A 144,179-nucleotide genomic window follows, 5' to 3' on the forward strand; every position below is an offset into this window, starting at 1 on the left:
AGTGGCTTTAGAAAGTTAACATCTATATCTTTCTATACATATGTGGCAAGAGAAAAGAAGAAGAAAGAGCATGAAAATTGCAGCTTTCAAAGACAAGTCTTGTATTCTGCTATTTTTTACCTTCAGTCATTTTAACTTGAATATCTTGAGTTAGAGAAATCTATTTGATGCAAACTTAGTTTTTTTTGGTTTCTTGACTCAAAGACATATCAACATACCAAATTGCAGTAAAAAAGCTCATATGAGAGAGATGATTTTTCTAAAATAACCCATAAATTCTGCCAACATACAAGTTTTATGAAGAAACAAGTCCAACTTACTTACCAAGCATCCAAACCAATATGGCAATTATTTATTCACATGAAAGAGGTCTTTATTTGATCAAATAAACTTCACTAAGTTTAAAGCCAAAGCTTGAAGATTTTATGCAATTCTATTTTTTTTCTTTACAGAAAAGTAGTTATTGTACTTTTTAAATATAAATTGTCTATTTTGGAAAGGACTCCTACTTTTTTTAGGATACAAACGAACTCGTAGGGGTGTGGGGAAAGGGTTTTTCTATCAGATAAAAAGGAAAGCAAGAAAGAAAAAAAGGGTGGTGGCCAGAAAGAAGAAAAAAATTAACTCTAACCTTTTTTCATACACACGAAATTATCTTTTGCGGCCACAAAGAAGAAAGAAACTCTAACCTTTTTTCTACACATGAAATTATCTTGTCATCTTTTCTATTCCTTAGTTTTTTAATAGTCATACTAAGTTAAGTTATTTTTTGGTTGAAAGGATACAAAAGACTTTGGATTTCAAAAATTTTGAGATCTATTTTATCTTTTCTTTTCAGTTTTGTTACTTCTCAATTTTCAACCCTATTTTGAAGTATTTTTTAGGGAAAAAAAAACAAAAAGCAAAAAGCAAAAAACAATGAAAACCCAAAAAATATATTTTTGATATATTTGTGTTATTTTTAGCATTTTCAGCATTATTTCAAAAGGATTCGAATTTCAAATGTTTTTTCAACGCTTTGGGCTTTTAACACATCATTTTAAAAATCATTAATTTTATTCATTGAGTCGACATTGATATTGCTCATTAAAATAAAAAATCAAAATACAAATGTTAGGCAAAACAATTGAAGAAAAAAATATTTTTTTTTACCTATAAATAGGTGTACACACATTGGGAGGGACCCATAAAAGAAAACATAACACAAAAAATCCTTAGCCTATTTTTCTTTTGGCAATTGTGCTGGCACCCCCTCCCTTGGCCAAACCAGAGCCCTGCAGTTTTGCTAACCTTCTTTCGGTTAATATATTAAAAAACAATATAAATTATAATTTAGTTTTTATATGAAAACAAGATTTTAAATATAATTTAGCCTCTTGAAAACTGGATCAACGCGTTATTGGCAGAAGATCAATTATTGCTATTCATTATTACACGCAAAATTTTCGGAACAATTGAAATTCATGGCCATGTCATATGCTAATTCCGATTAAGAAAATTAAGTACTAAATATAAGTACTCTTAACTTTAATGTGCTGCCCAATCATTTAAAGATTTGGCTTAATTGCGACAAAAGAGATATATTCTCACTTTTTTTTTCTCTTTTTGAATATCCCCCGGTAGTTTTAATTTAATTTTTGGGTAGTAATGCATGGGGGTGTAAGAAAATTCAAATTTTGCTTGATTGTAGCATAATATGGTTTTGAAAGCCTTGTGTTTAATTTTCAGGTATGTTGAGATATGATCAGTTAATGTGTTTATCTTCCATTTCTTTTAATTAATCCTGATAATTTGATTTGTTGAGCATAATTAAGGGAGCTCAGACGGGAAATTTGTGATTTATTCTTGTTTTAAACTTATGCATTACAGTAAATTATTATGTGATTACTAGCATTTTCTTTGATGTTTCTTTAGTTCAACATCATTTTCTTATAATGTTGATATTTTCTTATTTTGGTTGCTGGCACACCTGGTCTAACTGAAGGAAATCAAACATAGGCATTCATTCAAAATGTGTCTGAAACTGTTCAAAAAATAGATTTCCTTTCCTATCATAACCTAAATTAATTTGATTCCCTTCAAGACAATAGGATGGCACTATCACTTGACATAATTTGCTACTAAAATTATAATAGTAATTATTAAATTGCTTTTATGAATAATTATTTAATCAAATATTTTAATGATAATTAAAAATATATTTTTTCGAAGGGAAACACTAATTCCACATAGCATTTCCCTGAATCCTAGGTAACTATAGTACTATGCATCACTTTTCATTTATCACTATTGTGCTTCCCATAGCTAAATGGTGAAAAAATATGATAATCTTTGGTCCTATGAGTTTTTTAGTTTTTATTTTACTTGAATTTATTTAATGTCAAGGATCATAAATAATTTGAACCTAACAATCTAACTCCTAGACTTTGAGCCATAATTAATATGTAATCAAAATATATACTTATCAATATTAAAATTAATAGCCATCCAACATTTTTTACTCACTATTCTTCTTTTTTTTTTTAGTTTTTTAGTTTAACGTGGGTGTCCGGGCCAGCTTGCGCGCACCTCGACTAATCCCACGGGTCCTAAAGTTAACGACCATGCAAGCCTCCAGTGGCCATCATATGAGCAACCACAGGGCTCGAACCTGAGACCACAGAGGGAGCAAACCTCTTAGTCCCAACCTCTTATCACTGGACCACCACCTAGATGATTTTTTACTCACTATTCTAATATTACACGTAGTATACACTATTACTGTTTCTTTATACATTCTTAGATTAAAAACTTTAGGCGATTGATTGATGTAAGTTCGTGAGAAAAATAAATAAATATATTTAAAGAAGTTAGCTCTTTAATTATAATAATTATATATGGCATAAGTTTTTATAAAATTTTGTGTACATTATTTTGACTTTAGTTTATTGAAAACTCGTGATTGTTTCATTCACTAGAAATCAAAATCAAAATTTCAAATAATTATTTTAAGATCATAATATGTTTAAAAATAATTAAAGTTTTTTTTTATATAAAAATACATAAGAAAGTTCTAATTATTTTTTTATATTTGAAGTTTTGATCTAAACTTCATTTTATTAATTGCATATTAAAATATACAATTAACTCCTTGAATTATCAATAAAACTTCAATTATTATATATATATATATATATATATATATATATATATATATATATAAAACTCCTTGAATTATCAAAATTGATAAGGTTTTGCTAGATGAAGAGTCAATCACATTTTTTTTTATAAAGGTTCTGGGAATTTTTTTAACACAAGGTTATACATCATTAGGCCAATACAATTCAAGAATGAGAAATGTCATTGAAGTATATTCATATTTTCCATTATTATTATATGAAAATTTTAATGTTCCTTTTAAAAAATATATTCAGATTTTTATTTATTTTTTTATTCAATAATTTTATTTTTTAATAGGAAGTAAGGAGGAAAATTTTATATCATTCACAATTTAACTAAATATTTTTGGACAACTTTAATGTACTTGGAAGAGGAAAAAATACATACCAAAAAGAAAATCCCTAGTTTTCCTATAAATATAATTAAATTTTAAAGTATACGTTTATAAGGAAAAAAATGAAGCACGTATGTTATTTCTGCATTAGTCTTCTTCTCAATAATGACAACGAGAAAGAACGTCTATCAAAATAAGATACGAAGATATCTTACTTGTTGCTGGTTGGAGCTGTCTTGCTTGACTGTTATTCTATCACTGTGCTTCTCTTGTCCGACTGGGCTGTGATTTGGTTTACTAGTAGTAAATTAGTGGGCGATTTTCTGTATTGAATCAATTGTCTTTCTCTGTTACTATCATTTTGTAGGGAGCAGAAAAGATGGTCAAGATCTATGGGACAACACAACTTAACAAGTGCTCAATCGAACAAGCCATTGAACGAGCTTCGTAAGCAGTACTTCGCAGGGAAATGGAACATTCATAGCCGGGTGGATGTGGACGAGGTTTTAAAAGAATTGATCTTCAAACAAGTAAAGGATAAACGTTCAAGGTACGATCCCAATACCATTGATTTCCTTACCCTCCTTAAGCTGTTGGAAGAGAGAGGTAACAAGGCGCTTCAAAGATATGATTGTTTCGATAAACTGGGATGGAGCGTGACTCATGTAGAATTCAGTCAAAGCCTCCTCATTTGGCACGTTGCTACTCTTGTTTGTTACATTGACGATTCTCAGAATAATAGTTTTGCCAAGGAACGAAATTGCTTAATGAGCAGCAGATCATTATCCGATTACATGTTGTATCTCCTGGTTTATCGTCCAACTATGTTAGCGATAAAGCTCAGCGGAACAGGGTATGCAGAAACTACCACTCATTTGGGTCGTCTCCTTCGCAGGAATACCATAGATGAATTGCTTCCAGATCCGCCTACCATGTTAAATGAAATTAAACTTACAGACTATTGAATTGAAATCTGTTGATCACGTAGAAGATTGTGCAGATCACGTAGAAGATGGTGCAGCAACTAAAAATCAGGCCAAACCTCAGCAAGCGGAGAAGACATAACAATAATTCTGGACCTTTAGTTTCGGTTCTGTTAAATGCCTTGATTTACGTTTTCAGATTCTACTTTTGAATTTTGTATAGCAAATTAGTAGGGGTGATTTACTCACAATTGTATTATAAATATTTAGACTCTGTACACAACAAACAATGGAAATAAGAAAACAATTCTCCTCATTTGTCTATGTGAAATTCTACATGGTATCAGAGCCAACAACTTACATTCTCTCATAAAGATTCTTTTCTGTCCATTACTTACATCTTCTCCTTCTAAACTCCTTTCTCGGATTCTTCTTAGCCACCATGGCCGTCTCTTCCCATGCTTCCCTTACTTCTGACAACACTCTACCTGTCTTCAATCCTTCTTCTAGCATCAATATCACCAAACTTACTCGCACCAATTTTCTAAATTGGAAAGCGACCATGCTTCCCTATCTCAAAGGTCAAAAAGTGTTTGGCTATGTTAATGGCACTATTAAAATGCCTGCAAAGGAAATTCCTCACAGTGATGGCACCATGCAATCAAACCCAGCCTTTGATATATGGGAAACTCAAGACAATCTTCTTCTCAGTTGTATTAATGCCTCTCTTACTGATGATATACTCATGCAAGTAGCACAATGCACTACTTCTCATGCAGTTTGGATATCTCTTCACACCACCTTTGCTACACAATCAAAAGCTAAGGCCATCCAAATCCGTTCGCAGCTTGCTACTGCTCGCAAAACTACTCAGTCTGTTACCGAATATTTCTTGTATGTGAAAAAGCTCTCTGATGAACTTGCTATGGCAGGTCAAGCACTCAAATGTGATGAAATTATCACATACCTACTCACTGGTCTAGGACCTGAGTATGATTCTCTTATCACCACCATTTCAATTAAAGAAAATGTCACCTTAGAAGAGGTGTACTCTATGCTGCTCATTTGTGAGGCACGTGTGCAGCATCATCAACAAGCTCTCCTGTCTGCCATACCATCAGCTAATGTTGCTACCAAGCAACAATCCTTTTCTGGATCCCGTGTCCGCAACAACAATTTTACCTTCCGAGGCAAGGGGCGTGGCCCTTCCTCCTTTCATGGTAGAGGTAACTTCCAAACTGCTTCTCGTCCAAATAACAACTACACTAATCTTTGGTGTCAGCTCTGTGATAAACCTGGCCATACTGCGGCTCGCTGCTTTAAGAGATTTGACAGTCAGTTTCTTCCTCAACCTTTTCGACCAAATCCTCAAGCCAACATTGCCTCCAACCAACACATTCAGCACTCATTGGAGCAAGAATGGCATGCCGACACTGGAGCTACACACCATTTGACTAATAACTTCAACAACCTTAATGTTCGTAGTGAAGAGTATGCTGGAAATGATCAGATTCAAGTCGGAGATGGCACAGGTTTGCACATAACTCATTTAGGCAAGGCATCTTTATCTGCACACTCTAAATCTTTTATCCTTGACCAAATATTAGTTGTCCCTCAAATTACAAAAAATCTTATTTCTATCAAAAAATTCACTGAAGATAATTCTGTTTATTTTGAGTTTCATGCTTCCTGTTTTTTGATCAAGGATTACTCGGGAAACACCCTGCATAAAGGTGTCGTCAAAGATGGTCTCTACTGTTTTTCACAGCCTCTTCAACATTTATATCCCAAAGCTCTTGTTGGTGTTCGTGTTTCAGTCTCAGATTGGCACTGTCGTCTTGGGCACGCCTCTTACAACACTGTCAATCATGTTATCCGCTCAAATAATCTTTCCTTTCTTTCCAATAAAAGACACAAGATATGTCCTGAATGTGAGATGGCAAAAAGCCATAATTTACCTTTTTCCGCTTCTGTACCTCATGTTACTAAGCCCTTGGAACTCATTTATTCAGATGTTTGGGGGCCTAGTTCCGTGATTTCCAGCTACGGCTCTCGCTATTATGTTTGTTTCTTGGATGCTTTCACAAAATATATTTGGTTATTTCCTCTTAAGCAAAAATCCGATGTTGAAAATATTTTCTTACATTTTCAAACGTATGTTGAACGCCATTTTAATACCAAAATTAAGGCCATTCAAACTGATTGGGGAGGTGAGTATCGTAGATTAAATACATATTTTTCCAAATGTGGTATTCAACATCGTCTAGCTTGCCCGTACACACATGAGCAAATGGGAGCTGTTGAAAGACGACATCGTCAAATTGTTGAAATGGGTCTAGCATTATTGGCCTATGCTAATCTTCCAAAACCATACTGAGAGGATGCATTTTTAACGGCTGTTTATATAATCAATCGTCTTCCAACTAAAATTTTAAACCATTGCTCTCCTTTTGAAAAGGCTTATCATCAAAAACCAAATTATAACTTTATGCGTGTGTTTGGTTGTGCTTGTTGGCCAAATTTACGTCCTTATAACAAACATAAATTTGATTACAGATCGAAAACATGTATTTTTATTGGCTACAGTCTCTCACATCAAGGGTATAAGTGTCTCGATTTGTCTACTGGCAAAATCTTTGTGTCTAGACATGTCATATTTGATGAACTTTTCTTTCCCTACAATTCTCCCCAATCTGTGTCCTCAGTTTCCGAGTCCACTGCTATCACCTTACCTTAAGCTGTTGGAAGAGAGAGGTAACAAGGCGCTTCAAAGATATGATTGTTTCGATAAACTGGGATGGAGCGTGACTCATGTAGAATTCAGTCAAAGCCTCCTCATTTGGCACGTTGCTACTCTTGTTTGTTACATTGACGATTCTCAGAATAATAGTTTTGCCAAGGAACGAAATTGCTTAATGAGCAGCAGATCATTATCCGATTACATGTTGTATCTCCTGGTTTATCGTCCAACTATGTTAGCGATAAAGCTCAGCGGAACAGGGTATGCAGAAACTACCACTCATTTGGGTCGTCTCCTTCGCAGGAATACCTTAGATGAATTGCTTCCAGATCCGCCTGCCATGTTAAATGAAATTAAACTTACAGACGAAGGAGGAATGTCAGCCCTGCTAGATGGTTGCGTGCTTGCTATGTCATTGCAGACACTGGATGGTTGTCCAAATGAAAAGAAATGGGAAATTATAAGTGAAGTGTGGGTGGAAATGCTGATGTATGCTGCAAGTCATTGTGGATGGAAGCAGCATGCTGATGCACTTGCCCGAGGTGGGGAGCTACTCACTCATGTCTGTCTTCTCATGGCACATCTCGGTTTAAGCAAGCAATGTCCACCTGCACTAAGTGACCAAGTAGATGCGCGGGCTAAAAGGCTTGGTGATCTGTCTCGACGTCATTGGGTCTGTGAGATTCCTCTTGCTTAGCTAGTTTAGTCTTCTTGGGGTTTAGCTTTATTTTGTTGTTTTGATGTGTTGTAACTTTTCCTCATTTCCGCTGCTTGGTCATTAATAACATTGCTTGTTCTTTGTCTTTTAGACCTTTCATTGTCTTGTTTTCTTGGCAATATCTTTTATTAGTTACACGGGAAAAATAAACAAATCGTCTTAACACTATTTTTATTTTTTTCTCTGGAGGCGGATCTTTTCCAGTTTCCCTTTACCAAGTGTGGTAATCTATTCCTTAAAAATTGATGTATCCAAGCTTTCGATAATAAATAATTTAGAGTAGTTATGTATGGATCTACTATAGATAAATGAGGATTTATCTCAAATAAATTATGTAAATAATTTAGCAAATGTATTTTAGACCAATAAAACAGGTTTGTGCTCAATAAAAGATCTAATCGTGTCATACCATAATAATGACTTGAAAGGACAATAATTTTTGATCTACCGTTGAATAAATTTTACAAAAGTTTTTCTAAGTTGTTTTCCATATTAAAGTCATTACAATGCTATATAAACTACTGAAATATTTAGACCTACTTATTTCAAATTTTATGCTTCTAATTTTTTATTTTTGGTTCTTAGTTAAGGTAAGGTTTTGACTTATTTAAATCTTCCTAAACTTTTTAAGAAGGCACACTTCAAGTATTATTATTTTAGAGAGAATAAACATATAAATTTAGAGTTCATATCTACAACCAATCTCACTCCCCTTTCACCCATAAAAAAATTATATGTTTTTTATTTGTTGTAGTCTTTAGTTTCCTCTGCATTATGAATGTTGTCAAAAGCATGTAGATGTAAGTTCACCAACAGATCAATAATTTGATACCGGAAATTCAACACCATATGTTATGCAGACAAAGGACATGGTTTGTATTTGTGAATTAGTACAATGTGTTATATTTACATGCATTAATGTAAACATTTTAAATATCAAACAATATGTAATCTCAAGTGATTCGTAATAATTGTTTGTAAGAAATAATAACAAAAAATATTATATAGGGTAAGATTAAAATGTGATGTCATTATGTATTAGATTTGATAAAATATTAAGAAGAACTCATTAACATCAACTTTAATCATTAAATGATGTTGTTATTTATTTTTAGGTTCCCACAAAAAAAAACTATTGGAAGAAAAAAAAATAATAGCAATAAAAAAAGGATATCGGAGTGCCTAGAAAATGACTAAAAATTGTTTGAAGAAGTTCAAAAATATAAAGATTAAAATTTGACAGTATATTTTTGACTAATAAGAGTTTTGTTGACAAAGAGAAAATTCAATTTGAAAAAAAAGAGTCCAAAATCAGATACTTAAAGGCTCAATTAGATTTTGTTGAAAATTAATTGAGTTTATGAAATGTTTGATTGTAAGAAAAATTAATTTTTACATCAATTTTGGCATTAATTAGATGAAATTAAAGCTTGGGGATCGAATTATAATTTTTAAGGATTAATTTGTTTAAATTAGAGGCTTAATTTTATAAATATTAAAATTGATAGGCAATTAGGAATTTTATTGAAAAAATCTAAAATCAAAGACTAAACTGGAAAATACGCGTTAATATAGGAGCTCGAATTGACTAAATAAGGGGCTTGATTACAAAATTCAAAACTTCAGTTACCAAACTACAAATGGCCATTCCCATCCCGAAACGTCGCCGTGTCAAGGCAAACTGTTCATCTCCTTCATCCCAATTCAGCAGGAAACAGCAGTAGATCGTGGTAACGTCTCTCTCCCCCACGATGCAAGCCGTTACTAAAGCATGAACACATGGCATTATTTGGCTCTATAAAAGTCAGAGAAAGCGACAGAGGGGAGGAAGCCGAAAGCAGAAGAACGAATCCCATTTATTTGCCAGAACTCCAGAGATGATCGCAGCACCAACCTTCTACCCGAACCCCAGCAGTGAAGCGTCAGCACGTGTAAGTCCTCCTGCTCTTCAATTTTAATTCATGTTGTACTGTTCATGTTAATTTTAATTCACTATACACTGTCGATACACATGTGAATCACTTTACACATGTTGTTGGGCCGGGTCACTACCTTGGGCCAATGACTAGGTGGGCTGGCTGGGTTCAGCCTAGTCCGTACGAGCTGGGTTAGAACCCCCCCCAAAGAGCAAAAGCTGAGGTCATGTTGGGCGGGGCCTTAGGCCCAGCTGACCCGATTTATTTTGGGCCAAGGACGTTTTTGGTAAAACACACCCTTATACCAATTCCTTTTATTTTATTCATCTTTTAAAAAACTTTGCGGTTTTGTCGCGTATTTTTCTATCAATTTTTAAATAATAGAGGTTTGTATTTTTATACTATAAAAGTAGAAATTCGGTATTAAAATACCTGATTTTCTCTTAAATGTTTCAATATATATATATATATATATATATATATATATATACGGAGAAAAAATATCTTGTTTTCATGCATACAACTAAGTCAAAATATAAAAAAATTCATATCATATTTTCATACAAGACAAAAAAAAAATGTATGCATTTTGAGCTTTAATAACCAGTTTATTAAAGTCATGAGAACTAGACTCATATTTCAAAAATACCAAAGAAAATTGTTTTCTTTTAATATTTGAGATTACGAATTTATACGTAAGACGTATTTCTAATATTAAAAAGAACTTTTTGTATTGATATTAGAATGGTTAAGTTTTTATCCGATAAGATAAGGATCTTTTTAGGAGGATTTGTCTTCAATCTTAGATAGCCCAACAATCAAACAACTAGTTTAATCAGACAATTAAATAATGTAGATTACCTTAGTTAAGACGTATTAGGGGTGTTAATACTTTTTCTTTACACAACCAGTCTCCATGCCCGATCTTTGAGATCAGTTAGGGTTTTTAGTGACCAAAATACTAGGTGACGACTCTCATTCCCTCTTTCCACTGATAAGACAAGAAATTCTTATCTCCATCATTTTCCGATTACTCAGATACCATGAGAGTGAATGTTCGTCGCGATGTCAGGTATGACAACTGGTATCGATATTTTATAGATATTCTATGATATTGATTATTAGATAAGTTATCCCAAAATGGACCATGAAAACCTCCCCTCAAAATGTTTGTTGCCCTTTAAAAATGACCCAAAACAACCCTTGATCACCATCTATTTTGAAAGTTTCCCTTCCCACTAGAGAGGTCTATGGATTTGAAAAAATTAATATCTAGATTTGGAAATGTTCTGGATGTCTAGGTGCCTTTTTTTTAATGATAATCAAGATAAAATATATTGATATGAAAGTTAGATCCATCGCGATGATGGCACTAGAAAAAAGAGTTCAGTACCAAGTAAAAGAAAAAACATGTAAATATCATCTAATTGGACTAGATTAGAATATCCTTTAAGCCTCTATACAAATCCATGCCTATATATATATAATTGAAATTGAAGTTGTTAGCCTTCAACTATGACGTCAAGCGGCGTAGAATAAGTTGGGAATTAACTAACCAGTCTGAAAGTATATCATGAATATAAGATTATTCAGACACGACAAAATTTACTGACCAGTCTGGGATGTAAGTACCTAAGAAGCTAAATCCTCTTCAGTTGAAATCTGGTTTTGCAAAGTTGGATGGTAACTCTGACGGAGATACTATTATTAAAGACCTAAATTTCACTACAAGATTTCACAGTTTTACCGACGGATATATTCTATCGGTATGAAATTCAGAGTTCGTCGGTAAGTTTTTTACCGACAGAAATCGTTTGTCGGCATAACGTTCGTCTGTAATACCACATTCCATCACTAAGGCTGTTGGTAAAAAAAAATAATATTACCGATGGTTTTATAGATGGAAATTGCGCGCTAAAAAAAAACTTCCTGCTGAAACATTACCGACGGATTTATTCCGTCGGTGATAGTGGCATATATATAGTAAATATTTTTTAGTTATCGATGAAAGGCTGACGGGCGTTATCCGTCGAGAACTTCGTTGGTGAGTGTGCCTTTCCACCAAACTTCTGTGAAATGCCGACGGATTATATCCGTCTGTAAATTTGTTGGTGATACATTCCATCGCTAAATCCATCAGTGGGTATTTTTAAATTTTTTTTAAAAAATTATTTAGAATAAATAATATAAATTAATAGTAAAAAAAATCAATTATACAAATAAAATTTTATTAAAAATTAAGAACAAAAAATTAAAGTAAAATAAATAATCATTGTACGCATGGACTCTGATCGACATGTTTCCTTTTTTTACATTTTTTTGGAGGGTGTTTCCTCTGTTTTCAGAAGAAGAAGACGATGGCCAAAAATGAAAAATGGCATCGTTTCTGGACTGGGCGGCCGTTTTCAATCATGTCCTCCAAGTTTCAAACATTCTTAATCGGACTCCTGGGCAGAATTGCTGCGCTTTTTACAAGATGGTCCCTGAACCTTAATCACTTGTAATGTTGACCTTAATTAGCTCAGGAATTTAATATTTTTTTTCAATGATGCCCCTGATTTCATTAATTAAACAAATTCTAAGCTTAATTAAGTCCTCATATTTATCAATTCTTTAATTAAACTCTGGATATCATTATTTAAACCGAATCAATTCTTTTAATTTCTTTCAAAATTAACTTTCAAGTTCATAAATCTAACATGATTAAACCCTCAAAACTTTTAATTTGTGTTCTTGAGATCCAAATCTCATTTTTTCTTTATTCATTTTATTTTTTTTGGTGGATTTATTTTTATCAAAAATTGTTGAGTTATAACAATATTCATGACCAGATATTATAGTGATAGAAAAATTGTCAAGAACAATCACAACACAACTAGTAAGGTGAAATGTGAAATTTTTTTTGAACAATTGTATTGTCCATATATAGGTACTGGTTACATGTACAAAAATTTAGTATGATGAATTAAATATAGTCAAGCTTTATTTAAGGAGATTGAATTTTAAACAGTACTATTATGATCTTTCCAATCTTTTCTAAAAAGTTATTTAGTGAAAGTGTTATTCCAGTGATATATTATATTGTATATGTTAAAGTCCATTTCAAATGTTGATAGTCTAGAAAGTTGATCTGCGAAGGGCCGATTGGGTTTTGCATGTTGAAGGATATGACGGAAATGTGATTTCTTTGGAGATGCTAGATTCAGGTTAACTGTAGAAGATTGTCACCGTATTTTGACTCGGTGAAATGTGATAATTTGAGCTACTATTAAGCATATGTGAGCAATATGGGAAAACCTGGAGAACATATAAGTGGCTTTTCTCTAAGCCTTTCCTTAGAGAAAGGCTTAGTTGATCATTCATGGCTACAAAGCTCAAAAGAAGAATGAAGTTAATTCTGGAGACAAGCGTGAATACTTTTCATAAGTGGCATGTGGTTGAAATGATCCTCTAGTGTATGAAGAGGGGTGGTGGGAGAACCAGTTCATGACTTGGACATGGTTAGATAGTTTTCTTAGAAAAACTAGAAAGGTTTGGCAAGTACAGGAGCTCTTAGATCACAAACATTGGAGATGACTTGATGTGCATCCAGAAAACAGATAAAGTAGTAGATGAACACTTTTCGTGAAGAAGTGTTGAACCCTGGTTTATGGTAACAGTTGGTTTCTCTGGTGGAGAAGTAGATGTAGACAACTTCATCGATGAGATATAATCTATGCTGGGTTAAGCTTGGAAATGTTGCAGGTGGTAAGCATTTGGTTTTAGCTAGCACGAGCATGTGATGGGAAGACAGACTATACAGATCAAGTGGGAGTTATGGCCAGGTATGACTACTCAAATCAAGTAGGAGTAAGCCTAGTGGCGACTACTCAGATCGAGTGGGAATTAGCCTTGAACGATGAAGAGTAAAAGCGTCAGCAGGTCTACAACGGTAAAGAATCACAAGGATGTGGATTGAAGTCAAAGCTTTAGGAAGGCATCGAATGTAGAAGACAATTACAGTGCTATTCGTATCAGGTGGGAGATTATTGGAAATGTGACACAAGTGACCCAAAGTCAGTAGTACCATTTATGGTGGTGGTTGGCAGATAAGTGTTATTGGTTGGTTTCTGGGAAGGTTTCATTAACATGGCTGCCATTTGAAGCCTATAAAACGGCATTTTGAGAGAAGAATAAACAAGTAGCAAGCAACAACGAGAGCCAAACACAGAGAAATATAAAGAGGCTGCTGCCTTTGTGGCAGCAACATGAGCTTCCATAAACAATAGCTTGTGTAGGCTAGTAAAATGTGAATGATAGAGAGAAGTGATGCAATTACAAGAGAGTGTGAGTATGAGGTTTGTCCTCCTTCACTATTGTAAATTGTGGTGTTTCTCCTATCCAATAATATTGGCTACTGCTCTCTTTTTGGAAGATTAACAACCATGAAATATATGTATATGCGTGTATTTGATAGTGCTAGCTGATCAACATTGATGAACTTAGCTTGAGATAAGAAAAGGTCTTTTATTCTTTTTTTTTTCTGGTTCAAGAATAAGAAAGGGACCGTTTGGGAAAGCGGTCCAACCCGCGTTTCTAAAAATTTTGAATTTTATTTGTACTTAAAATTAATTTTTTTAGTATTTTTGGATATCGTTTTGATGTGTTGATATCAAAAATGATTTTTTAAAAAATAAAAACAATATTATTTTGATATATTTCTGAGTAAAAAATATTTTGAAAAGTAACCGCAATCACATTTCCAAACACACCCAAAAAGTCTTTTATTCTTTCTTTCTTTTTTTCCGGTTCAAGAATAAGCTTTTATTTCAGTTGTAAGAATTTATAGTCGTGAATTGCATCTTTAAAGAACAGGAAGCTTACCGAAGTTTTAACTTGTGATGAAAGTAAAATATTTATTCCGTTTTTTCTTATAAATAACAACCTATGATTTCAGTGCTAAAATATTATGTATACAAATTCATAAAGTTACACTTCGCTTTGAATAAAACACAATTTGGTGGCACAGCAAGTGAAGCAAAACTCAGGTTGTTCGTCGAGTCCTCGAGCATTATTCTTCAGGTACGTTGAGATGGGAGTGAATGTGTCTATCTTCTATTTCTTATATTTTATATTTGTACTTGTCAAAGGAGACGACAGCTGAAACCAAATTTATGATGGGAAAATAAATGGGAGCATTCTTCAGGAAGCTTTGATAATATTTTATATTTCTTATAGGTGGCACATTCTCTTATCTAATCCTGAGAATTATTGAATTATTGAGCATAATAAAGGGAGCTCACGCAGGAAATTTGTGAGTTTTTTTTTTGGATAATCATCGAGAGAGGAAATTTGTGAGTGATTCATGTTTTAAATTCATGTTGGCTTGTTATCTGAATTACTTGAATTATAATCACTTAGTAGATTTTTATGTGATTACTATCATTATCATTTTCTTCGATGTTTCTTTAGTTCAAGGTTATTTCTGTTATCTAGAAGTTGTGCTAATTAAGAATGTTTTTTTGTTTATTATTATTATTATTATTTTGGTTGTTGGCACTTGTTCTAATTGAAGGAAATCAAACTAACATGGGCATCCATAAGGTGTTCGAAACTGTTTGAAGAAACCTAAATTTGATTCACTTAAATACAATAGGATGGCACTATCACATGATATATATAATTGACTACCAAAATAATAATGTTAATTACTAAATTAATTTTTATGAGTAAAATAATTTAATCAAATATTTTAATGATAATTAAATTTTTAAAGGTAGATAATTGGAAGCACTAAATGCATATAGGATTTTCTTGAATCGTAGTAAATATATTATGAATTACTTTTCATATATAATTAATGTTTTTGTGGTTTTAGTGTGTTTTACATAGTTAAATTGTTGAAAAATATAATATGTTAAAAAATAAATTCAACTCAAAAGTTTAAACTGTTATATGAGATCTCAAAATATATTTTATATTATTCTCTAACATTTTTTGAAAACTCTTTGTACTTAAAACTTGTACAGATTCACGCTATTTTATAAGATTCTAAGATTTGATTTATATTATTATCTAACATAATAATAATTGGTTCTATAAGATTTTTGGCTTTTATTTTATTATTTGAATTTATTTAATGTTTTTTTTTAAATCTCTTATGTTGTTAAGTGAAATTCTAAAATATAATCTATATTATTATTTAAAATATTAAGAATCATAAATAATTAACTGATTTAGTTGTATTCTTATAGCATTTTTTATTACATAATTTTTAATGTTTTATTTTGTTTTACAAATGTTGTTATATAAGTAAGTTTTCTATTAATTCATCTGATTTCTATATTTATTTATCTCATGTTCTTATTAGCAATAACAATTGCTTAATATATCTCTCGTATTCGTAAATAATTAACTAACAATCAAGCTCCTAGACTTGACCAATATCTTATCAGCTTTTTTTATTTATACTTCATTAATATATAATCAATAGTAGAATTAATAGTCATCCCACATTTTTTTACTTGTTATTTTAATATTCCACTTAATATATACTATTAATTATGTTTATTTATACAAAATTCTCAGATTAAAAATATTGAGTTGATTGATGTAAGTTCATGAGAAAAATAAATAAATACATTTTTATCAAGTTTTGTGCACATTATTTTGATTTAACTTTTGAAAATTAATTCGTGATTGTTTCGTTAACTAGAAAGAAAAATCTAAACTCTAACCAATATATATATATATATATAACAGTGCTAGCTATTCAAAGTTGATGAAGTTAGCTTAATTGGGACAAGAAAAGTAAATAACTATGTGGTAGGTGCTCAAATTTCTTACACTTTTCTTGAAGTTTTGGCTTGAGTTTTTTTCCTGTTCAAGAATAAGCTTTGATTTTAGTTCTAAGTACTTGTATTCATGACGTGCATCTTGCTATAGCAGCTAGCTTACCTGAATTTAACTTGTGATTAAAGTATTATTCTATTTTTTCTTATCAATAACAACATACGATTTCAGTGCTAAAATATATGTATACAAATTCATAATGTCACACCATTACTGTAAATAAAACACAATTTGGTGGCACAGGAATTGAAGCAAAACTCAAATTGCTCGCCGAGTCCTCAAGCATTATTCTTCAGGTACGTTGAGATGTGAGTTAATGTGTCTATCTTCCATTTCTTTTATTAAATATTTATTCTTTTCATAGGAGAAGAGAGCTGAAACTAATTCATGATGGGAAAATAAATGGTGGTATAATATATAGGTAGCACATTTTGGTAATTAATCCTGATAATTTGATTTGTTGAGCATAATTGAGGGAGCTCAGCTGGAAGGAAATTTGTGAGTGATTCATGTTTTAAATTTATGCTGGGTTTTTTTTTAATCTGAATTACTTGAATTATAATCACCGTGTAAATTGTTATGTGATTACTAGCATTTTCTTTGATGTGCCTTTAGTTGTGCTGAATATGCTTTTTTTTTTGGTTGTTGGCACCTGGTCTAATTGAAGGAAATCAAACATGGGCATTCATAAGGTGTCTGAAACTGTTGAAAGACTATGGAACGGATGGGAGCTTCGCATGGTGATGTTGCTCAGTCTCTTTCTTCAAATTTTTCTTATAATCTTTGGGCGTAGCCGAAAGTATACAGCAGGATTCTGGTTCGGAACTCTTGTTTGGTTAGCATACTTGTCAGCAGATTGGGTGGCAACATTTTCATTGGGTATCTTGGCTCTAAAGCTTGGAGATTCAGCAACGAATTGCATATATTCAAATCGAGGATTGATCCCGGCATTTTGGGCACCGGTCCTCCTTCTGCACCTTGGTGGCCCGGACACTATCACCGCATATTCAATGGAAGACAACGAATTGTGGTTAAGACATCTGTTGGAGCTAGTAAGCCAAGTTGCTATGGCTTTTTATGCCTTTTCGAGTTCATGGTGGAGTAAGGATCCACTGTTATTTGTAGCCATTCCCATCTTCTTTGCTGGAATTATTAAATATGGAGAAAGGAATTGGGTTCTGAGTGTTAACGTGTATATGTTGTTGTAAATGCAGAGAAACTGATTGAGAGAGAAGAGAAAATGAGAACTCTCGTTATACTCTTTGTTTTCTATTATTCAATTCTTAATACCAGCTTTAGTTAGTTAGTTATATATATACATGCAGCTGTAACAACTTAACTGCATGTAACTAACTTTGCTAACTAACTAACTGATTGACTAACGGCTAACCAACTAACAAACTTAGTAATCATGTTTACACTTATCATCACTGTACTCTAACATCCCCCTCAAGATCAGGCGGGTGGAGAACTAAGTCTGAGATTGTAGCAATGAGTGCGAAAGAGAGGAGCACTTAACCCTTTCGTGAGAATATCAGCAAACTGTTCCTGTGAGGAAACAAATTGAACTGATAATTGCTTCTGGGAAACCCGTTCACGAAACAAAATGCACATCGATCTCAATGTGTTTGGTTCGTTGATGCTAAACAGGATTAAAGGATAGAGCAATAGCAGAGAGATTATCACAGAAAAGAATAGGAATATGAGGCAATGAAACATGCAGAAAAGCTAATAACTGCTTGAGCCAGTCCACTTCAGCGGTAGTAAAAGATAAGGCTTGATATTCAGCCTCTGTTGATGATCTGGACACAGTTTGTTGCTTCTTGAAAGACCATGATATAGGATTGTCGCCCAAAAAGATTACCAAGCCAGTAATGGAGCGTCTGTCATTAGGATCCCCTGCCCAGTCAGCATCACTAAATGCCTTGAGTTGCAAATCTCCTTTAGTGTAAGAAATACCAACATGCAGTGTGCCTTTAAGGTAGCGTAAAATTCGTTTCACAGCAGTGAAATGAGACACCATTGGATTCTGCATAAATTGGCAGACTTGATGCACAAAGAACGGAATGTCAGGTCGTGTGAAGGTTAAGTATTGCAGAGCTCCTACAATGCTGGGATATACAGTAGGATTAGGATACGGTGCCCCATCTTCTTTAAGTAGGCGATGATAAGGAAGACATGGAGTATCACATGGTTTAGCATCAACCATCTCAGATTTAAGCAGCAAATCCTCAACATATTTAGATTGTGAAAGGAACAAACCAGTAGAGGTGTGAGTGATTTGTATCCTCAGGAAAAAATGAAGAGAGCCTAAATCTGTGATATCAAATTCAGTGAAGAGAGCTTGGATAACCTGCAGAATGGCAGCAGACGCACTCCCTGTAAGGATAATATCATCCACATAGAGGAGCAGGACCACAATCTGAGAACCAACATGCTTGACAAACAAGGATGAATCAGAATAGGTTGTGGCAAACCCCAAGGAAGGCAGAAACTGAGTAAAACGGGCATTCCAGGCCCGAGGTGCCTGTTTTAACCCATAGAGGGATTTATGCAGTTTGCACACATGATGAGGATGAACTGAATTCAAATCCAGGAGGTTGGGACATGTAAACCTCTTTTTGAAGAATGCCATGCAGGAATGCATTTTTGACATCTAATTGTCTGATAGGCCAATTGAAATGAGCAGCCAGTGCAAGAACTAGTCGAATGGTGGCAGGTTTCACCAAAGGCCTAAAGGTGTCCTCATAATCCAAGCCAGATTCCTGACTAAACCCTTGAGCAACCAACCGTGCTTTATGTCTAGCAATTGAACCATCCGAATGATGTTTGATCTTGAAAATCCACTTGCACCCCACCAAGTTCCTCTTTGCTGGTAATGGAACAAGACTCCAGGTGCCTTGAGTATGTAATGCAGTAATTTCATCTTGCATGGCCTGTAACCATACAGGAGCTTTGATGGCAGATTTGTAAGTTGCTGGCTCTGTTAAAGACATATCAACCATGCTAGAGTCTTGAATGCTAGCTAAGAAAGCCTTCTGTTTAGTAATGCCACTTTTGCTTCTGGTTTGCATGGGATGCAAATTGAGAGAAGGAATGGATAGAACCACTTGCAAGTTGTCAGGATTAAAAGTAGTAGAACTGATACTTATATCAGGCGCCACAGGAGGAGGAGAAGAAGCTTGAATGGAAGCAGTAATGGACTGAGAACTAGGAGAGACTGTAGATACACTAGGTGTATGATGGGAAAGGGAAACAGGGCTGGAAGTAATAACTGTGTTCTCGGTATTAACAAGAAGCACAAGACATGTGGAGGAAGTAGAGGATGGTGAGGACTGAGTTGTGAGCAAGGATGGTGAGGATTCAGGATATGGAAATTGTCTCATCAAATATAACATGTCTTGAAACATACAACCGCAGAGTAGGCACATGATAGCACAAATAACCTTTGTATTTGTTGCTGTAACCAAGAAACACACACTTAGAAGTTTTGGGCTGCAGTTTGTTATGATTATAAGGACGAAGAAGAGGAAAACATGCACACCCAAATATCCTAAGGTGATTAAGCTCTGGAGAAGACCCAAATAACATCTAAAAAGGAGATTTGTGAAGAAGGACAGGAGTTGGCATACGGTTGATGAGATATGCAGTTGTTAAACATGCATAAGACCAAAATTGAGATGGGAGTTTGGCTGTGTGCAATAGAGTGATTGTGGTTTCCATAATATGTCTATGTTTCCTCTCAGCCACCCCATTTTGTTCAGGGGTGTGTGGACAAGAGAGGTGATGAGTAATGCCTTTGTCAAGAAGAAATTGTTGTAAACGATTGCAGGTATATTCCCCCCCATCAGACTGCAGAATTTTAACAGTAGCAGAATATTGTGTAACAAGAAGGTTATAGAACGCAGCAAACGTAGAGAACAAATCAGACTTATTAACTAGGGGAAACAACCAACAAAAACATGTACATTCATCAACAAAGATAGTATAATATCTATAACCATCCACTGAGATACATGGTGCAGGTCCGCACAAATCAGTATGGATAGTAGCAAAAGGAGAATTGAATTTGTGATGATGCTGAGGAAAGGGTAATTTCCTAACTTTCCCTGCAAGACAGGGATGGCACATTATCAGGGAAGAAGTTTTGGGAACAGGAATAAGAGCTTTATTCAGCATGAGGGAGACAACAGAATTTGTGGGATGTCCTAACCTATGGTGCCATAGATTGGACTGAACAAGTTGGCCAAGAAATGCCTGAGCTGGAGAAGGCTGAGTGAAAGATGAGGATGAAGATGCATGGATAGGATACAGGCCATTACTGCACAAGCCTCTATAAAGAATCCTCCTTGTGGCTTTGTCCTGAATCCAAAAGCAATATGCATAAAAAATAAGCCAGCAATTATTATCAAGGCAGAGCCGATGGACTGACAATAGATTCTGAGTTAATTGAGGAACAAGTAACACATAATCCAACTTGAATGAAGACATAGAAGAATTGATGATAGACTGACCAACATGAGACACTATCAAACCTTCACCATTGGCAGTATGAATTGTGTCAGCTGTTGGATATGGTGAGGCCAATGTCAGATTATTCAAATCAGCTGTCATATGATTTGTTGCACCAGAATCAGTAAGCCATACTTGAGATGATCCGGAAGAATTGGATGCTGGAGGTGCAGGGTGAAGCATAGTGTGCATGGCTTGCATGGTAGGCTGCGAGTCTGGAAACTGAGCAGATGAGAATGAGGGATGAGGTGAAGGAGCTCGATATGAGGATTGTTTAATAGCTGGTGATTGTGTAGGATAAGGCTGCTAAGAGGAATAAGCAGTAGAATGCATGCCAATATAGTTTGGTCCTTTGTCATTATAGAAGCAAAACCAGGTAGTGTGATTAAGGCGGCCACAGATATGACATTTTTGTTTTTTATAAGAAGAAGCATCACAAAACGGAGCAGTATGACCCTCAGTATTGTATAATTGGCAGATGTGCATCATAAATGCAGAGTGACTGTGAAATTGTTGATTAAGGGAAGGTCCAAGAACTCCAGGATTAGAGTGTGGGCGTTCATGTGTCATAGAAGAAAACACTGGTCTAGAGTGAAAGTGTCTGTTTCCTTGATTAAACCGACCTCTACTAGTGTTTCTATTCCCACTATAAGGCTTAAATCCTCTATTAATAGTCGAACATGAGCTATGATTCACAGGAAAACCTGTAGTTGCAGCCATTGCTGTCAGTAAAGGAGAATGAGCTGATGCTTCTACAATCACTTCCTCTGCAAGCAACTGTGAGCGAAACTCATATAGGGAAATGACACTCTCACGTCCCCTTATAACACATCTGAATGTGTTATACTCAGTAGGCAAGCCATTTAAAGCCAGAATGACTATATCTTCATCAACAAAGTAAACACCAGCAGCAGAGAGATAGTCCCTAGCTTCCTTAATGCGATGAAGATACTGTGAAACCGAATCTGCTCCTTTCTTGATTGTTTGTAGATTAGATTTCATTTGAAAAATGCTGGTTTTGGATACAGTTGAAAACTGTTCCTTCAGTCGATTCCATAAATCCTTGGAGCTAGTGCTACCAATTGCACAAGACATAGCAATAGGTGATAATGTAGCAGTGATCAATTGCATGATGGCTCGGTCATGCATTTTCCAGACTATGAATTCATCATTTTGAGAAGAAGTGATGCCAGATTCGCATGAAGTTGAGCTGAGTTGAGGTGGACAGTGAGTTGATCCATCAACATACCCCATAATGCCATTGCTTTCAAGCAAGAGTTGCATCTGAAAATTCTAATTGAGGTAATTTGAATCATCCAGCTTGACATTAACTGATGTAGGAATAGAAGAAATGAGAGCTGTGATTGGAGATTGTAGAAGTTGAAGTTGTGAGGCAGTCACCATTGAAAGATTATCAGATTATCAACCAGAGAGAGTAGAATGTGAAGAAGAAGAAGCAGAGAGCATGTGGAAGCAATCAAAGAAGATCTTCAAGCGTGAGCTAAGAGCTCTGATACCATGTTAATGTGTATATGTTGTTGTAAATGCAGAGAAATTGATTGAGAGAGAAGAGAAAATGAGAACTCTCGTTATACTCTTTGTTTTCTATTATTCAATTCTTAATACCAGCTTTAGTTCGTTAGTTATATATATATATACATGCAGCTGTAACAACTTAACTGCATGTAACTAACTTTGCTAACTAACTAACTGATTGACTAACGGCTAACCAACTAACAAACTTAGTAATCATGTTTACACTTATCATCACTGTACTCTAACACTGAGGTCAGCAAGCTCGGAGCAGTTCAGGAGCTCGGTATATAGTGAGATGAATAAACTATGTCGCCAATTTGATGAATTTTCAAACACTGAGTTCTTTGAAATGACTGATGAACAACTCATTGAAAAACTAGGCTTGAGTGACATGATACCTGAGGCTAAACTTCTCCATGAGGCGGATTTGTTCTTTCAAATGTTCAGGGTACTATTTGCAGATCTTGTTCTTGCATATTCTAATCATTTGGCTACTCATATTATCCTAAGAGACAAGAATGCAACGGAAGCCTTCAAATTAATTGAAGTTGAGATGGGATTTATGTACGATGTGCTTTATACGAAGGTGGCGAAGGTTTGTTCGTCACGCATCATTGTCCGTGCTATCAGCTTCTTATGCTCTGTTTCTGCACTACTTGCCTTCTCACAAGGTATGTCCAGATACAACCATGCCTATTTAACAACTGAAATAACTATATCATACCTCTTGTTGTACGGAGCCATCATTATTGAGATTTATTCAGTTGTTTTGCTTCTTTTCTCTGACTGGACTATGCTTTGGCTTAGTGGGCAAAAGAAGCCATTGTTCAATTTTGTGTATAGAACTATTTGTTCTTCACGATTTCTGCCATTTCTTCACAATGACAGAAGGTGGGCAAGATCAATGGCACAACACAACCTGATAAGGTTTAGCAGTTAAGTAAAGGCAAATTGACCAGCATTTCTCTTAAGAAGTTGCTAGGAAAAAGCCACATTCATAGTTGGGAGGATGTGGGTGCTGATTTGAAAGAATTGATCTTCCAACAACTCTTAGACAAACGTACAAGATATAGTTTACGGATGCGCAGTCATGATCCTGGAAGGAATGATTTACATGAGATATTATCAGAGAGAGGTGATTAGGTGATTGGAAGAGGGGGGTGCCTTGAAAAAATTGGTGGGAGTGTGAAATCTTCAGATTTTAATGAGAGCCTCCTTACATTGCACATTGCTACCGATATTTGTTACCATGATGATGTCCGAAAAAATGATGTAGATTCCAATAATGTTCACCCTAACTGCAAAATGAGCATATTTCTTTCTAATTACATGGTGTATCTTCTGTGTGATTACCCGGTTTTGCTACCTAAAGGGATCGGTAAAGAAAGGTACGCCCAAACCTGCCGCGATGTCTCCAGATTCTCTGAAGTTTTAAGCTGAATCTTCTCGGGTCAAAATGATACATGGGGTACCCATGATACTGATTGGGACCTTGAACGTTTCACGAGCGATGTGTCGGTGCTGCGCGATGGTTTCGGTCTTGCCAATTCATTGCAGTCACTTGAGACACAGGATGGTTGGGAAAATAAACGAAAGTGGGAGATGATAAGCCAGGTTTGGGTAGAAATGTTAACGTATGCTGCAAGTCATTGTGGATGGAAAGAGCATGCTCAAGCACTTCCACGAGGTGGGGAGTTACTCACTCATGTTTGCCTTCTCATGGCTCATCTTGGCCTGAGTGAGCAATGCTTAACCACTTGATGCTGCCCGCCCGGGAAGTCTTAAATCTTGTTTTAAGTTGCAGTCATTTTTATTTTCCTCCTCCGTCTTTGACTTCTAGACTAGATTAAGTTTGGGGTTCTTATTTTAATTATCAGCATGTTATTTGGTTTTGAGTGTGCAAGTGTGTGACTTTGTTTTCTCTTAATAATGTTGTTTAAGAATCAATTTTAATATATATTTTGGTGTGTGATATGGTCTCACCTAACAGCTTAAGTTATTGGGTTGAATTGATTTTTTGACATGGTATTAGAGTCATAATGATCAAACGGTCATGAATTTGAATCTCATCACTCTAATTCTCTCTTTTAATTAAAATTTCATTAATAGCGTAAGATAGTGTGGACCTGTGCAAGTTTTAAACTCAAAAAACTTTTTTTAAAGGATATGTTAAAGAATAATATAAATTATATCTTGGATTATTGCTCTTCAACTTCTAGAATTTAGCCTCCAACTCTTGAAAACTGGATCAACGACTTATTGGCATCATGATAAATTATTGTTATTCATTATTACACACAAGATTTTTGGAGCAATTGAAATCCAAATGTGACTTACATGCTTTGTTGTTCATGTGATCGTAGATATAATTTTGAGCACTTGAAATTAAACAAACACATATGTATAAATATATGATTTTATTAAATATATAACCGGGTACAATTTCTATTTAAAATATTTTTTTGAAAAAAATAAAACAATCATCTGATGCTTCCCTTGGATTTGATATATAGTGACTAAATTTATTTGTGAAATCAAGTCAAGATTTGTGCTTTGCAAGAACTCAAAGTTAGGCGTGTATTGCGAAGCTAGACTCGGTGATTTGATGTTTTGAATAGTACTTTTGATTTGTTTTCAAGGTATTGTTGAAGAACTTTTATGGAACATTTGGGCTTGATTCAACAGAGTTTTGTTCTTTTAGACTTCATGCATATAAATAAAGGAGACTTGGGAACTTTTAAGAGAGCTTCCTTACTTGAAAAGAGAGCTTTCTTATTTGAAAAGCTTGTCTTGAAGAAAATTTATATCTCTAAGAATTCTTTTTCTTTTTTTTTCTAGGTTGAATTCTTCTATTTATAGAGATTTGTAGGGGCTCTCAGGTTTTTTTTCAATGTCACATGACATGATTTTATTGGTTGATCTTTATTGATAAGATCTTTTATTTATGACAAGATATCTTGAATATCTCATCCTAAGTGTTAACCTTTCATTGGTCAAGAAATATATGAAGGTTCATTTATTTTTCATGTTATTTATTTTAATTTTATTTTATCCTTTCATGTAAAAATAAAAATAACACATGACGAAATTTGATTGATAATTTTTTTTGTTTCTACAGTAACATAAGAATATTTTAAGTATTCACGGATCAAAATTTCTACACAATGAGTGTTTTGTTTCATATTTGTTATCAAATAAATGTATGTACGAAAAATAAGCTAATCATGTACTCATGCGTGCACATATAGAAGATCCCATGACAATATTTATGATGGAACCATATTTTAAAATGCACCCATTAATAGAGTTTTTTTATAAAAAAAAATTATAGACATGATGAGTAATGGATAGTTGCTGGTGATAGAAGGGATGCCAAGCGATGAAGGATTAATTTGACCACCACAGCAATGATGAATGGTTCGTTTTGGCTTCCTCTTGTATAGTGTATAAACATGTACATCATTTCTACTTAAACCTGTAACTTTTTGATAATATCAAAAGATAATTACCATTTGAGCTAAAAGTTCATTGATCCTCCATTAATACAATTAATCGCACGTAAATATACCATTCATCAAAGAGTTAATTCGTTTGCGGTATCTGCGACAGTAGGAGTAATAACTGCTTATAATAGAAAAACTCCACGAAAGGAAATGAGGTTGCACTCTATTGCTCTCCTTCTGCTTAACACTTCATTGTGATACAAAAGAAGAAAAAGTATGGACAGGGCAGGGCATATGTTAATTCTGTCTACAAGAAAGTATAAATTTGTTAGTGTTGATCAAAATTGAAGTAGAGAAAATAATTTCAGCTTGTGACAAGAGACAATTTAACAACTAAAATTATGTAGGTGCTCAATTTCATACACTTCTCTCAAAGTTTAATTAGTTTGGAGCAAGAGAAAGTTATTTGTTCTTGTTTTGGATCTCTTCCTGCTCAAGAATAAGGTTTTATTTCAGCTTTAAGAGAATTGATAGTCCTGTAGGTGCATTAGGCTACAACAGCTAGCTTACTTAAGTTTTAACAATGATTTATTCTATTTTTCTGATTATGATTTAGGGTCCTGGGAGTGCAAATTTAATTGGCCAAGATCACTGCATCCGTTAGAGGAGTTACAAAATCAACAACTTCTTACATTGTTGCCATCAGTCAGACTGAGTACAAGCAAGGAAGATTTAAAACGATGGGATCATTCCAGTGAATGAAACTATACGGTTCAGTCTGGCAGTAATATCATTGACCTGCTGGATTTCCCAGGTTCTTTTGCTTTCACAACAACGTTATGGAAAGGTATTGCACCTCCTAAGATTGAGATGTTCTTATGGTTGGCTCTGCAAGAAAGAGTCTGTATAAGAAGTTTCTTGCTGCTAAGGAATTTAATACACCCAAGTCGAGCTTTGTGTCCTCTATGTCAACTTGAAACTGAGCATGTGCAACATTTATTCCTACACTGTCAATGGAGTTCTGTATTCATCAATAAAATTCAACTACTATCCAAAAAAAAGAACAAACTATGATTTCAGTGCTAGAGTATATATACAAAGTCATAATGTTACACCATGACTACGTACGAATAAAACACAACTTGGTGGGACATGGTTGAAGCAGAACCCGGGTTGCTCGCAGGGCTCTCAAGCATTCCTCTTAAGGTTCTTCTTGTTGATCATCAAATTTTTATGATAATAGCTAAGGAATGATTATTAAATTGAAACTTCTTTTAGAATCCATGAAGTATATGTATTGGAAAAGGAAAAACAGTATCGTATCATTAATTCCATCAATTTTCTGATAAAAATTTACGAAAAGTATTGATTGATAAATAAGGCAATCTCTACAGTGTGTGTGAGTGTTAAATTTTAAATGATTGACTTTCCATAAAGGAAGGGATTTCACTACTAGAATTCTTATATTTTTCAATGGAATTTTCCGTTAGTATTTATACTATTATTCCGTCGGCAATTAATTTACCGACGGGATTATGAAAAGAAATACTCCGCCAGTAAAATTCTCCTCGGTAATTTTTGGTCTGTCAGTAAATATGACTATAATAAAAAAATATTTATTATCGATGAATTTACTGATGGGAAAAGCACGCCAAAAAAAATTTACTCGTTTTATTCCGGTTGTATTTCCCTCGGGAAGCTTGTCATAAAACCAACAGAAATATTGTATGTAGTTCCGTCGGTGATTAAACAGTGACATAATGGTATTTGCAGAAATTATTTTCCAACTCTCTGAAATATATCGATGAACATAATATGTCGATAATTATTTAAAAATATATATTTTAAAAAATATATTTAACAGAACTAGAAAATAATTAAATTAATATAAATAAACACTCCATAATACTCAGGATTGCTTGGAAAAAAGAAGAAAATCAACTCAAACAAATTTGTAACAAATAAATAACACAAAAAAATAAACAACAACAACAAATAAATAACACAAAAAAAATAAACAACAACAACAAATAAATAAATCAACTAAAAATAATTACCATCTAACCAGGAAAACCTATTTCAGAACCCATAATCTAGCAACAAATAAAATAATTTAATTGAAATTGAACAACAAAATTGAAAAACAAAATCCAACAAAATTGATCTCATGTGAAAAAAAAATCCTACAACAACATCCATATAATTATTAAGAACATAAAATTTTAAAAATAAAATAAAAAACAAATATAATGCAAAAAAGGAAGAAAAAAATCTTACATTAATGTACTTGCGAGTGAAGCTGAGAAGAGAAAAGAAAAAACAAATTCATAAAGTATGTTAATTAAAAAAAACTAAGAAGAGAAAAGAAAAGAGGAGAAGACACACCTGAATGTGGAGGAGAAGAGAAGGAGTTGGGGAGATAAGAGAAGAGAAAGAAAGAAAGGGATGTTGGTATTTTTTACATAAGGGTAAGAGAGAAGAAGAAGAAAAAGAAAAAGAAGCGTGTTGTGAAATGAGGGATTCTGGTCTTTTTAATAGGGCATTTTACAGACAGATAATTAAATATTAATATTTTTAATTATTTCATTGGTGATTCCGTCTGTAATATTTAATTTAAATTTTAAATTGAATCAAAAATTTTCAAAAACCCCCCATATATCACTAATGACTTTTCAATTCATCGATCGGTAATTTAGTTTATAAAAAACAGTAATTAATAGTGCAATTAAGAAGTAAATAGTTTCAGAGCTTTCTAGAAAATACCAACAGAATTAATCCATTAGTGATACCCTTTGTAATTGACATGATGAACAGTGACAGAGAGAAGTGAACAGTATACCTACGAGTTTACGGATGGATTTTACCGACAACATTAATACTATCAATAATTCCGTCGGTATAAATGACACGTCATCGTACTTTTTTTCTTTCTTTAATTAATTTCATTGTACTTTTTGGATTTGTTTTAATTTCTTCTCTTCCCACTGTAATTCCCTTAGTATATACCGAGGGAAACATTCCGTTGGTGTTTTTGTTTTTATTTGTCAATTTTCTGGTAGTGTTTGAATAAAGTTTTGAATGAAAAATTTGTTTTTGTAACATTATTTCTAATTAACACAAATTAAAAACCTCAAGAGAATCTTGAAAAAGAAATCTCAAAAGAGTAAATGGAAATTAACAACAAAAAACATAACACAAAATGAATGTTTTACTTCACTTTACTAATTAGATGTACATATGAAGAATTTCTTCCAAAACAGAATGTGTGACCATTGTTGTTATCCATTTTTGGGTTCCCACAAAACAAAATGAGAAAATACAAAAAATATCAAAAAATATTCAAAAGAAATCCAAAAAATAATAGGAGCGAGAAAAGGATGTTGGAATGCCGAAAAAATGCTAAAATTAGTTGAGGAGATTCAAAAATGCAAAAGGCTGAAATTTGACAGTAAGAACCCTACTGATAAGGAAAATTCAATTTGAGGAAGAAAAGTCCAAAATCAGATGTTTATGGACTCAATTAAATTTTATCCAAGGTTTAATTGAATTTATGGAGGGTTTGATTGCAAGAAAATTGATTTCTTAAGTCAATTTAGGCTTTAATTGGAATAAATTAAAGTTCTGGGGTCCAATTATAATTTTGAAGAGTTGATTTAGTCAAATTAGGGGCTTAATTGCATAATTATTGAAGTTTGATGGTCAATTAGGGACTTAATTGAAACAATCCGAAACCAAGGACTAAACCAGAAAAGCGCTAAGATCAAGGGACCCAATTATAATTTATCCGGGGGTTTGATTACAAGATTGTAAAAACATCCAAGGACCAAATCAGAAATATCATTTAAAAATGGAAAACGGTGCCGTTTCACTGAAGCTTTCTTCACCAGCAACAGTTTCATGCAGCTGGCCCTTCTTCATTAGTAACGGTTCAATAATTACAGCAGCAACAGCGCTAATTTGTTTTAATTACGGGGCATATGTCACGGCTGTCATCCCTCTGCAAACGTTATCAAGCTGGCCGTTACCAGCACAAGGTCTCTGGCCTATAAAAGCAGGAGAAACAGAGGGGCAAAGAAAGAGTGGGGGAGAACAGAAGAGAACTGAAAGAAAAAAACCAAAGAGGAAACGAGAGGGAAAACCAGAGGGGAACGACAGAGGAAAGAATAAAGGAGGGGAGAGAGCCGCACCAGCACTGCCAACGCCATCGTCAGCTCATCATCTTCTTCGTCCAGCAGCCACTGCCATTCTCCATCACAACCGCACCAGCACTGCACAACGAAAAAGAGAAAAACAGAGGGGGGAAAGGAGGGGAGGAAGGAGACAGCAGAAAAAGAAAACAGTGGGGAAAAAAGAGAGGAAAACAGGGAGAAGAGGGAGAATAAAAGCAGAGGGAGACGTGAGGAAGAGTGGCAACAGACGGGGAAAGAAAAAGAAAAGAGGGAGAACCCGAGAGGAGAGATGGAGAGAGCATAAGGAAAACAGAGGGAGGGAAAAAGATTTAAAAATACACAGAAAGCAAAATACAGAGAGAAGGAAGAATAATGGAAGAACTGAACAAGAGAGTAGCTTCGACCCATCAGCTTCACCATCGTTAACGTCCCCAAGCAACAGCTTCGCCTCCAGCTGCACCAGGGAACAGGGGAGAAGAAAAGAAAAAAAACATAGAGGCAGATCGAGAAGGAGCAGAGAAGGGGCAGGAGGAGAAAACGAGAGAGACGGCAGAAGGGAGAAAGGAAAGGAAAACAGGGAAACCAGCAGAGAGAGAAGCAAACAGAAACGGAAAAAAAAAAAGGAAGAATCAGAGCATGTTGTTGCCTTCGCTTCCAGGTAAGCTTCTCAAACTTTTACACTGTGCACTTGAAGATTAATTACACCGTGACTGTAGCAGCTTGCTAGCAGGCGTGCGTGAATTGTTCACGCACGCTTGCGGATAAAAACCAGCTGGGTCCAGCCCAGCTGCATGGCCGTGTTAGGCCCAGTCCAAAAAAATTCTTAAAAAATTCTTTTTAAAAAAATATGTGATTTTCCGCAAATATTTTATTGCATTTTGAAATATTGATTTGTATTTTTATATTGTAAAGATACAAATCTAGTATTAAAATACCTGATTTTTTTAAAAATAAAAAAAATGTTTTGTTTTCATGCATACGGCCAAGTCTCTCAAAAATAAAAAATTATATTGTATTTTCATACAACAAAGAAAATTTCAAAAAAATATATTAGCATGCATTTTGGATTTAATAACCAGTTTATTAAAGTCATGAGAACTAAGCCAATATTTCAAAAAATTCTAAAAAATTTATTTTATTTTCTTTTAATATCTGGGGTTATGATCTTATACGTAAGACGTATTCTGGATATTAAATTTTCTTTGTTGGCAGTAGACTGGTTATGTTTTACCCGACAAGATAAGGATTTCTTTACCGAAGAGAACTTTTCTTAAACAATAGACGGACCAATAAATAGAAAGCATGACATGACCTTAGATTTTATCAGACAATAAAACAATGCAGCTTACCTTAGGTAGGACGTATTTGGGGTGCTAATACCTTCCCTTTACGCAACCAGTCCTCGTACCCGATCTCTAAGACCAGTTAGGGTTCATAGTGACCAAAATACTAAGTGGCGACTCCCATTCTATTTTTCCACTAATAAAAAACAAGAATTCCTTGTCTCCCCATTGTTTGTCACATTAGATAAAATTTTGAGGGTGAATATTCTCGCCGCGACGTCGCACACGTGCGACAACTATGATAATCACGAGTTAACTAGAAGCCTGCAGCATAAAGTTTAGCCTTGTGACGAGAAAGTAAATTATTCTGAAAGAACAACATATCCTCTCTTTTGTAACTTGTAAGTAATCATCGTTCTACAGGAGTTCAATATCAAAGTTCTGTGCTTGTGATATTGTTTTCAGAAATTATGCCAAAGTAAGGTATCTATATACTAATTCATAACCCAAATTTTCACGAAACAGGACTTGTAAAACATCTCAGTTGAATGCAAATTATAATTAAACAACATAGTTATAGTTTGATGTAGGTTCTTTTGTGTTTGTCTCAATTAAAAAGATATTACAGATTTAAGATTGGAGTTGTAAATTAACTGCTTTGAACTCTGGATTTAGTTCTAGATCTACTCATGTAATTTTAAATTTATATTACAGAGCTACACGAATATCAATATGATTAAATCTATTTCCACCTAAATAGTAGTTCAAATTTATAGAGTGATTCATACTCTAATTAATTACATCCATGAATTAAAACTCCTAGATAATAGATTTATTTTTGGTATTTTTGGTTTATGGAATTGATACTAATTACAAAAGAAATTGCAAACTTACTTGATTATCGCTTATAGAGTTATCACATACTATTCTATCACCTACAAAGTTATTGCCTACAAAATTATCGTCTACTTTTATCAACCTAGAATTACATGCCTACTTGATAAATAGATTTTGAAAATCCTGTGAATTAACTTGATAGAACTGTAGTGCAATTGTCGTTGTTTTGTTGAGTATGAGTTTTTAGTTGTCTTGCCTTCTCCTTTAAATAGAAAAGTTGAAGATAATTTCCAGTAATTACTCAATCACCTTATTTAAGATAACTTCTAGTAACTATACATTTACCTTATTCAAGATAACTACCCACTTATTTTTTATTTTAAGGATCTTGATCTTATATCATGTAGACTATTTATACCTTCCAATTCATAATCTATGTTTAAGTCTGATATGCAATCAAGTTTGGCATGTTTCTTCTCGGTCTAAACTTTATATATAATTTTTTTGGTCAATTTTAGTGTATATATAACAATCCCCACTATTAATGTCTTGAACGTATAATATCCAGGTATGGTTTTTGGCTACTATTGAGAAGATATATTGGTATAAAGTCCATCAAGAGAGTGGCCAGAAAGAAAGGTACAGAAGTCTAGCAATCAAAAGTGAAATACAGAAAATTAAAGCCAGGGAACCAAGCCCTCAAGGTTTAGCTTGTGAATAGAGAAATTAATTTATTCTATAGCAGGTGGGAAAGACCCTATTCAGAGGAATAACCCACCATTCATATGTACGTACCATAAACATTTCATAAAGTTGTATATAGCTTGAGAAGACAGTAAATTATTTATTCTATTCCTTCTAAGCAGTATAAAAAACGTTTTCACATTTTGCTTCGTGACAGGAATTTCATTTTCAAGTTCATAGTGCTGCACAATATCCTTAAATAAATCACCATCTCTATAAAATAATAAAACACAAATTTGTGGCACCAGGATTGGGAACGCAACTCAAGCTGGTTACACAGCAGCTAGCGTAGTCGGCAGACATTTACTTCAACAAACGTTGGGGCTGCAAGTTCTGTGTGAATGTATGTCTACAATACATGCTTTTGTTTATGCATTAATTTTTTATATTAATGTTATTTGAGGTGATGCTATTTTATTACATATTATTTATGTAAAATTTGTTTGGTTCTTTATGATTTTGATAGCCAATGTGTTTAACTTTGTTTGGTTCTTTACAAAAATGTGTTTAGCTAGATGAATCCATAATCTGACTTGGTAAAATTAGGCTTGAGACAAAATTCTTTTTTATTTTTATTTTTATAAATGGTATTGGTATTGTTTTGCACCAGAGAGAAAAGAACTTTAGTTTCTAAAATAGGCAGTTTGCTTCTTCTTCCCGTCGGCTCTTTATCCAATCTGCTTCTTCTTCTTAATCCACTTCTACTGAGTGCTGACCATGAATTCAAGCTTAATTACATTTAATTTCAAGAAAGTTGACCTCATTTTCTCACCATAGGTTTCAACAAGTAGTTTTTACACATATTTTTAGGCTTTTTTTGTGAAAGGCTTAAATCCTTATTTTATTGTATTTATATGCACGAGTAATTGATACTCTTTGGTTTATGGCATCTCTACACTCCATTTTTCATTTTCTGAATTAATTTACATGAGAAAATTTAAAAGTACTTAAATATATTTTTAAAAATATAAACTCTAATATATATATATAATGAAAAAATTGTAAATTTAAAGTTTAAAAAATTTATATAGTATTTATAGTTCATGATTTTTTTTTATTAAAGAAAAGAGACTGAACTCAGATGCGCTTGTCAAGGCCATAATCTTTGAGTCTAGGTTAATTTAGGTAATCACCACCAAAATTAAAATTTGAAAACAAAGGATTCCTTTTTTTTTTTTGGTAAGTAAAAAAAAAAAAAAAAAAAAAACACAAACAAAGGATTCCATACAACCCTGAAAAATAAAATTAATTTCTACCCTTTCCCAGTTCTCTCCCTCCAGCCTGAACCATCCTAGCCAGACCCACCAGCCATGCCACTCTCTTCCTCCACACCATCAAACCAATGCCAAAAACCATCTGGAAACACCAGCCGTCCCTTTCTTCCTCCTTTCAAACTGATAGCCCATAAATCACCCGATCTTCTCCCAAAATCCAAACACCCGATCTCCTCACTATTACTAGCACTAGCACCGTAAAGAAACTGACGCCAAACCAGCTAAGAAACCACAGCTGCCCGTTTTCTCCTCCCTCCTTTGAAGCCGACATCAGCGGCCCCTCAACAGACCCGATCTCCTCCCAAAAACCCAGCCCCCGATCTACTCTCCGTTGCTACCAGTAGCCCCGCATATAACCCTGCCTTGCCTCTCTTTTCTCCCTCACAAACAGGTTCCAGGAGACCCACAACATATCCGAACTTTCCCCTCATCACAAGCAGCAACCTGCAACAAAAATCACACCCAATTTCGGCCATAAATTACAGCCCCATTCTTACCCAAAAAAAACCACTGGCAGCTCAAAGGAGGAAAGTCTTCTCCAAATACTACAAACATACTAACCACTTCACCTATGGCCACAACTTCAGGGAACTAGTAAAAAAAACTAGATCTAGATCTGAAAAAAAAGGGGAAGATGAACAAAAGGAAAAAAAAAATGTTAAAAAGATGTTAAGGGGCTTACCGACGACTATATTTAGCCGAGGGCAGCCCCCATAAGGTTTTGTTCTCTCTTTGGTTTTTTCTTATTTGCTTTATAGAGAGAGGTCGGAGCTTCTCTCTCTAAAAAGCCATGTAACAGTTAGTGTGAGAGATAATATGTGTTTGTCCGTCTAGACTGCGAGACAAGGACTAATAATTCTATTTTCATATATATTAGGAGTTCATCTACGTTTTCCTTTTATTCATTTATTTTAATTCTTAAACTAAAAGGTTATATATATATAAGGAAAAAGAAAAAAAAAGGTCCTTTTGTATGTTGTTTTTAATTTTCTCAAGTTCGTTTTGATCAAATTGTTTGTAACTATGCTGATTTATTTTTGAAAAATGTGTTTGCTAGGGACGTGTCGTCAAAGATGGGTTTAGTAAATTTGTCTCCAGATATTGAAGAACTATGGAATGAATGGCAGATTCGCTCATTAATGTTACTCAGTCTCCTTCTGCAAATCTTGCTCACCATTTTTGGACAACGACGGAAGTATACTAATGGACGTTTGCTTGGGATTTTTCTTTGGGTAGCGTACCTGTCTGCAGATTGGGTGGCAACTTTTTCGTTGGGTATCCTTGCTCGCAGCGAAGCCGACTCCGCAAATCCGAAATTAATTCCTGTGTTTTGGGCTCCAATCCTTCTTGTTCACCTTGGTGGCCCTGGAACTATTCCTGTTTATTCAACGGATCAAGCCAGCAAATTATTGATAGTTCGCCTTCTTCAGCTAGTAACCCGAGTTGGTGTGGCTTGTTATGTCTTGTTCAGGTTATGGAACAACAATGTCATCACGTCGGTATTCATTCCCATCTTTGTTTCAGGAATCATCAAATATGGTGAAAGGATTTGGGTTTTGACGAGAATCCACGTATACAATAATGTGTCGCCACAACCTTTTGCGGAAGTACATCGCATCAAGATTAAAGATATATTACCCTGCTACAAGAATACAAGAAGTAAGGTCATATATCTCCATGAAGCTCATATTTTATATAAAACGTTCCAGATACTGTCCAAGAATTTTGATCTCGTCAGATTGGATCAAAAATTCACCTATGATTTGGTTTCTAAAAAGGATGCGGAGGAAGCCTTCCACTTGATAGAAGTTGAGCTGGGATTCAAGTATGATCGGCTTTATTCTAAGGTGACAAGGATTTCCAGGTCTCGCGTCATTCTCCGCTCTACCACCTTCTTATCATCTATTTCTGCATTAGTTTCCTTCTCAATAATGACAAACAGCAGTAGTGTCTATTCGAAAAATGATAAGATTATATCTTACGTGTTGCTGAGTGGAGTTGTGTGCCTTGAAACTTATTCCATCATTATGCATCTCTTGTCCGACTGGACTATGATTTGGCTTACCAGTACTAGTGAAAGAGCTGGTGGTATTCCCCGTGGAATCAATTGTCTTTCTCTATTACTAACATCTTGTAGGAAGCGCAAAAGATATTGGTCAGGATTTATGGGACAACACAACCTAATAAGTGCTCAATCAAACAACAAGCTTCTTAAGAAGTACTTTCCACGGCTCATAGGGAACATTGATAGCTGGAAAAAAGTGGGCACGGATTTAAAAGAATTGATCTTCAAACAAGTCAAGGATAAACGTTCAAGGTACGATCCTGAAACCAGTGATTTCACTTTCCTCAAGAATCTATTGAAAGAGAGAGGTCGCGAAGCACTTCAAAGCAAGGATTGCATCGGTAAATTTGGATGGAGTGTGGATGGTGTAGAATTCATTCATAGCCTCCTCACTTGGCACATTGCTACTCATGTTTGTTACTTATATGATTCTGATCAGAAGAATGGTTTTCACAAGAAGCGAAAAAGTGTAATATTAAACAGCACATTATTATCCGATTACATGTTGTATCTCCTGGTTAATTGTCCAACCATGTTAGCTAGGGAGCCCAGCGAAACAAGGTATGATGATACGAGAATTCATTTGCGTCGTCTCCTTTTCTGGAATACACATAAAGAAGTGAAGTTCAACATTTCCTTGGAAGAATTGAATGCATTATCGTTTCAGGAAGCTGAAGTGAAAGCCTTTTTCAAAGAATTGCTTCAAAGTCCGTCGACCGTGTTAAAGGAAATTGATGAACAAGGCAAAGGAGAAATGTCAGCCCTACTAGATGGTTGCATGCTTGCTGTGTCATTGCAGTCATTGGAGAGACGGGATGGTTGGTCAAATGACGAGAAATGGGAAATGATAAGTCATGTGTGGGTGGACATGGTTATGTATGCCGCAAGTCATTGTGGATGGAAGCAGCACACTCATGCACTTGCCCGAGGTGGGGAGCTACTCACTCATGTCTGTCTTCTCATGGCACATCTCGGTTTAAGCAAGCAGTGTCGACCTGGAATAAGTGAACAATTAGCTGATCGGTCTACAAGGCTTGCTGGTATTCTTGAGTCTGAAAAACCTAGCTCCCTGGGTCCGAGGTATATTTCTGTGGAGTAGTAGTGTTATTTTTAATGCTTCAATGAGGATGGAACTTTCTCATGTATTTTTGATCAGCTAGTTTATTCCTTTTGGGGCTTAGCTTTATGTTGTTGTTTTGATGCGTTGTAACTTTTTTTTTATAATGGATCAGTTCCAGTACATATGGTTTAAAGCTTGACTAAGAAGAATTTATTCTCGTTATTATTTTGGAAATGTTTGTGCTTCAACTTCTGTTTATGTTTTTCATTTTTTTCACAATACAAATTTTTGTCTTGTTTTTCACTATTTTCCTTTTTATTGGAAGAGATCTTTTCATGTTTTCCCTTGCCAATGGGGGACACCTACTCTTTGTGAAGGCTTTCAAAAGCCCATAAACTGACTAAAAGAACAAACCTTGTACGAGTCCAGAAATACAAAAGAGCCCAGAGTAAGTTCAAAGACGAACCCCCAAAGTACAGCACATGCCAGTGGGCTAGCCGCTGACTTGCTCACCGGCCATTCAGTGACTTGACACCGGAAATCAACACCGTATGTTAGGCAGACGAAACGTGTATTTAGAATTGTAGTCATGATATTTTAAAGTATTTTTTATTTAAAAATATATTAAAATAATATTTTTTATTTTTTTAAAATTGTTTTTGATATCAACATATTAAAACGATTTGAAAATATAAAAAAATTATTTTATATAAATGAAATTAAATTAAATTTTGAGAAAACATGATTCGCACCGCGTTCCCAAACATTTTCTAAAGACATTACTTGCATCTAATTTGATCTTGGGACACTTAAGGTACATTAATGTATTATATTTACATGAAAGCATTAAATTTAAATATGAAATAATATGTGATCTGAAGTCATTTGCAATAATCGTTTGTCCAGAATAATAACAAAAACTATTGATTATTAAATAAGCTATAGAGAAAATTAAAGAAATTTCACCAACTAATTAAGCTTTCGAATGATTTTCCATTTTATTGGAAAAAAATTTGTAGTACTACACTAAGGGACTTTTGATAAATTGGGTTCAAATAGAATCTTTACTAACATTTCTGAGATATCTGTTTTCATGAATATTTCAAATATTCTGATTGATTTCACCTTTATTATAGGTTAGCGATAATCCAGAGATGAATTCAGCTATTATTCTTATTCTTATTATTATTATTATTATTTTAATGAAATAGGTCTTCTCAGTTTTTACAACTATGACTTATATCCTGAGACTATATTTAGTTATATGGTTCTGATTGTTTTCGCTAAATCTCCATGCATAATTAATTATCTTTATCAGGGATTAATTAAGGCACAAATTACTGATTGCAATATTCAAATCACAGGCTTGCATATTAGTCTTCTACCCGTGATCACAATTTCAAATCCTACTTGTTAATCAATAATTAGCACTCCTTGATTCTATATAATTTGAGCAATTTTCAGATAAGTAACCACTTTGTAAATGATAATTTCCTGATTATAATCTAAAATTTTCAAGTTGAATGAGTTTCTTTTCTTTTCTTTTTCAGCTTCATGTCAAAAGATACAACTAATGGGACTAAAACGAATCTTGACTCGATCCACAGCTCATATTATCTTCAAATATACAAACGAAGCCTGTCTCCTTTTACCATATCCTGATTTCAAGACCCGTGGTTCTTATACCTTTCACGTGATACTACCAAGAATTACCAGCTTATTAAATCCATATAGAAAATTCTAAAAGAGTAAAGACTACGAAAGTGTTCTTCTTCAATCAGTTTTTCCTCGAGCTACTTTTAAATTCTTAATTAAGTTGCAGTACCTTCCATGGGGAGCAAGAAATTTATACTCATGTCCGAAGAAAGTCTGGAATATTTGTGATTGCTGATATGGTGCTCATAGTAGAGAGCTTGAAAAAGTTTTTTGGAATAGTGGACATGAATGGTTAACTAGAGAAACATTTTATAGAATGTTGTAAATAATAAGAACAAAGTGAATTATGCTTTCTCTTTTGGAACAACCTTTATTTTTTTATTTTCAAGCTGATGAGAATTAAAGCAAAGAATTTGAGAATTAAAAATATTTTAGGCAATAAAAGATAAAAACCTCTCTGTTCCTAATACTTAGTTTTAGCTTGTGCTTAGAGAAAGTAATTTAGTTATTTATTCTATATATTTTTCTCTTGCGAATAACCCTTAATATATATTATAAACCTTTCGTAAAGTTAAATGTAGCTTGCGATGAGAGTGAATAGTTTATTTTAGGCAATATTTTAGGTAGTACATTTTCAAGTTGTAGTGTCACACAATCTCTAAATAAAACAAAAAAAAATCATGGCCAAAAAATAAACTAATTTGACCTGACCGGCTAAATACTCATGTTAAACTATGATCAAGTCAACCTAAGATAAAATACGAGTAAAAAATTCATTGATTTTATTTATTTATTTTTATCAAAACAAGATTGCTTTGATTTTTTTTTTAATTTGGGTCAACTCAGGTTGACCATCTCAACCCATGACTTGGATCTTATCCCGAGCCGACCCTAATGTAACTATATTATTCATTAGTTTTACCTATATTTACCTAGCATTTTGTCTATGTTTTATACATAAAATTTCTTGATATTCTTTGTTTTAAGTTATGAAGGTATTTTTGGATGTAAGATTAGAAAAAGAGTAATTTGAAGAAAAGATTTAGATCATGTTCTAACATGTGTCAAATATTAGCAGATTTGACCTTCAATCAATGTTTTACGCAGAACTTAAATTGTAGAGGTTGAAATGAAGTGATTCTAGTGGCATTAAAAAGTTAGCATCTATATCTTTCTATGCATATATGGCAAGAGAAAAGAAGAAGAAAGAGCACGAAAATCACAGCCTTCAAAGACAAGTCTTATATTCTGCTATTTTTTACCTTCGGTCATTTCGACTTGAAAATCTTGAGTTAGAGAAGTCCATTTCATGCAAACTTAATTTTTTTAGATTCTTGACTCAAAGACACATCAACATACCAAATTGCAGCATAAAAAAGCTCATATGAGAGAGATATGATTTTTCTAAGATAACTCATAAATTCTATCAACAAACAAGTTTTGTGAAAAAACAAGTCCAACTTACTTACTAAGCATCCAAACCGATATGAAAATTATTTATTCATATGAAAGAGGTCTTTATTTGATCAAATAAATTCAGTAAGTTTAAAGTCAAAACTTGAAGATTTTATGCAAGACTATTTTTCCTTCTTTGCAGGAAAGTAGTTATTGTACTATTTAAATATAAATTATTTATTTTGGAAATGACTCCTATTTTTTTTAGGATACAAACAAACTAGTAGGGATGTGAGGAAAATGGTTTTTCTATCATATAAAAAGGAAAGCAAGAAAGAAAAAAAGGTTGGCGGCCAAAAAGAAAAAAGAAATTAACTCTAACCTTTTTTCCAACATGCGAAATTATCTTCTGCGACCATAAAGAAGAAAGAAACTCTAACTTTTTTCCTACACACGAAATTATCTTTTCATCTTTTCTCGTCCTTAGTTTTTTAATAGTCATGCAAAGCTAAGTTATATTTTTGGTTGAAAGGATACAAAAGACTTTGGATTTTAAAAATTTTAAGATCTATTTTATCTTTATTAAAGGCTACAACGAGATCTGACTGGACCTCATAACTAAGGTTTCACACCTTCAAAGTCATCTTCTGATTCATCTCTCATCATTTTTTGGAACCCATGACAGAACCTTCAATCTTTCTCGTCTACATAGCTTGTTCAATTCTTTCAGCAATCCTCACAACATCATGTCAATCTTCCAATCTTGTTGTGGTTGTTTGAGGATTGTTGGGAGCTTTCCAACAGCTATGTAAACTTGGCAGCACACAGAAACATGTAGCATCGCCATTACCGACGTGTGGAATCACGCGCTATCTCTATTGGAAGAGAACCTGATGAATCTAGAACTCCTTTGTCTCCTCTTCGATTCCTCATTGACAGTGCAACAAACAAGCACCTGTAGAGGAAGTTCTGCTCTGTTGAAGTTTCAGTCTTCTTTCTTTTTACATATTAGCATCCTATGTTGCTGGACCAGAATGGAGTTCACAATAGAGATGGCTAGAAACTCACCAAGCATGGAAAGCTAGCAGCTATTGGGTCCTCTTGAAAGATATGAAGGCTTTGAATGACTATCAGTACAGTTGAACAAGGACAAAGGTCGTCATTAATTGATGACTGAAGTCATTGTTGCCATTCATTATTGAAAATGAGAGGCGTAGCTTCAATGGGACGTGGACACCAAGTGTCCCCACAAAAGACTGTGCAGACACTCGCTTTCCATTTGATGCTCTACACTTGTTCAGGCATATCAAAGTCTAGCTACTTCACCTTTGATGCTCTCAACTTCCTTTTGACAATGAGCCTCTTTCTGACCCCTTTCTTTATTATCCGTCTTTTCATTCCAATGTAGTAAACCTCGAATGGGGGAACCTATTTTTTCATCCCGGTACATGCATGATAAATGTATGACGTGTAATCTATATGATAAACTTGCCCTTCGAAGGGTGACATATAGTCATAACTCTTGCATGATGAAACAAGAATTTCTATTCTTGCTCAAATTCTACAATAGAAATTTCTTAAATGATGACCATTATATCCCCCGTAAGTCCTGAATTCAAGATACTTCAAGAAGGGCTTGCTTAGATGCAAAACAATATGTACGGAGCATACATCCTAAAGATAGGTTCTAATCTTTTTACGTGAGACAAAAAGTAGGTTTACTACTTAGTCTCTAAAAAGAGTCTCTTGTTGTCCTAGTGATCACCCTTGTAAAGGCAATATGAGGGCTCAGTAGATAGTGAGATGACACATATACCAATCACTAACAGTCTAAGCACTCAACGAAGAGTTGGGGTGTAAACCCCCGTAAATAATAATAATAATAATAATAATAAAAATAACACATAGGATCGAAGTAATGACATTTCGATGAGTAATGGATATTCGGTATGAAAGAAATGAATAAATAGTAGGAATGACAATAAATGTGTCATGTGAGAGAGAGAATGATCTCCATAAACAAATTTAAAGATATTGTTAAAGTCAAAAAGAGAGTCATGATTTTTAGTTTAAAACGTGTAACGTTAGCGAAACCAGTGACGAGTTTCAATGGATAAAAGAATAATAATAATAAAAAAAAACCAGAAGATAAATTAATGATAAATGTGGTAATATTGAATTTATTGAGTATAAATTAAGGGGAAATGTCACGAGGATCTAAGTAAATAAATTAATGCATGAAATTCAGATTTTAGCGTAAAAGACATTGATTGTCTAGTTTTACGGTATCAATGATATATCTCAATCCGATCGTTGGATCGGACTGAAATTTTATAAGGAATTTCCAGACATATTATTTTATATTAGGTTCAAATTTCATGTGAATCGGAGTTTGAAAAGGATTTACGGGAGCACTGAAAATCAGGTAAATTGAAGAAGATGACACAAGGGGCATTAATAAGGGCTTGTTTGTAATTTTATCAAAACAAATACTCTCCTCTCCTCTCTTTAAAAACAGAGCACGTCCGCTGCAAATGGAAAAACAGGAGGGAGACCATTTGTTTTGTCCCATTTTCTTCATTTTCTCTTCTTTTCTTCAAGCTAAATCAAAAGGGAGTGTGCTTAGGAGGATTATATCCAAGAAAACAAATTAAATGACAACTTAGAGAGTTATAGAGCTTGAGAGAAACAAAGAGAAGAAGCTGGAAATTGGAAGAGGAGGACATGATTTTTGTAAATTTTTGCAAGAATTCATTGAAATAAGTTAAAGTAGCAAAGGTAAGCAACATACCCTTTAGTAATTTCGTTTTTCTCTCTTGTTCTTGCATGAGGAGAAGAAAACCTCCAAGTTTAAAATTCTAGGGTTCATGTAAATATTTTGGGGGAGTAATTGTTCATGTGAATTTCAAGATTAATTGCATGATAATGGCTTGATTTGCTGAAAAATAGAAGGAATAAATTGATTTGAAACTATGGGTTTTGGGATTGCAACAGGGCTGGAACTTCGGCAGCCATATTTTGACTTTGCACCGTTGGATTAGAGTGATTTTTGGATATGTTATTATACTCAATGTTACCTACATTCTGACCGGAGGGATTGCAAATATCAGATTTCGTTTGAGGGCTGTCACCGGAGGAACATTTCTGGAAAATCACCCTTCAAGACAGCTTTGTTCGTCGGCCGTTATATCATCGTTTCACCGTTGGATTGGTCTGGATTTTGGATATGTTATTCATCCAGATGTTATATAAAATCTGAACGGTTTGGATTGGAAAAGAACACTCCTACCAGAAATTATACTTCCCGAACAGCAGGTCTCCAAATTTCAGGTCAGTCCAGTATTGTTCTGATATCGGGAGGTTTAACCGTTGGATGTATGTTAATTTTGGATATGTTATTCTAATGATGATGATGTATAATTCCACCGTTTGGATTTATTGAATTCTAAATTTACATAATGATGTTTTAAGTTTGGTTTGAGAAATATTGAATGAGAATATGAGGTTTAGCATAAAAAGTATGTTTTGGGACTAAGGATAATGGCAATGGGTTTAATGATGATGGTTGTGTTTGTGTTATGTTTGAGTCATGTTTGATGTGTTGATAAGTGATGATATAGTTAAATTCTATAAAGAATAGTGATTGACTAATACTTTGGTTGTGTTAGAATGGGAAATCATGTTGTAAGTTGAATTATGATATAAGGAATCATTTTGAGTGTGCTTTTGGAAAAATTTGGCATGTGTAGTCATTGATGAAATTTAAGTTAAATTACATTGTTTGGTGATAGATTAAATGTCTTGGGACAAAAGAAAATCGGTGACGAAAAGTCATGCCCTTTGGACATTGAAGATCATTGATGAAAAATTGAATTAAATGGGCGTTTAATGTTAGTGTAAATAAATTCTAATGTAAATGAATTAAAATGACAAGTAAGAAAATAAAATACATTCATGGAAATTGTTTACGGAAGTATTCGATTTTGTGAATTTATGAATATTATGAATAAATCGGGAAGATTGAATAATGATTCAGGATGTTATATTAAAAATGTAGGAGAAGCATTCACTCGACTTCTCAGGAGCTCGTATAGTAGGAGCTTAAGGAGGGACTGCAAGAGGGGCACAACAACAACAAGGAAGAGCGAGTTGAGCTTCTGCAGCTGGTAGTGTTCTATACCTACACTTTTTACGTAGCGTTAATTTACTAACTTATTAAATTCTTGGTCTTTGCGTCTATGGGTGAAACCACAAAGAGAGAGGATAAAGTGAAATAAACGAGAAATTAAAAATGGATTTGAGTACCTGACTGGGTTAAGAATATGGATTACACTAATAGACTTCGTTGATGATCATTCCTCGAACTTGATTAGCCGGTCCCGAATGCGGAGGCTAATGATGTTAGTAAGGTTTGCTAACATCGGCATAATCATCCCTGAAAACGAGGGATACCGAACTTGATTAACTATTCAGGTGAGAATAGTTAATGATATTGACCGGTGCTGTCAATTTCGGCAATCACACGAAACTTGATTAGCCGGTTCCGAATGCGGAGGCTAATGATGTTAGTAAGGTTTACTAACATCGGCATAATCATCCCTGAAAACGAGGGATACTGAACTTGATTAACTATTCAGGTGAGAATAGTTAATGATGTTGACCGGTGCTGTCAATATCGGCAATCACACGAAACTTGATTAGCCGGTCCCGAATGCGGAGGCTAATGATGTTAGTAAGGTTTACTAGCATCGGCATAATCATCCCTGAAAACGAGGGATACTGAACTTGATTAACTATACAGGTGAGAATAGTTAATGATATTGACCGGTGCTGTCAATATCGGCAATCACACGAAACTTGATTAGCCGGTCCCGAATGCGAAGGCTAATGATGTTAGTAAGGTTTACTAACATCGGCATAATCATCCATCAGCATAATCATCCCTGAAAATGAGGGATACTGAATTTGATTAACTATTTGGGTAAGAATAGTTAATGATATCGACCGGTGTTGTCGATATCGGCAATCACATGAAACCTGACTAGTTATTCCTGAAGTGAAAGCTAATGGTGTCAAGAATCTTGACATCAATATTTCCGGAAATATTCCTAGATATTATGGAAAGAAAAATCTGATTGGCTATTTCATGTTAGAAATAGTCGATAACATCAATCAGTGGTATTAATTTTGATGTTTACAATGAACTTGATTAGCCGATCCTGATATGGGAGACTAATAACACTACTGAAAATTTATTAGTGTCAGCATTCCCTTCCAAGTTTTAGGGGAGAGGTATTATAATGATATTTCCGATAGGGAATAATTAAAAATATTAATGAAATGAGGATTGACATCTTGATAGGATTATTCATTCGGCCTTGAAGAGGCGGATATTGATTGGAAATTATGGAATAAGATGGGCGGAGGAACTAGTTACCCGGTGATGGGCTAGTGGCATTAGTTTTGTTTTCTAATGACCGGAATATACAACTTGAGTTAAACTTACTTGTGTGGTGTTAATATTGTCAGGATGACTGACTTGTCAGATTATAAATGGAATGTTGGACAATACCTAATTGTTAAACAAAAATGGTAATTTATGTTTATGTTATGGATTATTGAAGAAAAAAAGAAAGAGAGAAACTGATGAAGATCTAATTCTTGTGAAGGATGGAGGCAAATATTGTATCGCTTGGGACGTGAGAATAGAAGTTCATTAACCATGGTAGATGTTATACACTTAAGGAATGCAATGCTATATATATATATATATATATATATATATATATATATATATATATATATGATGTATTTTGAATTAATTAATGAATTGTAATTGATATAATTTGAGAATCATGTCCTGCGCACATGGAGGATGTCAAAGAAATTATGACTAATAATGTAAATATGTTGTAGTAAGGTTTCATGTTGTTGCTGGCATGATAAGAATTTGGTGATAATTATACTAGTGTAATAAAATACCAATAATAGTGATAGATAATGAAATTTGGCCTTAATTATAGTGGTCAAATGAGATTAGGTTGATGAATTAAATAGAATGATGTATGTATGGTATTCATATTATTTGAAGATGGATCGATGTGAATATTGTGAAAATGATGGCAGGTTCCATGATAATGAGAGATTTTACTGAAAATCTAAAGAAACATTGGAATGTGTTGAAATGGGCACAAGAAATTTGTAAGTTGAATATATTTATAAACTAAAATTGGACCGAAATCATGACGAGTTTGACAACTTATATGGAAAAAGCCATAATGGGTATAATAGATGTTGGGATTGAAATTGATATAAAGAGATAGAGTAAGAGGGAGATAAATCACATGGTAGATATTATAATGGATTAAATGCGCTCGTGAGGTGGAACAAGACACAAAATGAAAATGTTGAATGATTCTAGGAAGGATGAATAGAGACGTAACAATGGAAGGATAAATGAGAATTTCAAGGAACTATGATTGCATATCGTTGAATATATATTTAATTACTTGTGCATGTATTGTGTGATTTTCCTTTTATGCTATATTTATTATTTATTATATACATTATGAAATTGCAGGTCCTTCAGATTCATGCCAGGAGTAGCGTTTTAGGTCCTCTAGTCTCCTTTTGTATGATTGAATAAGAAGATGAACATTAATGTATTTTGTCTTTAAGGAACTAAATGACTTAATATGTAATAGTACTCCTTTTACATTAAGTGTCGGACATAAAAATGTATTATTCTGTATTTGTAATCTTAGTTTGTTTACTTGCAATTGTTATGAATTATGTGTGTTAATGGGAAAGAAATGAGCATGCGAAATGTGAGGCATGTACCATGAATGATGTGTTGTTAAGGTTCTACATGATTATGATATGATTGAAAAATGAGTATAACCATACAGGATGATTGTCGATAACTTGAGACCTCCAGGTATAAAGGAAACTCTGCTGAAATTTCAGTGGAAATTTCGGCAACTCTCGGATAAGTTCGGTGGATGAAAAAAAAATACCTATTTTTTTTAAAAGTTAAGGCTCAAAGTTCTTTTATGAATGTACTAAATTACAGGGTGTTCTTCTGGTGCTCTCCTCTGGTGCTCTTCTAGCCAAGGGAAGGGCCAAGCTTTGGCCGGTTTCGGGAGAAGAAAAGGGAGAAAACCCCAAAATGGGAGGGGCGGTCACTGTGTTGATGACCAGGAGAGGGGAACCGGGTGAAGGCTAGGGTAAAAGGTGAGCGGCGGCTTGGTTTTCTTTGTCTTTGGCAAAGTGAGGGAGGCCACAGGGAGATGGTTATCTGTGGCCGGCTGGGAGAAGGAATGGCCGAGAGAGGGGAGAGGATGATGGCTCTGAAATGGCCGGCCTCAGGAAAAAAAAGCAGAGGAAGAGGGGGGACTTTTGTTCTCTGGTTCTCTTTTGGCCAAGGGAAGGGAGGGGTGGCTGGCGCTTCGGCTTGGACTTGAAGATGAGAGGAAATGGGGGGAGCGATGATGGGAAGATGACAGGGTTGGTCTCTTGGGGGGCTGTCTTGTGCTCTCTGGTGCTCTTTTGGCCAAGGGAAGGGCCAAGCTTTGGCTGGCAGCTGAGGGGAGAAGGGTCCGTCTCAAATGGCCGGGGCTCCTGGTGGTGAGCTGGAGAAAAAATGGTGATGGAGGGGGGCCGCCGCCTCCCTTTTCAAAAATGGTTTTTTTTCTTTTAAGGGTTAGGTTTTCTTTTTTGTTTTTCCCCAAAATCTTCTTTTCCCCGGGTCCCTCCTTTTCTTTCTTTCATTGTAGCTTGGTTTTTTATAGGAGAAGTGTTGCTTGGCCAAAATTATATTCGTCCCTCAACTTTTTATTTATTTATTTTTGTTTATTTAATGTCAAGGATCATAAATAATTTGAACATAACAATCTAACTCCTAGACTTTGAGCCATAATTAATATGTAATCAAAATATATACTTATCAATAGTAAAATTAATAGCCATCCAACATTTTTTACTCACTATTCTAATATTACACGTGGTACACACTATTACTGTTTCTTTATACAATCTTAGATTAAAAACTTTAGGCGATTGATTGATGCAAGTTCGTGAGAAAAATAAATAAATAAATATATTTAAAGAAGTTAGCTCTTTTATAATCATTATATATGACATAAGTTTATATAAACTTTTGTGTACATTATTTTGGCCTTCGTTTATTGAAAACTCGTGATTGTTTCGTTCACTAAAAATCAAAATCTAAACTTCAAATAATTATTTTAAGATCATAATGTGTTTAAAAATAATTAAAGTTTTTCTATATAAAATATATAAGAAAGTTATAATTATTTTTTTATATTTGAAGTTTTGATCTAAAATAAATTTCATTAATTGCATATTAAAATATGCAATTAACTCCTTGAATTATCAATAAAACTTCAACTATTATATATATAAAAAAACTCCTTGAATTATCAAAATTGATAAGGTTTTGCTAGATGAAGAGTCAATCACATTTTTTTTTTATAAAGGTTCTGGGATTTTTTTTTAACACTAGGTTATACATCATTAGACCAATACAATTTAAGTATGACAAATGTCATTTAAGTATATTCATATTTTCCATTATTATTATATGAAAATTTTAATGTTCCTTTTAAAAAATATATTCAGATTTTTTTTTTATTTTTTTTATTCAATAATTTTATTTTTTAATAGGAAGTAAAGAGGAAAATTTTATATCATTCACAATTTAACTAAATATTTTTGGACAACTTTAATGTACTTGGAAGAGGAAAAAATACATACCAAAAAGAAAATCCCTAGTTTTCCTATAAATATAATTAAATTTTAAAGTATAGGTTTATAAGGAAAAAAATGAAGCACGTATGTTATTTGTGAAATTGTTGTGTGAACAGATTTGTTTTTCTCTATTAGTCGATAAATATTAATATCCATGTTTATAAAGAGAAAAAAGAATAAAAAAGGGGTGACTTATTTGAAAAATTGATGTGTAAAAAGATTTTTTCCTATCCTGATAGGACATACCCTCATTTTTAGACATAAAAGTCTTTTAATTAATATTTCTATTTTGTAAGAACCAATAAAAGAATAATTAATTTATCATTATTTTAATTTTCATAATTTAATCTAATATAATAGCAACCAATCAAAAAAATATTTTTCATAATTTAATTAATACGAGTCAGTCAAAATGATTTTATTGATGGACATAATGAGAATACATTTGAACACTCAAAAACTTATTCGAGAATATATTTCAAGACTCAAAAACGTTTTCTAATATATATATATATAGACTAATTAAGGACCTTTTTTATTTTAATAAATTTATATTTGTCAAACATGTATGATTTTCTAGTTTTCCTAGATATGTTTTTTTAAGAATAATTAAAAGTAAAAGATGAAAATTATTAGAAAACTATTTGGTGAAAGTAATTTAAACCCGACCGGATCTCTGATTAAGAAAAAGTAACTCCAATGTAATTTATTATTTCAAACTATTTTTTGGCTTATTTCAAAACAAAATACTAGGCTTGGCTTCTTAAATGAATTACTTAATTTAATTTTTTTTTTGGTTATATTTTACAAGTCGTGGCATATCTCCATTGCTTGAAACTGACATTTTTTAGTTTTCTTTAATTAAGTTAATTTTGGCTAATTTCAAAACAAAATACTAGGTTAATTTTTTTTTAATTTTGTATTTAGTTATCTTTAATTAAGTTAATTTTGGATTGTGGGGAACTATGCTGATTATGTGCGGATTTATTTTGGAAATTTTATGTTGTTATATGCCCTAGTCATCAACGATGGATACGCTTCGAATATTGATGTTACTCAGTCTCTTTCTGCAAACTATCCTCGCCATTTTTGGTCGTCGGCGGAAGTGCTGTACTGGATTCTGGCTTCGTTCTGTTGTTTGGTTAGCATACTTGTCAGCAGACTTGATGGCAACTTTATCATTGGGTATCCTAGTTCGCAGCCTAACCAACTGTGCAAATCCTAACATGATTCCTGTATTTTGGGCTCCAATCCTTCTTCTTCATCTTGGTGGCCCTGAAACTATTACGGCTTATTCATTGGCAGACAATGAATTATGGCTAAGGCGCCTTCTTGAGCTAGTAATCCAAGCTGGTGTGGCTTCTTATGTCCTGTTCAAGTTATGGAGCAAGAACACAATCATATTTGTAGCCATTCCCATCTTTGTTTCAGGAATTATTAAGTATGGGGAGAGGATTTGGGCTTTGACGTTAGAAACCTTAGAGGATTTTAGAAGCGAAGATATATCATCCAGCAGCAGCAGTGCATATGAGGTCAGAATTGTTCGTGAAGCTCGTCTTTTGTTCAAAGCGTTCCAGAAGCTGTCCACAAATTTTCTAGTCTTCGATTTTGATCAAACCAAGACCTATGAATTGGTTTCTAAGAAAAATGCGGAAGAAGCCTTCCAGTTGATAGAAATAGAGCTGGGATTCCTGTATGATCGGCTTTATTCTAAGGTGACAGAGATTTCTTGGCTACGCGTCATTCTCCACTCTATCACCTGCTTATCCTCTATTTCTGCATTAGTCGTCTTCTCAATAATGACAACGAGAAAGAACGTCTATTCAAAAAAGGATACGATGATATCTTACTTGCTGCTGGTTGGAGCTGTCTTGCTTGACTGTTATTCTATCACTGTGCTTCTCTTGTCCGACTGGGCTGTGATTTGGTTTACTAGTAGTAAAGTAGTGGGCGATTTTCTGTATCGAATCAATTGTCTTTCTCCGTTACTATCATTTTGCAGGGAGCGGAAAAGATGGTCAAGATCTATGGGACAACACAACTTAACAAGTGCTCAATCAAACAAGCCATTGAACGAGCTTCGTGAGCAGTACTTCGCAGGGAAATGGAGCATTCATAGCCGGGTTGATGTGGACGAGGTTTTAAAAGAATTGATCTTTCAACAAGTCATGGATAAACGTACAAGGTACGGTCCTGATACCAGTAATTTCCTTGAGCTATTGGAAGAGAGAGGTTACAATTCGCTTCTAAGCAAGTGTTGTTTACATAAACTGGGATGGAGCGTGACTGATGTAGAATTCACTCAAAGCCTCCTCATTTGGCACGTTGCTACTCGTGTTTGTTACATTGACGATTATCAGAAAAATGGTTTTGCCAAGGAACGAAATTGCGTAATGAGCAGCAGATCATTATCCAATTACATGCTGTATCTCCTGGTTTATCGTCCAGCTATGTTAGCGACAGAGCTCAGCGGAACAAGCTATGCAGAAACTACCTTTCATTTGCGTCGTCTCCTTCGCACGAAAACAAAAGAAAAAATGGAGGGAAACAGTACCTTAGACGAATTGGATGCGTTATCGGTTCAGGAAGTGGATGCTTTTTTCAATAAATTGCTTTTAGATCCACCTGCCATGTTAAATGAAATTAAACGTACATACGAAGGAGGAATGTCAGCCCTGCTAGATGGTTTCGTGCTTGCTATGTCATTGCAGTCATTGGAAACACATGATGGTTGGCCAAATGAAAAGAAATGGGAAATGATAAGTGAAGTGTGGGTGGAAATGCTGATGTATGCTGCAAGTCATTGTGGATGGAAGCAGCATGCTGATGCACTTGCTCGAGGTGGGGAGCTACTCACTCATGTCTGTCTTCTCATGTCACATCTAGGTTTAAGTAAGCAATGTCCACCTGCACTAAGTGACCAAGTAGATGCTCGGGCTAAAAGGCTTGGTGATCTGTCTCGACGTCATTGGGTCTGTGAGATTCCCCTTGCTTAGCTAGTTTATAGTCCTCCTGGGGTTTAGCTTTATTTTGTTGTTTTGATGTATTGTAACTTTTCCTCATTTCCGCTGCTTGGTCATTAGAAACATTGCTTGTTCTTAGTCTTTTCAACCTTTCGTTGTCTTGTTTTCTTGGAATCTTTTGTTAACAACACAGGAAAAATAAACAAATCGTCAAACACTAATTTTACTCTCTCGAGGCGGATCTTTTCCAGTTTCCCTTACCAAATGTGGTTACCTATTCCATATGAATTGATGTGAGCGTGTGATAATTGGATGATTCTTAGTAGTCATGTGCGGGTCTGCCATAAATAAATGAGGATTTACCCCAAACAAAATGTATAGATGGCTTAGCAAATGTACTTTGGACTAATAAAACAGTTTTGTGCTCAAGAAGAGGTCTGGTCATGCCATACCAAAGTAATGGTTAAGAAAGACAATAACTTTTGATTTGACCGTTGAATCATATTTAAATTTTTACAAGAGTTTTCTTACGTTGTTTTCCCTATTAAAGCCATTACAACGCTGCATGGACTGTTGAATTTTTAGATATTGAAAATCTCACTCAAACCCCCTGATTTTGGTTGTTATTGTGATTTTGGTTGTTATTTTTTAATTTCTTACTTCTTTCAAATTTTATTTTTATTTTTGTTTCCTAGTTGAGGTAAGGGCTCTAACTTATTTAAGTCTTCGCAAACCTCCTAAGAAGGTAATCTCAAGTATTTTAGAGAAAATAAACCCGCAAATTTGGGGTTCATATTTGCAACTCTTTTTGCTTATAAAAAAAATTATATGTTCTTTGTTTGTTGTTGTCTTTAGTTTTGTTTGCATTATGAGTGTTGTTAAAAGCATGTAGATTGACTAAAGAACAAGCCCTATATTAGTCGAGAAATACAAAAAACTCAAAGCAAGTTTAAAAACGAACACCCATAGAACAACATATGCCATTAGTGTAGTGGTTGATATGGTCACTGGCCGATCAACGATTTGATACCGGGAATTCAAGTATTTGTGAATTAGTACGATGTGTTATATTTACATTAATATAAACATTTTAAATATAAAACAATATGTAATCTCAAGTGATTTGCAATAATCATTTATAAGAAATAATAACTTTATATAGGGTAAGATTAAAATATTGATGTCATTATATTATTAGATTTGATAAAATATTAATAAGAATTCATTAACTTCAACTTTAATCATTAACTGGTATCAACATTTTATAGATATTCTATGATATTGATTATTAGATAAGTTATCCTAAATTTGACCATGAAAACCTCCCCTTAAACTCTAACGACCAACAAAATGTTTGTTGCACTCTAAAAAGTGACCCAAAACAATGAAAAGATAGAAAATTTTCATAGAGACAAAAAGAGGGATGAAGAGAAACAAAGAGAGTTTCTGCAGAACAGAGGAAGAAGAAAAAGCTCTTGTATTATATTCTTCTTATTATATTTCTAACACTATTACATTTCTTTTATATCAACTATGGTTAGAAGCTTGTTTACGTTATCTAACCACCAGTAACAGATTTTCTTAACCGTCTAACAATACTAACAATATTCTAATCATTTTATTCTCTAATCTCTTGACATGTGGCAGGACTAGGTCCTTTGATATCTTGACATTCCCCCTCAGTCGCAGGCTTGGAGGAGCCAAGCATAAGATTGGAACAGTGACGCTAAAATAAAGGAGTGGAAAGACCTTTAGTGAGGATATCAGCAAACTAGTCTGCAGAAGAGACATATTGGACCAACAAATCACCTTTGAGAACACATTCTCTAACAAAATGATAATCAATCTGGAGATGCTTTATTCTGGAATGGAATACTGGATTGGAAGCAAGGGAAATAACATAGATATTGTCACAATGGATTAACGGAGGAATATGTAAGGGAATGTGAATGTCACAGAGTAGTTGGCGAATCCAGGCAAGTTCTGCAGCAGCAATCGCTAGAGCTCGATACTCAGCCTCAATAGAGGATCGAGAGACAGTATGTTGATTCTTAGAAGCCCAAGAAATAGGACTGGATCCGAGGTAAACAATAAAACCCGAGACAGATCGTTTGTCATTTGGATCACCAGCCCAGTCAGCATCACTATAAGCCTGCAGATTAAGAAGACCAGGCTGAAAATGAAGTCCAAAGTCAAGGGTACCTTTAAGATACCGCAAGATTCTTTTTACTGCTATAACATGAGAGTTCATAGGATTATGCATGAATTGACAAGCTTGGCTCATGGAGAAGGCAATATCAGGCCTTGTGAAAGTGAGATACTGCAAAACTCCAATTATACTCCTGTATTGTTGTGGATGAGAGTAGGGTTGGCCATCATCCTTGAGCAGATGATGATGAGGAAGACAAGGAGTATCACATGGTTTGGAATTTTGTAAATCAACCCTGGCAAGTAAGTCCTTGATATAGCTAGTTTGAGACACAAACAAACCAGAAGAGAGATAAGAAATTTGCAGCCCCAAAAAATAATTCAACTGGCCTAAATCCTTCATATCAAATTCTTGAGTCAAGGCGTCAATAACAGATGTAAGAAGAGAGGAATGACTGCCGGTAAGAATGATATCATCTATATAGAGTAGCAAGACCACAACACCAAAAGAAGAGTGTTGGACAAATAGAGAAGGATCAACAAGAGAAGCTTGAAACCCCAAACTTGGTAAAAAACTAGTAAATCGTTCATTCCAGGTACATGAACTTGTTTAAGACCATACAAAGACTTTCTTAGTCTGCAAACAAAGTCAGAAGGATGAAGCTTGCTCATAAAGCCTTGGGGTTGAGTCATATAAACCTCCTTGTGAAGAATACCATGTAGAAAGGCATTGGTAACATCAAGTTGCCTTAAAGACCAGTTAAACTAAGCTGCAGGGGCAATGATAAAATGAACAGTAGTAGGTTTCACTACAGGACTGGAAGTTTCATTATAGTCAATACCTTCGTCTTGACTGAAGCCCTTTGCCACCAATCGAGCCTTATGTCTAGCTATAGAACCATCTACATTCTTCTTGATTCTGTAAACCCATTTACAGCCTATAACATTCTTAGCAGGTGGTAGAGGCACCAAGTCCCAAGTGCCTTGTGCATAAAGAGCATCAATTTCCTCCCGCATAGCAGATTGTCATTCAATAATTATAGAAGCAGCCTTGAAGGAACTGGGTTGAACCTGAGAGAGATCAACAGACAGTATAGAGGCAGAGTAAGCCTTCCTTTTAGAAATACCATTATTAGACTTGGTTGTCATGGGATGAAGATTCGTAGGTGAAAGAGGCAAAACCACACAAAGATTCTCAGGTTGGAAGTCAAGATCAACAGGGAGAGGAGACTGTGTAGTGGAGTTCAAAACTGGTAGAGTCTGAGAGGAGGGACTAGGAGTCAGTTCATATAAAGAGGCAGATGCTTGAGAAAGGAATGAGGAGGAAGAAAAAATAGGCAAAACAGTGTGATGTAGAAGAGTAGATGGTGAAGAGGGAGAAGGAGAAGTAGATGTTGCAGCCATGTAGGTGTAAGGAAACACAAATTCATCAAAGATAACATGTCGAGTCATAAAGAATCGATTGGTTTGAAGAGAAATACAGATATACCCTTTATACTGACCCGCATACCCCAGAAAAATGCAAGTGGAAGTTTTTGGTTGAAGTTTGTGAGTATTGTAGGGCTTGAGTAAAGGAAGTCGTTCCCTCTCTCTTTCTCTACTTTAAATTCTTGATTTTTCACCTTACAATTATTTTTTTTCACTCTTGTGCTTGGTAAGGGGAACATGCAAAGGATTTCTGTTTTGAAATTGAAATGGGGGAAGGGTTGTTCTCTATGGTTTCCACCAGCTTTATGGAGAAGAAAAGTCTCTATCTTACTCTCTCACATGTATTTATATCTTTTTCTAATTGGGACTAGGCTTTGTTTGGCTATTATCTTATTAATTCCTAGTATTTCATCCTCTCTTTTTATACACTTTAATCCTCTGTCTTGTAATTTTTTTATTTACACACTTTAATAGTTAGATTGACTTCTTAATTTATTTACTTATTCTAAACTTACTCCATAATTATTAATTTTTTTTCTAATTAATTTCAACTTAGGGTTTACACACACACTTTTCTCAAAGTTTTAGTTTGGAACAAGAGAGGGTGATTTCTTCTTGTTTTGGATATTTTCTGCTCAAGAATAAGGTTTTATTTCAGCTGTAAGAGAATTGATAGTCATGGTGATACAACAGCTAGCTTGCATAAGTTTTAACTTGTGAGAGTAAAAGATTTATTCTATTTTTCTGATTAAGAACGAACTATGATTTTAATGCTAGAGTATATATTCAAATTCATTATGTTACATCATGACTACGAATAAAACACAATTTGGTGGGACATAATTGAAGCAAAACCCAGGTTGTTCTCAGGGTTCTCAAGCATCCACTTCAGGTTCTTCACTAATTATTTTTCTGGCTAAGAACAAGCTATGATTTCAGTTTTCTGGTTAATCATCAATTCTTTTATATATGATCATAGCTAAGGAATGATTATTAGATTGAAACTTCTTTTGGAATCCATAAAGTATATGCATTGGAAAAGGAAAAACAGTATCGTATCATTAATTCCATCAATTTTCAGATAAAAATTGACGAAAAGGATTGATTGATAAATTAGGCAATCTCAAGAAGTTGATTGATTGTGGTAAAAAAAGGCTTCGATGATAAATCAAAGTAAAATCATTACAAACTTTCCATACTAAGTTTTTTTAAAATAAACTCATGTGTTAAATTTTAAATGATTGACTTGCCATAAAGAAAGTAATTTGTATACAATTTTGTATGAAAAATTTGTTTGTATAACATTACTTCTAATTAACACAAAAAAAACCTCAAGAGAATCTTGAAAAAGAAACCTCAATAGAGGAAATAGAAATTAACAGCAAAAAACATAACACAAAATGAATGTTTTACTTCACTTTACTAATTAGATGTACGTATGAAGAATTTCTTCCGAAACAGAAAGTGTGACCATGATAATCACGGGTTAACTAGAAGCCTGCAGCATAAAGTTTTGCCTTGTGACAAGATAAAGTAAATTATTCTGAAAGAACATTAACATTTCCTCTCTTTTGTAACTTGTAAGTAATCATCATCGTTCTACAGGAGTTCAATATCAAATTTTTTTACCCGTGACGTTTTGAGAAATTATGCCAAAGTAAGGTATCTATATACTAATTCATAACACAAATTTTCTGGAACCAGCACTTGTAAAACAGCTCAGTTCACTGCATATTATAATTAAGCTGCCTAGTACCAACTAATAATGCTCTTGCACAATCTCCAGGTATGGTTTTTGGCTATTATCGAGAAGATATATTGATATAAAACCCAAAAAGAGAAATACAGAAAATTAAAGCCAGGCAACCAAGTCCTCTTGGTTTAGCTTGTGAATACAGAAATTAATTTATTCTATATATTCACCTTTAATGTGTACGTTAAATCTTTCATAAAGTTGTGTATAGCTTGTGATGAGAGTAAATTATTTATTCTATTCCTTTTGTGCAGTATAAAAAACGTTTAACATTTTTGCTTTGTGAGAGGAATTTCATTTTCAAGTTCATAGTGTTGCACAATCTCCATAAATAAATCACTATCTCTATTATCAAAAAAAAAATCACTATCTCAATAAATAAAACACAAATTTGTCGCAGTACTAGGATTGGGACCGCAACTAAAGCTGGTTACACAGCAGCGTGGTCGGCAGAGATTTACTTCAACAGACTTTGGGGCTGCAAGTTCTGAGTGAATGTATGTATATATGCTTTTGTTTATGCATTAATTTTTATATTAATGTTGTTTGAGTGATGCTATTTTATTAAGTTTTTCTGTAGAAAGGTTGGGTTAAAAATGAAAAAACAATTTACAGATAAAAAATTAATGAATCAGTTTGTACCTCAATTTGAGCACGTCGTGAACACTATCAAGATATATTGTTCCTTCATATCTGTATATTAAGGCAATAGGTCTTTGACCTTGTGGTGGAAAAAAAATAAATATTAGAAAACAATGAATTTAGATTTAATAGATATGAGATCCTAAATCTTACCAATGACAAGTAGTTCATGTTGTTGAAACTTCATTATACTATGTCATATGTCTATGCGAATTTTGTTTGATTCTAGGGATATATATAGACACACACACCAATGTAATGCAATGTAATGCTGGCAAAAGCTATGTATGACAACATGAATAGCAGCTAAAGACTTAAAAGATTTAATTAGCGAAGAGGGTTAAAGATTTGAACCAACCACGACTGAAATCCAATGCAAATACCCATTGAAATGGGCCCTATCAGGTTGAAACCATTCAGTCCCAAAAATAGATGCAAATACTAACCAAACTGGGCTGTGACAGACTAGGACCAACCAGGCCTGAAAACTTAGTCAAATACCCACTAGAATGTGTTTAATCAGTTGAGAAATGTTTTGATATTTTAAAAAATAAGTTTTGAAAACTAGAAAATTGTAAAAAACACTTTTAGTAATTAATTGAAGTTATTTTCTTGAAGATGTGTGTTTTTTTGCATTTGATATTCGAATTTTTCACTTTAAAAATAATGAGTTAATATGATTCATCTAATTTTTATGTCCTTTTATTTCACATACTCTGTGTACAATTCACATTCTCTTATTCGAATGAGTACTAATAGGAATTATAGCAGGTGGTGATTCTAATGATAGTTACATTTTTTTTTTATGACTGATGATAGTTATTTAATTTGGTTTCAAATGGGAGATGGGACAAGGTGGAAGGGACAAGGGTAAAATGGTTGTGGGAAATGGTAATTAGTAGTTAAATTAGTTGTAATTATCAAGGGACAATAGATGGTATTGATGTGGTAAGACGTTAATTCTAAATGTTATGTTGGAAGCCAGAGAGTGATACTATTTTCATATATATTAGGGGTTCATCAACCCTTTCCTTTTATTCATTATATTTTAATTCTTTAACTACAGAAAAAACTAGGAGGTTATATATATATATATATATATATATATATATATATATATATATATATATATATAACAACTATCGAAGTATAAATAAAAAATATTGTAATAAAAAATAGAGAGAGAAAATTAGAGAGATCAATTTTTAGCTGTATATTTTGTGTTTATTGTTTTTTCTTGGCTCAAATGAAAGATTATCTTATAAGCTTTTATTTAAGATATATATTGAATATATATTTTCTTTACATATGATATTGAAAAACAAACATAGGAGAGATCAATCCTTCCAAAGTTTTTTGAAGTTATTTAAGATTTATAATATTATATAAGTTGAATTATGGTGTAAAATGGTAATTTCTTGATAAAATTATAAAATCATGATATCTAATTTGTATTTAAAAAAAAAAGGAGAGCAATGAAACGTGAATATTTGTTGAATACATGTTCTTAAAGTTTTTGTTGTTTCCTTATTTATAATAACTACTTTTTTGTTTAATATTTCTTATCAATTTACTATTAATTCACTAATTAATAATAAAAAATATGAAGTCCATATATTTATTATAAAAATCCTAAAAAATGATTAAGTTAATAGTTTTTGGTATCAGTTTAGAATTTCGGTATTGAACGGATGAAATAGTAATACTTAGAAATAAACATAACTTGAATTAAGATGTTGGGTAGTAATTTGCACAAATTATGCATCGCGGCTTGGCTGGATGACCAAAAATTTAGATTCAGAGGCAGAGACGTTCTTAAATTCATATGGCTAGGGTTCGCCTCCCTCTCCAATAACTAACTACCCTAATGACCACTGAACAACAGTAGGGAAAAGGAAAAAAAATGGTAATTTTTTATTTTCTCAAGTTCGTTTTGATCAAATTGTTTGGAACTATGCTGACTTATTTTTGAAAAATGTGTTTTCTAGGGACGCGTCGTCAAAGATTAATTTATCCCATTTGTCTCAAGATATTGTAGATGTATGGAATGAGTGGCAGATGCGGTCACTAATGTTACTCAGTCTCTTTCTGCAAATCTTCCTCTCCATTTTTGGAAAACGACGGAAGTTCTCTACTGCACGCTGGCTTGGGCCTTCTCTTTGGCTAGCATACTTGTCAGCAGATTGGGTGGCAACTTTTTCATTGGGTATCCTTTCTCGCAGCGAAGCCGACTATAAAAATCCGAACTTGATTCCAGTATTTTGGGCTCCAATCCTTCTTGTTCACCTTGGTGGCCCTGGAACTATTACTGCTTATTCAGTGGATCGAGTCAACATATTATTCCTAAGTCGCCTTCTTCAGCTAGTAACCCAAGTTGGTGTGGCTTGTTATGTCTTGTTCCGGTTATGGAGCCAGAATGCCATCACGTCGGTAGTAATTCCCATCTTGATTTCAGGAATTATCAAGTATGGTGAAAGGATTTGGGTTTTATTGAGAAGCCACGAAGACAATAATGTTAAAGTTTTTAATCTTGTGTTTGATTGTGTTTATTTGATGATTTGTAGGTTGATTGTTGATTTGAGTAGTAGGAGAAAAAGGTTTGCATAGAAGGTTGAAGAATGGAGAGAGTTGCAGAAAAAAGTAATTCTTGTATATATTTTCCACACACAACATGCTTGACAAAATGCCCCTTATAAACTGATTTGGGGAGAACACACGTATTGTGTGATCTTTTACAGCCTTTAACAGCTAGGCCTACAGAAAAGCATTTAATTACTTTTTCTTTTCTTAGTTAGTTACAAATAACTAAAATGCAACTAACTAATCATTACATAACAACTTTCTTCAGCTTCTTCTTTTCCTCCTTCTTTACTGTCAACTTTTCCCTTCAATCTTCTGCATTTGCTTATTTGTAAATCCAGCTCAGCAACTTAATTACCAACAGCCTCTCCTAAGTTGCTGACTGGTTTAACCCCAAGAGTCAGTCTTAGATAGTTGAATCTGTCTTTAGGTAGAGCCTTGGTGAATATATCAGCCAACTGGTCCTCACCCCTACAGAATTGCATGTTGATCAACCCTTCTTTCAAAGATTCCCTGATAAAGTGATATCTCATGTTTATGTGTCTTGTTTTCTGATGGAAAACATGATTTTTGACCATCGATATTGCTGACATGTTGTCACAATACAATGGAGTTGCCTCAGCCTGCATCTCTCCAAAATCTTCAAGCACAAACCTAAGCCAAATGGCTTGTGCCGTGGCTTCAGAAGCTGAGACATACTCAGCTTCTGCTGTTGACAGAGCCACTGTGCTCTGTTTTACAGAAGCCCAAGAGAACACACCACTTCCAAAGCTAAAAGCATAGCCTGAGGTACTCCTGCTATCATCCTCACTGCCCCCCCAATCAGCATCACAATAACCGATTAGAGTAGCTGATTTGCCTCTTGTGTACTCAATCCCATAGTCTAAGGTACCTTGAACATATCTCAATACCCTTCTAGCAATCCCCATATGTTTCTTTGTAGGGCAACTCATGAATCTTGATAGTAAGCTTGCTGAATACATTAGGTCTGGCCTTGTTGTTGTCAAATACAGCAAGCTTCCCACTATCCTTCTATACAACCCTTCATCTGCAGGTTCACTGCCATCTTGCTTTTTTAATTTTTCACCCACGGTTAGAGGAATTGCAACTGGATTGCAGTCCTCAAGTCCGAACTTAGTAAGTAGAGACTTAGCATACTTACTTTGGTGAATAAAAACTCCTTGATTAGTCTGCAATACACCAATCCCTAGAAAGTGATGAAGAAGCCCTAGGTCTGACATTTCATACCTTTGCATCATCTCCCTCTTAAACTCAGTCATCATCCTTTCACTACTTCCAGTATACACTATATCATCAACATATATTGAGATAATGATCTGGCCTCCTTCACTATCACTTCTGGTGTACAAAGTTGCTTCACTTGCACTCCTTTCAAATTTGCAACTTGTAAGATAAGCATCGATTTCACTATACCAGGCTCTAGGGGCTTGTTTAAGTCCATATAGAGCCTTGTATAGTTTATACACCTTGTGGCTGGACCCCTTCACTTCAAACCCCTCGAGTTGCTCCACATACACCTCATCGTCAAGCATTCCATTTAGAAATGCTGACTTAACATCTAGTTGGAATAATTTCCAACCCTTTTGAGCTGCCAACGCAATGAGAGTCCTTATAGCATCCAATCTTGCTACTGGAGCAAAAGTCTCATTGTAATCCACCCCTGGTTTTTGAGCATATCCCTTGGCTACAAGTCTAGCCTTATGCTTGTGTATTGACCCATCAAGATTGAGCTTTGTCTTGAAGACCCATTTCACACCTATCACAGGCGCATCAGAAGGTCTGTCAATCAGCTCCCAGGTATGATTCTTCTCTATCATCTCTAATTCAGTTCTCATTGCATCCTGCCAGTCTTTACTCTTTGCTGCTTCTTGATAATTTTCTAGTTCAATGAAGCTCATGTGACATCTATTATAAATGTTTTCAATGCTCCTTAACTTCACTGGAGTTGAACTAGGTGATGATCCTTGACTGATATTCTCAACTGATTCTGTCACTGAACCATTTGCAGGTGAGCTTAACTGATCAATGCCATCATAATTCTGTGCAGCATCTACATTTGTTTCTTCTACTTCACTCTCTTCTTTGTTGCATTCAAACCTTAGTTGTTGTGTGACTGATTCCATGTGATTTTCAGTCCAATTCCAGAACCTGCTCTCATAAAAAACAACACTTCTTGACAGCACTATCTTCTTTGAATCCAGAATATACACCCGATATCCTTTCTCACAACTTCCATAACCCATAAACACTCCCTTCTCTGCCTTACTGTCCAGTTTCTGTCTTAATGCTGCTGGAATGAGTGTGTAACATACACACCCAAACACCCTTAAGTGTTTAATTCCAGGCTTCCTTCTCGTGAAGGCTTCAAATGGTGTCTTACCCTCCACAGCTGATGTAACACACCTATTTTGAAGATACACAGCAGTATTCACTGCCTCTCCCCAGAATTCAGTGGGTATTCCTTTCTCAATCAACATTGATCTTGCCATTTCTCCTATGGTCCTATTTCTCCTCTCAGCCACTCCATTCTGCTGAGGAGAATATGCTACTGTGAGCTGCCTCTCCACACCCAGACTTGCACAATAATTCTGAAATTCATAGGAGGTATATTCTCCTCCTCTATCACTTCTCAATTTTTTTAGAGAGTAGCCACTTTGTGTCTCAACAAGTATTTTAAATTTCTTGAAAACACTTAATGTGTCAGATTTATTTCGGAGGAAATATACCCAACACATTCTAGAGTAGTCATCAATAAAGGTAAGAAAGTACCTATTCCCACCAATTGATTCTGCCTGCATTGGTCCACAGAGGTCAGTATGCACAAGTTCCAGTGGATGTTTGGCTCTCCATGCTTCCCCTTGATCAAATTTCTCTCGGTGATGCTTCCCTTTTACATAGCCTTCACACACATTCCTTGAATCTGCTATCACAGGTAAGCCATACACAATCTCTTCCTGTTTCATCTTCTTCATACTTGCAAAATTTAAATGGCCAAGCCTTCTATGCCATGTCCAAGAATCTTCATTAACTGATGCTTTTATAGCTGCAGGAGTTAAAGATTCCAGTGCAAGGGGAAAACATCTATTCCCCTTCATTATTACTTTTACAAGCACATTCTCTAGTTTCTCATCATCAAATATTACTGCCTTATTGCCCCCAAACAAGATGTAGTAACCATGTTCCATCATTTGACCTACACTAAGTAGATTCTCATCCAAACCTGGGACTAGCAGCACCTCATTTATGTATCTTCTGCCCTTTTTGGTTTCAACAACTAATGTTCCTTTTCTAGTGGATTGAACCAAATCTCCTGAACCCATTTTCACCTTGCAAGTGATACTTCTATCAACATCAATTAAATTCTCCTCTTGAGAGGTCATATGATTACTACATGCATTATCAATGAACCACACATCTTCATTCTTTATGCTGGCAGCATGACATGCATAAAACATAGTGCTTGTGCACACATCTTCCTCCTTTGCACTATTAGCTAGCTGCTTGTTGCTGTCACAGTCTTTGGAATAATGTCCAAACCGACTGCATTTCCCACACTTAGGCTTCCCCTTATATCTACATATTCCGAAATGAAATTTTTGACATACAGAACATTGAGGCTTTGTGTTTGTTTGATTACCTCCACCTCTGTGTTGTGAACTGCTGCTGCTACTTCCAGTTCTGTTATTCCAGTTTGTGTTGTGACTGAAATTGTGATGATTATTCACATTTCTTCCTTGAGACCAGCCCACATGCCTTTGATCATGTCCCTGCCATCTTGGACTAGATCTCCCCTGCATAGCCTTGTTTGCAGCATGATTATAGCCCATTTTGAGACTACTAAATGCCTTTTCAGTCCTTGTAATCTTATCTTGTTCATCATGCAGGTCTTCCCTCTTGTCAAATACTTTGACAGAGGCTATAACTTCTTCCACCTTCAGCACATCAAGGTCCCTTGTCTCTTTAATGATAGAGACAATGGACTTGTATCTCCTATTTAAACTCATTAAGAGCTTCTGCACAATCCTAATCTCATGTACATCTTCTCCTAGAGATTTCAGACTGTTTATAGCTTCAAAAAACTTAGAAAGATAGTGTTCTAAGCCTTCTCCTTCTGACATTCTCATGTATTCAAACTCTGCCCTCACAGCTTGCAATTTCACAGACCTCACTTTCTTATCACCTCTATACTCTTTTTTCAGCACATTCCATGCTCCTTGTGCAGTATTCTCATTCCTTATTCTAGGAAAAAGTTCATCAGTCAAGGCTCCTTGGATGAGGCTCAATGCCTTGGCATTTCTTATTTTGTTTTCTCTGAAAACAGCTTCTTCAGCTATGCTGCTCTTAGTTTCACCATCTTTGCTCTCGGTTTCATCATTCTTCTTATCTTCTTTCTTAGATTCTTCTTCTTTCACACTTGAACCTGATTTCATGCCAAACTCAACTACATCCCATAGATCAAATGCTATGAGGATTGTCTCCATCTTTAATGCCCAAAAGTCATAGTTTACACCGTTGAACTGAGGTGTTCGTAAATCTCCACTGGACACCATCTTTTCTGGAATTTTGTGTTTTCAGTCCCTTGTTGATCAAGTTACTGCTCTGATACCATGTTAAAGTTTTTAATCTTGTGTTTGATTGTGTTTATTTGATGATTTGTAGGTTGATTGTTGATTTGGGTAGTAGGAGAAAAAGGTTTGCACAGAAGGTTGAAGAATGGAGAGAGTTGCAGAAAAAGGTAATTCTTGTATATATTTTCCACACACAACATGCTTTACAAAATGCCCCTTATAAACTGATTTGGAGAGAACACACGTATTGTGTGATCTTTTACAGCCTTTAACAGCTAGGCCTATAGAAAAGCATTTAATTACTTTTTCTTTTCTTAGTTAGTTACAAATAACTAAAATGCAACTAACTAATCATTACATAACAACTTTCTTCAGCTTCTTCTTTTCCTCCTTCTTTACTGTCAACTTTTCCCTTCAATTTTCTGCATTTGTTTATTTGTAAATCCAGCTCAGTGGTGAAAGGATTTGGGTTTTATTGAGAAGCCACGAAGACAATAATGGGTCGCAGCAACCTGGTACGAAAGTGTCTTCCATCCACGGTGCTGAACTTTTCAACAACAATCGTATAAGTGAGGTCGGATTTCTTCAAGATGCTTATCTTTTGTTCCAAGCGCTCCAGACACTGTTAAACAATTTTGATCTCGTCACTTTTGATCAAAACTTCACCTATGAGTTGGTTTCTGTAAAGAAAGCCGAGGAAGCCTTCCAGTTGATAGAAGTTGAGCTGGGATTCAAGTATGATCGGCTTTATTATAAGGAGATAATGATTTCCAGGCTTCGTATCATTCTCCGCTCTATCACCTTCTTATCCTCTATTTTTGCTTTAGTTTCCTTCTCGTCAAAGAGCAAAGGCGTCTATTCGATAAACGATAGGATTATTTCTTACGTGTTGCTGATTGGAGTTGTCTGCCTAGAAAGTTACTCTATTATTGTGCATCTCTTGTCCGACTGGGGTATGATTTGGCTTAGCAGAAGTGAAATAGCATATTCTATTGTCTCCCGAATCACTTATCGTTCTTGGGTAGTATCATTTGCAAGAAGAGGAAAAGATGGTCGAGATTAATTGGACAACACAACATGATAAGGGCTCAATCAAACAAACCAGTGAGCAAAATTCTTAAGAAGTACTTTCCAGGGAAATGGAACGTTGATAGCAGGGAGAAGGTGGACAAGGAATTAAAGGAATTGATCTTCAACCAAGTCTTGGATAAACGTTCAAGGTACGATCCTTCTACCGATGATTTCAATGCCCTCGAGAAACTATTGGAAGAGAGAGGTTTAGAGGTGCTTCGACGCAAGTATATTTGCTTTGATAGATTTGGATGGAGTGTAGCTGGTACTGTAGAATTCATTCAGAGCCTCCTCACTTGGCACATCGCTACTCATGTTTGTTTCTCTGATGATTCTCGGAAAAATGCTTTTGACAAGACTCGAAATTGCGTAATGAGCAGCAGATCATTATCTAATTACATGTTGTATCTCCTGGCTAATTGTCCAACTATGTTAGCGACACAGCCAAGCGAAACAAGGCATGCTGATACTAGAATTCATTTGCGTCGTCTCCTTTTCAGGAATACTCGTAAAGATGTGAAGCGCAACATTCCCTTGGATGGATTATCGTTTCACGAAGCTGAAGTGAATGCATTTTTCAAAAAATTGCTTGAAAGTCCGTCTACCATGTTAAAGGAAATTAAAGAACAAGACGAAGGAGAAATGTCAGCCCTACTAGATGGTTGCATGCTTGGTGTGTCATTGCAGTCATTGGAGACACAGGATGGTTGGTCAAATGACAATAAATGGGAAATGATAAGTGAAGTGTGGGTGGACATGTTGATGTATGCTGCAAGTCATTGTAGATGGAAGGAGCATGTCCATGCACTTAGCCAAGGTGGGGAGCTACTCACTCATGTCTGTCTTCTCATGGCACATCTCGGTTTAAGTAAGCAATGTCGACCTCAAGTAAGTGAACAACTAGCTGCTCGGGCTAAAAGGCTTGATGGTATTGTTGGGCCTGAGGTATAGAGTATTATTGTTATTTCTTTGGATTCGTACAGTTAATATTAATGCTTCAATTAGGATGGAACTTTCTCATGTATTATTATATGATGCCTTTTGGCTCTATGCCATTCCTCTTGATCACCTAGTTTAGTGCTTGTTGGGTTTAGCTTCTTCTTCTTTTTTTATGTTCTTTTTTATATATATGAAATACCATAGATTATAATAATCAACAATTAAAGCCAATAAGAACATCGCTAAACATAGAGGAGAATACAAAAAAGTAGATTTTTGCGAAACCCTCTCATACTAAATAATTCTCTAAGCTATAAGAAAGCCACGCAACTAAATCAGCAAGTCTATAATTTCCTTGCTTGGCTAAGTTATCAGCAACATGATTCTTCTCTCTCCAAACATTCTCAAAAAACACAAAAAGAAGGATATTAGAAGCGGTGTATATATCATTGAATTCACCTTCAAATGCCATGGTCACATGATATTTTCACCTTTTTAATCCAAGTAATAACATTGTAAGAATCACACTCTATAATCCATTGATTTGAAGAAGCGTAGCTCTAATCTGTATTCAAAAATAGTGTTTTTTGAATTGCCAGACCTAGCTTTATTGGAGAGCTTATATTACCTGTAGAGCTAGAGAAAACACAAAGAAGTTTCCTTCATGGTCTCTTAGAACTCCACTAATTCTTAATAGTCCTGGATTGTCACTTGTAGAGACGTCAATACTTCATTTCAACATGTATACCTGTAGGGGTGGGAGTCCAACATTTCTTCTCTTTTTATATAATAGTCGAATTTTATTAATAAATACAGAACTTTGTTGAGTATATAAAGTTTTTCCATAAAATATTGAAGGTTTATGATATACAACAAAAGAAAAAAGAATATACTGGATATTAAAAAATAGTTTGCAAAGAAAAATAAATAGCCAAGTAGATGCTCGGGCTAAAAGGCTTAATGATATTCTCGAGACTGTCGTCTCTGGGTATTGAGGTATAGAGTACTATTGGTTTTATTTTATTAGTACTATTATTTTTAATGCTTCAATTCGGATGGGACTTTGTCATCTACTAATGATTTAATAAATCAGTTTATTAAATACTTTAAAAATTTAGCTCATATTACAAAAAAAAATATATATAAAAAAAACATGTTTTTTTTTAATATGTTTTTTAATATATAAAATTTCAAACTTATATGAAAAAAGATTTATTCATTTTGTTTTATTAACGTTAGAATTTCTTTACATAAGGATAATAATTTAAATATACATTAACATCTAGAAAATTACAAAAAGACCTTCCAAAGGTAAAAAATTATTAGGATAACAATTGCTTGGACTCGGACCGTGCTGGAATTTTATGGGTCTCGGGTACACTGGCGGCGCGTTTACTCCACCCGCCACCGCCACTGGCGGCTTGCGGGTTCACGCGCCGCAGCAGGAAAAACAACGCAGCGAGAGGATCTGATCTGCCATTTTTTTCCCCTTTGGTTTCACTTTCTTCTTCTCCTTCACAAGTGGCTGGCGGCTCTGTTGGGTCGAAGATGGAGGTGAGGGTGGCTGGGAGGTTGGTTTGGTGGTCGGTGGAGCCCGATCTGTAGGGAGAAGAAAGCAGAACAGATCGGGGGAAGAGAGTTAGGCCGTGGGTCGGCTTACTGGGGGCTGTCTTGTGGATAAAGATGAAGGAACGAAAAGGCAGATGGGGGTGGTGGTCAGCCCTTTCTGCGTTCCCTTTTTGCGGGGGAGGCGGCCAGTGGTAGGGGTTGGTTTCAAGGGTGAGCGGCGGAAGGGAGAGTGAAGGGAGTGAGGGCTGTCAGGGGAAGGGAGAAGGAAACGCTGCTGTCTGGGAGAGGGCTCTATGGGGTTTAGGTGGAAGACGCTGTGGTTGAAGAGAGAGTGGGTGGGGGGGGATCTGGTTCGGTGATGGAAATGGCGATGCTGGCGTTTGTGGTTCTGGTGGGTGTTCGGGTGAGCGAGGGAAGATCTGGTGAGGGAAGGGGAAGATATGTGAGGGGAAGCTGCTGCGGGGCAGATGAGGTGCAGCGGGGGAGGAAGGAAATGGGAGGTCTCTCTGGTTTTTGTCAAAAGGAAAGGGAAATGAGGGGGCTCTCGGGCTGAAGGTTGAACATGAGGAAATGGGCTGGCTTGGCAAAGGGAGAGGGCTTCCTTGGGCGGCGGCTGGTTTTTGGTAGAGAGAGGGAAAAAAGTGCCGCTCTTTACTTACAAATATCTGAATTTTGATTTTTTTCAAACACGAGTAATATTACCATAGACTTGATGAGGTAAATAATAATTTGAAAAAAATAATATGTTAAAAGTTAAATGTATTCAAAAAAACACTTTTAAATTTTAAATTTTTTTAGACGATATTGAAAATACTAAATACTATAGTTTTGAAATTCAGACCGGTCTAGCAGGTCAATCCAGGATTCGGCTGATTCGGGCCTGGGACCGATTCAAGTCTAAGTAAAAATCCGTAGGAAAATTGGCCCAGTAAAACTCGATCGATCTGGATAAACTCAGCTGAAATCCAATCTCTTTTTTTATATATATATATACATAATTATGAAATGATGTTATTTTAACCTTTGAAAAGGTCAAAACAATGAAGACAAACGATGCAATTGTAGACAAAAAAAAATCTAATTAAAAAAAAAACAATTTCAATCGTATAGCTCCTCTTTACCTTTTATTCTTAATTAAAAGAAAATGCTTATTTGTGGTTGGAAAGCAGATTGACAGGAGAGGAATAAGAGAGGGAAATTGTATTTACTGAGGGAGAAAAAAGACAAAAGGTTGATGGAAGGAAGAGGCTTTGGAGGTTTATTGACCTAGTTATCAAATAAGTTATTGTTGAAGCTTATTGAATTCATCACTGATAAAAAGTTTGGTGGGGATTTTAGATTTTAGGTGTTTGGGTGTTAGAAGAGAGCCCAAGTGAGGATATAAAAGTTGAAAATGGAGGATTGTTAGGGAAAATATAGAGAGGGAAGATGATGTGAGATATCAACCTGCCTTATTTGTGATGAGCCTTCAATGTCCCTTCCTTTCTAGTCATTTTCTTATCATATCAGTCTTGACAAATAGGACTGGTGGTTCTAAATCCAAAGTCTCTAGGTGATTGTTGGGTTTGGGTGGTCGAAATCCACTTTATGAGAAAGGATGAAGGGGGAGGCAAAAAAATTTATTTATTCATGGAAAAGTTGTAATTTTTTTATATGAGTATTTTATTCGTTCAATGAAAAATAATAATAAATTTATAAACAATTAAATAATTTTTTTTTTGATTTTTTTGTTGACCCGGGTCAACCCATCTGACCCGTGACCCCGATTATTAGACTGGGTCGACCACCGAGTTGAGTTTCAAAACTATGCTAAATACGATGCAAATATATCAAGAATATGTTTTTTTTGAGATTTTTGTTGTTTTTGCTATTTTGATTTTTTTAAAAAAAAATTATTAGAAGATTGACTAAAAAAATAAGTAGCAACAATTTTTATGAGCTGTGATAAAAAATTCAAAGGATACTAGTTGGATACTAGTTGTACAATCCTAATAAAAAAAACAATTGTGGTTAGAATTGATGTCAAATTTGATGAAGAACAAGAATAAAATTGGAAGGTAGATAACAATGAAAAAAATATGATTTTCTACTAGTTTTTAATAATAAAGATGAGAAATATAAAAATTATAAAGAATATATAGTCACTCCTCTACAAAAATCAATAAGTTTAACTTCACATTTATCTTTTTTTTTTTTTAGTGAAAGCTCAAGTAGTGGCAACTCATCAAGTCCACCAAAAAAAATGAGAAGCCTTAATTATTTGTACAAGGTAAGTAATTCTCTTGATGATGATGTAAGACTATATTGTTTGAATAAGCTATAGAGGATGAAAGGTAGAGAATTGTTATGGAAGAGAAGATTGTAGTAATTAAGAAAAATGATACATAAAAACCAGTTTCTGGACAAAAAAAAAGTCAATAAGTGTCAAATGAATCTACAAAGAAAAAAATAATATCAAATGAGAAGTGAAGAGATACAAGGCAAGATTAATGAAAAAAACTATAGTCAAAATCAAGGAATTAACTATGATGAAGTATTTTTCCTAATCAGGGGCGGAGCAAGAAAAAAAATTTAGGAGGGCAAGAAAAATTTAGGAGGGGCCAAGAAAAATTTTAGTTAGTTTTATTATATATTTATAAGGGAGGGGTATTTTCTTGTAAGGGCCAGGGCTCCTGCCAGCCCCCCTCCCTCCGCCACTGTTCCTAATTACTAGATTGAAATAGTTACAAATACCACAAAAGAAACCTATAAAAATTTATGTGGATAACTCAATAGTTATTTCTTTAACAAAAGATTCAGTATTCCATGATAGAAGTAAATAATTTGACACATGATTTCATTACTTACAAGATTGCATTAAAATAAAAAAAATTGAAATCAAGTATGTAAAGTTTCAAAACCAAGTTACAAATATTTTTACGAAGTCACTTAAATATGGTGTTTTTGTCAAGACGAGAGATATTCTAGGAGTTATAAAGAAATCAAATTTTAAGAAGAAATGTTAAAAATAAACTATATTTTATTATTTCTAAAAAATACAAAAAAACTAGTCTATTAATTTAATTAAATGAATCAGTTAACAGGTCTATAATAATCGGTTGTGCAAAAGATCCTCGTTGAAATTGTGTAATGAGCAGCAGAAGAGTATCTAATTACATGTTCTATCTCCCGGTTGACCTTCCAACTATGTTAGCGATAGAGCTCAGCAAAACAAGGTATACTGATACGTACGACCATTCATTTGTTTCTTCTCCTTTTCTGGCATGCTCATAAAGAAAGGAAGCACAACATACTACCTCAGATAACTTGGATTCATTGATCGGCAAATGATCTGTTCAGGAAGCTAAAGTGGATGCATTTTTCAATGAATTGCTTCGAAGTCCGTCTACCATGTTAAAGGAAATCGAAAACATAATATTTAACGAAGGTTAAGTATATTAATTTATGTTCAAAACTGAAAACACTATCACATATTAATAATGATAATCATATGGAGAGGCAGCCAAAGAAACATATAGCTTTAGGTAAATCTCAATCTCTCTCAGTCTCTATATATGTATCTGTTTAAAAAAATTCCCAAGTATTGGTTCGAATATTTGAATATAAGAGTAAAAAATTCAGAACAAATCTGCTTAGCCATAAGATGAAACTGGTGGAAAATGATTTTTTGACCCAAGCCATAGCGCTTTTATTCCCTCAAATACAAATGAGGCCTTCCTAGTTTTACCAAATCAAAAACCGGGCCGATAGACTACAAGAGTCTTCTTCAATCGATCTTTCCTTCGAGGTATAATTTTACCTTAGCTTGCAAGTAAGGAAAGTAATTGATGCTCTTGTCTGAATGAATATTTATGGGTGCTGATGAGACCTAAGTTACAAAACCTGAAAATGACGTGAATGTTTACAAGAGAAATATCTCAAGGATAATTTAATTTCGACTGATAAATATCCTATGAACAAGGATAATTTAATTTGAGATGGAAACTAAGTGAAGTCAGGCAACAAAGTCCTCAAGGTTTAGCTTGTGAATAGAGAAATTAATTTATTCTATATATTCACCTTTAAATCTTTTATAAAGTTGTATATAGCTTGTGATGAGAGTAAATTCTTTATTCTATTCCTTTTGTGCAGTATAAAAAACGTTTAACATTTTTGCTTTGTGAGAGGAAATTCGTTTTCAAGTTCATAGTGCTGCACAGTCTCCATAAATAAAACACAAATTTGTCGCACTAGGATTGGGACCGCAACTTAAGCTGGTTACACAGCAGCGTGGTCGGCAGAGATTTACTTCAACAAACTTTGGGGCTAGCTGCAAGTTCTGAGTGAATGTATGTATATATGCTTTTGTTTTATGCATTAATTTTTTTTTATTAATGTTATTTGAGGTTGGTATAAAGGTGATGCTATTTCATTAAGTTTTTCTGTAGAAAGGTTGGGTTAAAAATGAATTTTTTTTATACATAAAAAATTAATGAATCAATTTGTACCTCAATTTGAGCACGTCGTGAACACCATCAATTAAGATATGTTAGTATTTCTTAACAGTATTAACCTCAGCCAAATCCCCTACTAGTAATTTTGATGTTGCATGAGCACTAACTGGCTCGCCTGTAAATCATAATTAATCAAGTCAGCTACTTAATCAGAAAGTGTTGGTGAGGAAAAGTTGGTGATTTTGAATTAGTGAATAATAGATTCAATCCAGGCTAAGTTATTTTATTTTATTTTATTCTGTGTTGTATGGATCTCTTTGCTTCGCTGGTTTTTCATGTACTAGATGGTTAACCTAATAAAATTATCTCGTTTTTATGATAATTAGTGTTTATATTAGCTGTAAGTTTCAATAATGAGAGCGACGATGCTAATGATATGATATATATTGATGTAGCAAACGTGGTGAGACGTTAGTTCTAAATATTTTGGGAACATGATAGTACTGTGATACTATTTTCATAATATTAGGAGTTCATCGACTTTTTCCTTTTATTAATTATATTTTAATTCTTAAACTAGAGAAAAACTAAATGGTTAAAATTATGTATATAAAAAATTATAACGACAACTATCGAAGAACATGAACAAAAAGATAAAAAGTAATGCAACAAGATTAATGAAACAAAAGTATTTTAAAAAATAACTATAAACTCATAAAAAAAAGTATACATAAGAAATATTATAATAAAACTTAGATAGATAGAATATATACAACCAGATTTAATAGTTTTACTGACAGAGATTTCTGTCAATATATACATTTACAGTTTATCAGTATGTATTTTATCAATGGGCTCACAGACAAAAACAATCCATCAAAAAAGCTTTTGTTGGTAATTTGTAGTTTGTCAATGAGTCCATCGGTAATAAATTTACCAATAGATTTATAGAAGGATAAATTGCACAAAAAAAACTTACATGCTTCATTCTATCGGTATATCCATTAGTAAATTTAACATATCACCGACAGGAAAACCATATATAATTACATCGGTATTTGTATTTCATTGTCAGTATATTCTTCAGTAAATATAATATATCACAGATAAAATATCATCTATAATTTTGTTAGTGAATTAATAATAGCAATGACATTTTAAAATTGTGTTCAAATAAAAAAAATGACAAATTTACTTATTTAAGATGGAGAATCCTCGATAAAATTTAAATCAGAACACAAATATTGACAAACCGAGTGTCATGGTGGCTGAATTTGTTGTGGGAGGTTGAATTGTGTTCAGATTGGGGGTTTGTTTACTACAAAAAAAAAAGCATATGAAAAAAGGAGAAACAGAGGAGTGGGAGAGGAAGGTCAAGTGTTAGGTCATAAATTAAATATTATCAATGAACTTACAGGTAGAATTATTTCAATGGTAACTCTATCGGTACAAATGCAACGTCACCATATAATTTTGTTTATTTTGAATCCCACTATAATACCTTCTGTAATTTTATAGGTATATATCTAAAAATTCGTTATTGACATATTTATATATGTACTTTATCATAAGGTTAATTCTGTCGGTAATGTCATCTATAAAAGTTATACGTCATCGTATTGTTTGGCTTTTTTTATTCTTTATTTTTTTTCATTGTAATTTTCTTGATATATACTAGGAGAATATTCATGTTAGTGTTTACCAACGGATATAACAATGAACAATTCTATCAGTAAATTTCATAGTAATATACCGATGAAAAAATTTCATCGATTTGTCGGTTTATATTTGTCAATTTTTTGATAGTGATAAAAGAAAAATCTTAAATGAAAAGGTTTGAATCTCAAGTTTTAGTTTTGTGTTTATTAATTTTACTTAAATCTATTGAAAAATCATCATATAATATTTTATTTAAGATGTATATTGAATATATTTTTTCTATACATGTATTAAAAAAGAAAAAAAGTTTCTAATATGAGACCAGTCCTTTTCAAGTTTTTTTAAAACTATTTATGATAAGTAAAAGTATTTTAGTTGAATAATGTGTCATTTACGCCTTTATTATTTTTCAAGTTGGTCCTTTCTTCATAAAATTATTAAATCATAATATATAATTTGTATTATTACGTTTAAAATAGGAGAGCAATCAAACATTTAAATTGAATATTATTAAATTTTTGTTATGATAATAATGAAGTTTTATTGATAGGTTCAGAAAACCATCAAGTCAACGGATGAAAACGTGTTGAATACATGTTGTTACAAATGACTAGTTTCTTTGTCACATGCTTTACACATGTATTATTAAAGTATATATTTAATATTTATTTTTAACTTGCTATGAATTAATTCAATAATTAATGATTAAAAAAATATAAAGTCCATATATTTATTATAAAAATCTTAAAAAATGATTAACCTAATAGTTTTAGGTATTAAACGGATGAAATAGATATTACTTATATATAAACACATTAATGAGAATTAAGATGGTCTGTGTCGCGGGTGCGCGACGTCGCGGCGATCGTCCACCCTCAAATGTGTAATGGGGGGATATATATCTGGTAAATATAGGGAGACAAGGAATTCTTTGTCTCTTATCAATGAAAAATGGTGTGGGAGTCGCCACCTAGTATTTTGGTCACTAGGAACCCTAACTGGTCTCAGAGATCGTCCACTCCTTGCATTTCTGAACCTCCTTAATCAATTTTTTTCTGATTCTTTCTGAGCGCTCCCACCTCTTATTATTTTTCTAATTTTCCTCCGGCTATATATTTTTATTTTTGTGGGGGGACCCAAAAATGGGTTACAACAGATGCCCCCTCTTTATAATGCTTACGGAGCAACATGGATTTTGCGCAGTAAGTTTTATAAAGATAAACAAAATTGAACTTCCGAAATTGATCTTGATTGACCTGAACTTTGTATTTATAGCAATTTCGCTTCACCCCGAAACAATGATCAAAACTTAGTCATCTCGAGATCCAATCTGGTGATCCCTTGACCTCTAACTTTGATTAGATTAACCTAGCATTCATCTGAGATCCCATCTGACGATCCCTTTAGCCAAAGCTGATATCTGTGTTGCGGTTGGGCTAACCTGAGATCCCTTCCGGGGATCCCCTTTAACCAGAACCATTATCCTGTGTGTGGTTGGGCTAACCTGAGATCGCATCTGGCGATCCCCTTTAACCAGAACCATTATCCTGTGTGTGGTTGGGCTAACCTGAGACCCCATCTGGCGATCCCCTTTAACCAGAACCATTATCCTGTGCGTGGTTGGGCTAACCTGAGACCCCATCTGGCGATCCCCTTTAACCAGAACCATTATCCTGCGTGGTTGGGCTAACCTGAGATCCCATCTGGCGATCCCCTTTAACCAGAACCATTATCCTACGTGGTTGGGCTAACCTGAGATCCCATCTGGCGATCCCCTTTAACCAGAACCATTATCTTGTATGTGGTTGGGCTAACCCGAGACCCCATCTGGCAATCCCCTTTAACCAGAACCAAAATCCTGCGTGGTTGGGCTAACCTGAGATCCCATCTGGCGATCCCCTTTAACCAGAACCATTATCCTGTGTGTGGTTGGGCTAACCTGAGATCCCATCTGGCGATCCCCTTTAACCAGAACCAAAAAATCTGTGTGTGGTTGGGCTAACCTGAGATCCCATCTGGCGATCCCCTTTACCAGAACCATTATCCTGTGTGTGGTTGGGCTAACCTGAGACCCCATATGGCGATCCCCTTTAACCAGAACCATTATCCTGCATGGTTGGGCTAACCTGAGATCCCATCTGGCGATCCCCTTTAACCAGAACCATTATCCTACGTGGTTGGGCTAACCTGAGATCCCATCTGGCGATCCCCTTTAACCAGAACCATTATCTTGTATGTGGTTGGGCTAACCTGAGACCCCATCTGGCAATCCCCTTTAACCAGAACCAAAATCCTGCGTGGTTTGGCTAACCTGAGATCCCATCTGGCGATCCCCTTTAACCAGAACCATTATCTTGTGGTTGGGCTAACCTGAGACCCCATCTGGCGATCCCCTTTAACCAGAACCATTATCCTGCGTGGTTGGGCTAACCTGAGATCCCATCTGGCGATCCCCTTTAACCAGAACCATTATCCTGCGTGGTTGAGCTAACCTGAGATCCCATCTGGCGATCCCCTTTAACCAGAACCATTATCTTGTATGTGGTTGGGCTAACCCGAGACCCCATCTGGCAATCCCCTTTAACTAGAACCATAATCCTGCGTGGTTTGGCTAACCTGAGATCCCATCTGGCGATCCCCTTTAACCAGAACCATTATCTTGTGTGTGGTTGGGCTAACCTGAGACCCCATCTGGCGATCCCCTTTAACCAGAACCAAAATTCTGTGTGTGGTTAGGCTAACCTGAGATCCCACCTGGCGATCCCCTTTAACCAGAACCATTATCTTGTGTGTGGTTGGGCTAACCTGAGATCCCATCTGGCGATCCCCTTTAACCAGAACCAAAAAAATCTATGTTTGAAACCCCAATCAACCTGGAATCCCATCTGGCGATTCCCTTTAACAAAAGCTGAAATATGAGACCCCATCTGCCGATCTCCTTTAATCAAATCCAAAATATGAGATCCCTTCTGGCGACCTCCTTTAACCAAAACTGAAAACTATGTTTGTAGCTCGGTCAACCTGGAATCCCATCTGGCGATTCCCTTTAACCAAAGCTGAAATCGGCATGGTTTGAACCTTTCGTTTTCTTTTAAAAAATTTCCTAATAGGTTCTCCTCACTTTATTGTTGTTCCAGAATCAAAACCGTGATTCCTTGTTATCATCAACTCAGTGATCCTTTCTTCATCCACAATCTTGTTGAATTAAGGATTCCTCCTGTAACAATTCAAAAACATATATGCAATGATTTATGATTAGATGTCATGCATGCATTCTTACCTGGTTTTGAAACATAGGTCCCACCACTCTCCCTTGACATGAGCTTACTTGTGAAGTCATATGCTGGATTCATTTCTCGTGCTGCCACCTTTTACCTATCATATCTTTGAGAAGAAGTCTTTGACTTTTTATAAGTAGCTTTTTTTTTTCAAAATGTATGACTTGTCGTTGCCTTCTTTGTCATGCTTTTGTCAAATGCTTTAACTTATCTTTTTCAAATCTACGGGCTTTCATCCCGTTTTAAAATCATGTTAAACTTTTCATGAAATATCTTTTATTGCCCCCAGTGTGGGGTGTGATCCTATTCCAGGTTTTTATAAAGAAGAAAATCATTCCGGCTCAAACGGAACCACCCATGATATACTCTTTAGAGAGTGAAGGGAAAATGAAATTTTCTCATTTCAAAATGCACATTGTTAGGCAATATAAACTCTGTTTTTTTTTTTTATCTTGAAAGAAACTTATAGGTGATTGATCAATTCATTATGCTATCCAAAGGCAGGGTTGTACTTCAGGGTTAACTTTGGTTTGTTTTTTTAACTTTCATCTTTAACTGTTTTATGATACATTTCTTGTAATCACTCAACCTTGTGTTAAAAAGTGCATGATCTTGTCATTTATTTAAAGAACAGATAGGCTCAAAGACAAACACAAAATCTAGCTGACATCATGAGCCTTGATTGTCAACTAGAGAGAATAAATGCAAACCAAAAGCAATGACAAAAGCATGCTAAGGCAAACAAAGTTGGTTTACATTTTGAAAAAAACTACTAGAGCTTTTTGGGTCACCCCGCTCTGAAACTTCTCACCCTGAGCCAACTTGCGCCCAAAGGTCTTGGCTGAGACTTTTTCTAGTATCTGGATAGTTAGTTGTGGCAGTGATTCATCTTCCTTCCCCACCTGTGTTTTCTTATCATCTCCTTCGATCTCACCTTCTTTATTATTGACAATTTTTGACCGAGATTTTCCAATCCTTTATCCATTATTACTTGTGTCATGACCAGGCAATGACTTTGAATTGATGTTGGGTGTGTCTTCAAATGATACCCATCCTATCTTAATAACCTCCAACAACTTCCTCTTGAAAGCGTAACAGGTTTCAATCCTATGCCCGGGATTACCAGCATGGTACTCGCAAGTCAACTCGGGCTTGTACCAAGTTGGGAATGGTGGTTGCAGTGGTGGTGCGGGGATAGGAGCTATTTGTCCAATGCTTAGTAGTTTGGCATACACGTCCTTCAAAGGCATGGGTAATGACGACAGTGGTTCTGAGAGGTACCTTGTGTTTGGTCTTTGGTAGTTGTTTTGGTTGTTTGACTGGTTATTTGCTCGATTAGAGGAAAAAGGTTTGTTAAAGTTTATGTGGGCAACATGAGAGGTAGGTATTTGTGGGTTAAGTGAATCCACTATCTTGCCCTTGGACCCATCTTCAAAGTCGTAAATGTGACCTTCCATTTTTCTTCTAAGAAAACCCTTCGTCTCCAATGGCTCAGCTATACGTCCAGCTTTAATCCCTTGCTCTATTCTTTCAGCTATGCGTACCGCATCGTAGAAATGCTGAGATGAGCTACCCATTAGGTGCTCATAATATGGTGCTTTGAAGGTATTGGCAAACAAGGTCACCATCTCCGTTTCTATCAAAGGGGGTTGGACATGCATTGCCTCATCCCTCCACCTTTGCGCATAGGCCCTTACCGACTCTTGGCTCCTTTTCTCCATTGACATTAGACTTGTTCGATCAGGAGCGATTTCCATATTAAACTTGTACTGCTTAAGGAAAGCCTCCACCAAGTCTCTCCAGCTCATGATCCTGACACTGTCTAACCTCATGTACTAGCTCAAAGCGGATCCTGCTAGGCTATCTTGAAAGAAATAGATGAGCAATTTATCATCATGGATTACTTCCGCCATTTTGTTGCAGTAGGATCGAAGGTAAGTGTTTGGGCATTCCAAACCGGTATACTTAATGAATTCTGGTATCCGAAAATCTTTTGGCACCACAATGTTTGGTACCAAACATACTTCGGCTGCTCGTATAGGGTCAAACCAGTCATTACCCTCAACTTCCCTTAATCTTTCTTCCAAAGCAAACAGCTTGTCATGGTCCATCAAACTGGTAGGCCTATTATCCGGGACTCCCTCCGTTGTTAAGTCCACAGTGATTGGAGCGTGAGTTGGCTGGATAGGGGTGATAGGCACAAAATGTTGTTCATTCGCCGAGTTTGCCCCCAGGTTTTGAGATGCTTGAGGGATGTGAGCTGTTGGCGCTCCTTCAGGCTGTTGTGCTGATGTTCCCTCCCTATTCTTAGCTCTTAGAAGCTGCTCAAGTAAATCGGTCAGCCGAGAAACTTCATTTTTTACGGACTCCAACTCGGTTTGATAATGTGACTCTAAGTGGGCTCTTTCTTCGTTCTCCATTCTCGCTCTAGACCGGGTGTTGTGGATTTTGGAGGTGGGACCTATGTTTCACGATCTGGTGTGCGTGGAAAAATGTAAATGAATGTATGATAAAGAACAATGCATGATGCATATGTAATGTGAGCTGAAAAGACCTGAAAACCAAATGCCTTATGGTTAGGTTTTGTCTTATGCAAAAATATATTTTGTGGAGCATACACCCTATAGCCGGTTCTAATTCTTTTGTGCTTGACGAGGGTAGGTTGGCTATTCAGTCTCTAAAAAGGGTCTCTTGCTGTCCCAGTGATTGCCCTCGTGGAGGCAATATGGGGGCTTGTAGGCAACGAGATGGCACATGTACCAACTATTGCCAGTCTAAGCACTCAGAGAAGAGTTGGGGTTTACACAAACTTAAACCTTGACTAACAGTCGTAAGGTAAGCTGCTAGTCCCCCACTTAACTTAAAGCTTGTGTGTGCTTCTCAAAATCAAAGTATGTGATGCATGTGATAGTTCTATAAGATGCATGAGACAGTTCTATACAAATGCATGAACAAAATGTGTAAAAAATATTTAAAGCATATAAGCAGATAACAAAAGAAAAGGTATATTAAAAACACACGAAAACAAAAACAAATCAGACAAAAACGAAGCTTAGTCCACAAGGTCCCCAGTGGAGTCGCCATTCTGTCGCGGGTGCGCGACGTCGCGGCGATCGTCCACCCTCAAATGTGTAATGGGGGGATATATATCTGGTAAATATGGGGAGACAAGGAATTCTTTGTCTCTTATCAATGAAAAATGGTGTGGGAGTCGCCACCTAGTAGTTTGGTCACTAGGAACCCTAACTGGTCTCAGAGATCGGGCACGGGGATTGGTTGCGTAAAGGGAAGGTATTAGCACCCCAAATACGCCCTACCTAAGGTAAGCTGCATTGTTTATTTGTCTGATAAAATTCAAGGTCTCGTTGTGTTTACTAGTTGTTGGTCCGTCTATGGTTCAAGAAAAGTCCTCCTCAATAAGGAGGTCCTTATCTTATCGGGTAAAACCTAACCGTTCTAACATCTATGTATGTTGGTCCGTCTATGGTTCAAGAAAAGTCCTCAATAAGGAGGTCCTTATCTTATCGGGTAAAACCTAACCGTTCTAACGTCTATATAAAAAAACCATATTTTTAATATCATGAATATGTTTTATGTATAAATTCATAATCCCAAATACTAAAAAAAGACCAAAAGATTTTTTTAGAATTTTTGAAATATTGGCCTAGTTCTCATGGCTTGAATAAACTGGTTATTAAAGCCAAAATGCATGCTAATACATATATTGTTTTGAAATTTTCTTTGTTGTAGGAAAAATATGATGTTATAATATATATATATATATATATATATATATATATATATATATATATATTGGAGAGACTAGGCCGTATTTTAAAACAAAAATATTTTTTTTAATTATGTATTTTTTGATGTTTTGACAAAAATCGGGTATTTTAATACTGAATTTATATCTCTATGGTATAAAAATACAACCCAATATCCTGCAAAATTGGTAGAAAAAGATGCAAGAAAATCACATTTTTTTAAAAATGATTTTGGAAATTTTTTTTAATATTATTATTTTTGTTTTTTTTTTAAAAATATAATACACACACACACACACACATATATATATAATTCACGTCTTGCATGAACAGTAGGACATGAATTATATTTCACGCTTACTGTTCATGCAGTGAACAGTAGGTAAGGAAGAAGAAGAAGAAAAGGAGGAAGATGAAGGAGGAGGAAAGGAAGAGGGGCTCACTTGGCCAAAGGGGCTGTGGCTGCTGTGATGAGGTTGTTCAGCCGGTGGTTGTAGCGGTGGAGTTGGAGGAAGACGGCGTCGGTTTCCTGTGGCAGAGGGAGAAAGAAGAAGAAGAAAAATTCTGCAGAAATTGGGCGAAAATGCTGGTTTTTGGCTGACTTTGGACCCGAATGTTTCCCCCCTCAGATCATGAAATCCAACTCTATTTATAGGAAGTGGAAGAGGGCAATCTTGTCTACGTTGTGGAAAAAATACAGCCCCTGATTCAGTTGGGAAGCATCTCAACCGTTGGCTCAAAGTGTCCACCTCGAGCTGCCAAATTTTGCAGCTCAAGGCTGTGAACTGCCCGAGGTGGCCACTTTGAGCCACTCAACGGAGCCGTTTCTAACTTTTTTGACCTGACCAGACTATTCTCCGGGATAAAGCGGTTTCATGTGGACATGTTGGTGCATGCTTTGTCGGATTTGGGGGTCAAACGAGGCAGAAAACACGCCTGGAAGTCGGCCACTCGGGCAGCTCGGTGGGGAAGAAAATGAACAATTCCTGCCCCTTTTCAAATCAGTCCTCCAGTTTTCAATTTCTTCAATTTGGCCCCGGATCAAATCCAATACAGCCCCTCTTATTTACGCGCCTTTTCCAAATTGGTCCCTGGTTTCGGATTTTCTCAATTAAGTCCTTAATTGGCCCTTAAACTTCAATATGTATGCAATTAGGCCCTTGATTTAACCAAATCAACTCTCAAAAATTATAATTTAACCCCAGAACTTTAATTTCTTCCAACTAAAGCCTAAATTGACTTAAAAACTCAATTTTCCTTGCAATCAAAACCTCTATAAATTCAAATGAACCTTCAATAAAATCCAATTGAGTCCATAAACATCCAACTTTGGCCCTTTTCTCTTCAAATTAAATTTTCTCTTTCAACAGGGCTCTCCTCCTTCAAGAATATACTGTCAAAAAATTCACTCCTTGCATTTCTGAACCTCCTTAATCAATTTTTTTCTGATTCTTTCTGAGCGCTCCCACCTCTTATTATTTTTCTAATTTTCCTCCGGCTATATATTTTTATTTTTGTGGGGGGACCCAAAAATGGGTTACAACAGTCTGATTGAATTAGTTTGCTTATTTACAAATTGGATGATTTAAAGTAGATAACCCCACTATGTAGAGGCGTTTAACTAGTTTTCAATAGTAATTTGGCACAAGCTATGCATCGCAGCTTGGCTGGATGACCAACAATTTTGATTGCGAGGCAGAGACGTTTTAAATTCATATGGCTAGGGTTCGCGTCGACTCTCTCCAAAACCACCCTAATGACCATTGAACAGCAATGAAGAAAATATCATTTTGTATGCTGTTTTCAATTTTCTCAAGTTCATTTTGCTCAAATTGTTTGGAACTATGCTGATTTAGGTGGATTTATTTTTGAAAAAATGTGTTTGCTAGGGACGTGTCGTCAAAGACGGGTTTAGTAAATTTGTCTCAAGATATTGAAGAACTATGGAATGAATGGCAGATTCGCTCATTAATGTTAATTGGTCTCCTTCTTCAAATCATCCTCACCATTTTAGGAGAACGACGGAAGTATACTGTTGGGTTCGGCGGGGATTTTCTTTGGTTAGCATACTTGTCCGCAGATTCGGTGGCAATCTTTTCATTGGGTATCCTTGCTCGCAGCGTAGCCAACTCCACAAATCCGAACTTGATTCCAGTGTTTTGGGCACCAATCCTTCTAGTTCACATTGGTGGCCCTGGAACTATCTCTGCTTATTCAATGCATGAACTCGACAAATTATTGATAAATCACCTTCTTCAGCTAGTAACTCGAGTTGGAGTGGTTGGTTATGTCTTGTTCAGGTTGAGAGAAAATGCCTTCATGTTGGTAGCCATTCCCATCTTTATTTCAGGAATGATCAAGTATGGTGAAAGGATTTGGGTTTTCAAAAGAAACAAGGAATCCGATAATTTGACACAGCAACCTTCTGCAAAACGATCTTGCATCCACGTTGATGATATAATTTCTTTTGTTCATTACGTTATATAAGATGCTGTTTCAAAATCTTGATCTCGTCAATTTGGATCAAACCGTTGCCACCTATGATCTGGTTTCTGGAAAGAAAGCTGAGGAAGCCTTCCAGTTGACAGAAATTGAGCTGGGACTCAAGTATGATCGCCTTTATTCTAAGGTGGCAACGGTTTCCTGGCCTCGCTTCATTCTCCGCTCAGTCACTTTCTTATCCTCTATTTTTGCTTTAGTTTCCTTCTCAATAATGATAAAGAGCAAGACTGACTATTCGAAAAACGATAGAATTATATCTTACGTGTTGCTGAGTGGAGTTGTCTGCCTTGAAAGTTACTCTATCATTGGGCATCTCTTTTCCGACTGGACTACGATTTGGCTTAGTAGTTGGAAAAATGGATCTCTTAATCTCTATACAACCCGTTGTCTTAGTATGTTACTATTTTTTTCCAGGAAGCCCAAAAGATGGTCAAGATTAATGGGACAACACAACCTAGTTTGAGTACACGGAGTTTTTTAGCTGAGAGGAGAATCATTAAATATGAGGAATCTCACTGCCCATTCTGCTGCAAGGAAATTGAGACAATTAATCATCTTTTCCATTGGTGTTCTATAACATGGTCTCTTTGGGGTCATTTCTTGAACTGATTTGGGTGTTCAGGTTGTCTACACAAAGACCCATATCAAAATCTACAGGAATGGTCCGGTTTGATTAATGGAAATTTTCAGCGACGTGCTATTAACCTCCTCTGCAAAGGTCTGTACTGGTCAATTTGGATAGCGCGCAACCGCCTAATCTTTGAATCCAAGGCTCCGGATTGGGATATGATTTTTGATCTCACCTTTTACCGTTTGGCCTTCTGGTTGAAGTCTTCAGTTAGAAATTTCAGCTACGCAGGCTCAGATCTTTTTAGAAATCCAGAATGTATTATGAACTGGACTAATTAATTAGGTCCCTCGTCGCTTTGGTCTTCTCTTCTCTTTTATATTCCCATTGTATTTATGTTTCATTCAGTTCCACCTACTTGATGGGGCTGTTTAATATATAATTCACTCGTTTAGTATCAAAAAAAAAAAAAACAACACAACCTAGTAAGTGCTCTATCAAAGAAACCAGTGAACAAGCTTCGTAAGAAGTACTTTCCAGGGAATTGGAAAGTAGATAGCAGGGAGAAGGTGGACAAGGATTTAAAAGAATTGATCTTCAAACAAATCCTGCATAGACGTTCGAGGTACGATCCTTCTACCAATAATATCCTTGACCTCCTTGGGCTATTGGAAGAGAGAGGACGCAATGTGCTTCAAAGCAAGGGTTGTTTCGATAAATTGGGATGGAGTGTGGATGATGCAGAATTCAGTCATAGCCTCCTCACTTGGCACATTGCTACTCATGTTTGTTACATTGACGATTCCAAGAAGAACGTTTTTGTGAATCATCAAAATTGCGCAATGAGCAGATCATTATCTAACTACATGTTGTATCTCCTGGTTCAATGTCCAAATATGTTAGCGATGGAGCTCAGCGGAACAAGGTATACTGAAACTAGAATTCATTTGCATCGTCTCCTATTGATCATCGGGAATCCTCATAAAGAAAATGAAAAGAAATGGAAAAAAATTTCCATGGATAAATTGGATACATTATCGTTTCCCAAAGCTCAAGTGAAATTTTTTTTCTATGAATTGCTTCAAAGTCCGTCTACCATGTTAAAAGAAATTAGAGATCAAGGGGAAGAAAAGTCAGCCCTACTAGATGGTTGCATGCTTGCTATGTCATTGCAGTCATTGGAGTCACTGGATGGTTGGTCAAATGAAAAGAAATGGGAAATGATAAGTGAACTGTGGGTGGAAATGCTGATGTATGCTGCAAGCCATTCTGGATGGAAGGAGCATGCTGATGCACTTGCCCGAGGTGGGGAGCTACTCACTCATGTCTGTCTTCTCATGGCACATCTCGGTTTAAGTAAGCAATGTCCACCTGATGTAAGTAAACAATTAGTTGATTGGTCTGAAAGGCTTGATGATTCTCCCTGGCTCTGGGTATGAGTATAGAGTACTATTGGTTTTATTTTATTAGTACTATTATTTTTAATGCTTCAATTTGGATGGGACTTTGTCATCTACCTATGATTATATTATGGTTCTATTCAATTCGTCTTCTTCTACCTATTTTAGTTCAATTTTAGCTTATTTTTGTTGTTCTGATATATGTTCTGTTTAAAACGTGATTAAGAAGAATTATTTTCTTTATTATGTAAAAATTGGTCTAGAAATTCTAGATAAATAATAATAATAAAAGAAATTTGGAAATGTTTGAGCTACAAGTGACTGAACTCTTATTTGTGTTTTTTCATTTTTTTTTCTTGAAACAAACTTTTTCTTGTTTTTCATTATCCCAAAACTGATGTGAAAGTACTCTTACTATCAAAATTATACACACACAGAAGAGCTCAAAGCAAGTTGAAAGACGAACCTCCAAAGTACACCACATGACAGTGGGCTAGCTGTAGATTTGCTCACCGACCGATCAGTGATTTGAAATAATATGTAATCTCAAGTTATTTGCAATAATCGGTTGTAAAAAATAATAGCAAAAATTATCATAAGATATATAGGTCTAAAATATCAATATCAATATGAAATAATGATAAGAACTCATCCATTATAAATGAATGGCTTGAATAGTATCTGATTTTTTTTATTTGATATTGACTTTTAGTAACAATTTAAATATAGAATTTAATTATTTTATATTAAGAATTTTTTATATACTAACGCAAAATCTCATGTTCTTAATTAATTCTTCATAGAAAATTTAAGAAATTTCAACAATTAAATTAAGCTTTCATATCAATTTTCTTTTTACTAGAACAAAAAATTAAAACAAGAATAATAGTATAAAAATGTAACTTTTGAGATATTAGTTCTACAATACAACCATAGTTAAATCGTGACTAATGAGTTGACTTCTGACTCATTTATAATCTAGTTTGGATTGAATTTTTTTTATTATAAAAATTAATTTGATAAAATTCAAAATGATTTGGTTAGTCAATTTGGTTTATTTAACTAAATTTAAGTGAATTTTTATTGAGTTAACTTGGAGATTTTTTTATTTTATCTATAAGATATCATTTCAATTTTTTAAAAGTAAAACTTATCATTTTAAAATAATTCCAAGTTGATTTTCTAATTTATAAATTAATTCAATTACTCCTTCGCTCGTGCATAAATATGGCTACCGATGATTTTGGAGGGTCTGTCTTTTTACTCCCATGCCCAAAAAGGCCACCTCTCAAAATGTTGTCAAGATGTACTTGATTGCCTTCTCCAACCTGTCCACTCACTCTTGCTCTTAGATATAGCGGCAGGCAACCCAACATAACCAACTATGAACTAACCAACCTAACCTCTTCATTAAAAAATGTCGAGAATCTCACACGAAATTATTCACGACATTTTGCTTCAACTTCCGGTGAAATCCCTCGTCCGTTTCCGATCTCTATCAAAGCCAATTTGTTCCTTATTCGACGGCCCGGATTTCATCAATCTCCATCTAAACCATTCCATCACTACCAAATCTAATCACAGTATCATCCTCAAAGAGTGGGATCTTTTCGCTGTTGATTTTGATGCTTTATCTGATGCGGTGGAGGTTAAACATCATCCCCTTTATTCCGGTTCGGTTAATGGGTTGGTGTTTTTGAGACGTTCTGAGACAAATATTGCTGTTTATAATTTGTCTACAAGGGAGCGTAAGAAATGTTATGTGGCGGAAACTGAGATTCCACGGCGGGATATGACAACTGGGTATGTTTATTATGGGTTTGGTTCTGATTCGTATGGTGATTGTCGCACGTCACCCGCGCGGCGTCGGTTGTCAATTTTTTTCATTGTCGTTTGCTTGAATCAGTTTGTTGGAGTCGCCACCTAGTAATTTATTGAAGGCTACTAGGAAACCAGATGTACTGGTCTTGTCAGAGATTTGCGGGTAAGGGACTAGTTGTAGTTAGGGAAGGTATTAGCACCCCTAACGCACCCTACCTGAGGTAAGATGCTTCGTGATTTTGACGTGTTAAAGAAGTTTTAAAATTTTATCTTTTCATCGGATATTAGAAATACAACTTACGTATAAGTTAATAATTCTGGACCGTGAGCAAATCAAAATATTAAATTCTTCTTTAAGCTTCGCAATTTTATCATACATAATAAAATAAAATAAAACACCCATAAAGCAAATACAAACACACACATACACTTTCACTATATTTTTTTCTTTTTCTTTTCTTTGTTTTTTTTGGTTACATCAACACTACAAATAATAAAAATTCAAAACTAAACAAAAAAAATTACATCAAACAATTTAAAATTTACACAATAGCCCCTAAAACTCTAGAAATTGCATTGAAGATCTTATGCAACCACAGGAAAAGTGGCGGCGCGTCTCCCCATGCGCCACCGCTACTGGCCGCGCATGGGTTCAAGCGCCGCCGCTGGAAACTCCAAAAAAAACCAGGGGATCTGGAATGTCTTCTTCCCCTCTGTCTTCCTACGTCGGCGGTGAGAGTCACTGTCACCTGCAAAAACCCAAAAATACGCAAGCCAGTTGGTTTTAGTTTTTTTCTTTCTGGTTTACGAATTCGTTTGTTTCCGTTTTGGATCTGCTTTGTTCTTGGTTTCTCCTTCTTCTCTGCTTCGTTGCGGCAGAGCTGTGGGTGTCGCCGCTGGGGAAAGGGATAACGGTGGGCAAGGCGTTAATGGTCTTCACTCCGGTGGGTAGCAGCGACGGTTGGGCTTGCTACTGTAACCAGTGGCCGCTGGTGCTGCTGCGGAGATGGGAGAGGTTGCTGGCGGTGTTGAGGCGGAGGAATGGACAGATCAGTGGATGTTTGTGTGGCGATGGGAGCGACTATTAGCTCTGTGGGGCTGCTAAGTGTTAGCCGCTGCTGGAGGAATCTTCAGTGTTGATGGAGATGAAGAGATCGGGGAAGATAGGGAGGCGGCCAGCAAGTGGAGAGAGCGAGGGGGAACGACTCTGGTTTCTGTCCGGCGTGTGGCTGAGTTGGGGCTGTTGTTTGGCCGCTGCTATTGGAGGATGAATGACAGGGAGAGATGGTTCGGTTTGTAAGGGAGGATCTGCCGTTGGCTTTGTGTTGATGAGAGGGAGAAGGGACAGTGTATGGGCCTCTAACTGAAGGAAGAAGAAACCAAATCCAGGGGGGCGTCGCCGGCTGGTTTGTATCTGTGAATGGCAGTGGGGCAGCTGGTTTTGGAGAAAGAAAATCAAAGCCGGGTGGGGGGCAGCTGTTTGGGTTAGATAGGTTTAGGGTTAGGTTTCTTTTTTTTTTTGTCTTTTTCTTTCAAAATTGCCCCTCTTGTGTGTGTTGAAGACCAGTATTTATAGGCAAAAATATTGTTAGGTTTTCAAACTTGGTCCCTCAACTTCTTTTTTTGTAAATTTTGATTTTTTGATTTTTTTGTATTTTTTGAAAATGAGCAATATCAACATTGACTCAATGAGGAAAATCAATGATTTTAAAAATAACACGTTAAAAGTTAAACGCGTTCCAAATATCTTTGAAAATTTAAATTCTTTTGAGACGATGCTAAAAATGCTAAAAACGATGCAAATGTATTAAAAAAGTATTTTTTTGGATTTTCAATGTTTTTCGCTATTTTTGGATTTTTCTGAAAATTTATCAAAACATGGGTTAAAAATTGGGTAGCAATAGATGCTCCCTCTTTACAATGCTTACGGAACAAAACTCCTCAATATTTTGCATAGTAAGCTTTGTAAAGAAAACTTGTCTTCTTGTTTTCTTAACTTGCTCAATATCCACTCATGTAAAGACTTTACTTTTTTCTTTTTCTGTTTCCTTTTTCTTTTCTTTTTCTTTTCTTACTCTTCTTTCTTTCTTCCTCCTTTTTTTTCGTTAACCTGAGATACCATCTGGCGATCTCCTTTACCAAAACCAAAGAATGTGTGTAGCTCGGTCAACCTGAAATCTCATCTGGCAATTTCCTTTAACCAAAGCTACATGAGATCCCATCTGGCGACCTCATTCAACTGGAACTAAAAAATATGTGTAGCTTGGTCAACCTGAAATCCCATTTGGCGATTCCTTTTAACTAAAGCCATCTGAGATCCCATCTGGCGACCTCATTCAACTGGAATTAAAAAATATGTGTAGCTCGATCAATCTGAAATCTCATCTGGCGATTCCCTTTAACCAAAGCTACATGAGATCCCATCTGGCAATCTCATTCAACTAGAACAAAAAAATATGTGCAGCTCGGTCAACCTGAAATCCCATCTAGCGATTCCCTTTAACCAAAGCCACCTGAGATCCCATCTGGCGACCTCATTCAATTGGAAAAAAAATGTGTGTGTCTCGGTCAACCTGAAATCCCATCCGGCGATTCCCTTTAACCAAAGCCACCTAAGATCCCATCTAGCGACCTCATTAAATTAGAACTAAAAAATGTGTGTAGCCCGTTCAACTTGAAATCCCATCTGACGATTCCCCTTAACCAAAGCTACATGAGATCCCATCTGGCGACCTTATTAAACCAAAACCAAAAAATGTTGCGTAACTTGGTCAACCTCAAATCCCATCTGGCAATTTCCTTTAACCAAAGCTACATGAGATCCCATCTGGCGACCTTATTAAACCAAAACCAAAAAATATGTAAAAAGTGGTCTATTGTAATGGGTGACCTACCCAGGTGGAAAGAATATGAAAAGCAGTCTCGTTGTGATGGGTGACCTACCCAGATGGAAGATGGAAAAAATGTGAAGTGCGGTCTCATTGTCATGGGTGACCTACCTAAAGAAAAAGAAAAGAGTGGTCTCATTGTAATGGGTGACCTACCCAAGTGGAAGAATGGCCTCATTGTAATGGGTGACTGATTGTGCATCAAAAGTATCATTAAGTCTCTTATTTTACATATGTATTTATTATTTTTATTTGGGTTTTTTATAATAATTGATGTGCTTTTTAGTAATGAAGTTTCTTTTAATGTCTCGATAGGTTTTTGGAGCTTAAATGAATTATTTCAGAAAATTCAACGTCGGAATTCGGAAAAAAGAATTGAAGAGAGATTTAGTTGAAGATTGAAGCAAATCTTGGTTCAAATAAGTGCTCCAAATTTGCCCCAAAAATCAATTCTAGTCCAATTCTAGAAAAGAATATCATATGATCTATTTCAAGCCCAAACATGCCTTATGTTGTGTGCAAACTTCAACCATCAAACACTCAAGGTTTCAATGTCAATCTTAGCCCAAATAATAGGTACATTCGTATCCTTATTTGATGCTTAAATTCAGCCCCAAATCAGCCCCAAATCAGCCCCAAATCACCCTCCAAATCAGCCCAAACACAATCCATGATCTTACATGTCCACACAATAAATAACATTTGATTTATTTGGGTAATTCATTGATCCAAGAGGGCAAGCACATGGATGGAAAGCTGGAGGGGACATTGTGACATTATTTTGGGTCAAAAGAAGAAAGAGACAACTCATAAAGGAGGAAGAAAAACGTGCTCCAAAGTGTTCTCCAAGCTGGCCTGGTTTGATTTTCCAGAACACCTTTCGGTGTTTTGTCCATAACTTTTGATTCAGATGTCCAAATGAGCTGTTATTTAATGATCTGGAAAGATAACAGAATGGCCTATAAATATGTCGCTAATAGCCATCTCCATAGGAGGCTTCTAAAAGGGTCGAATTGCTGTCCAAAGTTAGAGTCAGATTTGTGTCCGAATTTTTACTGAAATTGTGTTGTGTTCTTCTTTATAGATTTTGGTTCTTTAGCTTGTAAAACTCATTATTTCAGTTTGATTCAAGTCATTTTATGTTTATTAAAGTGTTATTATATATAATCATGGTTGGCTAATCTTCTTCTTGGATCCAAATCAAGGATGATGGTGGTTGAGGTGAGTTCTTTAAGATATGAATGAATCTTAATGTCTATCTTTTCATTTTCTTCATGAATGTTTATTATTGCAAAGAAATTTTAGAAATCATTTAGGTAATGTTATAATCTTAAATTTTTATGCACAAACCTTAGTTTTGGTATAGAGATTGCTTGATTCAATGTCTTACTTAATATGAAAATACTTGTTCATTCTTAAGCAATAATCAATCTTCATCCTTTTAAACTTCATTATAATATCTTCCGATCTAATATCACTATCGTTGATATTAGATTGAGTTATCTTATATATGTTGAAGGAATCACCAATACATCACCATTAAAATTGATTTGGACCAAGACTTACTTTTTCTTGTCATTTAAAATCTATTTACACTTTTTCATCTTTGAAAACAAATCCATCAATCATTTTCAACCAAGTTATTATTAATTTAATTTCTCTTGAGTTTTGTTTTGTTACCTAGCTTAATTTCCAGATCTAGCTCTCTGTGGATATGACCTCGATCTTACCGAGTTAATTGCTACATCGCACACTCGTGCACTTGCGAGTTAAAACAAGCCAAACATAAAAAGCGGTCAAGCAATTTTGGCGCCGTTGCCGGGGAGCTAGCAAGCAAAGGTGACACGACCAAAAGATTGATGTCTTCTCCCAAGTGCAGGAGTGTCGAAGTAATAAATAACCCGGCAAGACCGGGGTCGAACCACAGGGAGGTTAATTGTATAAATTATAGATAACAATAATACAAAAGTAACAATAACAACAACAACAATAATAATAGTGTTAATAATAATAGTGAAGAAGAAGAGGAAGAAGTCGATGAGAACTTTGAGATGGAAGATTAACGTAAGGATTAAACAATGATAACAACAAATGTCAAGGTTAGAGGATCCACTAATGGTACTTCAAACAAGTATAGTATAAACTCTTATTATTTAATTGGAAACCACACACAAAGGAGGTTCCAATCAGATTATAAATTGTTAACATGATTACATTAATTATCTTATTCGAATAATGCTAATACTTGTAAATGTCGTCAGGCATTCATGATTATAACTTATGTTAACAACAAATCAAGTTCCTTTCATAGCTCAGGTGTCGGTTATACCATACAGTATGGGCTATGAAAGTGCCAAGTATTTGTTGTACCAAGTGTTATACAACATAAATCTAGATTAACCATTTAACAAGCAAAGTATTAAAAGTGAACAAGATAGCAAATATAAAGCATGTTAGTATCCAACGTTAAGGTCCATGTTAAGTTTATATTATACTTATTCTTACACCATTAGTGTACCCTTTTCACCTTGACATAATTAACTTAGCTAGACATAATGAAAGAAAGAAACATAAATAAACAAGATAAGAACATAAGTAATATAAAAGTTAACTAAGTAAAGGAAAGGAAATGAAAGGCATAAACTTAATATTAATGAAAGTAAAGCATAAGCAATACAAAGAGAGAAAGCAAGAGCATGATCTTGATCTCAACACCAAGATGCCTAAATACATGGCAAATGCCTCCTTTTATAGGCCAAAATTCGGAACTATTGATTTGTTGACTAATTGATGAGTGGGTGGCCACATCTTGACTTGGTGACAATTCTTATCTTCTTGTCTGCCAAAAACGTCATTGATGACGTCATAATTTGAACAAACTTGAATCATGAAAGTTCTAGGAAATTGTCTCATCTTTCCAGGGTAAAAATTTGAGATCATTTGGACTTCTAGAACTTGAGATATGGACTAAACACTGAACAGTGTCTGGGCTGTAGGACAGATTCGGACTTCTTTGTTGTTGCTACAATTTGGACTTGAAAACGGCCTTGTTAAATCTTGGGCTCCACATGAAAGTTGTAGGCCTATGTCTTATCTTTCCATCCATATAAAATGGACCTAATCCAATATCTACAGCTCCAGATATGACCCAATTACCGAACTATGTTCCAATTTGGACTGCACCAGCATCTCTTTGGCCATCTTTTTGTCCTTTCAATTTCAGTACTTCAACTCATCAATCAATTCTTTCATTTATGTGATAGGCCTGCATTTAAGATGAACATTTACCATAAATTAAAGGTATCTTATGTAATTAGATATGTTATTATAAAACATGCTTTAGTTAAGGAGTTATTGATACTTTAAGTGCAAAATGATGATATAAAAGCTTGATAAAAATGCACTTTTAAGTACTAATCACACCCCCCAACCAGCTTATTACTAGTCCCTAGTAATTAAGGCGTTAAAATAGAAAAACAATTTGGAAATTCCACAAAGCAAGGCATTCATCATTCAACTTCCATTAATCTATCCAGATAAACAAACTCTCATTAAATTTTATATATCTGCTCAATACCTCTTAAACAAAATATTAATAAACCTTCCTTGTTATGTGCTTAATGTATGAAACATAGATGATGGGGCTTTTATTGGAAGAAAACAATATTTTGTTCTAATGTTTAAGGTTAACTTCCTTGGGTTGGGATTATTATCTTTTTTTTTCTTTTTCTTTTTTTAATATATATACATATAACTTAAAACACAATGCATCTTTAACCCATGTAATGAGCTTTCGGCTAATGACTCCCAGACCAGTTGGTCTTAGGGCATTAGGTGTTGAGACACCCCTACGAGCTTAGTAACTCGGGTTGCAGATACTGGTACGTAGATAGTGCAATGTTTGATTCCCTTAAGCTTTTCTCCTTAACCCATGTAACAAGCTTTGGGCCAATAGCTCCCAAGTCAGTTGACTTTAGGGTATTAGGTGTTAAAACACCCCTTCGGGCTTAATTGCTTAGGTTAGGGAGGCTACGAAATCAAACTTATCTACGTTTTTATTATCATCATTTTCTTCTTCTTCTTTTTTTTGTTTTTTTGTTTTTTTTGTTTTTTTGTTGTTTTTTTTTTTGTTTTTTTTTTGTGCAAATTATAGACTATCCCTATCCCTTAGTTGTTACCTTTAACAAAATAACATAAATAATGTAATAATCCAATGTGCAACCCATAATCTTATGTTAAAGTGTGTGTGTGAAAATGAAGGTTTACGAATACTTGTTAAATGAGTATATGAGCAGAATTAAGTGATAACAATGCGAGAGTTTGTAAACCTGAATATTTCAAGAAGTATTCTAATAGGCCTTGTTATGAATATTGCAAATAACCATTAGAAAATGTTTACTAAGATGCGTCTCAAGAGTCATTCCCCCTTACTCAACCATCCTAGTAATAACAGTTTTGCCCAATGGTTTTTAAACAAAAACAGTTAGTTGGTTAGTTTTTTTTTTTTTTTTTTAATTACTACTACCCTCTCCCCCCAACCAAAACGAGACATTGTCCTCAATGTCCTAAGGTAGAAAGATAGAGTATAGAAGACATCACCTGAAACAACGAACACTGACAAACCTGAAACACACTTAAACAAATATAAAAAATAACAGAACAAAATACTATGTTAGAAATAAAACCAAAAGACACAAGGATTCACAAACGAAGGCTCAAATCCAATCTAAGCTTTTTACGGCTTTCTGTAGTTGACCAATTGATGCGACTCATGGAATGATCAATTACAGGGGTGAAAGATTGTAGTTTGTCGATCAATTGTTCAGCCGTAGCAGCAGAGATTATGATTTGTCGTGCCAAAGATGTTAGAAATTCCTGTTCCACAGCTTGATCAAGAAAAGACAACAAAGTATCATAAAAACCATTAACATTGAGCAAACCTATAGGTTTATGGTGAATGTGAAGTTGGGCCCAAGAGGAAATATGAAAGATCTCTTCCAATGTGCCCAGACCACCTGGTAAGGCAATGCAGGCATCAACATGGTTAAACGTTGTATTCATTCGATCAAACATTGTGGAGACCTGTAGTTCCTCTCCAATTGTTCTTCCAATGATGTCCCCTTTTGTTAAAGCTTCGGGGACGACCCCCAAAACTTGACTACCTCCTAAAAATGCAGCTATTGCCACACCCCCCATTAACCCAAGGCTGCCTCCCCCATACACTAAATGAATCTTTTTCTCAGCTAGTACCTGACCAAGATGATTTGCTGCTTCTAAAAAAGCTATTTCCTTCCCAGGACTGGATCCACCGAAAACACAAATATTTTTGATGTGACAACTTGAGGGACCTGCCATTTCTACACACTTCTATATCTGTCTAATGTAAGGGATAAGTAGAAATGAGGGGAAGGAAGAGAAGATTTTATAGATGAGAAATTGAAGATGCAATCATACCACCTATATGTAGGCCAGCTGGAGTCTCACACTCTTTCTCTCTCTTTATTATTTATTTATTTATTTTGAAAAAGCATGTGTATGTACAGGTAGTTGTGATTGTGGCTCACATCTTCCTTTGGTTTTACGTCCAAGAACGGCTTAAACGCCCTCTATGGGTCGGGGATAGGTTTCCCATCCAGTTTTCTTAAAAACTGGCAAACAGGGTCTTTTTTAGTCAGATTCCCAAGACTAAGTCTATCATGTTCTTTATGAAAATGGGGCCATAAATCATGAATTGCACGATGCACATCTCCACTAGGATGCGTCTCAAGGGTCAACAAAAGATTATCTAAAGACCCCTTACTCAGGCCATCCTTAATGAATTGTATTTTATCTTCACGGTTTATAGATACCATTCCTAAAGAACGACATGTTGCATTACAAGTCCATCTGGCACATCGGTGACAGACTTTCAGTCGTTTTGCACGACGTTTCTTTGCAAAAGTGCTTTTACCTGTTCCAGGCATGTGTGAAATGAAAGAATCGGAGGACTCACCTAATAATCGGACCTTTGCTTCAATCAGCCAGCGAATATCTTCAGGAATTCCATGATTCATCAACAACTTCAATCTTGCACACCTAGCACGGTAAATTTTTGTAATCGCATTCTGAGGCAGAGCGGGAAAATATTGTTTCAATTTTTCAAGAGTGGTGTCCATTTTGAAATGAGAATTGGAGAAGAGATTCAAAGAAGAGAGAAAGAGCAAAGAATTGCACAAATATATACAGATATCAGTTATTATGGGAAACTGAAAGAACCGACTAAAGTCACGGAGTACCGTTATCCGCCTTTTGACCGGGGTAAGAGAAACTAACAAAACACAAAACAATGTGAGAAAACGAATCAAACTTAATATACAGGATCACTCAATTCAATAGAGTCATTTTCAACTGAAAAATTGTCAAAGTAGACTTTCAAACGATGTCCATTTACCTTGAAAACATTGCCATTCTTTGGATTCTCGATATCACAGGCCCCATATGGATACACATGTTTCACAATGAAAGGACCACTCCATCTTGATCTTAGTTTTCCAGGGAATAAATGGAGTCGAGAATTATAAAGCAAGACTTTTTGACCAACATTGAATGTTTTTCTCAATATTTTCTTGTCATGCAACTCTTTGATTCTTGCTTTATGAATTATTGAATTTTCATATGCATCATTTCTTATTTCCTCAAGCTCATTTATTTGTAATTTTCGCAGTTGACCAGCATCATCAAGGTTTGAATTAAAAGCTTTAATAGCCCAATAAGCTTTATGTTCAAGTTCCACAGGCAAGTGACAAGGTTTTCCATAGACTAGTCTATAAGGTGACATACCTAATGATGTTTTATAAGCAGTTCGATAAGCCCAAAGTGCATCATTAAGTCTTAAAGACCAGTCTTTCCTATTAGGGTTCACTGTTTTCTCCAAGATTTGTTTGATCTCCCTATTAGCAAGCTCTACCTGTCCACTAGTCTGAGGGTGATAAGGGGTGGCAACTTTGTGAGTGATTCCATATTTCTTCATTAAAGACTCAAATGGCTTATTGCAGAAATGTGTTCCACCATCACTTATCATGGCTCGAGGGATTCCAAATCGACTTAAGATATTTTCTTTCAAGAATTTTATCACTGTTTTGTGATCATTGTTTCGACTTGGAATTGCCTCTATCCATTTTGAAACATAATCTACTGCGACTAATATGTACACGAAACCAAATGATGAAGGAAATGGACCCATGAATCTATACCCCAACAGTCAAAGATCTCAATGACAAGAATAGGATTTAAAGGCATCATGTGACGTTTTGAAATAGATCCCAACTTTTGACAATTTTCATAAATCTTACAGAATGCATGTGAGTCCTTGAACATGGTGGGCCAGTAAAATCCGCATTGTAAGATTTTTGCAGTTGTCTTTCTTGATGAGAAATGGCCCCCACATGCCTCAGAATGACAAAATTTAATGACACTACTTACCTCATTGTCAGGAATGCATCTTCGAAATATTTGATCAGGACAATATTTGAATAAATAAGGGACATCCCAATAAAAGTTCTTCACTTCATTCAAGAACTTTCTTTTATCTTGGGTACTCCAATGAGCTGGCAATTGTCCTGAAACAAGAAAATTAACAATATTAGCAAACCAAGGCATCGTAGAGACAGAAAATAAAGATTCATCAGGAAAGTAGTCATCGATTGGTGTAATGTCAGATTTTGAATCTGTTGTCAATCTTGACAAATGATCGGCAACAACATTTTCGGTGCCTTTCTTGTCTTTGATTGTGATATCAAATTCTTGAAGTAACAAAATCCACCGCACCAATCTAGCCTTAGAATCTTTCTTAGAAAGAAGATATTTCAACGCTGCATGATCACTAAAAACAACAACAGGTGAGCCAACAAGATAAGACCTGAATTTTTCACATGTAAATACTACTGCAAGTAATTCTTTTTCAGTGGTGGTGTAATTCATTTGAGCACTATTCAAAGTTTTACTTGCATAGTAAATCACATAGGGTTTCTTATCTTTTCTTTGTCCCAAGACAGCACCCACGACATAGTCACTAGCATCACACATTATTTCAAAAGGTAAAGACCAATCAGGAGGTTGAATGACTGGAGCAGAAGTAAGCTGGTTTTTAAGTTTAACAAAGGCTTCTTCACAATGTTCAGTCCATTCAAAGATATTATCCTTTGTTAGAAGGTTACTCAAGGGCTTAGATATTACGCTAAAATCCTTGATGAACCTTCTATAAAAACCAGCATGTCCTAAGAATGATCTAACATCTTTAATAGATTTTGGTGTTGGCAAGTTAGCAATTAACTCGATTTTAGATTTATCAACCTCAATTCCTTTTGATGAAACAATGTGACCAAGTACAATGCCGTCTGTTACCATAAAGTGACATTTTTCCCAATTCAGTACAAGATTCTTCTCTTCACACCTGCTCAAAACCTTTTCTAAGTTAGTCAAACAATCATCAAATGAATCACCAAAAACAGAAAAATCATCCATAAAAATCTAAAGAAAACGTTCAACCATATCACTGAATATACTAAGCATGCATCTTTGAAACGTGGCTGGTGCATTACATAATCCGAAAGGCATTCTTCGATATGCAAAGGTACCAAATGGACATGTGAAAGTAGTTTTCTCTTGATCTTCTAATGCAATTTCAATTTGGTTGTAGCCTGAATAGCCATCTAGGAAACAATAAAATTCATGACCTGCAACTCTTTCTAGAATTTGATCCATGAAAGGTAAAGGAAAATGATCTTTTCTAGTCATTGAATTAAGTTTCCTATAATCAATGCACATGCGCCAACCAGTAATAGTCCTAGTTGGAATTAACTCATTTTTTTCATTTGTTATCACAGTAACTCCAGACTTCTTAGGTACCACTTGAGTAGGACTTACCCATTTGCTGTCAGAAATAGGATAAATGATTCCATTATCTAGAAGCTTAATGACTTCATTTTTCACTACTTCTTTCATATTAGGATTAAGCCTTCGTTGCATTTCTCTAGAGGGTTTAGCATTTTCCTCCAAATAAATCCTGTGAGTGCAAATCAAAGGACTAATTCCTTTTATGTCAGCTATGGTCCATCCTAATGCATTTTTGTGCATTTTCAGAGTTTGTAATAACTTACCTTCTTGCTGTGCATTAAGTTTGGAAGAGATTATTACCGGAAAAGTTTCATTTTCTCCCAAAAATGAGTATTTGAGATTGAGGGGTAATGGCTTCAAATCAGGTTTTGGTGGTTGAACACTTAAAGGTATTGGCTCAATTGATCGTGGCGGCAATTCCTCAATTTGTGGTCTCCAATTACTTGCCTTTAATTCTTCCTGAAAATAAACCATTTGCAAATCATCAGATTCATCAATCTCAATTTCATTGGAAGTGGTTTGAAATTGATCATGAACTAATTTTTCAGTAAAGTCCACTTCCTGTAAATCATTATCATCCCCAGGTTGCTTGCAAATGTTGAAAATATTCATCTCCAATGTCATGTTTCCAAAAGATAGCTTCATTAGTCCATTCCTACAATTAATTAATGCATTAGAAGTTGCAAGAAATGGACGTCCTAAAATAACAGGAAATGAATTACATGCTTCAACAGGTTGTGTATCCTAGACAATAAAATCCACAGGATAAATGAATTTATCGACTTGTACTAACACATCTTCAACTATTCCTCTAGGCACTTTTACAGATCTATCGGCAAGTAAAAGAGTCACAGAAGTTGGTTTTAACTCACCTAGATTGAGACTTTGAAAAACTGAATATGGAAGTAAATTCACACTAGCTCCAAGATCAAGTAAAGCTCTTTCAATTTTATGTTCTCCAATAAAGCATGAAATTGTAGGACAACCAGGGTCTTTATATTTCAATGCATTATTGTTCTGAAGAATGGCACTTACTTGTTCGGCTAAAAAGGCTTTCTTTTTCACATTCAGTTTTCTCTTCACAGTGCACAGATCTTTCAAAAATTTAGCATAAGAAGGAACCTGTTTAATAGCATCCAGCAAAGGTATATTGATCCTTACCTGTTTGAAGGTTTCAAAAATTTCAGAGTTGTGATTGACTTTCCTTTGTTTGGTCATGGCATGAGGAAATGGAAGTGCTGGTGGAGAATCAGTCTTTTCTTTGCAATGATCAGATTCAACCCCTTCCTTACCCTTAGAGATTGATTCATCATCATTCTCACAAGGTTCAAGAATGGGTTTTTCAATAACCTTACCACTACGAAGAGTGATGACTGATTTAGCTTGATCCATGTGTTGGCTTCCAGAACTACTTGCATTTACATTGTATTGCCCCTTTGGATTTTGTTGTGGTTGAGAAGGAAACTTACCTTTCTCTTGGAAACTGAGAGCAGATGTGAACTTTGCAAGAGTATCTTTAAAATCTGTCATGCTTTGAGCAAGTTGAGTGTTAATTGCCTCTTGCTTTTCCATAAATGCATGCAATGTTTCCTCAAGATTTCTTCTAGGAGGGGGAGCATAAGGAGGTGCATATCCATGAGAATTTTGGAAATTATGATGTGCTTGAAACGGTGGCTGTGAAGTTTGAGCATTATTGTTATCACTCTTCCAACTAAAATTTGGATGATTTCTCCAACCAGGGTTATATGTTTGCGAATATGGGTTATGGTTGGGCCTTTGAAAATTGTTTAATGCATGGGCTTGTTCATGGAGACATTCTTTAAAAGAAGGCAAGGTTGGACGGTCATTGGTTGAATGTTCGTTGGTTTCACAGATTTGACATGCAATGTCTTGAACAGATTTTAGTTGACCACTCTTTTTTAATTCTAGTGCCTCAACCTTTCTAGCTAAAGATGAAAACTTGGCTTGGAGGTCATGATCTTCCCTAAGGTTGTACATACCTCCACTAGATGTATGAGGTTGGGTTTTACTTGGTGCCTCATAAGTACCTGTGGTGTCCCAATTTTGCGCATTTTCAGCTAGCAAGTCTAGGTATTCCATTGCTTCATTAGGGTCTTTATCCTCAAAAGTTCCATTGCACATCAATTCAACCATTTGCCTATCTCTAGGAGTTAACCCTTCATAAAAATGTGAAACTAATCTCCATGTTTCAAAAACATGATGGGGGCAAGTATTAAGTAAGTCTCGATACCTATCCCAACATTGATAAAATGTTTCTCCTGGTTTTTGAGAGAAAGTAATAATTTGTCTTTTGAAAGAGTTTGTTCTGTGGGATGGAAAAAACTTCTTTAAAAATTGTTGTTGCATTTCATCCCAAGCACGAATGGATCCAGGTCTCAAATTTTGTAGCCATGTTTTAGCTTTATCTTTTAATGAAAAAGGAAAAAGCTTCAATCTAATGGTGTTCATGCTACAATTTGAGTCATTATACGTGTTGCAAACCTCCTCAAATTCCCTTAAATGCAAGTATGGATTTTCTAAATCTAAGCCATGAAAAGATGGTAAAAGTTGAATAATGCCTGTCTTAAAATTAAAATGAGATGCATCAGGAGGAAAAACTATGCATGAGGGTGCACTTGTTCTTGTGGGATTCATGTGGTCTCTAAGAGTTCTAACCCGAATATTCTCATTATTTTCATTATGAAGTGATTGGTTATCTTCTTCAGCCATATTTTCTGAAAATGATGAGGATATCCTACAAAGTCTACCACTTAATGTACGTGACCACACTCTCATGCACGTGTAAGAAGAGAATAAAAGGAAGAAGAAAACAAAAGAAAAACAAACAAAACAAAAGAAACAAAGTTAGATACAAGAAAAGAGAAAAGAGAAAATAGAATAAATACTATAATTTGTACAATAATTTACCTCCCCGGCAACGGCGCCAAAAACTTGACACGACCAAAAGATTGATGTCTTCTCCCAAGTGCAGGAGTGTCGAAGTAATAAATAACCCGGCAAGACCGGGGTCGAACCACAGGGAGGTTAATTGTATAAATTATAGATAACAATAATACAAAAGTAACAATAACAACAACAACAATAATAATAGTGTTAATAATAATAGTGAAGAAGAAGAGGAAGAAGTCGATGAGAACTTTGAGATGGAAGATTAACGTAAGGATTAAACAATGATAACAACAAATGTCAAGGTTAGAGGATCCACTAATGGTACTTCAAACAAGTATAGTATAAACTCTTATTATTTAATTGGAAACCACACACAAAGGAGGTTCCAATCAGATTATAAATTGTTAACATGATTACATTAATTATCTTATTCGAATAATGCTAATACTTGTAAATGTCGTCAGGCATTCATGATTATAACTTATGTTAACAACAAATCAAGTTCCTTTCATAGCTCAGGTGTCGGTTATACCATACAGTATGGGCTATGAAAGTGCCAAGTATTTGTTGTACCAAGTGTTATACAACATAAATCTAGATTAACCATTTAACAAGCAAAGTATTAAAAGTGAACAAGATAGCAAATATAAAGCATGTTAGTATCCAACGTTAAGGTCCATGTTAAGTTTATATTATACTTATTCTTACACCATTAGTGTACCCTTTTCACCTTGACATAATTAACTTAGCTAGACATAATGAAAGAAAGAAACATAAATAAACAAGATAAGAACATAAGTAATATAAAAGTTAACTAAGTAAAGGAAAGGAAATGAAAGGCATAAACTTAATATTAATGAAAGTAAAGCATAAGCAATACAAAGAGAGAAAGCAAGAGCATGATCTTGATCTCAACACCAAGATGCCTAAATACATGGCAAATGCCTCCTTTTATAGGCCAAAATTCGGAACTATTGATTTGTTGACTAATTGATGAGTGGGTGGCCACATCTTGACTTGGTGACAATTCTTATCTTCTTGTCTGCCAAAAACGTCATTGATGACGTCATAATTTGAACAAACTTGAATCATGAAAGTTCTAGGAAATTGTCTCATCTTTCCAGGGTAAAAATTTGAGATCATTTGGACTTTTAGAACTTGAGATATGGGCTAAACACTGAACAGTGTCTGGGCTGTAGGACAGATTCGGACTTCTTTGTTGTTGCTACAATTTGGACTTGAAAACGGCCTTGTTAAATCTTGGGCTCCACATGAAAGTTGTAGGCCTATGTCTTATCTTTCCATCCATATAAAATGGACCTAAATCCAAGATCTACAGCTCCAGATATGACCCAATTACCGAACTATGTTCCAATTTGGACTGCACCAGCATCTCTTTGGCCATCTTTTTGTCCTTTCAATTTCAGTACTTCAACTCATCAATCAATTCTTTCATTTATGTGATAGGCCTGCATTTAAGATGAACATTTACCATAAATTAAAGGTATCTTATGTAATTAGATATGTTATTATAAAACATGCTTTAGTTAAGGAGTTATTGATACTTTAAGTGCAAAATGATGATATAAAAGCTTGATAAAAATGCACTTTTAAGTACTAATCACAAGTACTAATCAAAAGGTAACAAATTTCTATTTGATTATTGGAAAAAAAATACATAAAAATAAAAAATCAAATGGCTGGTTTTACCGCCAAAAAAAAAAATTTGACCTCAACTTTTCGGATATTGGACTGTGGACTGGACTATTAATTGTTGGATTTTGGTTGGTTCAACCATTTTTCTTTTATTGTCTATTCTAATTAGTTTATAATATTTATTGTTTATATTATAAGGCTGGTTTTACCGCCTCTTGTTCATTTTATTTTATTTTGTTGTTTATTGTTGTTATTTTTCTTATATTTATTGTCTAAAGTGATTGGCCGGTACTACCGCCTTTTGTTCATTTTATTTTATTATGTTGTTTATTGTTGTTATTTTTCTTATATTTATTGTTTGAAGTGCTTGGCCGGTATTACCACCTTTTTATTCATGCTTGTTATAATTATCTTTTAATATTTATTGTTGTTAATATTGCTTATTAGTTAGAGAGTGAATTTCTTAATTTGTTGTATTTTTATTTTTGAGCTATTACTTTATCTTTTACGTTTCATTTACTTTTATTTGCAATCTTTTTTTTCCTTTTCTTTTTCTTTTTCCTTTCCTTTCGTATTCATATAATTGTTATATTATTGTTTTTTTTTTATCATGGCTAATGTTGAAGATGTAGAGGGTGAAGGGAGTGTTCAAGTTAATGGACCTCCACAATTCAATGATCAACCTAATTTTCAAACTCTTAGAGAGTATCTTCACCCGGCTAGACAAAGTACACCTTCGTGTATTATCTTACCTCTTAACCAACAAGCTTTCAATTTGAAACCGGGCATGATTCAACTTCTTCCCACATTTCACGGTATGGATTCTGAAAATCCATACATACACATTAAGGACTTTGAAGAGGTATGTAATACTTTTATTGATAGAACATGCACCGAGGAAACTATTCATCTTAAATTGTTCCCATTCTCTCTAAAGGATAAAGCCAAGCTTTGGCTAAACTCCTTGCGTCCTAGGTCTATAGGTACATGGAGAGAAATGCAAGCTGAATTTTTGAAAAAATACTTCCCCACTCATAGGACGGCAGCCTTACAACGTCAAATGATGAATTTTTCTTGTAGTCCAAATGAGTCATTTCACCAAGCTTGGGAAAGGTTCAAAGACTTGTTAAATGCATGCCCCCACCATGGTTTTGAGATGTGGAGGTTAGTGAGTTTCTTCTATGACTCTCTTACCACAGATTTTAAAAAGCTAGTGTCAACCATGTGTAATGGTGAGTTTTATGACAAAGAACCAAGTGAAGCCTTTGATTTCTTTGATCAATTGGCTGAAAACACAAAGCAATGGGAGACTTCTCTCCCACTTCATGTTGAGTCTAGAAACACCATTTCTCATTCAAGTGGGAAGTTCCAATTGAAAGAGACTGATGACCTCAATGCTAGATTAGCCTCATTGGCTAGGAAAGTAGAGTCTCTTGAGATTAAAAAAGTGCATGTCATGAGTGAACAACAAGAGGAAAGTTGTGTTGTTTGTGAGAGCAAAGGGCATAGGACAACTGAGTGTCCTACCATTCCAGCCTTCAAGGAAGTGCTATATGGCCAAACTTCTAATTCAAGTAATGTTAGAAAGCCATTTTCAAACCAAGTAGGCAATCCCTACTCTGAGACCTACAATCCTGGATGGAGGAACCACCCAAATTTTGGATGGAGAAATGAGGGCCCTTCAGTACCTCAAACATTTCAACCTCCACCCCAACCATTTCATGCTCCCACACATAATACATACCAACCACCTCATAAGAGATCCCTAGAGGATACTCTTCAACAATTCATGCAAACACAAGGAGGAATCAACAACCAAGCTTACAAATTTCAAGACCAGACCAATAGGACCTTAGATGACATTCGAAGTCAACTAACCAAGTTGACTCAATCACTAAGCATTCAAGAGAAGGGAAAGATCCCAGCTCAACCAATGCCAAATCCTAGAGGTCAGGTACACATGAGTGAATCCTCATCTAGTGAACCTTCAAACCATGAACAAGTCCAAGCCATCACTACCCTTAGAAGTGGAAAGATTATTGACAAAGCTATAGGTTTTGGGATTCCTAGAAGTATTGTGGAGGAGGAATCTAGGGAAAGTGAAGAGGAAATCAAAACACAAGTGACAAATGAGAGCTTGAGTGACAAAGAAGGTGAGATAAATGAGAAAGAGATGAGTGAGAAAGGAGATGATTCAAGAAAAATTGGAGTCAAAGTGAGTGATTTAGAATTTGTTCCTAAAGCACCATTTCCACAAAGGTTAGGGAAACCTAAACATGATCTTATCAACTCAGAAATCTATGAATTGTTCAAACAAGTGAAAGTCAACATCCCACTTCTTGATGCAATTAAACAAGTCCCTTCTTATGCAAAGTTTCTTAAGGACTTATGCACAGTCAAAAGGAGATTGAATGTGAAAGAAAAAGCCTTTCTAACTGAACATGCTAGTGCTATCATCCAGTTTAAGACCCCTCCCAAATACAAAGATCCTGGTTGCCCTACCGTTTCATGCATTATTGGAAGTCATAAAATAGACCAAGCTTTGTTGGATTTAGGAGCAAGTGTGAATTTGATACCCTACACTGTTTATGAACAATTAGGTTTAGGAGAAATCAAGCCTACTCGAATCACCCTTCAATTAGCTGATAGGTCAGTCAAGATTCCTAGGGGTATTGTTGAGGATGTGTTGGTCCAAGTAGATAAATTCTACTTTCCTGTTGATTTTGTAGTGCTAGACACCGCACCTATTCAAGGTTCTAATGCTCCCATCCCAGTCATCTTAGGTAGACCTTTCCTAGCTACATCCAATGCTTTAATCAACTGTAGGAATGGGGTGATGAAATTGTCTTTTGGGAACATGATTGTGGAGATGAACATATTCAATGTCTCTAAACAAATTGGTGAACATGAGGACATTAGAGAGGTAGATTTGATCCAAACAGTTTGTCAAGAACACTTTGAGAGAGAGTGGATCAAGGATCCATTGGAGAGAACTTTAATTCATGATGAAAGATTTTGTTCTTTGGAATGTGTTGATGAGGAAGTAAGAGAACTCAAGACTTATTTAGATCCAATGCCTATTATGTCAATAGGTCAATGGACCCCATCGTTTGAGCCTTTGATTTCACCCCAAGTGAAAGCTGAGGCATCTCTTGTCCAACCTTATAAACCAGAAAGGAAGCCTTTACCGAGTGATCTTAAGTATGCATTTCTAGGGGAAGATGAATCATATCCTATTGTGATTTCATCAAAACTTAGCATAGAGCAGGAACAAGAACTTTTGAGAGTGGTGAGAAAACACAAAAAAGCAATTGGGTGGACTATTACTGACTTGAAAGGAATTAGCCCTCTTTTATGTACACATAGAATCTATCTTGAAGAAGAGGTTAAAACTGTGAGGCAAATGCAAAGACGATTGAACCCAAACATGAAGGAAGTAGTAAGATGTGAAGTGCTTAAGCTACTTGATGCGGGTATCATTTACCCCATTGCAAACTCAAAATGGGTTAGTCCAACCCAAGTTGTCCCTAAAAAATATGGAGTCACAGTAGTGAAGAATGAAAATAATGAGCTAGTACCAACTAGAATCCAAACTGGATGGCGTATGTGCATTGATTATCGTAAGTTGAACATGGTGACTAGGAAGGACCATTTTCCGCTTCCATTTTTAGACCAAGTGCTTGAAAGAGTAGCTGGAAGAGCTTTCTATTGTTTTCTTGATGAATACTCAGGTTACAACCAAATTGAGGTTTCTTTAGAAGACCAAGAAAAAACCACTTTCACTTGTCCTTTTGGTACCTATGCTTATAGAAGAATGCCTTTTGGCTTGTGTAATGCACCAGCCACTTTTCAAAGGTGTATGATGAGTATCTTTAGTGACATGGTGGAAAATTTTTTGGAAGTTTTCATGGATGATTTTTCAGTTTATGGGGATTCTTATGAGTTGTGTCTAATGCATTTAGAAAAAGTTCTTGAAAGGTGTGAAGAGAGCAATCTTGTACTCAATTGGGAGAAATGTCATTTTATGATGACACATGGCATTGTCTTAGGTCACATTGTCTCTTCAAAAGGGATAGAGGTAGATAAGTCAAAGGTTGAAGTCATTCAAAAATTACCTACCCCTCGAACTGTGAAAGATGTGAGATCCTTTTTAGGACACGCTGGTTTTTACCGAAGATTCATTCATTCTTTTAGTACCATTGCCAAACCATTGTGTAACTTGTTGTCACAAGATGTTCAATTTGATTGGACATCAAAATGTCAAGAAGCTTTTGAAAAGCTTAAAGGGTTGTTGACCACTTCACCAATCATGCAAGCTCCTGATTGGTCTTTACCCAACTTATGTGTGATGCTAGTGATTTTGCGGTAGGGGCTGTTTTAGGACAAAGAAAAGATAAGAAGCCTCATGTCATTTATTATGCTAGCAAGACTTTGAATGATGCTCAATTGAATTACACTACAACTGAAAAAGAACTTTTAGCTGTAGTATTTGCATTGGACAAGTTTAGGTCTTATTTGGTTGGATCTCTTGTTATTGTTTTCACTGATCATGCAGCATTGAAATACTTGCTCACAAAACAAGACGCCAAGCCACGTTTGATTCGATGGATCCTCCTACTCCAAGAGTTTAACCTTGAAATTCGAGATAAAAAGGGAGTAGAGAATGTAGTGGCTGATCATTTGTCTCGTCTTTCAAGCTATGAGACCACAATTGATAAATCTCCAATAAATGAATTCTTTGCTGATGAAAATTTATTTTGTGCAGGTACTGTTTCCTACATCGGCTCTCCATGGTATGCTGACATAGCAAATTACCTAGCCACAAGTCAGATTCCTTCTCATTGCTCTAAACTTGACAAACAAAAATTCTTGCGCAACGTGCGTACCTTTTTTTGGGATGACCCCTACCTATTTAAATATTGTCCTGACCAAATTGTTAGGCGGTGCATCCCTGATCATGAAATTCCAAGTGTCATTAATTTTTGTCATGCATTAGCCTGTGGTGGGCATTTCTCTTCCAAGAAAACCACTGCCAAGATCTTGCAGTGTGGTTTTTATTGGCCCACCATGTTCAAAGATGTCCATGCCTTCTGTGTAGCATGTGACCGATGCCAACGACTAGGTAACCTTACTAGGCGTAACATGATGCCCCTAAACCCCATTCTTGTTTTGGAAATATTTGATTGTTGGGGGATTGATTTCATGGGACCTTTTCCAAGTTCATTTGGTTACCAATTCATCCTTGTAGTTGTTGATTATGTGTCTAAATGGGTGGAGGCCATTGCATCTCGAACTAATGACCATCGAGTTGTGGTCAAATTCTTGAAAGAAAATATTTTCTCTCGTTTTGGCATGCCCCGGGCTATGATTAGTGATGGGGGTAAGCATTTTTGTAACAAGCCTGTTGGGATTTTGATGAGAAAATATGGTGTAATTCACAAGGTCAGTACCCCTTATCATCCACAAACTAGTGGCCAAGCTGAGTTGGCAAATAGGGAGATCAAGAACATTCTAGAGAAAACAGTCAATCCAAACCGTAAAGATTGGTCCCTACGACTAGTTGATGCTTTGTGGGCATATCGCACTGCTTACAAGACCTCTTTAGGAATGTCTCCTTATAGGCTAGTTTATGGAAAGCCTTGTCATCTCCCTGTTGAGATTGAGCACCGTGCATATTGGGCCATCCGGCAATTCAATGACAATGAAAATGAGGTTGGCAAAAATAGAAAGCTTCAATTGGATGAATTAGAGGAGTTGAGAAATGATGCATTTGAAAATGCAAAAATTTCAAAACATAAGATGAAAGCTTTGCATGATAAACATATTTTTAGAAAATGCTTTCATGTTGGTCAAAAGGTTCTCTTGTATAATTCACGATTACATCTCTTTCCTGGGAAGTTAAGGACAAAATGGATTGGTCCATTTGTGATTAAATCCATCTCTGAGCATGGTGCATTTGAGGTAGAAAATCCTAAGAATGGAAATGTTTTCAAAGTAAATGGTCATCGATTGAAACCTTATCTTGAAAACTTTGTGGCTGAAGTTGAGACATTGGATCTTGAAGATCCAATACGATTGTAGTATCAGAAGTAATGAGTTTTTATTTTTATTTTTTTCATTTTTATTTTTATTTTTTTTTCTCTCTTTCTTCCATCTCTTGTATTTTCTTGTTCATGCATTAGGGACAATGCATTATTTTAAGTTGGGGGGTGTGAGGTTCTTTATTTTAAAAAAAAAACAAAAAAAAAACATCAATGTTTTCTTTTAGTTGTGATATGCAGGTAAAAAAAAATCAAGCAAGAAGTCAGCTCATGTCCAATTCAATCAGACTTTCATCCTTGAGAACAAAAGGGGAGTAACAGTTTTCTAATCTTTATACTTTTCTTCTCTTTCTTTTTTACATTGAGGATAATGAAAAACTTAATTTTAGATATTTGATTATGTTGAATGCTTGAGATAACCATGCTTGTTAAAAAAAAAAAACTTGCATTCGTATGTGAATGAGACTTGTTTAAGATCAACATTACATTTTTGGATTCATTATTGTGTTGAACATTGCATGCTTTAATTTGGGATAGATAATATCTTATAAAGCAAGATATAGCATACTTTTTTCTTAAGATTATTGAAGTACATCTTTCCTTGTAAAAGTTGTGTGAGTTGTGTGATTATGCATGAAAGATGAGTGTGATGCTTTACTTGTGATCATCCCTTTTGATCTAGTCCTAAACAAGGTTTAAGTAAATAGAGTAATCATTATTACACAAATGTGTACAAAGTTCTATCTACTCCAATGTTTTGAGTTGCTCAGTAACTAGGGGTATTCATCACAAATGTTTATCTTTACGTCAAACGGCAACTTGAAATATGAGTATGCAAAGCACTTTAAGTTTGTGACTTTGTGAGTAACCGGGTGCATTCATCACAAATATTTGTATTCGCGTCAAAAGGGAAGTGACCACTTAAAGAAAAAAGAATGAATAATATCATCAAAAAAAAAAAAGAAAAGAAAAGAAAAAGAAAAGAAAAGAAAAAATATAGATACTTCTCTAGTTTGCTACCTTGTTTGTAGTAGTGAGAAGGGAAGATTACAAGTTGAGTTTTTGCGTGAATCAATTATGTTGGTTGCATGATAAATACGATTGAATTTGGAATTTTGTATGGATGTTTGATTTAGAGAATGTGAGTATGCTTATTTTTCTTTATTTGTTATTGTGTACACTAAGTTAAAGATACCAATGTTTGCATGATAGGTCCTTTAAGTGTGATGAGTCGAGCCTAATTATGTTATTATTATTCTTTTTATTTCAAAGGTTTTATGTTTTGTTTTGCTTGAGGACTAGCAAAATCTAAGTTGGGGGGTGTGATTGTGCATCAAAAGTATCATTAAGTCTCTTATTTTACATATGTATTTATTATTTTTATTTGGATTTTTTATAATAATTGATGTGCTTTTTAGTAATGAAGTTTCTTTTAATGTCTCGATAGGTTTTTGGAGCTTAAATGAATTATTTCAGAAAATTCAACGTCGGAATTCGGAAAAAAGAATTGAAGAGAGATTTAGTTGAAGATTGAAGCAAATCTTGGTTCAAATAAGTGCTCCAAATTTGCCCCAAAAATCAATTCTAGTCCAATTCTAGAAAAGAATATCATATGATCTATTTCAAGCCCAAACATGCCTTATGTTGTGTGCAAACTTCAACCATCAAACACTCAAGGTTTCAATGTCAATCTTAGCCCAAATAATAGGTACATTTGTATCCTTATTTGATGCTTAAAATCAGCCCCAAATCACCCTCCAAATCAGCCCAAACACAATCCATGATCTTACATGTCCACACAATAAATAACATTTGATTTATTTGGGTAATTCATTGATCCAAGAGGGCAAGCACATGGATGGAAAGCTGGAGGGGACATTGTGACATTATTTTGGGTCAAAAGAAGAAAGAGACAACTCATAAAGGAGGAAGAAAAACGTGCTCCAAAGTGTTCTCCAAGCTGGCCTGGTTTGATTTTCCAGAACACCTTTCGGTGTTTTGTCCATAACATTTTACTCAGATGTCCAAATGAGCTGTTCTTTAATGATCTGGAAAGATAACAGAATGGCCTATAAATATGTCTCTAATAGACATCTCCATAGGAGGCTTCTAAAAGGGTCGAATTGCTGTCCAAAGTTAGAGTCAGATTTGTGTCCGAATTTTTACTGAAATTGTGTTGTGTTCTTCTTTATAGATTTCGGTTCTTTAGCTTGTAAAACTCATTATTTCAGTTTGATTCAAGTCATTTTATGTTTATTAAAGTATTATTATATATAATCATGGTTGGCTAATCTTCTTCTTGGATCCAAATCAAGGATGATGGTGGTTGAGGTGAGTTCTTTAAGATATGAATGAATCTTAATGTCTATCTTTTCATTTTCTTCATGAATGTTTATTATTGCAAAGAAATTTTAGAAATCATTTAGGTAATGTTATAATCTTAAATTTTTATGCACAAACCTTAGTTTTGGTATAGAGATTGCTTGATTCAATGTCTTACTTAATATGAAAATACTTGTTCATTCTTAAGCAATAATCAATCTTCATCCTTTTAAACTTCATTGTAATATCTTCCGATCTAATATCACCATCGTTGATATTAGGTTGAGTTATCTTATATATGTTGAAGGAATCACCAATACATCACCATTAAAATTGATTTGGACCAAGACTTACTTTTTCTTGTCATTTAAAATCTATTTACACTTTTTCATCTTTGAAAACAAATCCATCAATCATTTTCAACCAAGTTATTGTTAATTTAATTTCTCTTGAGTTTTGTTTTGTTACCTAGCTTAATTTCCAAATCTAGCTCTCTGTGGATATGACCTCGATCTTACCGAGTTAATTGCTACATCGCACACTCGTGCGCTTGCGAGTTAAAACAAGTCGAACATAAAAAGCGGTCAAGCAGTGACCTACCCAGGTAAATAAAACATGGAGAATTGATCGCGTTGTAAAGGGTGACCTACCCAGAAAAATGTTAGCAAGGGCTCAAAGGCGCACTCGAAATGTGGTAGGGTTAGAAAACGCACTACCTAAGAAACAAATGACACAAAGACGCACTTTGAAGAAGGAGATAGGGTTGGCAAACGCACTACCTAATAGATGGTGGCTCAAAGATGCACTTGAAATGAGGTAGGGTTAGAAAATGCACTACCTGAGAAGTGAGGGCTCAAAGGCGCACTCCAAATATGGTAGGGTTACAAAACGCACTACCTGAGAAATGATGGCCCAAACTCACACAAAAAGAAGTGAGGGCTCAAAGGCGCACTCGAAATGAGGTAGGGTTAGAAAACGTGCTACCCTAAAAGGTGATGATGAAACACCGATTTGACAATGTTGAAAGCAATGCATTATGATCAATAAGCATGTATACTTACCTGAGAAATATAGGTCCCCATTTCTTCAAGGTGTCTTTCTTTTCTCAAAAGTTGGGGTGTTGGTAGTAAACATCAATGGCTTCTTCGCTCTTACTTACTCGAGTCCTATCTTTTGATCTTGACCTCTGGGACGAGCTTGATATCATCCTACTTCTTTGTCCTCCACCCTTCATCTCAAGGGTTGCCAATTTTGCCCGATATTTTTCTTAGAAAGGGAATCATGGAGCCAGCCTTACCAGGAGTTTTTGATTGCCCTCCAGCTTGATCATGCCCCTCAAGTATTCAATTCGGGTTTAGGGATGAGGCTATGTGAAAGAAGGTTTGACAAGGAGTTTTTTTCATACAGAAATTTTGGAATTTCAAAGCAATTCCAGACACAGAAATTATTTTGCTATTGATTCAAAGCAAACTCATTCTGAAGAAATTCAAGTGATTTCTATGAAGAGGTTTTCAGAAGTGATGAAAACTTTTTGTTTTGATTTTGATGAACAATGTGAAGTGATGTTTGGTTGGTCAAAAATGGTTCAAATTTCAATTTGAGGGTTATTGAGAACCGTTTTTCAAAGCATTTATTTTATTTGCATGAATAATGATTTGGTTCGCATGAGAAAGCACTGCCTACCGATCCAGATTGCTTGCCTTTGATCAGAAAGGGCTTGATTAGGCACGTAATGTAGGCTTGGGTCTTGGTTACGAAGAAAAGGATATTTGTAGGCTCAAAAGGTGTTTAAGGGATTTCAAGACTAAGGATCACTTGTGCTTATTTCTTGACCTTTTATCATTTGAATGTCTTTTCCAAAATTATCTATCGTGCCCCCCAGTGCTGGGCTTGGGTTGTTTCTCTTTGTTTTTGTTTTTGTTTTCTTCATTTGAATTTGAGCATCATTGCATTGGGGTTTTTTTTTTCAAAATTTTTGGATCCTTTGGATTTTTCTTTATGCCCCCTAGCTTTGTTCAGACACCTTGATGATTGAGAATTTTCTTTTATGCCCCCTAGTGTTGCTTGGGCACTTTCAATCATTGAGGTTTTTTTCTATGTCTCTTGCACTTGTCCCCTAGTGTGGGGTGTGATCCTAGTCAAGGCTATTTCCAAAAAATATTACTAGGCTCAAAAGGGGACTACAAAGGATATATTTTAGCATTGTGAAAAGATTATCAAAGATGGCCTTTCTTTATTCCAAACTCATGCATTTAGGATCGATAAGCCTTGCTTTCATGCGAGTATGCAACGTGATTTCTCATTATTCATTCAAATAAAACTCAACTTTGGAGTCACCTCATGGTGTTTTGTTTGTTTTTTTTAAAATTTTTTTCGGGTTTTCTAAGTTTATAGTTACCTTTTTAAGGAATCACCTGAATTTCCAGAAGTCGTTTGTTTCGGACAAACACCAACATGATTTCTGTTTTTGTACTAAACTTTGAATTCCCAAAAATCCTTGTGAACATGTATGATCATGCATAGCTTTGGAACAAAAGGGAAACACGCCCAAAGATTCTTGGTGCAATGGTTTCATGCTTAAAGGTTATGTTCAATGTGTTATTTGCATGAAACAACAACAAAAAATGAAGGATGTCATAAACACAGGAAAACACATGTGATCTTATTAACAAGAAAGGCTTATTGGACAAGGAAAGTCATGTGGAATTTTGAGCCAAATTACCAATAAAAACTGGAACAGGTTGAAACAAAAAATCAAGAAGTTTTGCAGGCATGATCAAACAGAGGTAGTTATTTTTTGGTAGAACAAGAACAGGCTTCATTCTGCAATGGTGGTGCAATTCCTTTTCGGTCGGCCTTCTCACAAAAGCTTTTGTAGAAATGCTGAATTGTGTTGAGGCTCTTGACCATGTTTGCCCCCAATTTCTTTGGGTTGAGTCGTTGTTGGGGTTTGAACAAAGATGATACGTCGGTTGGAAGGAACTTCCCCAGAGTTATTTTTCAGTATTTGCTCGAGTATCCAGAGGCGAGTCACGCTTGTTACAGCTAGCACACTCTTCATCTTCCGTGTTTTTCGCTCCAAGTCTGGTGTTGTAGACTCGTAGGGGACCCACTTTTCATTACGGCGCATGCATGACAAATATATGAACATGTAACCTATATGATGAACTCACCCTTCGAAGGGTGATATATGATCGTAACTCTTGCATGATGAAGCAAGAATCTTGATTCTTGCCCCAAACTCTACAATGAAAATTTTCTGAGTGACGGTCATTGTGTCACCCACAAGTCTTGAGTTCAAGATGCTTCAAGAAGGGTTTGCCCTGATGCAAATAAAAATAGCACATACAACCTAAGAACATGTTCTATTCATTATGTGAACATGAGTAGGTTTTCTACCTGGTCTCAAAAGGGTCTAATATCTGCCTAGTGACGATCTTCGTAAAGACAGTATAGGGGAGTTGCAAGAAATGGTTAAGGCACGTATACCCAATAGTTTTTCACGCATCTGAACCCTGACCAATAGGCATAGGGCAGACCGCTAATTCACCACCTAACTTAGAAGCTTGTGTGTGCTTTCAAAAATAAATACAAGTGATACATGAAATAATTCTAAAAATGCATGGATAAAACAAAAATGCAAAAACTTAAACACATCAAATACACAAAGCTTACTCCAATATTGTCAGAAATAGTACCTTCCCCAGTGGAGTCACCATTCTGTCGCACATCACCCGCGCAGCGTCGGCTGGCGATTTTTTTCATTGTCGTTTGCTTGAATCAGTTCGTTGGAGTCGCCACCTAGTAATTTATTGAAGGCTACTAGAAAACTGGATGTACTGGTCTTGTCAGAGATTTGCGGGTAAGGGATTAGTCGTGGTTAGGGAAGGTATTAGCACCCCTAACGCACCCTACCTGAGGTAAGCTGCTTCGTGATTTTGATGTGTTAAAGAAGTTTTAAAATTTTATCTTTTCATCGGATATTAGAAATACAACTTACGTATAAGTTAATAATTCTGGACCGTGAGCAAATCAAAATATTAAATTCTTCTTTAAGCTTTGCAATTTTATCATACATAATAAAATAAAATAAAACACCCATAAAGCAAATACAAACACACACATACACTTTCACTATATTTTTTTATTTTTATATTCTTTGTTTTTTTGGTTACATCAACACTAAAAATAATAAAAATTCAAAACTAAACAAAAAAATTACATCAAACAATTTAAAATTTACACAATAGCCCCTAAAACTCCAGAAATTGCATTGAAGACCTATACAACCGCAGGAATAGTGGCGGCGCGTCTCCCCATGCACCACCGCTACTGGCGGCGCATGGGTTCAAGCGCTGCCACTGGAAACTCCAAAAAAACCAGGGGATCTGGAATGTCTTCTTCCCCTCTGTCTTCCTACGCCGGCGGTGAGAGTCACCGTCACCTGCAAAAACCCAAAAATACGCAAGGTAGTTGGTTTTATTTTTTTTCTTTCTGGTTTACAGATCCGTTTGTTTTCGCTTTGGATCTGCTTTGTTCTTGATTTCGCCTTCTTCTCTGCTTCGTTGCGGCAGAGCTGTGGGTGTCGCTGCTGGGGAAAGGGATAACGGTGGGCAAGGCGTTGATGGTCTTCACTCCGGTGGGTAGCAGCGGCGGTTGGGCTTGCTACCGTCACCTGTGGCCGCTGGTGCTGTTGCGAAGATGGGAGAGGTTGTTGGCGGTGTTGAGGCGAAGGAATGGACAGATCGGTGGATGTGGGTGTGGCGATGGGAGCGACTATTGGCTCTGTGGGGCTGCTGAGTGGTAGCCGCTGCTGGAGGAATCTTCGGTGTTGATGGATGTTGTAACCCAATTTTGGATCCACCAAGATTTTCTCGAATGTTATTTTATTTCTATTATTATTTATAAAAATCCAAAAAAATTTAGAAAAAAGTTTAAAAATTTAAAAATATACTTTTCTCGAGTCAACCGCATCTTTCCATCAAAACCGAGTCCACCGCGTCAATACGGGTCAAACCATGTCAACCAGGGTAAAAAATGAGTTTCGGGCCGTTTCGGGTTAAAACTGTCATTTTCGGTCAAAACCGAGTCCACCGGGTCAATACGGGTCAAATCATGTCAACCAGGGTAAAAAATGAGTTTCGGGCCGTTTCGGGTCAAAACCGTCATTTTTGACCAAAACCGAGTCTACCAGGTCAATACGGGTCAAACCATGTCGACCATGGTAAAAAAGGAGTTTCAGGCTGTTTCGGGTCAAAACCGTCATTTTCGGTCAAAACCGAGTCCATCGAGTCAATACGGGTCAAACCATGTCGACCAGGGTAAAAAATAAGTGTCGGGTCGTTTTGGGTCAAAACCGTCATATTCGGTCAAAACCGAGTCCACCGAGTCCATACGGGTCCAACCATGTCGACCGGGGTAAAAAATGAGTTTCCGGTTATTTTGGGTCAAAACTATTATTTTCGGTCATTAAAATTGATTTTTAGCGGTTGAAACGAGATTTTTCTAATACTGATTTGTTTATTATTATATATATAAAACAAAATTAATAATACAAATTTGTTATATGAGGCGGGGCAGTTACACTAATTGTAGGCGGAGTAGTTGTGCGTATACAATTTTTCTTAAAGCAGATCCATGTTGTCTCCTGTCATTGGCTATAAATAGCCAGTGATAGTTCGCCAGAAGGGGGAGGAGGAAAAAAGAAAAAAAGAAGAAAAAAAAAGAGAAAGAACTGTTATATTTTTTTTAGTTTTTCCTCGCGAGAGTAGGATATTGTTTTAAAAAAATAACAATTTAAAAAATACCAAATATATCCCGACACATCTCAGCCGTTGAAATATTCCAAGATTTGATCCCGTTGCGCCACGTCATCCGGTGTACTGAGCTTTCGGTGCACCGCGCCACACCAGATCAAGGCTCCTCTCATCCGGACCGTCCGATCAACTTGCAGATCCAGCCAATTGCAGTTGTAGGATCAGTTCAAACGAGATCCAACGGTTCACAGCCTTCAGCTGCACCGGTGAACCGTGCGCGCGTTCACACCGTAGCACTTCTCAGACTCCCTCTCTCCTCTCGCCGGCGACGCTCTCTCTCTCTCATCCGATCTCCGTTTTCCGGCAGTCTCCAGCCTCCGCACCACCACAGAAAGGCTTCTCCTCTGATGTAAAGAAAAACCCCGGTGGTTTTCATTGATTTCGCCGCCTCATTTGGCCGGAAAAGCGCCGCGATTGTCGGCGGCCACCGAAGCTTCAAGTCGTCGATTCTCCTTCGTCAGCCATCAACGGCCGACGATACCACCTCCATCAGAATCCTCGTCCTCAGATCTACCAGGATCGACCGTCGGTTGGACAGAAATCTCGCCGCCGCCCACAGGAACCGCGCGTGTGCTACACGCGCCGCCAGTGGCATTTTCGTAAGTTTTCGAGAAATCCGAGGGTATTTCAGTCTTTTACCTATACATTGACACTCAGGTATTTTTTGGGTTTCAACTGGTATTTTTGATATTTTTTTTATATATAAATGCTTGTAAATTTTCTTGCATGTTGTAAAAAAATACAAAAACCAAAGTCGACAAGTCTCCTAATTTTTAGGGACTGATGTCATTTTTAACGCGTCTCCTATTTTTAGGGACCGACGTTAACCATTTTAAAAAAAAAACAAGTTACCAATAAACCCAAAATATAATGGATTATATCCATTATTTCTTTTGGTAACCCAGACGTAATTCTCCTTTTTAGGGACAAACGTCAATATTTTAGACGAGTCTCCTAATTTTTAGGGACTGATGTCATTTTTAATGTGTCTCTTATTTTTAGGGACCGACTTTAATCATTAAAAAATTTACAAATAAGCCCAAAATATAATCGCATTGTGAATCAAATAGAAAACAGACAAGTAAGGGTAACCTTTCTATTGAAAGGATGTTTTAAGGGTGGTGTCTACCTTCCCTTAATCATAACTAATCCCGTACCCGAATCTCTGGGACCAGTGTCTAATTTGGGATTTCTAGTTCCCTCAAATTACTAGATGGCGACTCCAATAAAATCTTTGTTTCCCCCAATCGAGAAAAAAACCCTTTTTGTTAAAATAAAACAAAAAAAGGGAGTCGTCGCCCGACGTCGTGTATCAACAGAATGGCGACTCCACTGGGGACTTAGGGTTGAGCCAACTGCTTGTGTTTGCTTTTCATTTGCTCTTTCTTATTGCTATTTATTTTTGGGCATTTATTTTATTTGCATTATTTATTTTATGCAATATCTACTGTGATTCTTTTCAATTTTCCATATTGTCATATGCATGCATATTTATTTATTTGTGTCTTCACACACTTCACGGTGAACCCAAAACCAAAAAAAAACTCTGGACCCGAGCTCGTCCTGTTTAAGATTAGAAAAGAAAGATTCAGGTGGCAAGTGTGACTTATGTCCACTGATGCTCATTTGGACTTTTGATTGGATTGTAAATCACCCTATGCAACTAGTACTGTGGAGTCTTTCTCCCCTACTCATGTTGTATAAGGTTAAGAGGCCGATTACTTCACGAGTAATTCGGGCAATCTAAGAACCAAAGAATATCTTTAAGGATAGACTAAACTGAGCCAAACCTTATGAGCTAGATCCTATCAAGTAGGATATACCCATTAGGACACGAACAAATGTCAATGCATGAACATACATGTTCATATACATTTCATATGCTCATTAAGTCTCCACCGATCCTTACAGGAAGTGTGAGATGGAAAAACCCATTACTATTGAGGAATTTTTTACCAGATCAGAATTGAGCCAACATGATGAAGGGGATTGTTTGCCATCAGAATTTGAGTCTCAATTACCAGCACATGTTAAATTAGATGACAAACCACTTGGTACAGGACAGCTGCTAGACTGCTGGGAAAAGTTATCCTCTCATGATCAAATCACTTTCCAGAAACAATATGGGGATCTGTCACAATTACTGAAAATTAGGGTCCAACATGCTTGTTTTGAGGCCATGATAGGGTTTTGGGATCCAGAATATCGATGCTTCACATTTGATACTGTGGATATGACTCCTACTATCGAGGAGTATGAATCCCTGCTAAATTGTCCCAAGTCAGAAAAGGTGTACTTTTACACACCTATAGAGCATGCACTTTCTAACTTTGCTTGGATTTCCCAGACAGACTGTCAACTAGCAAAATCACATGCAACTAAACGAGGAAATAGCCAGGGTTGGTTTTGGAATGAACTAGAGGCCATATTCACGAGGAGATTACATGATGAAAGCAATGAAATTCAATTGAGAATTTTGGCCTTAGGGATATATGGTTTGGTTCTTTTCCCATCTGCCGAAGGAATGATTGATTTTGAGGCTGTCAATGTATTTAAAAATGTGGTGACCCTTAAAATTAACCCGGCTACAGCAATATTGGCAGAAACTTTCTCATCCTTGAATTATTGTAGAAAAGTCGGAAGGGGTCGTTTAAGATGTTGCTTGCAGTTGTTGTTTGTCTGGACTGTGAGTTATATGATTGAGGGGAAGATTTCAGGTTTGGTTGGTACCCCATGGCATCTTTATTCTCAGCTGGAGAATTTTGCTGAAAAACACTTGCATGAAGTAGGAAGAACCACATGGGAATCAATGTTCTTGAGTCTAAGTAAATCTCCATTTCATTGGAGAAGTCGATACTCTTATTTCAAATCTTATCTGGCATACTGTGGTGAGTACCCATGGGTCCCGTTGATAGGAGCCCGCTGCTGTATTAGTTACTGTCCCAACATGGTCTTACGACAGTTTGGATTTGAGCAGTTTATTCCAAGGACTACCAAACTGGGAACATTTTATGAAGATTTCAAGACCTCAAAGAAATTATTGGAATCAGTGAAGAAGGCATGGAAACATCCTGGTAGGGTTACTTCTGCTAAGAGAGTAGAAGGAAAAACAACTGAAGGATATCCAATATGGCAAAAGAAGAGAGGGAAAGGGTACAAAGTTCCTCCTTTTGAAGGGCCACCCAGGTCTTTGATTCAGTCTGCTGAAGACATACACGAAGAAGTCCGCACCCAACAAGAATCTTATAACCTAAGTTTGAATGCTGAAGTGGAAGAGTTATGGGCTAAAAAAGAAAGTTAGAATCTAATCTAGCCACTCAAGAGGAAACTTTGGCTATCATAAAACAAGAAAAGGATGACTTGTCAGCTCAGCTACAACATCAACAACTTCAGTTCCAGCAATTACAAGGAAAATATGTATTTTTGTCAGAAGATAAGAGGAAGCAAGATGTCAACATGAAGAGATGGGTTAGAAGAGCATCAAAAGCTGAGAAAATGGTATTAAAATTGGAAGCGAAAAATGAATCACTTCAAGAGCAACATCAAAATCAAGATTTAGTCATTGCCAATTTAGATGAGCATGTCGACCATTTGCTTTCTGTTGAGCAAACCTTATCATCAGAAAAAGAAAATGCAGAAAGAGAAGCAGAACGTTGGGCTTCTGAAGCTATGCGCTATCATATATAAGCAGATGATGCCAAGAATTATGCTTTAGGATTACGAGGCCTAGCCCAACAAGTAGCAGATGGTGAGCCAATGACCAGAAATGAATTCCATCAGTTTTTTGGGTTAATCAGAGATGAAATTAATGAGATCTCAGCATATGACGGTCCAAGGCTTTGGAAAGATTGACTTATTGTACTTTTAATATTATCAATTAATAAAAGGCAATTTCATCATCTTTTTGTTATGAGAAATGTTTATTTTGATTCTGATTTATGGCATCAAATTTCTCCCCCAAATCGGTTCAAGTTCCTGTAGGTTTGGAGTCCTCAGTGAGAACTTTCTTAAGAGAATCTGATCTGGTCTATTCCTCGTCATAAGGAAACCTTGAAACAAATAACAAACATGCATAAAACATATGGCATTTTACATCCATTTGTGCATTTCATTCATTTATCAAGCATGCACACGGTTGAAACATACGTTCCCCTACCTGAGGTCTAATGGACTGATAAAGACGGAGGTTAGATAGAGGTTTGATAAAGGAAGTTGAGAGCAGTAAAGGTGAAGTAGCTCAACTCATAAATCTGTTTGAATAAGTGTTGAGCTTCAAGAATGGAAAAGGAACGTTTGCACAGTCTCTTGCTGGGAACACTACTTGCCCACGTTCCATTGAAGTTGCACCTCTCCTTTTTCGTCATGAACAATGACAGCAATGCCTTCAGTCATCAACTAATGACAACCCTTGTTCTCATTCAACTCCACTGATAGTCGTTCAAAGCCTTCGCATATTCCAAGAGCACATAATAGCTGCTAGCTTTCTGTTCCTGATGCATTGGCCTTCTTTCCAGACATCTCTATTGTGAACACCATTCCGGTCCAGCAACATCAGATGCTGCTCTGAGAAAAAACAAGAGCGGACATTGAAACTTTAACAAAGCAGAATTCCCACTATAGGTGTTTGTTTGCTGTACTGCTGGTGAGAAATCAAAGAGGAGACAAAAGGGTTTCAGATTCATCATTTTCTTTTCCAGTTGAGACAATGCATGATTCCACACGTCGGCAATGGTGGTGCTGCATGTTTTTGTGCGTTACCAAGATTGCCTGGTTGTTGGAAAGTTTCTACCAATCCATAAATAACCACAACAACATTGGAAGATTTACATGAGGTTGTGAGGATTGTCGAAAGAATTGAACAAGCTACAAAGAGGGGAATGATTGAAGATTCTACCAAGAATTCTAGAACAATAATGAGAGATGAATCAAAGGATGACCCTGACGATGGGAAGCCTTAATTATGTGGTCCAACCAGGTCTCACTGTAGCATCAATTGCTCAAATGTCTTTGCTAAGATTGACATCCCTCGCACTCGAGTTTGTCTACCAGCATCTGTTAGACTCTAGACTTATTGCCCTGACTTCGCCAATTTACCTCATTTTGAGTGTGCCTTTAAGCCCTCAACTCCTTTTGAGTGCGCCTTTGAGCCCTCACCTCCATTTTGAGTGCGCCTTTGAGCCCTCATCCCTTAGGTAGTGTGTTTTCTAACCCTACCTCCTTTTGAGTGCGCCTTTGAGCCCTCAACTCCTTTTGAGTGCGCCTTTGAGCCCTCACCTCCATTTTGGGTGCGCCTTTGAGCCCTCATCCCTTAGGTAGCGCGTTTTCTAACCCTACCTCCTTTTAAGTGCGCCTTTGATCCCTTAACTCCTTTTGAGTGCGCCTTTGAGCCCTCACCTCCATTTTGAGTGCGCCTTTGAGCCCTCATCCCTTAGGTAGTGCGTTTTCTAACCCTACCTCCTTTTGAGTGCGCCTTTGAGCCCTCAACTCCTTTTGAGTGCGCCTTTGAGCCCTCAACTCATTTTGAGTACGCCTTTGATCCCTCATCCCTTAGGTAGTGCATTTTCTAACCCTACCTCCTTTTGAGTGCGCCTTTGAGCCCTCAACTCCTTTTGAGTGCGCCTTTGAGCCCTCAACTCATTTTGAGTACGCCTTTGATCCCTCATCCCTTAGGTAGTGTGTTTTCTAACCCTACCTCCTTTTGAGTGCGCCTTTGAGCCCTCAACTCCTTTTGAGTGCGCCTCTGAGCCCTCACCTCCATTTTGGGTGCGCCTTTAAGCCCTCATCCCTTTGGTAGTGCGTTTTTTAACCCTACCTCCTTTTGAGTGCGCCTTTGAGCCTCAACTCCTTTTGAGTGCGCCTTTGAGCCCTCATCCCTTTGGTAGCGTGTCTTCTAACCCTACCTTCATTTTGAGTGTGCTTTTGAGCCCTCAACTCCTTTTGAGTGCGCCTTTGAGCCCTCATCCCTTAGTAAAAGATACATGGATATCATTGGGGGATTTTGTGCCATTCAGTTGAACAGTTGCAAGAATTTCAAGAATCGAGTTGAGTTTGTGAAAAATGACATCATCGGCCATATTGTCACCTCAACATCCTCAGAATGACAAGTGATCGAAATGCTTGGCAAAACACAGATATCACCAAAAAAGCTTATCCAAGAAGAGTGTTAAACTGTCGATCCTTTTTGTTATGAGTTTTGTCATTCTGCATTTTATTTTGGGATCACATCTCATCTTTTAACAAAACATGTCTTTTCTTTGTCCTTTGTTGTTCTGAAAGCATGAGATGTTTCTTTCAAAGGTTATTTACAAAATATTTTGATCAAGCTCCAACATGCGTTTAAGATTAGTCAATTCTGAAGATTACAATTATGTTGCTTGAATGACTCAATGCTTACTGAAATGGCATGAGGTGACCAAGAAACTTTTGAGCTCACACATGAATTTGAACCACGTACCATATAGCTAAGTTTTAGCAGTATGCATAATGACACGTAGTGGATTCAGTAGTTATGGACTCGTGAATTATGATTCTTACAAGTCTCAACCATTACATTGGATGAGGTCAAAATTTATCGGTTCTAACCGACCTTGCTTGAAATGAGAAAAAGGCCATTTTTGTTTCATCCTTTCACAAATCTTGAAATATATATCCCTTGCAGTCCCATTTTGAGCTGATAGAATATGTTTTTCATAAAAAACCCCGACTAGGATCACACCCCACACTGGTGGCAATGAGAGTCTTTTCCTAGAAAAGACGAAGACAATGTTATAGTCGATGGATAAAGGGAAGGCTTAGAACAAAAGTCCAATAATTGAGAAAGGGCTAGAAGAAGAAAGCCAAAGATTGATAAAGACACAACAAATGCCAAAAGTTAACCCGAAAAAAATTCAAGTGTGATGTCTTTCGGTGTGTCTATGGTAAAGCCTCTATAATCCTCAAAAGTTTAGATTGGTTATTCATCAAAGAAAAGTTGGATTTGTGTTATGACCTATGTTAAACAAATGTTGAATTTTGAGATTAACAACGATATATGTCACTATCTCTACAAAGACAACGTGAGGAAAAGAGATTGATGAGTAATTGATGGTGATCCTAGGTTCTTGAAACCCTCAAACACCTTTTGAGATTGTGAAATTCCTTTCTTTCATAGCCATGAACCATAGCCTACATTACGTGCTTTAGAAAGTCCTTTTTAATCAAGTAAGCAATCTGAACCGATAAATGGCGATCTCAAAACTTGAAGAGTTGTTTCATACAGGTCGTGACTTCATGAATTAAGCTACTGATTATTATGCATGCTGATAAAATTAGTGCTAAGAAAAGATACATTCTTTCTTGATAAAGCCTCAAGTTTTGACTCGGGTACCTTGTTTTTCTTGAAATTCATAAAAGGTCACCTCATCACAAATAATCAAAAGGTATACCCAAAATTAGAGTTTAAAATGGATACAAAGAACCATGGAAAAAGCCATTTTAATCTTACAACGAGTCAATTTTTTTTTCTCTCTCAAAATACAAGACAATCAAAGGACTGCATTGAATAGCGTGTGTTGGATCTTTGACCAACAAAGCTTGATTTCCAAAAACACTTTCAAAAATTGACATCTCTCTGATTTCATTTCAACAATCAGACTTGAATTGACATGATCTTTGAAATGTGAGATTTGATTCCAAAATAAGAAAGATTTTCAAACAGGAGAAACATCGACCGAGTTCTTAGATTCGTGACAGAAATGACATCAATTCTCCTCGACACTCCTGGGGACAATACAATGGACCTTTGAGAAGGAAAACAGACAGTATTTAAATCAGCATGGGGTAAAGATGATCAAATGATGAATCAATGAACTGAGGACAATATGGTTCAAAGAAAGATAATCAGTGAATGAGCACATTCAGATCAATTAAGGCCAATGATGTTCAAGAACAATTTATGATCCAGTAAACCCTGACAACAATTGAGAGCAAAGATATACCTGAAGGACATCTTCATATCTTCATCTTGGTTTATCGTCTCCAATATGGCTATGACTATTGAAAGATATTATCACATGATTGCCTTTGAATGAATGTTGGGAGAAAGCACCGCACCTACCTAGACTAACCGTGAGACCATCTAATTTAAAGCTCAAATGCGCATTGCACCACATGAGTATTGGTGATAAAAGCAACATCATTGATGAGGCTGAGACACTTCTTTTCACAATCTGGTTAGATGAGTTGAGAAAAACTTATTGAGAAAGAAGTTGAGCATACAACGATGAGCTTTGTACTGCAAAGTATGAAATGCAGGTCTGAATAACATGACAGTTCCATGAAAGTGGATGACCGCATATCCTTGAAGGGTATGTTCCAACTGGAGGTGAGTTCATAGCTGATTGACAATCTTGATGGGTGTTGGCATGATGCGCACAATCAATCAGAGAACAATTCTTGAAAGAATCCAGGAGATGAACGATTTGTTAAGCTTCTTAATGATAAATCAAGCAACACCACACTTGGGGGCATTGTCAAGCTTGATAAACAGCGAGAGCAGTAATCATCACGGACAGCCCAAGATGGGCATTGCATTTACAACTGAGCGGATGGCTAGCACATGAATGAGCCAATGCATCGAAAAACAAATAAGGTTTTGGAATGCAAACAAAGCCACCCTATGACGATGAAGCATCAAAGAGGGGGAACCTATATTTCAAAAACAGGTAAGATGCATTGCATATCATCTAACTTCACGAGCATTGCATATTTGTTTTGCAGATATTTCACGAAACAAAATTCCCACTGGGATCCAACGAGACTCACATGAATTGAAGTTCTTGTAAATCACATCAAATATGGCAATTCCACAAAAGCAAAATTCATAAATGAAGACAAGAAAGATGGATTTTTATTCATGGAAAAGGGATTTACAAGTACAAATGCTAAACAGTGCGAGGACGATCAGGGATATTTTCATCTTGATGGTTAATCATGCCTCGGAATTCCTCAAATTGTTTATGCATACGCTCCATCTCTTCCTCGAACTCAAGGTGTCGTGTGTTAACATAGTCTTCTGATGATGGAGATCAAGAACCTGAGTATTCAACTCAAGTCTTCTGGCATGAAGACGCTCTGCAACGTTCACCAAAGACGAAGTAGCTCTGATACTGAGAGCAAGTGACTGATTCATCGCTTCAATATCGGTCCTGACAGCTAGCATTATTTTATCACGAGGAAGGATCATGTCTCTAGCCACAGCTACAGCAATATCTTCATTGTCCATTACAGTATCCTCTATTGTAACCGGACGACCATTCACTTCAAAGGCAGTACGCCAAACTGCAGGCTCTACTGCAGGAACAGGGTTTGGGTTAGCATTGGAAGAAGAGGAAGACATGATTAAAGCTTCAAAAGTTAAGAACTTTGAGAGTATTGAAAATGCAAGAAGTTGATGATGTCTTTTGCCAAATACTGCGTGATTTATAAGGAATTTACTCCTACCATCGTTTTGAACGACAACTCAAATCTCAACTGTACATACAGTACTTCCTTGGGAAGCTTTCCTCATTTTTGGGATCCACAAATTGAATCTCAACCATACATAGATGACTTCCTTGAGAAGCTTTCCTCATTTTTGGGATCCACAAATCAAATCCCAACCATACATACATGACTTCCTTGAGAAGCTTTCCTCATTTTTGGGATCCACAAATCAAATCCCAACCATACATACATGACTTCCTTGAGAAGCTTTCCTCATTTTTGGGATTTACAAATCAGATCTCAACCGTACATACAAGACTTTCTTGAGAAGCTTTCCTCATTTTTGGGATCCACAAATCGAATCTCAACCGTACATACAAGACTTTCTTGAGAAGCTTTCCTCATCTTTGGGATCCAATTACAAATCAAATCCCAACCGTACATACAAGACTTTCTTGAGAAGATTTCATCATCTCTGAGATCGATTTACAAATCAGATTTCAACCATACAGGTATGACTTCCTTTAGAATTTTTCATCAACCTTGAAGCTCATTGTTGAAATCACTTTCATATATTTCACAAAATTATATTGAAATCACTTTCAAGTATTTTCAATTAGACCACTTGCGAGTTTCCTTGCATTTCACTATCGGGCAGGTCGCCTGGAACAATTAGACCACTTGCGAGTTTCCTCGCATTTTATTATCGGGCAGGTCGCCTGGAATAATTAGACCACTTGCGAGTTTCCTCGCATTTTCACTATCGGGCAGGTCGCCTGGAACAATTAGACCACTTGCGAGTTTCCTCGCATTTTCACCATCGGGCAGGTCGCCTGGAACAATTAGACCACTTGCGAGTTTCCTCGCATTTTACTATCGGGCAGGTCGCCTGGAACAATTAGACCACTTGCGAGTTTCCTCGTATTTTCACCATCGGGCAGGTCGCCTGGAACAATTAGACCACTTGCGAGTTTTCTTTGCATTTTATCATCGGGCAGGTCGCCTGGAACAATTAGACCACTTGCGAGTTTCTTCGCATTTTATCATCGGGCAGGTCGCCTGGACCACTCACAAATTCTTTTCCTTTCATCTTCGCTATCGGGCAGGTCGCCTGGAACAATTAGACCACTTGCGATTTTCCTCGCATTTTATCATCAGGGTGGTCACCTGGAAAATAGGACCAATGTTGAAATCACTTTCATGTATTTCACAAAAAAATCAATTTTTAAAATCACTTTCATGTATTTCACAAGACTAAGGTTGAAATCACTTTCATGTATTTCACAAAAAAAATCAATTTTGAAATCACTTTCATGTATTTCACAAAACCATTGTTGAAATTACTTTCATGTATTTCACAATGCTAATCTAAAATCACTTTCATGTATTTCACAACATTAATCTGAAATCACTTTCATGTATTTCACAAAACCAGTATTGAAAACACTTTCATGTTTTTCACTTGGGCAGGTCGCCCATAACAATTAGACCAACCGAAAAATCTGTGCATTTTTCAACACTTCCATCGTTTTTCTTTACAAAACTTACTATGCAAAGTCAAAAGAAAATGAATTTTCCAATGCCTTTGCACCGTAAGCATTGTAAAGAGGGGGCAACTGTTGTAACCCAATTTTGGATCCACCAAGATTTTCTCGAATGTTATTTTATTTCTATTATTATTTATAAAAATCCAAAAAAATTAAGAAAAAAGTTTAAAAATTCATGTCAACCAGGGTAAAAAATGAGTTTCGGGCCGTTTCGGGTCAAAACCGTCATTTTCGGTCAAAACCGAGTCCACCAGGTCAATACAGGTCAAACCATGTCGACCAGGGTAAAAAATAAGTGTCGGGTCGTTTTGGGTCAAAACCGTCATATTCGGTCAAAACCGAGTCCACCGAGTCCATACGGGTCCAACCATGTCGACCGGGGTAAAAAATGAGTTTCCGGTTATTTTGGGTCAAAACTATTATTTTCGGTCATTAAAATTGATTTTTAGCGGTTGAAACGAGATTTTTCTAATACTGATTTGTTTATTATTATATATATAAAACAAAATTAATAATACAAATTTGTTACAAGTCTCCTAATTTTTAGGGACTGATGTCATTTTTAACACGTCTCCTATTTTTAGGGACCGACGTTAACCATTTTAAAAAAAAAACAAGTTACCAATAAACCCAAAATATAATGGATTATATCCATTATTTCTTTTGGTAACCCAGACGTAATTCTCCTTTTTAGGGACAAACGTCAATATTTTAGACGAGTCACCTAATTTTTAGGGACTGATGTCATTTTTAATGTGTCTCCTATTTTTAGGGACCGACTTTAATCATTAAAAAATTTACAAATAAGCCCAAAATATAATCGCATTGTGAATCAAATAGAAAACACACAAGTAAGGGTAACCTTTCTATTGAAAGGATGTCTTAAGGGTGGTGTCTACCTTCCCTTAATCATAACTAATCCCGTACCCGAATCTCTGGGACCAGTGTCTAATTTGGGATTTCTAGTTCCCTCAAATTACTAGATGGCGACTCCAATAAAATCTTTGTTTCCCCCAATCGAGAAAAAAACCCTTTTTGTTAAAATAAAACAAAAAAAGGGAGCCGTCGCCCGACGTCGTGTATCGACAATGGAGATGAAGAGATCTGCGAAGATAAGGAGGCGACCGGCGAGAAGAGAGAGCGAAGGGGAACGACTCTGGTTTCTGTCTGGCGTGTGGCTGAGTTGGGGCTGTTGTTTGGCCGCTGCTATTGGAGGCTGAATGGCGGGGAGAGATGGTTCGGTTTGTGAGGGGGGATCTGCCGCTGGCTTTGTGTTGATGAGAGGGAGAGGGGACAATGTATGGGCCTCTGGCGTAAGGAAGAAGAAACCAAATCCAGGGGGGCGCCACCGGCTGGTTTGTATCTGTGAATGGGAGTGGGGCGGCTGGTTTCGGAGAAAGAAAATCAAAGCCGGGTGGGGGGCAGCTGTTTGGGTTAGATAGGTTTAGGGTTAGGTTTCTTTTTTTTGTCTTTTTCTTTCAAAATTGCCTCTCTTGTGTGTGTTGAAGACCAGTATTTATATGCAAAAATATTGTTAGGTTTTCAAACTTGGTCCCTCAACTTCTTTTTCTCTAAATTTTGATTTTTTTTTGTATTTTTTGAAAATCAGCAATATCAACATCGACTCAATGAGGAAAATCAATGATTTTAAAAATAACGGTTAAAAGTTGAACGCGTTCCAAATATCTTTGAAAATTTAAATTCTTTTGAGACGATGCTAAAAATATTAAAAACAATGCAAATGTATTAAAAAAGTATTTTTTTTGGATTTTCAATGTTTTTCGCTATTTTTGGATTTTTCTGAAAATTTATCAAAATATGGGTCAAAAATTGGGTAGCAACAGTGATGATTACAAGATGGTGAGAATGGCACAGTTCGTTAGAGAAGATGGTGGCGGGGATGGTGATGGTGGTGGTTTTGGTTGCGAGTATGAAGTTAAGGTTTATAGTTTAAAGAATGATAAGTGGAAAAAGATTGAGGGTTTGCCGATTCGGCTTAGGTTATTAAGCAAGCCCTTTTTTCATGTTTTGAATAGGAGAGGGTATGGTGTTTTTGGTTTTGATATTAGGGATGATAAGTTTTTTGAATTGCCACAGCCGGATTATGAGAACAAGGGTTTGAACTTTCAGGTTGATGTAGGGGTTCTAGAAGGGAATTTGTGTGTAATGTGTAATTATAAGCATGTTTGTGTTGATGTGTGGGTTATGAAAGAATTTGGTGTGAAGGAATCTTGGTGTAAGATGTTTGCGGTTCAAGGGATTAAGTGGATTAGTGCTTTTATGTTTTTGAGACCTTTGGTTTATTCGAAAGACGGTGATAAGGTGTTATTGGAAGTGAATGGTGAGAAACTATTGTGGTGTGATTGGAAATATAAGCATGCTAAGGTTGTAAGGGTTCGTGGTGGACCGAGCTCGTTTGGTTCTGATATGTATGTGGAAAGCCTTATTAGGATTAATGATGGTGATTGAATTGGCTGGAAGAAGCAACAAGAGCTAGATCAGGAGGTGGAGGAGAGGAAGACAGATAGGAATAAGAGGTAAAATAGGTTGAATTTGTTGTGATTGATTCTCTTGAAGCTGTCACAGGGTTAAAATCCGTCAAGGCATAGGCTGACGAAAAGCATTGCTGGACAGTAGCTACGGGGTGGCAGCTCACGTGACAGTAGCGAAAATCGGCAGAGTGTGTGTGCGGCAGCGCACAACAGCTAGCAAGGCAGTATGCTGATGAGAGTTGGGGCTTGGGCGAGGATTGTCCAAGGCTTGACGAAACAGTGCTGGGATGACACGATGAGACAGTGGGGAATTCGGCAGCGCTGGTGAATTCGGCAGCGTCGAGAAATTCGACAGCGTCGACAAAATCGGCAGCAGGGGCTGGCGATAACTTGGACAGCGGACGGTCCAAGGCATGCGAGGCAGTTACGCTGGCAGCATGTGTGCTGGCAGTGGGCAGTTGGCTTGTGGGAGAACATGCCAATGCAGTTGTGGCAGTTTTGGGAGCAGTTATCGGCAGTTTCTTATGTGGGGAAGAAGTTGGCTGAACATGGGATAATGGGTGCTCCAGCTGTGCAGGAAGTTAGGGGTAGTTTCTACATTGTAACTTCCATATCTTGTAAATAGATAGGCTGTAAAATGTGTAGCATGCATAATGGATTGGGCATAGCACACAAGAAGGACTTTGTGTAATCCTTTAATTGAGTTACTGAAAAGGTTGGGACTTGTTCCTGTAATCTGCTGTGTTTTATATTCTGCTCATATTCATTAAGTGTTATTCCGCTTGCTTGTGACGTTGAAAGAGTGTGGGGATCTCTTGGGTTTGTGGGACAAACTAGTCGTAGGCAAAACACGAGTGAATAGGCGAGGGAAAGGCTGAGTCTAGTGGGACTAGACTGCCACATGAGGTCTGTTGCGAGAGTGAAAAATTGACCCCGTGACAAGTGGTATCAGAGCCTGGTTGTGTTCTTGGCAGGACAACGAGACAGTTCTGTGGGCAGATCGAAGGATTGGTTTGTCAAAGCCATTGTTGGGATAATTTGCGAAATTGGTGGCTTGAAGTCTTATACGGGCTGGTATGGAGACTATTCGGGAAAGATTACTCCATCTAGAGGGCTTGATGGGGGATATTCCGGAGCATGAGGATCGTTCAGTTCAGGAGGGACTTGAATTGGCTATGGATATCGCTGAAAAGGCTACTGCACAGTATGTTGAACTCGCGGCAGAATCAGGTCGCAAGTGGCAGGCTGTCGAGGAAGAGATTTCTGTTTTGAAGAAGGCAATTGCAAACGCTGCTGTGGGCATTGGCTCTTCCAAGCCGAAATTTCCAGAACCAAAAACCTTTGCTGGAGCGAGGAGTTCAAAGGATCTTGAGAACTTTTTGTGGGATATGGAGCACTACCTCAGTGTGGTCAAGATCGGTGTGGACGGTCAAGTGGACATCGCGGTGATGTATCTATCGGGTGATGCAAAGTTGTTGTGGCGAACAAGAATCAAGGAGGACTTGAACGCTGGTAGTCCGAAGGTGGAGACATGGGAGAGTCTGAAATGAGAGTTGAAGGAGCAGTTTCTGCCTAACAATACCTCCTAGATTGCGAGAGAGGACTTGAAAAAGTTGCGGCAAGACGGGTCGGTAAGGGATTATGTTAAGAAATTCAGCTCTTTAATTCTTGATGTTGATAACATGTCCGAGGAGGACAAAATGTTCAACTTTCTGTCGGGACTTCAGCCGTGGGCACAGTTGGAGTTAAGGAGGCAGAAGATTTCGGACTTGTCTTCCGCCATTTCTGCTGCCAATGGATTGGCAGACTTTAGAGCAGAGTCCAGCGAAGGGGCTGCTGGAGCTTCTGGGGTTTCGTTGAGGCCTAGAGATATGGGCGAGATGAAAAGGAAGAAGAGATTCGGTGGGGAAGAACCTCGACAGGCTGCTGGTGTGGGAAGATCAGATGTGAAGGCCAAGGGAAAAGGTATGAATTCGAATCTACGCTGCTTTATATGTGAGGGTAATCACTTTGCTAGGGAATGCCCGAAACGGGAGAAACTCAATGCTATTGTTGTGGAGGATAGTGATGAGGACACGACATACGCGAATCCCATGTGTGTGCTTAATGGCTGAGATGAGTTTCAGTCACGTTAGGACCAGCCTGGAGGAGGTAGGCAAGGGCTGGGCGAGTTTGCCTGTGATGGCAGATTCGAAGTCTGTTTTGTGCACTTCGGCAGTGGACAGCAGGGTGACGGGAGCAAGACAGTATGCTGGGTGTCTTCGCTGATGGAAAAGCTAGGAAACAGTGTGTGGTTTGGGAGTCTAGATGTCTTGACGATGGGCTGATCAGGATGACAGATTCGGCAGCCGATACAGTGAGTTCGGTTGAGGAGCCAGAATCGTTTACGAGGATGGTTTGGTGCACTGCTTTGGTGGGGAGGCAGTAGGGGGCATTTCTGTGCATCTTGACGATGGACGAATTAGGGTAACGAAGACAGATTGCTTGGCCGTTGTTCGAAAAATAGTGTTTCGATTTTCGGTGGACGAAACATGTGACAGGGGCTGAAACAGTGTGGTGTTGTTGCGTCAACGAAATTTTATGGGACTGATGAAGTGTCTTGGGTATAACAGTAGCCTATGGAAAGCAGGTCAGACGGGATTTTGATGCTGGTTGCTACGGGTTGTATGCTTGAGCAGGTTCGGTTGGGAACTTGACGAAAGAACTTCGATGCAAAACTTTGTTGATCACCGAATGTGTTGTCTCATTGAATTCTTGCAGGTTTTGCATGACTGAATGGTTGATGGATTGTATGTTCGTATGGGAGTTCATATGGTGCTTCGAAGTGGTTTAGTATGTGGTGTTGTTCGTGAGGAAAGGGAAGGAATCCTTAGGTGCTGGAGGAAGCAGCTAAACTTCATGAAAACAGGCTTGCGGTGGACGAATTGGCATGAGGGATTGCTAACGGATGAGGACAGCTTGTGTGTGACTTGTGGAAGTTGCATACGAATTCTGGAGGAGCATGGCAGAATGTGACATTGGGGTGTTACAGCTTTGTTGGTGTCCAGACGAGATTGAGGACATTGATCTCGTAAGCTTTGGGTAGGACTCAAAGTGTGGTTTAACCTATGGGATAGAAACTGGAACCGAGAGAAGACATGATCACAGCTTGGATTTTGGCAGGAGCTGACGAAGGGAATGTTAGCTTGGCATCACAGAATCGATGGACGATATTCTGGATGAGAATATGGGCAAAGTCGAGAGGTTGTGTGTGGGCAATCTTGAACTGTGAACAGTGGTGCAAACTTGGGGCAGAGGTGCTTCAGACTTGGTTCGACGAGGACGTCGACTTCTTTTGGTGGGGGAGGTTTGTCACAGGGTTAAAATCCGTCAAGGCATAGGCTGACGAAAAGCATTGCTGGACAGTAGCTACGGGGTGGCAGCTCGAGTGACAGTAGTGAAAATCGGCAGAGTGTGTGTGCGGCAGCGCAGAACAGCTAGCAAGGCAGTATGCTGACGAGAGTTGGGCTTGGGCGAGGATTGTCCAAGGCTTGACGAAATAGTGCTGGGATGACACGATGAGACAGTGGGGAATTCGGCAGCGCTGGTGAATTCGGCAGCGTCGAGAAATTCGACAGCGTCGACAAAATCGGCAGCAGGGGCTGACGATAACTTGGACAACGAACTGTCCAAGGCATGCGAGGCAGTTACGCTAGCAGCATGTGTGCTGGCAGTGGGCAGTTGGCTTGTGGGAGAACATGCCAATGCAGTTGTGGCAGTTTTGGGAGCAGTTATCGGCAGTTTCTTATGTGGGGAAGAAGTTGGCTGAACATGGGATAATGGGTGCTCCAGCTGTGCAGGAAGTTAGGGGTAGTTTCTACATTGTAACTTCCTTATCTTGTAAATAGATAGGCTGTAAAATGTGTAGCATGCAGAATGGATTGGGCATAGCACACAAGAAGGACTTTGTGTAATCCTTTAATTAAGTTAATGAAAAGGTTGGGACTTGTTCCTGTAATCTGCTGTGTTTTATGTTCTGCTCATATTCATTAAGTGTTATTCCGCTTGCTTGTGACGTTGAAAGAGTGTGGGGATCTCTTGGGTTTGTGGGACAAACTAGTCGTAGGCAAAACACGAGTGAATAGGCGAGGGAAAGGCTGAGTCTAGCGGGACTAGACTGCCACGCGAGGTCTGTTGCGAGAGCGAAAAATTGACCCCGTGACAAGTTCTCTTGAAGCCATTTAATCTTATTGATGGTAATGAAATGGAACTCCAAGTAATGTTGATAGGTAGAGTTGTTTTTATCTCTTTTTAAGCTATAGCATGTTACCAACATATGCTATTTGTTGTTGGGACCTTAATTTTGAATGTGGGTGTCAAGTCAATGAGAAGTCGGTCTACATTTTCAATTTGGGGGACAAGTCAATGAGAAGTCTTCTTTTTCAATTGAATGACAAGTCAACGTACAAGTCAATCTAACAGCTTATGATTGGTGACAGATTGATTATTTATGTATCTTGTGGTCATTTGCTTATTTTGATTTAGTACCTTATGTTAGTTGTTTCTCTCAGGGATGATTTCCTGTCTGTGGGGTTCAAACTGAAGTTGTATGACTACTAGAGAAAAAGAATACAGGACAATGGCCAAAATGGAAGAAGGTAAGCTTTTAATTTTTACGGCACACTTTAACTAATGCTTTGATTCTGTTGTCTGATTTAAACTTTGTAAAGATCAAGGCAATTTGATTTAAGTTTTCAGGTTTCAGAAGACTAATAGCTGCTTCCATTTTTCCAGATGTTCTTGCTCCTTTTATCCTATTCTCCTCGCGGCTGATACTGGAGTTATGATACATCCTAGTTTGAGGACAGAGAATGGCGAGAAGAATCCTTCGTGCTGAACATATATACCGTGCCTTCTGTAGAAAGTACTATACAATGTTAGATTTGTTTTTAGGACTTGTGATCAGAATAAGAATATGCTTAATGAATGGCTCAACAGTGCAAGAAGACTTTGGAAATCATGCATAGTTTTCCCAGACAGAGAAGCTAGTCTATTTACTTTTCAAAGTTGTAGGAAACTTGTTCTTAGGTGCTTGACCGCTTTTTATGTTCGGCTTGTTTTAACTCGCAAGTGCACGAGTGTGCGATGTAGCAATTAACTCGGTAAGATCGAGGTCATATCCACAGAGAGCTAGATCTGGAAATTAAGCTAGGTACAAAACAAAACTCAAGAGAAATTAAATTAACAATAACTTGGTTGAAAATGATTGATGGATTTGTTTTTAAAGATGAAAAAGTGTAAATAGATTTTAAATGACAAGAAAAAGTAAGTCTTGGTCCAAATCAATTTTAATGGTGATGTATTGGTGATTCCTTCAACATATATAAGATAACTCAACCTAATATCAACGATGGTGATATTAGATCGGAAGATATTACAATGAAGTTTAAAAGGATGAAGATTGATTATTGCTTAAGAATGAACAAGTATTTTCATATTAAGTAAGACATTGAATCAAGCAATCTCTATACCAAAACTAAGGTTTGTGCATAAAAATTCAAGATTATAACATTACCTAAATGATTTCTAAAATTTCTTTGCAATAATAAACATTCATGAAGAAAATGAAAAGATAGACATTAAGATTCATTCATATCTTAAAGAACTCACCTCAACCACCATCATCCTTGATTTGGATCCAAGAAGAAGATTAGCCAACCATGATTATATATAATAACACTTTAATAAACATAAAATGACTTGAATCAAACTGAAATAATGAGTTTTACAAGCTAAAGAACCGAAATCTATAAAGAAGAACACAACACAATTTCAGTAAAAATTCGGACACAAATCTGACTCTAACTTTGGACAGCCATTCTACCCTTTTAGAAGCCTCCCCTGGAGATGGCTATTAGAGACATATTTATAGACCATTCTGTTATCTTTCCAGATCATTAAAGAATAGCTCATTTGGACATCTGAGTCAAAAGTTATGGATATAACACCGAAAGGTGTTCTGGAAAATCAAATCAGGCCAGCTTGGAGAACACTTTGATGCACGTTTTTCTTCCTCCTTTATGAGCTATCTCTTTCTTCTTTTGACCCAAAATAATGTCACAATGTCCCCTCCAGCTTTCCATCCATGTGCTTGCCCTCTTGGATCAATGAATTATCCAAAATAAATCAAATGTTATTTGTTGTGTGGACATGTAAGATCATGGATGGTGCTTGGGCTGATTTGGAGGCTGATTTGGGGTTGATTTGGGGCTGATTTGGGGCTGAATTTAAGCATCAAATAAGGATAAAAATGTACCTATTATTTGGGCTAAGATTGACATTAAAACCTTGAGTGTTTGATGGTTGAAGTTTGTACACAACATAAGGCATGTTTGGGCTTGAAATAGATCATATGATATTCTTTTCTAGAATTGGACTAGAATTGATTTTTGGGGCAAATTTGGAGCACTTATTTGAACCAAGATTTGCTTCAATCTTCAACTAAATTTCTCTTCAATTCTTTGTTCCGAATTCCGACGTTGAATTTTCTGAAATAATTCATTTAAGCTCCAAAAACCTATCGAGACATTAAAAGAAACTTCATTACTAAAAAGCACATCAATTATTATAAAAAACCCAAATAAAAATAATAAATACATATGTAAAATAAGAGACTTAATGATACTTTTGATGCACAATCACACCCCCCAACTTAGATTTTGCTAGTCCTCAAGCAAAACAAAACATAAAACCTTTGAAATAAAAAGAATAATAATAACATAATTAGGCTTGACTCATCACACTTAAAGGACCTATCATGCAAACATTGGTATCTTTAACTTAGTGTACACATTAGCAAATAAAGAAAAATAAGCATACTCACATTCTCTAAATCAAACATCCATACAAAATTCCAAATTCAATCGTATTTATCATGCAACCAACATAATTCATTCACGCGAAAACTCAACTTGTAATCTTCCCTTCTCACTACTACAAACAAGGTAGCAAACTAGAGAAGTATCTATATATTTTTTTCTTTTCTTTTTCTTTTCTTTTTTTTTTATGATATTATTCATTCTTTTTTTCTTTAAGTGGTCAATTCCCTTTTGACGCGAATACAAACATTTGTGATGAATGCACCCGGTTACTCACAAAGTCACAAACTTAAAGTGCTTTGCATACTCATATTTCAAGATGCCGTTTGACGTAAAGATAAACATTTGTGATGAATACCCCTAGTTATTGAGCAACTCAAAACATTGGAGTAGATAGAACTTTGTACACATTTGTGTAATAATGATTACTCTATTTACTTAAACCTTGTTTAGGACTAGATCAAAAGGGATGATCACAAGTAAAGCATCACACTCATCTTTCATGCATAATCACACAACTCACACAACTTTTACAAGGAAAGATGTACTTCAATAATCTTAAGAAAAAAGTATGCTATATCTTGCTTTATAAGATATTATCTATCCCAAATTAAAGCATGCAATGTTCAACACAATAATGAATCCAAAAATGTAATGTTGATCTTAAACAAGTCTCATTCACATACGAATGCAAGTTTTTTTTTTTTTAACAAGCATGGTTATCTCAAGCATTCAACATAATCAAATATCTAAAATTAAGTTTTTCATTATCCTCAATGTAAAAAAGAAAGAGAAGAAAAGTATAAAGATTAGAAAACTGTTACTCCCCTTTTGTTCTCAAGGATGAATGTCTGATTGAATTGGACATGAGCTGACTTCTTGCTTGATTTTTTTTTACCTGCATATCACAACTAAAAGAAAACATTGATGTTTTTTTTTTTTGAAAATAAAGAACCTCACACCCCCCCCAACTTAAAATAATGCATTGTCCCTAATGCATGAACAAGAAAATATAAGAGATGGAAGAAAGAGAAAATAAAATAAAAATAAAAATGAAAAAAATAAAAATAAAAACTCATTACTTCTGATACTACAATGGTATTGGATCTTCAAGATCCAATGTCTCAACTTCAGCCACAAAGTTTTCAAGATAAGTGCCGCGCGACATCGGCTGGCGATTTTATCATTGTTGTTTGCTTGCTTGAATTTGATTGATTCGTTGGAGTCGCCACTTAGTATTTAATCGAGGGTTACTAGGAAACCCGGATGGACTGGTCTTGTCAGAGATTCGCGGGTAAGGGACTGGTTGTGGTTAGGGAAGGTATTAGCACCCTAACGCACCCTACCTGAGGTAAGCTGCTTCGTGACTTCGATGTGTTAAAGAAGTTTTAATAATTGTCTTTTCAACGGATATTAGAAATACAACTTACATGTAAAATAATAAATCTTGACCGTGATCCAAGCAAAATATTAAATTCTTCTTTAATCTTTGCAATTTTATTTATAAAAAAATAATACATAAAACAAATACAAAAACACATATACACTTTCACTATATCTTTTCTTTTTTCTTTTTCCTTTTTCTTTTCTTTTCTTTTTTTCTTTTACATCCACATTACAAATTATAAAAATTCAAAAACTAAACAAACATTATATTAAACACTTTAAAAATTACAGAATAACCCAAAACAGTGTCAGAAGAGTGTCAGGAAGCTTTCTGGAACCGGAGGAACAGTGGCGGCGCGTCTCCCCACGCGCCACCATCAGTGGTGGCGCGTGGGTTCACGTGCCGCCGCTGGCAACTCCAGAAATGGGCGGATCTGCCCTGCCTTCTCCTTCTCTTCCCTTCCCTGCCGGAAGTGAGGTACACCACTCCCTGCAAAACACAAAAAACGCAAGCAACGGTCTGTTTTGCTTCACTGCAGATCTGGTTTCTTCTTCTTCAAGTGGTCGGTCGCTGTACCTGGGGGGAACGGCTGGAGGAGGGTTGTCCTTTGCTGCTGTTGGGGAGGAGATCGCCGGGTCTGTGCAGTGAGCGGCTGGAGGAGCAGAGGCGGGAGGAACGGTGGACCGATCTGGGTCCGTGTGGGAAGCTGCTGCTGTCGGCCGCCGTTGGGTCCTTCGGTGGGAGGAGGCTATGAACGGGACTCCTACTGCTGCTGTGTGGCTTGATGGAGGGAAATCAGAGAGCTTGAGGGAGGCTGCAACTAGGAAGGAAACGCAGGGGCTGGAGCAAAAGAGGGAAGACCAGTGGATGCAGGGGAGGTTTTCTTTTCCAAGGGAGGGAGGGGCGGCTTGGAGAAGATGAGCTGAAAGGGAGGCCTGCGGCTGAGAGGAGAAGAAAGTCCGGTGGAGGTAAGGTAAGATGAGGGCTGGAGAAGGGAGCAGCTGAGAGGGGAAGATGACAGTGAGCGGCTGTCCAGTTGAGGGAGAAGGGTTAGAGGCGGCTGTGAAGAAAAAAAATGACCAGCGGGAGGGGGCGGCTGCTGCCTTTGAAAGTGATGGTTTAGGGTTAGGTTTTTTGTATTTTTCTGATGTTTCAAAATTGCCCCCCCCCTTTGTTTGAGTTGTGAACCAGTATTTATAGGTAAAATGTTGTATGGATCTCAAAATTGGTCCCTCAACTTTCTTCTTTTTGTAAATTTGATTTTTCTTAATTTTTTGTATTTTTGAAAACGAGCAATATCAACGTCGACTCAATGAGGAAAATCAATGATTTTAAAATTAACGCGTTAAAAGTTGAACGCGTTCGAAAGACCTTTGAAAATTTAAATTCTTTTTAGACGACGCTGAAAATGCTAAAAACGATGCAAAATGTATTAAAAATGTATTCTTTTGGGTTTTCAATGTTTTTTGCTATTTTTGAATTTTTCTAAAAATTTATCAAAACATAGGTCAAAAATTGGGTAGCAACAGATGCCCCCTCTTTACAATGCTTACGAAGCAAAACTCCTCAATGTTTTGCGTAGTAAGCTTTGTAAAGAAAAACTTGTCTTTCTGTCTACTTAACTTGCTCAATATCCACTCATCTAAAGACCTTGCTCTTTTTTCTTTTTTCTCTTTCTTTCTCTTTTCCTTCCTTTTTCTTTTTCTGTTAATCTGAGATCCCATCTGGCGATCCCCTTGAACCAAAAATCTACGTGGTTGGGCTAACCTGAGATCCCATCTGGCGATCCCCTTTAACCAGAACCATATCCTGTGTGTGGTTGGGCTAACCTGAGATCCCGTCCGGCGATCCCCTTTAACCAGAACCATTATCCTGTGTGTTGTTGGGCTAACCTGAGATCCCGTCCGACGATCCCCTTTAACTAGAACCAATATCCTGTGTGGTTGGGCTAACCTGAGATCCCGTCCGGCGATCCCCTTTAACCAGAACCATTGAGATCCCATCTGGCGATCCCCTTGAACCAAAAATCTACGTGGTTGGGCTAACCTGAGATCCCATCTGGCGATCCCCTTTAACCAGAACCATTATCATGTGTGTGGTTGGGCTAACCTGAGATCTCGTCCGGCGATCCCCTTTAACCAGAACCATATCCTGTGTGTGGTTGGGCTAACCTGAGATCCCGTCCGGCGATCCCCTTTAACTAGAACAATTATCCTGTGTGTGGTTGGGCTAACCTGAGATCCCGTCCGGCGATCCCCTTTAACCAGAACCACTATCCTGTGAGTGGTTGGGCTAACCTGAGATCCCGTCTGGCGATCCCCTTTAACCAGAACCAATATCCTGTGTGGTTGGGCTAACCTGAGATCCCGTCCGGCGATCCCCTTAAACCAGAACCATTATCCTGTGTGTGGTTGGGCTAACCTGAGATCCCATCCGGCGATCCCCTTTAACCAGAACCAAAATCTGTGTGGTTGGGCTAACTTGAGATCCCGTCCGGCAATCCCCTTTAACCAGAACCATTATCTGTGTGGTTGGGCTAACCTGAGATCTCGTCCGGCGATCCCCTTTAACCAGAACCAACATGAGATCCCATATGTCGACCTCATTAAACCAAAACTAAAAAATGTGTGTAGCTCGGTTAACCTGAAATCCCATCTGGCGATTCCCTTTAACCAAAGCTACATGAGATCCCATCTTGCGACCTCATTCAACTGGAACTAAAAAATGTGGAAAAAGTGGTCTCATTGTAATGGGTGACCTACCCAGGTGGAGGATAGAAAAAATATGAAGTGGTCTCATTGTTATGGGTGACCTACCCAGGTGGAGGATAGAAAAAATGTGAAATGGTCTCATTGTTATGGGTGACCTACCCAAGTGGAAGATAGAAAAAATGTGAAGTGGTCTCATTGTTATGGGTGACCTACCCAGGTGGAAAAAATGTGATATGCGGTCTCATTATAATGGGTGACCTACCCAGATGGAAGATAGAAAAAAATATGAAGTGGTCTCATTGTTATGGGTGACCTACCCAGATGGAAAAAATGTGATGTGCGGTCTCATTATAATGGGTGACCTACCTAGATGGAAGATGTGATGTGACAAGTGTGAAAAATGGGACTTACTTGGCAAAGTCCTGAAGGGATGATAGAAGAAGGGCCGGAAAACTTGGTGCCTTTTGATAATTCTTGATCGCAGGGTTTGAAAACTCGATGCTTCCTGATTGCAAGGTTGATCTTTTCATTTCTTTGCGATTTTCCTAACAGTAAGGCTTATCTCATCTTCTTCCCGTTCCAAGGTCACAACCATGATTCTCTGTTATTATCAACTCAATGATTCTCCCTTTGTCCACAATCTTGCTGGACCTCATTGAGGATCTTTCTGTAACAAATCACAAGAATGTGCAATGCTTTGAGGTTAGATGACATGCATGCATCCTTACCTGATGTGAAATAT

At 36.2% G+C, this 144,179-nt stretch overlaps 6 protein-coding genes, 1 long non-coding RNA gene and 1 other non-coding gene across 13 annotated transcripts; 7 read left to right on the top strand and 1 right to left on the bottom strand.

Moving 5' to 3' along the window:
* The first annotated feature begins 5,353 nt into the window (after positions 1-5,353).
* On the top strand, positions 5,354-5,489 carry LOC133690398 (small nucleolar RNA Z247). The gene has a single exon (XR_009841429.1). It is a non-coding gene; the product is annotated as a small nucleolar RNA Z247 (small nucleolar RNA).
* An 8,940-nt stretch (positions 5,490-14,429) lies between these two features.
* Positions 14,430-24,616, top strand: LOC133689494 (uncharacterized). Its single transcript, XM_062109349.1, has 5 exons — positions 14,430-14,851; positions 16,865-16,917; positions 17,289-17,827; positions 23,050-23,340; positions 24,108-24,616. Exons 1-5 carry the CDS (start codon positions 14,717-14,719, stop codon positions 24,428-24,430), a joined length of 1,341 nt encoding a protein of 446 aa, XP_061965333.1. The 5' UTR covers positions 14,430-14,716; the 3' UTR covers positions 24,431-24,616.
* Positions 24,617-33,311: 8,695 nt separating this feature from the next.
* Positions 33,312-37,792, top strand: LOC133688205 (uncharacterized). 4 transcript variants are annotated; one of them, XM_062107617.1, is made up of 3 exons: positions 33,312-33,488; positions 35,477-35,865; positions 35,944-37,792. In XM_062107617.1, coding segments are annotated over exons 1-3 (2,031 nt in total). In that variant the 5' UTR covers positions 33,312-33,486; the 3' UTR covers positions 37,584-37,792. The 4 variants fall into 4 exon arrangements, with proteins under 4 accessions (XP_061963601.1, XP_061963599.1, XP_061963600.1 ...); XM_062107615.1 differs by having other exon boundaries at positions 35,477-37,792; XM_062107616.1 differs by lacking the exon at positions 33,312-33,488 and adding an exon at positions 34,358-35,137 and having other exon boundaries at positions 35,477-37,792.
* Positions 37,793-43,117: 5,325 nt separating this feature from the next.
* On the top strand, positions 43,118-48,447 carry LOC133688914 (uncharacterized). 3 transcript variants are annotated; one of them, XR_009841220.1, is made up of 5 exons: positions 43,118-43,373; positions 43,590-43,925; positions 44,653-44,761; positions 46,265-46,320; positions 47,176-47,441. It is a non-coding gene; the product is annotated as an uncharacterized LOC133688914 (long non-coding RNA). The 3 variants fall into 3 exon arrangements; XR_009841222.1 differs by lacking the exons at positions 46,265-46,320; positions 47,176-47,441 and adding an exon at positions 47,668-48,447; XR_009841221.1 differs by lacking the exon at positions 46,265-46,320.
* Positions 48,448-50,392: 1,945 nt separating this feature from the next.
* Positions 50,393-52,360, top strand: LOC133689495 (uncharacterized). The gene has a single exon (XM_062109350.1). It carries the CDS (start codon positions 50,393-50,395, stop codon positions 52,358-52,360), a length of 1,968 nt encoding a protein of 655 aa, XP_061965334.1.
* A 5,595-nt stretch (positions 52,361-57,955) lies between these two features.
* LOC133689496 (uncharacterized) lies at positions 57,956-60,905 on the top strand. Its single transcript, XM_062109351.1, has 2 exons — positions 57,956-58,153; positions 60,287-60,905. Coding segments are annotated over exons 1-2 (621 nt in total). The 5' UTR covers positions 57,956-58,151.
* A 2,895-nt stretch (positions 60,906-63,800) lies between these two features.
* LOC133689497 (uncharacterized) lies at positions 63,801-65,449 on the bottom strand. Its single transcript, XM_062109353.1, has 2 exons — positions 64,001-65,449; positions 63,801-63,899 (listed from the first exon to the last, which is right to left on the bottom strand). The coding sequence occupies exons 1-2, from the start codon at positions 65,447-65,449 to the stop codon at positions 63,801-63,803; spliced, it is 1,548 nt and encodes a 515-aa protein (XP_061965337.1).
* A 7,801-nt stretch (positions 65,450-73,250) lies between these two features.
* LOC133689498 (uncharacterized) lies at positions 73,251-86,692 on the top strand. The gene is made up of 5 exons (XM_062109354.1): positions 73,251-73,374; positions 84,073-84,631; positions 84,672-85,077; positions 85,308-85,571; positions 85,794-86,692. Coding segments are annotated over exons 1-5 (2,130 nt in total). The 5' UTR covers positions 73,251-73,372.
* Positions 86,693-144,179: the final 57,487 nt, after the last annotated feature.

The sequence above is a fragment of the Populus nigra genome, chromosome 3 (assembly GCF_951802175.1).
Source record: "Populus nigra chromosome 3, ddPopNigr1.1, whole genome shotgun sequence".
NCBI classification, from domain to species: domain Eukaryota; kingdom Viridiplantae; phylum Streptophyta; class Magnoliopsida; order Malpighiales; family Salicaceae; genus Populus; species Populus nigra.

What these genes read in the sequence shown, in the direction of transcription:
- LOC133689494 (XM_062109349.1), top strand. Translation starts at nt 14,717, where the DNA reads ATGATTTCAGTGCTAAAATATTATGTATACAAATTCATAAAGTTACAC. An exon ending in CCTCAAGCATTATTCTTCAG is followed by an intron (nt 16,918 to 17,288) that starts GTACGTTGAGAT and finishes GTCTAATTGAAG; the next exon opens with GAAATCAAACATGGGCATTC. An exon ending in TAACGTGTATATGTTGTTGT is followed by an intron (nt 17,828 to 23,049) that starts AAATGCAGAGAA and finishes TTGAAAAACTAG; the next exon opens with GCTTGAGTGACATGATACCT.
- LOC133689495 (XM_062109350.1), top strand. Translation starts at nt 50,393, where the DNA reads ATGGATACGCTTCGAATATTGATGTTACTCAGTCTCTTTCTGCAAACT.
- LOC133689497 (XM_062109353.1), bottom strand. Translation starts at nt 65,449, where the DNA reads ATGGTGTCCAGTGGAGATTTACGAACACCTCAGTTCAACGGTGTAAAC. An exon ending in TAGAGAATGTGCTTGTAAAA is followed by an intron (nt 63,900 to 64,000) that starts GTAATAATGAAG and finishes GACATGGCATAG; the next exon opens with AAGGCTTGGCCATTTAAATT.
- LOC133689498 (XM_062109354.1), top strand. An exon ending in CAAAACGATCTTGCATCCAC is followed by an intron (nt 84,632 to 84,671) that starts GTTGATGATATA and finishes ACGTTATATAAG; the next exon opens with ATGCTGTTTCAAAATCTTGA. An exon ending in TCTTTTTAGAAATCCAGAAT is followed by an intron (nt 85,572 to 85,793) that starts GTATTATGAACT and finishes AGTACTTTCCAG; the next exon opens with GGAATTGGAAAGTAGATAGC.